This window comes from Pelodiscus sinensis, chromosome 4, assembly GCF_052426305.1.
Source record: "Pelodiscus sinensis isolate ZL-2025 chromosome 4, ASM5242630v1, whole genome shotgun sequence".
Classification (NCBI taxonomy): Eukaryota; Metazoa; Chordata; order Testudines; family Trionychidae; genus Pelodiscus; species Pelodiscus sinensis.
Window position 1 is genome coordinate 69,695,591 of NC_143055.1, and position 144,179 is coordinate 69,839,769.

Consider the following 144,179-nt stretch of genomic DNA (forward strand, 5'->3'; position numbering starts at 1 on the left):
CAGAACTGATCAGATCAGAAATGTTGAAATACTGTATTTCATTGCCATTCAGTTCTGCCCTGAGTTGCTCAGTGTTTCATGGGAATTGTAGTCTGGATAAATCATGAACCCATTTCTCTCTATAGGGCAGGCGGTAACTGCAGATGGACTACATGACCGACAATGCATCATGATCATGACACCACTGATGTATCACTTTGGTTCAATAAGGAAAAGACCATAGTGCATCATGGGAGATATAGTCCAGCTGGGAAGACAACCTCATAGAAGATGGGCACATGAGCCACCTCAAATACAAGTCCTGTGAGGCACTATGGCGAACCAATTCAAACAAATTGATGTCAAAGTGACCTGAAATGAAATGTGTCAATTCACTTCAGCACACCAAATATTTCAGTTCAAGTCAACGCAATGCCAAACAATGTATTTTATTTCAGTTTTCTTGTGGAAAAGTGAAAAAAATCAGGAAAAACATTTTCCTGGTAAGAATTTCAATTTTGCAGAAACTGCATTTTTCCACTAAAAAATATTTTGATCGAGCATGTCCAGTCAGCACTAGTTTAGAATACATGATGTGTAAGCTTCATCCAAGGAAGAACTGATATGGCATTTAATTTAGTAAGTAGGATGTCATAGTAAGAGTAGTCTTTTGTTGGTAAAAAGATATAATTAGAATAAATGCAGATTGCAAAATATTCTAATTTAAAACCACCAAGTTAAGAATAACAGGCTTTGGAGTTCAGCCTTAGAAAACTCACTTGTTAATGTATTGCTTTTAACTGCAAGTTGTTCCACACTAATAAGAGTAAATTAGATTGGACCACATATAACTAAATACATTTTATGATCTGTCACTCATTCGCAAGATCACTGAATAACTTCCTCCTATCACCCACTTTCCTAAATAAATAAGCCTTAAAACAGCACATATTACTGAATTATGTATTACATTTATATGTCAGGAATACATGAAGTTCCCGTCCTTTATTTTCTTGTGCAAGACAATCGTTGGTACTGGTTTGATTAGGTTTCTTCCTCTGTACTCTTCATTTTACTTATGAAATCTAAAGGTGTAAAAAGGATTTTAGAAGGGGATTAAAGTATTTCATCTTGCAGAGCACTCTAAATGTTATTTGTCATCTTAACTTATGTGAAACTCGAGCACCTATACATTTCTCAATAAATTCAGAAGTACTAACAGTGGCAGCAGGCAACATAAAAGCCACCCAAGCTATCACACATCATTTCATGTCAGACCATATGTAATAAGGTCAAATTCCACATTTAATATTTTCACTCTGTAGGCATAGAATTCAACTATAATGGGAGCAATGTCTATTCACCTTTCACAACAGAACTTTGAGAACTCCCAGTGGCAAGCCTATCAAATTCACTATCTTTCTTCAGAGTCATAAATATATTACTATTTATCTGGATCTTTGTTTTCTTCTATACAAACACTGAATTTACAGTTGGAATGCTCATATGCTTTATTGGCTCGGCAGCAGCTGTATCACGTACTAGTTAGTTGCCTGGAGTTTTTCATTTCAATTTCATCTTCAGGAGTTATGCTGACATTGTAGTTGCAGGAACTGTGCTGAAACACAGTTCTTGTGAATGTCAAGGTCAGTAACTTGGAATCAATTTTTGTGTATTTAGCACAAGAAGTTCTTCCCATAAAATATTTTCCCAAGGAATAAATTCTATTCTTAGATTTTCTGCACTTCTTAGTACAAGGCATTACCACAATGTAAAACAAGAGGCTTGGAGTCAATACAAGGCAAAATCTTTGGCACATTTTCAAAGAGTTGTAACCTGGGACAACTCTGGAGAGGTTAAAACTAGGGTATTTTGGAAGCCTTGTGTAAATCTAAATAGCTGCGTGTAGCAATTGGTTACTTTTCCATCATGTGAAGGCAAATATACCTCATATTTTCTCCATGGTTTAATTCTCCATCAAAACTGAAACAGCCACCCATTTTGAGCTATCAAAAATTCAAAAAGAAACAAAAGCTCCAGCATTAGCAGCTCCACAATCCAAGTTTTCTCCTTGATTCTACCATAGCCAGTCCTTACCATGTTCTCTCAAAAGAAAGAACCACCAAGGAGCTATTTTTTCCCCAGTATCCCTCTCAAAAGGGAATAGGTACAGCCCCTTTATTTGGATTTGCTTCCTAACATTGCATGACCTCTACTCCTAATTCCTATTAATTGTGGAACCTCCCCCACAATTTTCCTCTATTCTGGTCTGCTGAACCCAGGGTATAAGTAAGTGTAGAAGGGGAAGAGAGAGAGAGCACATATGAGAAGAAGCACCAGTACAGAAGAAAATGAGGGACATTATATGATGAACGAATGCAACTAAACAGGTCAAGAAACAACTTTTTTTTAAAAAAAGTAAAATACTAAAATGGAACAAAAGAATGGAAGGGAAAGAGGAATAGACACAAATAAAAAAATTAAAACAAACCTATCAAAGGAGAAGGCTTTACAAAAAGTTAGATTAAGAATGTAGATGGTCAGAAGTAAACAAGAGTTAGAAATGATGACAGAAATATATAGGAAAAAAACAAGGAAAGAAACAGTAATACATAAAAGTGATTAACTAGGATTCAATCCTGCTTAATTTTTAAAATGATTTATTTTGTCTCCTGTTTTTTTCATTTCAAATCAATAATGATGAGGATCATTCACACATTTTAGATGTTTCTGTGGCTTCTGTGACTGAGTTGAGATGTTACTTAAAGTAATATTCCTGAAGTTACATTAAAGACAGCTTTTTATAACACAGTTAATGGGCATTCGGGCAAGCTACTTTGGTATTGTGGCACCTATTTGTAACTACTAAAAAAATTTAAAGTAGTGATGTTCAAGACCATATCCATGCCTAATACGGTTTTATTTTTGTTAGTGGATTAGGAAAGTGACAGCACTTCATGTGAACTACAGGAGATAGCAAGCAAGCATGAGATATATAGTGCCAGTCAACTCATTGTTCACAGAAGCAAGATTAATATGATAAAAAATGCTGTCAAAACAATTGGTCTGGTACCAGATGGATTATTTTAATTTGAGCCTAAACTAATATCCAGTTTCCAAATATTTTTAGACTTTGTCAGTTATACCTAGGATATAAAGTCTCTGTCTACATGGCTAGATTTATTAAGATAAATTTAAAATACAAGGAGATATTTTGGTTAGTCACAAAGTCATAAATCCTATTGAAATGAACAGCCTTTCAGTAATTAGTTTTAGACTTTGATTTCCTATACCTTCGCTAAAGCAAGCAGAACATCAAAGCAGTTTGGCTTTAAGAAAAATTCAATTCACTTTATGAATAATAAACATGCTGAAAGTTTGTAATGTCACTAGGGACTTTTCTATATTCCTCTATAGACTTCCAGAATGTGTTTCCCATTAGCTGCCTGTCCTGCTCTGAAATCTGCCCCCTTTTCCTTGTGTTCTGTTATCTATCCTATCTCCAGTTCTCGCTTAAGAGCCTATTGTTTTTTCCTCCTTTTCCCTGTGCTTTAGGATTCTCAAGAGCCGGTGCATAGAACTGCATAAAGGAAGACACTTACTTTGCACAGCATCAAGTTTTATTTATCCTATACAAAGCCCAGAAACACTGCTACACGTTCTTGAGCACCATCTCCTGGCCCAATCTATTATCTAATTACACATAAACAAATACAATTCCTAACACCATCTACCCTTCGTAGTAGTCCCTCCCTAGCCATATTCATATCACCCATGCCTTCCTTACTCCTACTGATGATCTTCAGACTTCTCCATTCAGGTTCCAAAGTAGGACATCTGCCCTGGCTGCCCCTACACTACCACATGAACCATTCAGTTTCTCTGGCTACTACTGTCCTTCAGAATTCAGGAACAGACAGAAAGACACTGCCATACCAATCTCGTTCCTGCCCTGCTCCTGGTGCAGTGTGTATGTGTGCTGCCACTTACATGGCTAGAATACAATCAAGCCTAAGGAGCACAACAGATAAAAGTGAGCATCATCAAACAGTAGTGAAAATATATAAGCAAATAAGGGAAGTAAAACAATTAGTGGTCCCCAGCTCATCTGATTTACCCAAATATGCAGGCCATACCTGAAACATGCTCTTTGTAGAGGTATGCATTTTAGATAAGCTTCCTGGGATTCCATGTTATATGGGGGGGAGAGGCATTTGTTATCAGTGAGGTGCTTAAAGAAGCAGAATATATTCAAACAGCTGTCTATAGTGCTTTAATATGAAGACTATACAAATGCTATCATGAAACAGCACATTTCTTATCAAGGGATATTTTGAGAAACTCCCAAACTATTAAATTCAGCCAGGACTTTTTTGTCCCCCACCAAAGTCTTAAGTTTAAAAAAAGAAAAGAAAAATCAGGAACACATTGAGAGTGAAGCAAGCAAACCTGTACAAGGCTTGTGTTCCCTCATGAAGTGAGGACTACTGGAGCAGTCATTGTCTTCTTTAATCATTTCAGAAAAGACTCCCATGAGAGACAAGTTATGCATGTGTGTACAAGATTATCAAATAGAAATAATTGTAAAAACTAAATCACTTTTCAATTTTGATTTTATATTAATCTTTTAGAAGGTAATGATCATCTTGCATTAGAAGCAAGGCTGGGTGCCAGGAGATTGAGTTCTAAGTCAGTCAGAACAATTTCCTCGTGTGACCTTTGATTGAGAATCCTAAAGCACAAAGTTCTTAAACAACTGTAGGAACTACCTCATTATCCTCCTCCAAATCCCTTCTTAAAATCTGTGATGCCTACAAAAATCTTGCAATGATTGGGCAGCAGGTGTGTTCAGATTATTGTCTGTCACCTGTGAAACACTCCCATGAAAACTCTGTGGGTCCTGCACTCTGTGGGTCCTGCACTACTGGATTTTGCTTTCCTTAGTGGCTCACAGCAGCCCCCAGTTTTAAGCACCAGTTTTAGACCTTTAGTTTGCTGGCTGTTGAGCTCTTTTCATTATGGGCTTGAGAATAGTAAAATGGAGAATAAACTCCACAGTTCTTTTCCCAGAGAGCAAAATGGGGAGGTGGAAGTTGGAAAGGGAACCTGAGCCTATCCTCTACTCTGGGTTCCAGCTCAGGGCCCTATAATAGTAGCTGCCTGTGTGAATCCCCGACACCTGCTACAAGACACCTCCAAAATCCTTAGGCTACTTCCTCACACCTTCCCCAGCACCTTCCTTCTCTCCAGTTCATTCTCCTAGGCTGTGTCTAGACTGGCCAGTTTTTCCAGAAAATCAGCTGTTTTTCCGGAAAATCAGCCACTTTTCCAGAAAAACTTGCCAGCTATCTACACTGGCCGTTTGAATTTCCGCAACAGCACTGACTTCCTACTGTCTGAAATCAGTGCTTTTTGTGGAAATACTATGCTGCTCCCGTTCAGGCAAAAAGTCCCTTTTGCGCAAAACTTTTGCGCAAAAGGGCCAGTGTAGACAGCTGAGATTTGTTTTGCGCAAAAAAGCCCCGATGGCAAAAATGGCGATCGGGGCTTTTTTGCAGAAAAGCACGTCTAGATTGGCCACGGACGCTTTCCACAAAAAGTGCTTTTGCGGAAAAGAGTCCCTGCCAATCTAGACGCTCTGTTCCAAAAATGCTTTTAACAGAAAACTTTTCCGTTAAAAGCATTTGCAGAAAATCATGCCAGTCTAGATGTAGCCCTAGTGTTTAGTTGTTGTCTACTCTCAGTAGTACCCTCCTCTGTCCTTGCAGGTACATGTGTGCCCCAACTGTAGGCCAAGCTTTTTTAACAGGAAGTCTGAACTTTTTCTTAATTACCCTCAGGTTTTCTAATTAGCCTAGGCTATCCTGACTCTGCAGGCCTGGTCAATTAGCCCCAGGTGTTCCACTGCCACTGATTGCCTCTGCTGGTTTCAAATCAGCCCCTCTCTGTTAGTCTAGAAACAAAGATCTCCTCAGTCTGAGGCTTATAAATCTCCCCTCCACCACTTTTTTATAGCCTTCTCTTCTGACCCTGTCACACACCTTAACATTGTCTTGTGTCTTTGTTTCACCTCCCCATGCTTTTTGCCCCTTGTCATCTATTTAGATCTTATGCTCATTGGGGCTATCATCATCATTTTGCTCTGTCTTTGCACAGCGTCTAGCACAATAGGATTCTGGTCCCCATCACTGGGGCTTCTAGGTGCTACATAGTAATGATAAAATAATTATATATAATGTATTGTCATTTTCTCCCATTTCTTATTCTGTAGCATAATGCTGCTTGGCTTCTGAACTTTGACAGATAAGCTTATAATTTATTTAAAATATAATTTATTAGGAGTTTAGTTAACGTTTTACAGATTTTTCAAGAGCAAAGTACCACACAGTATGAGTGATCAGTCTTGTTCACTATTTTAATGATGAGATTTTTATTTTTAGATTGTCTGAAAATTCGAGACTTCCCGGTAACACTAAATTGTGAGCTTAAACTAATTGTGAGCTTTCTATTAAGAGTACAAAATTCGGGGGGCATATCCAAATATAATCTCATCTATTGTGTTTAGTGTTGTATTATTATAGTTAATATAATTATTAATATTCTCACAGATGTAAAATACCCAAATGCAGCAAAAGGTGTTTAGGTCCAACACACACAGAATAAAATGCCTAGGTTTTAGCAAAAAAAAAAAAAAAAAAAAGTGAATAACGGTTGCAGCATTATAGCCTTAAGGCATTTCCATATACAAAATATAGCCAGGGGCCTGTAAATATGCAGAGAAATTACCACCAAAAAGCCAATCCCTCAGAGCTGCGACTGCTTTTGGTACATATTAAACTTACTTGGGAAGTTTTTGCAGGAAGAAGGTGTATTTAAACCAAGGTTAGACTTTTGAAAGGATAGGAAGGAAACAGAGAAGCTGTATTAAACTAATCATATTGTTCCCTCTATAAATAAATGTTTGGTGCAACAGAAAAATAAAAACACTGAAAACAAGTGGTATAGCTGTGTTTCACACCAGAGAACATACATTATACTGAGCATAGTTTATTCCCTGCCAGGACCAAGGGTGAGACCAGGAATGAGGCTGACTCACAATTACAACTAACACCAGGAACAATATGACACCACAGTGCCACTTGAAGGTAAAATATATTGTGACAGTGCTTAGAGCAGTCAGACAAGGAATAAAAGAACAAAATAAATAACTAATATTCATAGCAAATGCACATGTCTCAGATTGACCACGATTCATCATTGACTTTTGTCCATTACGTCCAAACCACATCTAGAATATAACAAAGCTTTGTGATGGTTTGCGGTTTTCTTGTTTGGGAAACTTGGACTTTGAGTTGTGTATAACTGGAATTCTGAAAGTAGAGCTATGGAACCTGTCCTTGAGCTTTGCTGTTGCTTTTATTGTTGTACATATTGTGTACCTAGGTATATCATAAGTAAGTACTTCAGAATTTGATCGTGTATGCTCAGAGCCAAGTCAATGATATTTACAAGCAACTAACTTCCTATAGCAATGTGGATAAGAGTTGGCATTTATAGTCTCCTTATACTAAAATAGCTGGGGTAAGATAATGAGAAAAAAGAATTCCTGAATTTAAAAATTGGCATTGGCCCGGTCACAGCATTGATGGGAATGTTTAGAGTCCTAGCATTCTGTATAAATGAAAAAAAATTCTGTTTTGTAGAACTATGAAACTAAATGCTTGCTTTTCAGTAGGTTAAAATGCTGCAAAATGTCTGAAGTGATCTTATTGAGAATCAGCATGGAAAATAGTAGGGAAATCTATCAACACAGACAGAAGATACAAAATAGCAACACCACCACAAAAACACCTTTCCTAGAAAAATAAATCCTGAATAAAAGAAACATTTTCAGACAGAATATTTTAATAAATTGCTAATCATTTTATTTTGACAGCATTACTTATCAACTATAATGTAGGATTATACATAGTCTTTGGTATTAATGTGGATACAACATGAATTTGCTGAACTTCTAGAATTATTATACTATATTCCTTTGCAAAGTGTAACCTATTTTCTTGAATTAAAGCAAATGTACTAATTTCCAAATCTCAGTTGTTAGGAAACAGAACCAAGGCTAGTCTATGTCAAGGGGTCTAAATGAGTCTAACATCCAAATCATATTGACTTTCTTTGAAAAGTCACAGGCTAAGTCTTCAAAACAGTACTTCTCAAAGTAGTCTGCAGTTCCCAGGGGGGAAGGGGTAGTTCAGTGGTTTGAGCATTAGCCTGCTAAACCCAGGGTTGTGAGTTCAATCCTTGCAGAGTCCATTTAAGGATTCAGGGCAAAAATTTGTCAGGGATGGTACTTGGTCCTGCTGTGAAGGCAGGGGGCTGGACTCCATGATCTTTCAAGGTCCCTTCCATTAATTAGAAGCCTGCTAACTGTCTGCTCCAATTTGTTTATTTACCAGCTCTGCAGTCACGGAGCCTCGTGGCTCCCATTGGCTCCAGTTCACTGCTTGCAGCCAAGGGGAGCTGCAGGAAGTGGCAGCCTGGCCCACGCCACTTCCTGCAGCTCCCCTTGGTTGCAAACAGCCAAGTTTGCAATTGTGTGACAATAGCACCCAGTCTATATTGCTGTGATGCATGTCCCGAGATTTCAGACCTTTTGTTGTCTGCTCAGTGCCTCCCTACAGGTTTTCTTTTGTGCAACCAACCAAGATCTTTAGTCTTTTACAGTAGGGAAGACATATTATAGGCAAAAATTCTTTCCCCGGTCACATCCTTACAAATTAACAGCCATCCATGTGTGAAAGGCCCCAATTCAGGAATACATCCCTTTTCTAGAAAGCACTTAAGTGTCTTCCTGAATAGAGACAAGCTTAAGATCATACTTTGGTGGGACTGTGAACACATAAGAGCAAAATCCTCAAGTTCGATTAGTAACTAAATTGGTTGAAAATACAGGAAAATATTCATTGGCATTTCAAATATTCAAAAAAATCCAAGGTGTCTATATATTGGTCAAAAACCAAAAATTGATATTTTCCCAAAACTTTTCAAATTATGGACAATTTATAATCTTCAGATAATAATTGTAACACCCAAATAACAGAAAGGGATAAGAAAGGAAATAGAGCAATATTACAAGAAGGATATGCTTGTTATCAAAATATGGCATCACTTAAGCCAGTGGTTCTCAAACTTTTGCTTTAACTGACGTGAAAAGTCCTTACAGATTTTCACCATTATGAAGCCAGTTGCTGGGACTGCTATTGATCTCAGGGTCAGAAGGCAAGCGAGCTAGATGACATAAAAGGAACAGTGTCAAATGAGATTGTCAGTTGGGGCAAATCATCAGAGCTGGATGCTGAGGAGCTATCCCAAGTTACACCAGCTGAGGAATTGGCTCTCTTTTTGCAGTAAAGGAAGATATGTGGAAAGGGTCATTTGAAAAGCTTTGCATTCTTTACTCTTCTTGCTGTTGAGTTATATGAGCTTTTCATAATGATGCATTGCTCACATTTTAATTAGCAATAACACTGCTTTTAATTAGTTCCCAATCCCATGATCAGCTTTTCACACTGGCAAAATGAAAGCACAGTTCTTGCTGAGAAGAAAAGGAGTCAAGTTTTGTCTGCTTCTTTTATCAGTCCCTATTCACCCTGCACCTCCGTCTTCAAATACTCTATTCAAAGGAAACTCTTGAAGGTGAAAGTGATAGAGAGTATCTTGGGTCCACTATTGCCCTTCCGTTGGTTTTACAATCTGGTCCATAATTTGATATGCAAGTTCCCTTTATTCTCAAGTCCAAGGCAAGCTTTGATGGTGAAAGAAGAACAGCAAGCCAAGTGTGTGGTGAGCATCTTGACAAACCAGCTGGGAATGAAAAAATGAACACATTAAATCTTTGCAGATTGAATAGCAGTAAATATTTATTGATTGGAGTTTTCCAATTCTGCTGTGCTTCCCCCTTGACTCAAGTTTTAAACAAAGAATGTTTTATTCTATTACAAAAAACAGAGAGGTGGATGAGAATCTTTAACAGGACAAAAACCTTTTTGCCCTTTTGAAAACCATGCGAGGCCACATGCTCTCTTCTGTTTCACAGTGCAAGAGGGAAGCAAGATGAGCCAGAAAAAATCCCACTCAAGAGGAAAGAGAAGCAGTATTTCCACAACTTGATTCCTTTAACACTTGAGCTGTTCACACCCCTTCATGCTGAGAAACAAAGGGACTATAACACGTCCCTCCTGAAAGCTTTGATACAGAATGAAGTCTGGTTTTTTTAATCTCCTATCTTAAGATACTGTCCTCACTCCAAAGTTTCTACAGGTATATAGAACATTCTGTTCTCATCTGAAGAAGTGGATTGTGCCCACAAAAGCTCATGATACCATCTACATGTTTTGTTAGTCTTTAAGGTGCTACTAGACTATTTTGTTGTTTTTTAAGTTTTCCCTGTTACAGACTAACTCAGCTACCCCTCTGAAGCAATGTGAATTGTGTCATCTCAGTAACTTTAACGTGCTCACACTAATATTTCTTTTTTGGGGCAAGATATTTTTCACTCTAGGGCAAAGGTTGCTGAGAATTTGCAGAGGAGATGAAACAAACCTGCTCATTGAACATGTCCTAATCAGTTTAATAGTCTGAAGCACCTCAGAGATTGTAGGATGGGCTTTTGAGATTCAGATTTATTATACTGAACTGGTCCTGATATTTATTTCTCCAGTATTTCATGGTAAATATCTCATGATGAAGATTTTCCTTACCCAAGTAACATAAGCCTGTTACTTGTGGTTTGAAGCAAAAAAGGAATTATGGAACTCATCCATATTACATACAAATTCAGAGTTCACCTCACTTGGTACAAGTGGGCTAAATCAAACATTTTGATCTTTTTAGTGAAGGTATTAGTGAAGGTTCTGCACTTGCATCCAGGGCAGCATATGCTCTTAATATTACAAAATAGTTAGGTGATAACAAATGTGTCTCCATCTCAGATAAAGAAACACTATGAGGGAATCAGGGATTGGGCATAATTCAGTTCCAGGTACTGACCTACTCTAACGCTTCATGGGAAAATGCCTTGTATTCTGCTGCTTTCCCGAATGGGGATTAGAAAATACTTTCCATATTCACAACATCAAAAAGAATATTGCATTATCACAAATAAACTTATTTGTTATTATTCAAAAAGTAATTGTTTACACCTTAAAAAACCCTACTCCAACCTCTATCTTTTATTTTGGCAGCTTCCTCTTAATTACTACAAGTAAATTTAGCACTATCTTGCCCACTGCCTGCCTTCCTGTAAAACTGATTAGTAAGTCCTAAATAAAAATTAGGGAAAGGATTTTCGAAAGCTCATCTCTTCTGGCAAAACTCCCACGGACCTTAACAGTGGTAAAGTTATTCCAATGCTGAGACCTTCAGAAAATCCCACCCTAATGGTTTTTTGGGGGAGGAGGGAAGGGCTTACTTTAAAATTAAAGTCTAAATGTGTTACCTAATTTGAACCCAATTGTGTTTGTGGAAGAAAACAAGCCTTCACTCTGCATTTGTAAGCAACAAGTAGCCAGAGGCAGTTTTATTATGAGCTGCAGCAAGGGAAAAACTGATTCGGACCGGGGAGAGGAGAGAAGGGAGAGGGAAGCCTCCTCCTGTGGCTGATCTTCGAATACAAGCAATTATGAAGCAGCTTATATACTGTCCATTACATGTAACAACAATAAACAATTAGTCTCCTTCCCGTTACAAACACCAATAGCTAACAGTTATTTTAGTTCCACCCAGATACTCCTTATCTCAAGGTCCCTGCCAGAGTCAGCATTCTATCCTTATCTCCTAAAATGAGACGAGGTCTTTTACAGCTCTCGCGTTGTTAGGGTTAGAGTTAGCTTGACTCTTGCTTCACTGCTAACAAACCTGAAATGTGTGCATACCAATTTCCCGTGCCTCCACATCTTTATAGGTTAAGTACCATAGTCCTTACTCAGTCAAAAGTCCCATTGATTTAATGGAGCTTTGACTGTAAAATGACTGTTGGGTTTGACCTCAGTGTCTCTCAGGGACACAAAATTAAATTAAGTTCAACAGAGTATTTTAGTACTGAATGTTATAATGAGACAGAATCTGTAGTTTAATTTAGGAACCAAAAGCTCTGGGGATGCACACTACTGGGAACAATCCATAATTTCCCATTACCCTATTAAAATGTGACTTGTGTACTTGATGGCTGCATCTAGACTGGCAAGTTTTTTCCACAAAAGCAGCTGCTTTTGCAGAAAAACTTTCCAGATGTCTACACTGGCAGCTTGAATTTCCGCAAGAACACTGATAATCTCATGTAAGATTGTCAGTGTTCTTGAAGAAATACTATGCTGTTCCCATTCGGGCAAAAGCCCTCTTGCACAAATGCTTTTGCACAAGAGGGCCAGTGTAGACAATGCGGTATTGTTTTGCGCAAAAAAGCTCCAATCGCGAAAATGGCGATCGGGGCTTTCTTGCGCAAAACCGCATCTAGATTGGCACGGACGCTTTTCCGCAAAAAGTGCTTTTGCAGAAAAGCGTCCGTGCCAATCTAAACATGCTTTTCTGCAAATGCTTTTAACGGAAAAATTTTTCCGTTAAAAGCGTTTGTGGAAAATCATGCCAGTCTAGAAGTAGCCAATATGTAAAGGTGTTGCTGAGAAAGACAGAGATGGTAACAGCTTTCATCAACACATTACACAAAAACATCTCAACAGAAGGAGAATATCATGCTTATATACTATACATCTAGTAGGTACAAACAATATTCAAAGTACAGTATAGAACAAGCATACTTATTGCCTGTTGCAGAGCATAGAACACCACAGTCATCTATATGGTCTATGCATTCAGTCCCCTATGCCATACTAAAGAAATGGTTTGCCTTGTTAACTTTTATTTTAAGGGATTTATAGCATTTGGGATTCATTGCCTGAAAAAAGCTATTAATTGTGTTTTTACATATAGAAAATTATGGTTTTTTAAATCAATGCAATTGGTGTACAAGTATTTGCTCTTGCATTGTAAAGCTCTGTTGAGCTTATGCTTATAGTCACACATACCTTCCCTACTTCCTGTGCCAGTCTTTCCCTCTCCTCTTACCCCAATTTCTTTTTATTCTCTGTAAGCTGTGTGGCTGTGCCACAACTCAGCTATTTTCTGAGCTCTACTCACAAGTTCAAAGCTCCCATGCATGCAGGGAGTTCTGCTGACCAGCGAGGGGGATGGGTGTGTCATTTCCTTGAGCAAGTAGCTAAACAGCTGCTCCTGCTTGAAATTGATCAGCTCTCAGAACATATTATAAAAAGCAAGGTAAGAAGACAGTAAGTGGCTGGAAGGGGAAAGAAGTGGGTAACTGGCTGAGGCAGTCAGAGTGGAAGGGAATTTGCAGAGTCCCATCTGTGCAAGGAGAGAGAGGAAGGAACTCAGCACTCTCAGGTCTTCTGGGAAGGGAGATAAGGGGCTTACTGCATAGGGGATGTGTCTGTGGCAGGACATTTGCATGATTACATTTCAAACAAAGTTTACATAGGTGTTAAAAGAATCTTTTTCTCTCTTACCTTAAGCCATTAACAGATTTTTTTTTGGAGTGTCGCAGATGTCTAAAACTCCGATCTTAATGATTTAATCCTGTGTTACTAATTAATACATGGTATACTGTATTGCATTAAGACCAGATCTTTGCTATGTTCTCGAGTTCTGGCTTTTATGGGTCAGTAGTAGCAAGTACTAGGTGTGATGCTAGTTGTTTTGTAAGGTGAAGCCTTATTTGCAAGCTCTCTGTAACATGCATCTGTCTACAAACCCTGAAGCCACGTGTTAATTTGTTCTCAGTGTCTCTCTTTCTCTGTGGGTGTGTTTGTGTGGGTGTGTGTATTGGTAGTGCACATCCACACATACCTCAAAACTGGTGTTGCACATAAGAAATTTCAACCCACCCAAAAGAAAAAATTCAACCCACCCAAGGATAGAAAATGTTAGAGGGAACATTGGGCCTGACTTCCCCTGATCCAGCAGATTCCCTTGTTGGGGATCGCTCAGGTTCTGAGGGTGCTGGACCAGGGTGCTATACAACCTATAATGTATGCTGTGAAGAGCATTCTCCCATTCATAGCACCCACCAACAGGGAGAAGGGGATAAATGGGGCCACTCCCCCAGGGTGCAGCAATTCTCCTGGCTCCCATTTCTACTGTGGCAGTGCTGGTAACAAGAGGCCAGGGCCCTTTAAATTGCCACCAGAGCCCTGAGCAACACTGAAGGCTGCTTGGGGGAAGCTAGCTCCAGGTGCACCCCTGCCGCCTAAGGTCCCACCCTTTTCAAGGCATGGAGCCCTTCTCCCCCCATCTTACCCAGAGTCATAACAAGTCTGTCATCCCCACTGTCCTTTGGCATAATTATTCCACCTCTGTGAGAGGGGAAGCTATGTCAGTGGGGGCACTGGTATAGACAGCACTTAGGTCAATGCAACTTGCATTACGCAGCAGGGTAGCTCTCTCTCAACCGTGAGTGACATAAGTTACATCCATTTATGCAGTAGTGCAGACAAGCCTCAAGACTCTAAATCCTGGTTTGCAGACAGATCCAAATATTATTGGTTGAGCCCCTCAGTAAATAGAACAGGTTGTGTAAATCACTATTTTAAAAAATTATTGAGCTTGTCCTTTAATGGTTTGGATTACCTCATTAATTGCTTTGGAGCTCAGCCATACTGGAGTTGTTTTTTTTTTTTAAACCATGTGAGCTGCATAATTTCAAAGTATTTTTGCAAGGCAGGGCAAGCAACAGCAAAAATGATAAAATCATTCACACATTCGTATCATTTCTTGAACAAAAAGGTACAAAAATGCTCACATCTGAAGTTGTTAGTTTTGGCACCCTTCACAGCTTCTCACCTCTATTTCTTTAACAAGTTCCTAGAGTGGTTATGATTTTGAGAACAAGAAAATGCAATAAAAGAAACAAGACAGACAGCCTAATTCTTCTTCCATGATTATGCCTTTAAGAAAAATGTCATGTCAAGTTTTGTTATTTCAAAAAATACCAAAGTCCTGTCCTGATTTAAACTTATAGGTGAACTTAAATTAAAAGTCTTAGTTGAGTCCAGGAACTACACCTGTAATTTATATGCCACTATTTTCTTGGAACATTTTGCTTAATCCTCACAGCTATAGCATTAGTAACAACCCACAAAGATTCTCATTAATAATCTTGCTGTATTTAAAATCAGGAATCACTATAAATGATTGGTTTGCATTAATTCTGATCCCAAGCTTTTATTTATAGGGTTATTCTGTGGTGTCAGTCACTGTGTAGATCAGAGTATCTTACAAACATTAAGGAATTTAGCTTCAAAAAGCTCCTATGAGGTAGCTGAACAATAACACAACAAACCTTAATACATGCCTCCTCACTCCTAGCCTTTCAAAACTCCCTCTTAAGCATCCTGACCTAGCCAGTCAAATTTCTCTGCAAATCCCTCTTCTTGTGATTTGCCTAAGATCCACAGATCTCTGTAGCACAACCTGAAAAATTAAGACATTCCCTGGCTCACTGTCCTGTATCTTAACTGAGACACATGAAAATGGCCATCTCAGACTTCCCAGGAGGCCAGTTATTACTAAGGCTGTCATGTTAAATGGAGAACATAATAAGATCATACTAGGTGAAACCAAAGGTCCATCTAGCCCAATATCCTGTCTTCTGACAGTGGCCAATCCCAAGTACCCCAGAGGGAATATACAGAATAGGCAATCACTAAGTGATTGTCCCCTGTCGCCCATTCCCACTTTGTGACAAACAGACTAGAGACACCATTCAAATAGTCATTGATGGACCATGAATGTATCAAGTTCTTTGTTGAACCCCTAATTCCTGGACATCCAAGTGAAATGGAAGATCCTCTCAAGTTAAAGAGGTGGCACATGTGAATGGTATTGTAGTATAATAAGTCTCATAACTTTATAGTTAAAGATGCATAATGGTTAGAGTTTTCATGAGACTATGGAATTTGGATATCAAGCCAAAAAGCAGTCCCTCAGTAAAAATAGCCACATTCTAGACTAACAAAAATTCTAAAAAAACCCCACTTTACATTATCAGGGTTTCTCAAAGCGGTCCGCAGATCCTCTCTGAGAAATCTGCTAACTGGCTGCTTCGGTTTGTTTATTTACTGGCTCCACAGCCAAGGAGTCTCATGGCTCCCATTGGCTCCGATTCACTGTTTACAGCCAAGGGAAGCCATGGGAAGTGGCAGCCTGGCCCACACCCCTTCCTGCAGCTCTCCTTTGCTGCAAATGGTGAACCAAAGCGAATGGGAGCCACAAGTCTCCATGGCTGCAGAGCCAGTAAATAAACAAACCGGGGCAGCCAGTTAGCAGGTTTCTCAGAAAGGATCCATGGACTGCTTTGAAGAACACTGCTATATTTTAAAATTTTCATTAAGAAGCTCAGGTGGCTATTTCACCCAAAAAGGGTTAAAAACATCTAACAATATTTTTGGAGTAGACTGGTAATTTTGTAGAAGCAGTTTAAATAATGCATTTCCTTAATGCTTTGTCTCATGTTTATTTCAAATAATCCTTTTGATAAAAAGATGTATTTATGTCTGAGGTCAGGTTTCTAACTACCCTGTCAATGCAGTGAGATTCTTACTCTCAGCCACTTACACGGAAGGTGATTACTTTCAGAGAGAGAGAGAGAGAGAGAGAGAGAGACACCACAAGAGACAGGAAATAAACTTTCTGTAGGAATATTCACTGAAGGGCAGCAGGCTATAAAGCCAGGGGGGCTGCTGACCAACAGAAAAATAATCAGTTGGGGACCACACACAAGTGAGAATTTTTAAAAACCCTCACTAAAGTGAACCCCAACTGAGAATGAGAAAGACACTTCCTACATTCCCCTCGCACACCAGAGCCTCGGGGTGCCCAGCCTAGTAATTTTTGTGTGCTCCAGCCCCACGGGAGAATAGCAGGGGGGTTGGAACACCCACGCAGGCTACCCAATGTTGGGAGGAAGCTCTGAGTCTCAGGGACCAGATCCAGGCAAGCCAGGGGCCACATCCATCCCCTGGGGGCCTTAGGTTCCCAGCTCTATTCAGAGTGCTGACATTAAGAAGCCTAATGTAAATGCAGAAAAAGAAAAACATTACAAAAAGTAAGTACCAAAAAAATAACAGATATGGCCAAACATTTCCCACACACGCACCAGGATGAATGCTAATATCTGAGATCAAAAGTCATGGGAGACCAAAACACAGCTTCCCTTTATGATATCAAGAACTCATTTCAGGTGGCTTAGAGGACATCACAAATTTGGAATACATCTAATTAAATGCAAACCTAATGTCAGTATCCAGGAAGGTCATTTTTAATTCATTTTGTCAGTGACCTTTGAAAGGATTCTCTCACTTTCAAATTTCATATCATACAACTAATTTCTGAAACAATCTAACTGGAAGTTTTCCATTAATTTCTTAAAACTGTAAGTCAGTATTGCACTTTCTACTCTGTTTCTAATCTTTTTTCATTGCTTGTATTCTGTCCTGGACACTTAAAAAAATTGTTGGCTGTAGCAGCGAAAGAGAAGGCATTTTTTAGTAGATTTGTTTGTTTGTTTTGCCAATGGCAATGTAAGGACATATCATACTTTCCCAGGGGGGAAGCAACATCTCAGAAATCCACCTGTGGAAATTCAGCCTCCTCCTTCAGCTATTGGGGATGGTGAGATTGACCATTCTGCACTATTTACAGTAAAATAGAAGCTAGAAAATCACTCATATAACCATTCTGCTTTAATTTAACTCATCAGTGCCAGAAAACAAACACCAGCCTCTCAGCAGTATAAATTAATCTGATTATATCCTGATCACTGTGTGGTTCAAAGCATAATCAGATCGTGACAACGTGACAATATTCGAGCACATTGCCTACATGTTCATTTTTACAGCCCATTAGAATACCTACTGTACATTATATTGAAATACACAAATGTTTACTTACTTAATATTGCAATTTGTAAATGATCTCACCTGTCCGTGTATTTAAATATCAAGTCAAGACACACTAAGTCTCTCTCTCTCTTTTTATATATATATATATATATATATATATATATATATATATATATATATATATATATATATATATCAACGCAAAATATCTCTACCAATGGCTCACGAGGAACCTACCTGCTAAGTTTTTAGTGCTTTATGAATTAATTGTTCCAACAACTAATCTTCCAGTTAAATAGAAGGAAATCAAAAGTGAATATAGCAAATGACTGTTTGAAATTCACAATCTGGCAGCATGCAGGTAAGACAATCTCTCTCTTTTCCCCTTTGGGTCAGCTTTGTGATTGATTTATACCATCAATCCTACTGTGCTATATGATCAGTGTTATACCAGAACTTATTAGATCAGGCTGTAGCAATCTCAATGAGGGTAATCTCAACAACTAAAATAGAGTCTTTTATGAAGCTACCTGAGACAGTTGCAATACCATAAAAATTGGATTTGGGAGATTCAGAAATGAGAATACATGAACCTTGCAGCTGGTTTGAGAGATACATCAATAGGACATGCCTCTTTCACCTTGTCCTCATCAAATGGAAGCAACTACACTGTAAATTCAAAGTTGATGATTCTTTGCATATAGGTTCTGGATCTTCAGAGGAATGCTAATGGTGTCAAAGGACAATGGAGAGGGCAGTCCTGTGAAGAAAGCCAGTCAGAAATCATGACGTTGGAAATCTCATGTTAAAAGTGGAGTGTATGCTACCAAGAGCAAACAAACAGATTTGCCAACAATTGCTGTCTCACAAGCCCCCTTCATCTTATCTTTTTATAGATTATGAAGTTTTCTTGACTTCTCACCTAAATTCAGTGAAGTAGTTTTAATAAAACCATTTTATGAGATTTTGAATTTTTTTTCATTTATTAGTGGAATGAAAAAAAAAATCTGAGTAGCTGTCTAACTCACCAACTTGCCCTCCAATATGGCAGCCCAGGAAGCCAACCAGGTAGGAAATCAGTTACCGGATTCTCTGGGCTGTCAGGAGTGAGAGAGAACTGGGCATCCCAGGAGACCCAGCTCCATAGCAGACTGCCTGGTGAGCTGCCAAGGTGTTGGGGAGATCTATAAATCCTGTCAAGGTGAGCTCTGAAAAGCCTGGGAACTGCAGGGGCTGGAAACCTGCCTGGTATGCTGTCCTAAAAAAAACTGAGGACCTTAGAAACCGTGGGAGCTTGAACTGCCAGTGAACCATAAGCCTGGGAGCTCATAAATCAGAGTTTCCACGTTAGCCATCCGCCTCCCATTTGGACTGCCAAAGAACTGAATAGGTGAGGCAGCAAGAAACCAGGCTGTTTTCCATGAGAAACCTGCCTGGTTTCTATCAGAATTTAATCAGAATCTATATGTTCTCACAACATATTTTGATCAATCATCATGTTCCAGGCAAAAATATCCAAACAGCCTTACCCAATTCAATTCAACTTTGTAGCAATATTCACGTTTGAATAATTTCTGTGGTCTAATGCCCTTGATATTTGTTGTTCAGCCTGCATCATTCCAATTATGCCAAACCCAAGTGCTCAAAAATTATGAGTCAGACCACCACTCTGACCACCACCAAATCATGAGATTGTCATTTTCAAGCCAAAGTTTCGTTTGGATGGGGCTGTTATTGCAAAGTTGGTTTCTTTGCATGTGCCTTCTGTTTCTGATGTAGTCGATCACATTTTTCAGCTTTTTTCCATAACCAGAAAGACTAGAAATTTACTATTTTAATGAAAACAGAGTCTCAATCTTTTGAGTCTTGTAATTGGGGCTTTAAGATAAACAGGTACTATGAAAAACTCACAATAAAAACACTGTAAGAGTTCTTCTTTAACTTAGGGATGATGCACAAAACCTGATTTTAAAAAGTTCTACATTTTGAATATTTTTTATTGGAAAAGGGGACACATTGTCTTTACAATAATTTGGACAAAAAAATCTGTCTCCATTTTCACAAATCCTAGGCTACAGCAGTTTCTCAAAGATTTCCCTTTGCAAGTTCATTGAGCCAAAGGTTCTCTCAATTTAAGGTGTAGGGGAAAACATTATACATTTTCTGCCCGTTTTCTCATTAAGACATCTTTTTTTTATTTGAAGTACCATATTTTCCCCTCATGTGTAACATTTGGAGTCTATTAAAAATCTTTCTCAAACAAAGGTTACAGTTTCCAGATTAAAAAATACAAAAAAAGCTATTTTAGAATTAGGTATGAAATATCTTATAAAGGACTTCCAAATGGACTAATACAGCTAATGGTAGTAAGACAACAATGGCACACATTAAAAAGGCACTCTGTATTTAAACTTGCATCTATTTTCAGAAAGATGCAGCTATCTGTCTTGAGAGATCAATGTATAAGTGGCAAAGCAATTCAGTAAGTCTACAGTTTTTTAGTCCTTATATTCTCAGAACTAAGCCTAATATAAACAAATCTAAGTGACCTAGATCTCAAAAGATTGAAATAAGTACTTTACTATTTAGAGATGCTGACTGTACCACAATAGGAAATCAAAAAGTACATTAACATTCCTAAGTATACCTCTAAAGTGGTCAGTTTCCAAAAAGCCCCTAAAAGAGTGGGGATTCAACTCCATTTGAAAATAATGGGAGTCAAATACCTAGGGTTGCATTTTGAAAATAATCAGCAATGGCCACAAGATCATCATAAAAAAAATATTTTTCAAATTCACACTTCCACAAATTAGGCTTTTTTCTTAAACTGTACACAATTTGAGGAATGCAAAAAACAGGCCCAAAGTCACAAAAAACATGCAATTCTACATTACCCTATACAAATAGGAATTTTCAGTTTGGGGCAATATCCAGACAGGGGCAGGAGTGAGTGGCTGGATCTATCAGTATATTTTTTTGCACTTTTTAACACAAAACACTGAGCTGTGCTCATTAAACTCATTCATGTTTCAATAAATTAATTTGTTCACCAACAAGCTCTGCTTATTGCAACAGAAAAATCTGATACAAATTAAGGGCTGGATTCTACTCTAATCAGAAATAGTGAGAGTAAGAGCAAATGGAAGCCTTATTTGCTGTCTAGCTCAACTCTTGCTCCGTCAGGCACACATCCAAAGAGAGAGAACTACTGAATATGATCACAAGTATTTTAACAAAATGGCTACTATATAGCTGAGTTTGGCATCTTAAAACAGGAGATCAGCCCTCAGCTATACACATGCTTCCCTACCACACAACACTTTGATTTTATACTTATGCACCACGGTAAATCTTGGAAAGGGTCAAGAAAGAAATCTGCATGCTGTTGTAGATTTGTAGTTCGGTATATCTCTGTTGAATCCAACTCCTAATGTACCTGTTATGGGGCCATATGACCCATCTTTTCCCATCTAGGTCAACTCAGGCTGAGCCTATGCAGTTGAAGAGGTCTCAGGAATGTATTTCTATTTATAACTATTAATCCAGTCCTCTAGACCTCAGAGTAGGTTGTCACTGTGATAATGGTAACATGGTTTAAAATAATTCAAGTAGATCAACAATTTTAAAAATAGAAACAGTCTAGTCTTCTTCAGTTCCTTCTTCACCCTCATAAAAAAACCTCATTCAATTATTTGAGCTTTCTCCATTGTCTCAAATAGTTAAAAAAATAACAAAATCTGCTATCAGTCATTCAGTAATTTAGTGGAGTTCAAATACAAAAAATGTGATGGTTTATGAGCAGCATGACATTTGTCTTCATGACTGGGACACTATGTTACAGAAACCAAAAGGAAAATGTATTGACTATTATCTCTAGGCTATTATAAGAGAAAACAAACCTAAAGGAAAATTTGGCAATATCTATAGCCCAGAAGATTTCTCTTAAAAATGTGGAGATGACGTTACAGATAATCTTTGGTTTTTCAAAACTGTCTGTTTTTCTAAGGCCTAAACATATATTTTAATTCTAAACTGTTTATCAGTCATTATTTGTTTAGCATAGATTTGTTCAGTGTGGCATAAGATAAAAATATATTACTTATTATTTGTATTATAGCAGCATTTGAAGGTACTAACCATAAGGCTCTAAACGTAGTCCCTGCCCCAAACACCACACAGTCTAAGCATAAGGAAGTTCAACCTTCCCCCATTTTATAGAACTGAGGGACAGAAATTAAGACGTTGATGCTGTAATAAGACCTATGCAGAAGGACTCCACCAATAAGCCCTCATAGAAACCTTCTGAAGTCAACAGGGCTAAACACAAACACACTACTGGGTCCTAAAGCCCAGATCCCCAAAAGTATTTAGGAAGCTAAATTCCTTTAAGAACATGGGCTAGTGTTTTGCTCAAGATCACATAGAAAATTGGTGGCAGAGGCAGAACTGAATACAGACCAGCACATTAATAACAAAATTATTGTTCCTTTCTACAGGGCTAAAGAACAGTTCCTGATCTCAGTATATGTAAAAGCATTAACTAATTAAACTAAAATGTTTTATGTCACCTAAAAGAGCCATTTAAGTAACATGTACATTAAGGTAAACTTTTTTAAAATTCCACAGTATGATCTCTATGTACTTCTGATTGTCAAATCTGTAAATGCTGGATCCAGAACCATAGTTGGCATGAATCAGTCTAGCTCCACTGAAATCAACAAATATTCTAGATTGCTGAATGGTACATCAGTTTACTTTGTGGTACATCAGATTGCTGAATGGTACATCAGTTTTTATGTCTGCTAGCATAAGTATTGGAAACTTTATTTTTGTAGTGGTAGCTTAGATTCTGAAGAATGTCAAATTTATGAGAAAACTGCAAATCCTCACTCAGAATTCCTGGATTGTGTTTCACACTAATGAATGTTTCTGGTTTTGCATATGAGGTATTGCCTGAAGAGTATATATAAATCATATCGGACTTAGAAACAAGCATGATGCATTACTGACATAGGTTTGCATGGCAGTATTATTAAAATTTAGTAGGCTTTGGAATTTCTATTACGAAGCTTTCCTAAGACAGGTTTATACTTCACTGATGTTTCTAATGTTGTTTCTGGAAGAAACTTCAGCATTAAAAGGTATTTTTTATTTTCAGCCCAAATATGGATTATATACTTTTAATTTTTTTATTTTAATAATTTACCATTTACAAAAAATAGAGAGAAAATTAAGTGGCAGTGGTGGAGAAATAGCAGTTGAATCCATTGGATTGTTTTCAATATAAAAGATACTTTTAAAAATAGTTTACATATTGTTGGCATTTCCTTTATAGTGAGTATTTTATCAGTTTTATACTAAAAACTGAAATGATCAAATGATTTTAGTTTGAAAAGAAGCTTCAGTGCACAAAGCAATGAATTGGCTAGTGTACATGTAACAGGAAAGGAGTGTCACATGGTCTTAAGTATTGTGATTAGGTTTCCTGTAGAGGCTGATACGTTCAGGAGATATGATCATAGGTTTTCAGAAAAAAAAACAAATGACAAGGAAATACAGTTAGAACATTTTCTCATAGTGTAAGTGTTTTTCTGCATTTTCTTGATCTTTCAGTTTTCAGTGGTTGGTAATTTACTGGTGAGAAAGCAAGAGATGATTCATCTTTGTTTGGGATGCAGCATATTCACCTGTCATGCTTTCTAAAAGTCTTCAGCACTACAAGAAGAGTTTAGCAGATAGTGACTTTGTGAGAGGAAATTATAGCAGCTCCAGAAAAATGTCTCTCTCTTAATTTGTGAGAACACAAAATAAAAATAGCTATGCAAGGTTTTTGGATAGATCTACTTTTGCCAAATATTTTATTATAAAAACGAGTTTACAAATCAGTTGCTTCCAGGATAGACAGGGTTGGATTTTCCTTATGGCAACGTCCACATGGCAGCAGCTTGCTGCAAAGCATTGTGAGAAAAATATCGATGTACCAATACTTTGTACAGCTGAGGGGGAAAAAAAGAGCTACTATGACTATGCTTGAGTTAAAACTCTGGGGGGGGAAGGTTCTGAAAAGCTAGAGTACTTCCAGAGCTCACTGAAAAGAAAACAGCAATATCTGTGTAATAGCAAGGCGTGTAAGTACTGCTCAAAGAGACTGTCATATTCGTTTGCTTCTCTAGGCTTTAGAGCTACGTCTACACTGGCCCCAAATTCCGGAAAAGGGATGCAAAGCAGGTAAGTCAGCATAGGGAAATCCGCGGGGGATTTAAATATCCCCCGCGGATTTAAATAAACATGTCCGCCGCTTTTTTCCCAGCTTGGGGAAAAGCCGGAAAAAAAGTGTCTAGACTGGCACGATCCTCCGGAATAAAGCTCTTTTCCGGAGGATCTCTTATTCCTACCTTCAGGAAGATATGCAAATTCCTTCAGGTAGGAATAAGAGATCCTCTGGAAAAGGGCTTTATTCTGGAGGATTGCGCCAGTCTAGACGCTTTTTTCCGGCTTTTCCCCAAGCCGGAAAAAAAGCGGCGGACATGTTTATTTAAATCCGCGGAGGATATTTAAATCCCCCGTGGATTTCCCTATGCTAACTTACCTGCTTTGCATCCCTTTTCCGGAATTTGGGGCCAGTGTAGACGTAGCCTAGGTGTTTATTGTGTGTCTCTGTCTTACTGATTATAGAATCTAGAACAGGACTGGGCATAATGCAGCCCATAGGTCGGATCAGGCCTAAAACTTTGATCTGGCCCATGGACTACATCTGTCCACTTTCTATTTATATCTTGCTGCTCATGTCACCAAATTTTCAGGCGGTGGCTCAGGCAGCAGGTTCCTATTTAAATGGCTCATGGCTCCCAGTTGTGGTACTTTCCTGGCATGGGCCAGAGCCGTGAGCCCTTTAAATAGCCAAAGCAACCCCAAACAGGTGCAAAGCAACACAGTAGTGGTGGGTCTAGGAGCCATGAGCCCTTTCGTGTGTTTTTAATTCAAAGCCTCTGGCCCCAAATAACTCTGGGGGGAGGCTAGTCCCTAGTCCTGCCCTTTGTCCCAAGCCTCACCCATTTGGGGGGTGGAGCTGGCCTGTAACCACATACAAAAATTAAGTGAGCTCCCCCCCCAATGAAAATTATTATCCACCCCAATCTAGAGAGACAGGTAAGGCCTAGTTGGGCTAGTACCTGCTATATAGTTGGCTATATATAATCGCAATCTAGTCTTGTTCACTGCCAGTGCACAATTGTTCCCCATGCGTATACTTATACACTGACAATCTAGTATTAAATGTTTTAAGCCATTACAGTTTCCAGCACTTTCCTTAGGAAATCATTTTTACATCTTAATAGACTGCACTATTGTAAAAGCTCACTCACGAAGTTTTACATTATATTTCACCTAAATTTTCCCTGGTTTGATTTCATTCCATTATTTTTAGTTGATCCTCTTCACTGTTAATACCCATCAAATATTCACACACTGTTATTACGTACTCATTTAACCATTGCTTTGTATTTGCTGTTTGTCTTCGCACTATGCAAGGTCATAAAATGCCAGCACAACTTTGATGCAATTATGCTATGCTAGCATAATTCAAAAGTGACTGGACTTTAACTTATAGTTTAATCAATTATTTAGTTAGTTCAGTTAACAAACACTTATAAAAACATCTCCCCTTGTTTCCAAACTGAAATGTGTCTATTTAAAAAACCAAACACACTTCACATTGCATTTTGAAATGAGAGCTGGATTTAAAAACTAGGAATTTAATGTACTTAATTGCATGATATTTTACTGTCTAAACTAAAGGAAAACTCCTCCTCCATCGACACAGCTACCTCTTCAGAAAACTATATTTTGCAAGTCATACATCAGCTACCATCTCTCTAATGGCTGGATTGTCTGAATGATCTGTCTGTAACACAATGACATTAGGCTCCAGTAATGGTTATCATTACCTTTTCCTCCCTATGAGTGAATAAAAATACTAATACATACATGCAAGGACTCACAAAATCCCATACACACAACATTGAAGTAGTTGGTTGTGCTGAATATTAACAATATAGTTATTGGTAAAATATCTAGATAGTTTTCTCCTATGAGGGCTTTCTTGGAGATGACCAAGTCTTAAAAACCTAGGCTTTTAGTTTAAACACTAGAATTATGGCCTTCCTTGACCAGCACTAAGGTGTATGGAAAAAAGTTGGAAGACACAGTAGAATTTAAAACTTATCTTAGGCTACATCAAGATTGCACTGCTTTTCCAGGATACCAGAAGTATCCCAGAAAAGCAATGCCACAAAGGAAGGTGTCTGCTTTTTCAAAAATAAATTTTGAAAAAGCTGATGTGCTCTTCCACCGTCCCTGTAAACCTCATTCTACGAGGCATAAGGGATGTGTCAAATGCACTTTTTTCCAAATTTTGATGCTGTGAAGACATGCCAAATTTTGGGAAAGCCTCTTTCAAAACTAAATCAGAAAAAGGATATACAATTTGCATATCGCAAATAGTGTTTCTTTTTCTGATTTAACATTGCAGTGTAGACCTAGCCTCAGATACTACACTTCAGCCAGTCAGACTCATGCTAGCTCAAGTGGAGCTAGCATGTCAAAAATAGCAGTGAGGATGTTGCATTATGAGCAGCAGCTTGAGAGAGCCACCCAAGCTCAGGCTCTGTGGCATGGGCATGCTTGGTCTCAGGCAGCAAGCCCAGTTGAACCTCTTGAGTCCTGCACTCCCTGGTCTAGCAACATCCCTGGTCTGACATAGGGTACATCTAGACTATGTTCATCTGTCAAAAGAAGATATGCAAATTCTGAGCTATTTTTCATATCTTCTTCTGACCGCCTTATCAGTGTTCTTTCGAAAAAACCCCGTCTAAATGGTTTTCACTTTAGAAAAAAACCTCTTCCGATAACGTGATCGGAAGATATGCAAATTAGCTCCAAATTTGCATATCTCCTTTCAACAGATGAACTTAGTCTAGATGTACCCATAGGCACTGATTCCTTGGCTCCCGCCCAGAAGTGCTCACACAGAAAAATCAATGGGTGCAAAGCACCCACCCGCACGTCTCATGTGCCACCAGCCCTGAGCTTACCAACTCCCCCTAGCATTTCCTGAGCATCAGAGACAGCTGATTCATGGTATTCAAGCTCCATGAAGGAAGGGAAGAAGTAGGAGCAGGGTGTGGCTGGGAAACCCAACAAGGGGCTGACAGCTAGGATCTGGGGCTAGCAACCAGGACTCCATGCAGAGAAGCCCGTCGACAGAACCTGAGACCTCTAGGCAAGGGTCAGCAGCTGGGAACCTGGAGCCAACATTGGAGCCCCTGGGTGAAGAGCTAGTGGTCAGGACCCTGGGTGGCAGCAGGGCCCTTGAGATCAGGTCCCTAGTGGGCACAAATCCTGGGGATGCTGCAGTAGGCTCTGCACCGCTACTTCCTATGCATCGGCATTCTGCATTGACTTCCTGCAGCTTAGCAAATTCTCTGGTTCAGCACTGGTCAGGTCCTGAGTGTGTTGGACTAGAGAGGTACAACTTGTATTTAAAACTTACAGAGCATATTAAATTATCATAGTGCTATTAACATCAAATAAGTCTTCTCTGAATACTGACAAGTTCCAGTATCTCAGTGCAGAAAGAATATGTTCTGCAGCATGATGAACTGGGGGAAAAGAGCATCTTTACACCAGTGCATCAGCAGTTGAAGATCTTCCCAGGGCACTGCTGCCTCAATTTCTCTAGTGCACCAAGAATGAACACTGTGGGGACCCTACAAAATCTGATGCTGGCACAAATGCATCAGGCTCCCTGCCATCCCTCACTCTTCTCAGATTCACCAGGCCCCCATATTCCCATTTAAGTCCTGCTTCTCTCCATAAGCCCTCCACAGTCCTCCCTTCCCCTTCCCTGTCCCTCTTCACTCTATATGCCTCTGCTACTCTATGTGCCCCATCAGTGACCTATGCTATGTGCTGAACAGAATTGCAGAGTGCAGCTTGGCAGTACTGGAGAACAGAAACAGCTGAAGGAACTGGAAAGAGTCTTGTCATTGTAGAGACCTGTTAGGTTATTGTTAATCAAGAGAATAACCCTTTTCAAGTTGAACGTTACTTTTTTCCTTTTTTTTTTTTTTTTTTAAGACCAACCATTTTCTGAGCTCTCCAGGAGCATACACATGGTTGCAGTTTGCTAGACTGGTTCTTGAATGAGAAGAAATTTACAAAACGATAATCAGAGGAATTTTCCAAAGTGCTTTCTTTGAAATATGCTTTTCCCTTGACCACAAAAGTATCGTTGAAAATCCAGTTGTCCCCAGGAAAACTGATTAAACTATAATTGGAATCTAAATTCAGAAGGATTTTCATCCAGCTTTCAGTAAGTTTCAAAGCAACCTCAACTATATAGCCTCTTGTCACATCTCTAAAGATGGCAGCCTTATCCACTAAGTATTGACAAAAGGAAACAGAGCAAAACAGGAGCCACATTTCTAGTAAGACACATCTCCCTCCCCACCCCCTTTTTAATGATAGAAAATGTGTGTATTCCCTAAGAATTGACTGGAAATTCTAACATTTCAGTCTCTCCAAGTCTCCAGTGTTAAAACCTGAAAATGCCATAGGACAGAGGTGGGGAACCTAAAGCCTGTGGCCCCCGACTTTCCTGGATCTCCCCCCACCCTCAGCATCGGGGGGCCTGCGTTGGATCTCCAGCCCCCTTGCTGTCCCTCCGTGGGGTTGGAGCACAAAAAAATCTAGTAGCCTGGGCCTCCTTAGGCTCTGGCGTGCAAAGGGAATGTGGGGAGTATCTTTCTCCTATTCAGTCAGGGGCCATGTCAGTGAGGGTTCTCCCCCCCCCCCCCACACACACACACACAATTCTCACTTGTGTGTGGCCCCCAACTGATTTTTTAGCAGCCCCTGACTCAAAAAAGGTTCCCCGCCCCAGCCATAGAAGCTAAAGAAACACATCTTAAACCAGTAATATTTTAGCTTATATACATTAAAATGGCACATATAAACTTATTTGCTGATGACAAGAACTAGACCTATAACCTGAAGGTAAATATTTTTTCCCTTGCCTCGTCATCCTAAAAGAGAAAATGCTTTCAACTACTGAGCTATGAATAAGATTACCAGATTGTCTGTCTGCTTGTTTTAGGATTATCTGAAGATATAACAAAGCCCTTCTTGATATCTCTCACTTGATTTGCTATAACAAGAGAAATATTAGAACATACTGAATATAAAAATAATACTCCATAAGGTTAAAGAAGTTCTGAAATTCCAGCATTTCTGACCAGACAAATCCTGTAAGTCAGTTAATTTGTGAACTTGGATGTTTTTATTACTCCAAAACAGAAATCTATTGTTGACAGAGACATTCATTGCTGTCATCATCTGTTCTGAACATTTAGACAGTAAAAACTGATTGCAGCTTGTCAACCATTAAGCAGCAATAATTATTTTTGAAGTATTGAAAGGGATGAGTGACAGCCATTTCATATCCACTTCTTTATCAGGCCTTAAAACATTTGCAATGTATTTATTATTCTGCACTTTTCATGTGCTATCAAGAAGATTGAGGTCAAAGAAAGGAAAGAGGACTGAGATTTATACATGATAAAAATGTGAAATAGTAGCCCCTTTGTAGCACATAAATACAATCACACAATACGACACCAGGTTAATATTAATATCGGATTAATATCGGATTAATATTCTACATATGTTAACAAGATAAAAAGAAAACTTGATTTTTCCAATTTTAAATATAACAAATCACTATTTAATTTGGAAGCATTGGAGATTCAAAACTAGGCCCTGATTCTGCAACTGAGTAGTACAGACAGGCTCTTGCCCCTAAGCAGAGCTCTACTGCATGGGTCCCCATTCAGTTGGCATCATCGGACAACAGACTAGAAGGACCCTCCTGAGTCCTGTCTTCTGCTCTCACAGGCAACCCATCATGTAATACTGGTCATCAACTTATAAAGATTCATGTGAACAGGAAGCTGGGTTGTTTGCCCCACTATTCTTACTGAGAGGCTGTTCCAGAACCTCATGTCTTTGATTTTGGAGGGAAGTATAAAAGGACTGGAAAGGCCAAAAGCCACATGTGGTTCATATTGCCTTAGGAGCACTGCCTCCAGAAGCTCTTAATAAGTGGGAGACACACCAGTGCTCAGGCCATGGCCCCATCCAACTTGCATCCACTCAACTTCTTCCCCTGTGAGCCTGCCTGTACTGTGCCTCATCCCCAAAACCCTTCCCACCCACTGCTCACACTTCTCTGGAAGTAGCGTGGAGAGGCAGAATGGAAACAAGGCCCAAGGAGAAGAGGTGGAGCATAGGTAGGGACTCATGGAGAGGATGTCAGGCAAGGGTAGGTGGAGTATGAGGTGGGCAGCAAACATTTTAGTGTTGGTGCCCCCCCACACTTAGAGAGCGTCCAAGTATTCACACCCACCTTCCCAAAATGCCTATGCCTTTGGTAGGACAGAAACATTCTATTTCCATCCTAAATAGCCAGTTTATAACCACTTGTCCTTTAGCTTATAGAGCATTTCCCATTCCTGACATTTGACCCCTTGGTGTGTTTATAAATACCAAATAAATTCACCCTCAGTCTTCTTGCTGTGCTAAACATGTGTAAACTCCAACCAGGTGAATTTTATTACAGGATTGGGGCTAAAGTTTTGATATACACCTTTAGTAATAACATGTATTCATTGGACATCAACAAATCATTTTACTGTAATTTCAATATTGGCAGCCACTAAAACTATAAAATCTTCTTGTGTCTATATGTATTTGTAGGTTAAGTAATGCTAATAGTCATGTGCATATTTCCTATGAATGGAGGGGAGGGGATGACAGAGAAAGAATTTCACAGAGTATTAATATCCCATTTTAGTGTTCTATTCTGGGCCGGATAGCACTATCCTTTGTCATGTAAAACTCCCCATTGACTTCAAAGGAAAGTTTGCCTGAATGAGAACTGTAGAATGCAATCGGTCCTCTATCAGTTATTTGTTGGGTAGTACTTAAGAAAGATTTACTAGTCATTCTTTGCAATGTATAATCATGGTATGGAATTATCTCTGTGAAGTAAATAACTAGTTTCTGTAAAAAAATGGCCATCAATATGCATGCAAGAAAATTATTCAGATGTTAATAATACACCATAAATTGTCATGTAAATTTTACATTTTTCGTTCATTTGCTTTCAAACTTTCTAAATAATACCAGTTATTGAGACTGATAATAGTAATTTTGCCTGGCTGTTTAAATTACATCTTCTTTTCATTTTGCATAAATAACATTGTTTTCACAACTTGACATGATTTATAATTTTAGGTTATAATAGTCACATAACTGAGTCCTGTTTATGACTTCCAAAATGGAAAATATAATACTGACATTAGTATTATGTACTTCTTGCTATTGTGCCTGTACATTAAAATGGGGAAATCTAACATCATATTCAGGTTAACCTAGGTGAATGGCGCTTGTGCATACATCTACAGGAAATATTTAGACCACAACAACTTGTTCCCCTTAAGGAACCAATCAAAAGTACATTAACATCAGTGGGGAAAAAAAGGCCACAGACTTCAATTACTCATGAGTGACATTGGTATAAATTAGTGGAGAATGAGGCCTGAGAGCTCTACACCAGTTTGCAATGGCCCAGCAATTTCAGATCAACACTCTTGAAAGACTGCTTGTATGGAAGGGTTTCAAACAAAGCTTGTTGGCATTTCTATGATTAATTTTTTTAAAGAATTCCTTAGTTCTCCTGGGAAGTGGAAAATAACGTAGTTTAGCCTGTATATTGCCTTATAGGTGTTTGCTACTTATTACTGTCATGGGACCAGTCAACTGTCAGATTACAGGATCTGGAAGATTTCACCTGTCATGTCAAAGGACCAATTAAACACCCTATGGTAGAACTGCAACTTGTCTTTATTCCATTACTGTAAACCAGGGGTGAGGAACCTCAAGCTCGGGAGCCAGATGTGACCCCCAGCTTGCCTGGATCTGGCCCCCAAGGCTCAAGGATTCCCCCCTATTGGGGAGCCAGAGCTGGTGCTTCAGCTCCCTACCCACAGGGCTGGAACATACAAAATCTACTAGCCTGAGCCCCCTAGGCTCTGGTGCATGAAGGGAATGTGAGGAGCATCTTTCTCCTTCTCAGTCAGGGGATTCTCACTTTGCTTTTCACTTTCATGCAGCCCCCATCTGATTTTTCTGTGGGTCAGTGGCCCTCGACTCACAAAAAGTTCCCCACCCTGGCTGTAAACAAAGTGTAAAACATGAGATTACCAGCATTGTACACTTTTATCTGCCTGGTAGTCCCAGTCATCTAATAATAAAGTTGCAGCCTGATTTAACCCATGTTAAATGTCTCTTGTTCTTCTTTTGTTATAACCTGGCAATATGTATATAGTAGATTCTGTTACCTTGAATGAACTGATGTCAATTAACCCATGTGTGATGGGCCCCCCGAGGCACACACTGAAACCGCCAGGATTCCGGCCGCTCGGCCAGAAAAGGGGCGGGGTGACGCAATGCAGGCAAACGGAGGCTGGCGCCCACGAGAGTGGGAACCCCAGCAGATGGCCATGGTGCATGGGGGGGCATTGCCCTGGCGCAAATCCGTGACATCCCAAAGAGACAGGATGTGGAGGGGGCGGGTGGACATGCCACAGCGGCCATCAGCAGGCCTTTTGAAAAGGCCCTGAGGAGGACACAGAGGGGGGATGCCCAGGCCAATCATTACCAGGAGCCTCTCGGTGAATGACTTACTCCACCCTGGTGGAGGAATGGCCAGCGTCCCCCAGGAACCCGGAGCAGAGACAAAGGAACAGAAGAAGGCAATGAACCGGTAGGCCCTTTGAACAAATCCAGGGAGGGGGATAGGAAGCAGCCCGGGGCAGAGCATTTCTGGTGCCCATGGGCTGACGTGCTTCAGGGTGGAATCCTGTCACCCAGGTAGGGATGTGGGTACTTTAATCCCACAGGAGAAGACCAACCTAGAAGGGAATATTGTCCCAAGGACTCTGGTCAGGGGCTGATTGGGAGAAGAAGGGGTTCTCGATCATTGGGATGGAACCCGGAAAATTCTTGGAGTGGCTTGGGGAGAGCCAGAGGCAACAGCAACAGATGCAACAACAGCAACAGGCCCAGTTAATCCAGCAGTTGACAGCACAATTTTAGGAACAGCAGCTGCAGCTGGTAAGGGGGTTGACCGCCCAGCAGAACCGCTGGAGGCAAGCCGCTGGACAGAGGACAGGGAATGGCACTGGCGAATGCCCGCTTCTTCCCTTGCCCTCACAAAGATGGGGCCCCAGGATGACCCTGAGGCCTTTTTGATGACTTTTAAGCAGGTGGCAACAGCTGCCCGCTTGCCTCAAGACCAGTGGACCACCATACTTGCCCTGTATTTAACAGGACCTGCTCAGCTGGCCTACTGCAGTTTGGTGGCCAAAGACGCCCTCCACTACTTTAAAGTAAAAGAGGCCATCTTAGACCAACTAGGTATCACACCAGAGACTTGCTGCCAATGGTTCCGGCAAGAATGGTTTAAGCTGGGTAAGAGGCCACGTGTGGTCACCCAAAGGCTACGAGAATGGGCAAGGAAACGGATCGAATCCGATCAGAAGTCAGGCACTCACGTAATGGAGGCCATGGTGCTGGAGCAATTCATCCATATTCTCCTGCTAATGGGTCAGAAATGGGTAAGAAAACACCAACCCATAACATTGAACAGGCCATCACCTTAATGGAAGCCCACCTAGCAGCTGAAGGTGATGAGCTCAGTGGGTGGAAGGACTCCTTGCCAGGACTCAAGGTAGGGTCCCCATGCCACATGCCCCACCGGGGGAGCAGAGGGAAAGGGGAAGTTCACGGTGTCCGAGGTCAGGAGGGGCAGCACTCGCAAGCTGGCCTCAGTATGGCCCGATAAGACCATGGAAGGGGCAGAGGGAGAGTTAATAAGGGCTGTGGGGCCCGAGGACAAGAGACCCACTACCCAAGGGGCATGTTCTCAATGTGGGCAAGGAGGACACTATAGGAGGGACTGCCCCCTAGGCCAGAGTGCAGAACCCGGTATCCCCTCTGTGGAGACAGGAAAAGGGACACAAGTGGTAGCAATCATAAAGGTAAAGGGGAAGATGGCCCAGGCCCTGGTGGACTCAGGATCGGCTGTTACTCTGGTCCGAGGAGACCTAATTCCCCAAGGGCGAAAGGAAGGTGAACCAGTGTAGACACAATGCGTACACGAGGATGTCAAAGCCTACCCAACCACCTGAGTCCATATGACCGATGGATGGAGGGATAAGCTATGGAAAGTCAGAAAGGCCCCCTCCCTCCCTTACCCGGTACTGTTGGGAAGGGACTGCCGGCATTCGGTCAGTTGTTGCAGGCTAGGATTCAGCCTCAACCCAAGAGAGAGATGCATTTCACCCAGGAGGCGGAGGGGCTCCTCGCACCAAGAGAAAGCAGACCTAGAGATGAAGCACCCCCAGCAACGCGAGAGACTGGCCAAACAGGGACCTAGACCAGAGAATCAGGGAGAATCCCAATTTTGTGCAAGAACAGAGGGAAGATCCTACCCTCAAGAATGCCTGGGACCAAGCCTTGGCAGAGGACGAACCAGAGGAAACTCCCCAGCCCCAGTTTCAGGGCCCATATTTTAATGTACAAAACGACCGACTATATCGGGTAACTGGGAGGCGAGGAAGGGACAGGGAGGAATGGCAGTTGGTGGTGCCTGCTCCGTTTCGCTGAGACATACTAGAGCTGGTGCACGCCAACCCGAGAGGGTCACTTAGGCCGTGAAAAAACCTTGGCAAGGGTGACGCAGAGGTTTTACTGCCCAGGGGTGTACCGGGCGGTATGCAACTTTTGCAGGTCGTTCCCGGAGTGCCAGAGGGCAGTGCCTTCCCGAGGGCTGAAAGCACTGTTAGTACCTCTGCCCATAGTAGAGACCCCATTTAAGCATATAGCTCTGGACCTAGTAGGCCCCCTCGAGTCATTGCGGTCGGGGTATCAGTATATAATGGTGGTCCTCAATTAAGTGACCCTATATCTCGAGGCAGTACCCCTCCGAAACACCAAGGCACGCACCCTGGACAGAATTAGTGAAAATCTTCTCGAGGGTAGGGCTACCAAAAGAGATCCTGACTGACCAAGGGATGAATGTCACCTCCTGAGTGATGAAAGATCTAAGCCAGATGTTGAAGATCAAGAACACCCAGATTTCAGTCTACCATCCACACATGGACAGTCCAGTGGAGAGGTTCAACAAAACATTGAAGGAGATGTTGCGGAGGTTCTTATAAGACGATCCCAGAGGGTTGGAGCAAATGCTCCCGGCCCTGCTATTCGCCATGCTGGAAGTGCCCCAGTCCTCGACCAGCTTTTCCCTGTTCAAACTACTCTATGCATAGCAGCCACGGGAGATCTTAGATCTCTTGAAGGAGGATTGGGAAGAACAACCCACGGCGGGTCAGGAGACAGCCCAGTATATTTTACATCTAAGAGGGAGGTTAAAATGCCTGGGGGAGTATGCCAAAATGAATCTATTGAGAAGCCAGGGAAAACAGGCTCAGTATTATAATAAGTCAGCACATCTGAGGAAGTTCCAGCCAGGAGAATGGGTACTGCTCCTATTGCCATCCTGAGGCTCCAAACTATTGGCCATATGAGGTAATCCGGATGGTAGAGGAAGTGGATTATGAAGTATGCCTGTCAGGATGAAGGAGGGACACTCAGATCTTTCATGTTAATTTGTTGAAAAAGTGGGTCACCCAGGAGAGCCTAATGACTGTCCTCCTCACTCCCCCCATCCACAGAAGATGAGTTCAGTCTGTGGAGAAGCGATTGTCGGGAGGAGGTTGAGGTCACGCTAGGGGAGGAGTTGATGACCGTCCAGCAGCTGCAGCTCAAAGATCTCCTGCTATGGTACAAACAAGTCTTCATGGCAAAACCTGGCTGCACTTCTCTGGGGTGTCACCGGATAACCACAGAAGCCAGTAAAAAGGTGCGAGAGCCTCTCCAACCACTACCCCGCAAGGTTTGGAACACGGTTTGGGAGGCTATCCAGCTAATGAGGCAGTGGGACGTCATCGAAGAATCTCAGCGTAAATGGTGGAGCCCCATTGTATTGGTGCCAAAACCAGACGGAATCGTTTGATTCTGTATTGACTTCTGGCAGCTCAATGCCATTTCTCGCTTCGATGCTTACCCAATGCCTTGAGTTGACGAACTCCAAGAACGATTGGGGCACACCAGATATACATCCACTCTCGACTTAATGAAAGGATACTGCCAAATCCCTTTAGAGCCAGATGGAAAGGGAAAAAACACATTTTCCACCCTGTTTGGCCTTTTCCAATTTATAACAATGCCCTTTGGTCTACATTGGGCAGCGGCTATCTTCCAGGGAGTGATGGATGGACTACTGACCCCACACAAAGAGTATGCTGCTGCCTATATAGACAACATCATTATATATAGCATCACTTGGGATGACCATCTTCGTCATTTGGAGGCAGTATTATCGTCCCTAGGGAAGGTGAGTCTAATGGCGATCCCAAAGAAATGCCCCATGGCTAAAACAGAAGTTTCGTACCTAGGCTACATGGTGGGGGGGGGGGGGGACTTAGACTCCTCGTGGGTAAAGTACAGGCTTTTAAGGATTACCCACCCCCTAAGACAAAAAGACAAGTAAGGCAATTCCTATGGCTAGCAGGGTATTATAGGAGATTTGTCCCAGGCTTCGCAACTATAGCCACGCTCTTGACAGAGCTAACTAAAAATACAAAACCCTCAAAGGTACAGTGGATCCCCTTGAGCAGAGCAAGCCTTTAAGACCCTGAAAGAACGGTTGTCGAGGGACCCGGTACTCATCCAGCCAGACTTTGAAAAACCTTTTTCCCTGTATACAGACGGATCGGAAGTCGGATTAAGATCTGTCCTGGTGCAAGAGCGACAAGGGATGGAACACCCAATACTTTATACCAGCCACAAGCTCCTGCCCTGAGTAAAGAACTATGCCACCATCGAAAAGGAAGCCTTGGTGGTAAAATGGGCAGTTGAGTCATTACGATATTATTTGTGGGGTAATAAATTTCAGTTAATAACTGATCATGCCCCTCTGGTATGTCTAAATTCTATGAAAGATACAAACATCCGCATTATGTGGTAGTATCTGGTGTTGCAGCCGAACTGCTTTCAGGCGATCCACCGCCCAGGCGCCAGACACCAAAACATGGATTTCTTTTCAAGAATAGGGGAGCAGGAGCCAGGAGAGGACCGGGAGGTGTGTGACTGGCCCACCGAGGCCCGCACTGAAACCACTGGGACTCTGGCTGCTCAGCCGGAAAGGGGGCAGGTGATGTGACACCAGCAAATGGAGGCTGGCACCCCACAAGAGTGGGGACACCAGCAGAGAGCCATGGAGCACGGAGGTAGGGCCCACTGCAAACTCGTGACATCTCAAATCGGCCACAGTGGTCATCAGTGGGCCTTTTGAAAAGGCCCTGAGGACGAGATGGAGGAAAGGGCCACCTGGGCCAAGTGTTGCCAGCTGCCTCTCGGGGAATGACTTACTCCACCCCGGTGGAGGAATGGCCAGCGTCCCCCCAGGAACCAAGAGTAGAGACAAAGGAATGGGAGAAAACAACGAAATGGTAGGCCCCTTGAACAAATCTGGGAAGGTCTTTAACCAGGAGGGGGATAGGAAGCAGCCCAGGGCAGAGCGCTTTGGGGTGGAACCTTGTCATCCGGGTAGGTCAATCATCCTGAACCCGTAGAGCCCTGGGCTAGGACCCGGTGAATAGGGCGGGCCCAGGTCCCCCTAATTTCCCCCTCTGTCCCACTGCGTGCTCAACCTTTCTTTGACTTGTCTATTAAGTACTGCAGGCTAAGTGACCTAGTGGCCAGAGGCCGCCACTATACGGACCCCGAGAGGGGGGTCGCAATTTAGGGGTTGAGGAACCCTGGAGATGCCACAAAATACTTAAGGTGGTAGGCTCGCTGGGCCCCACCCTCCAACAGGGGAGGAGGAAGCTCGCGCCTGCAAACCCGCCACACCATGTTACTTAACATGTTTGTAAAGGCTAGCATAGACACTCCCCATATACTTGTGGGCTAGCACATGTAATCAAAGCTCTTGGGATGAAGAATGACATCTGCTGCATCTAGACTGCATTCCTCTCTCAAAAGAACGCAAATGAAGCAGATTGAAAATTCAAATGAAGCGTGGATTTGCAAATCTCACAGTCTAGACGGGGTTCTTTTTTAAAAAATCCCTTTTTCAAAAGAACCTGTATTCCCAAAAAAATTAGTGTGGTTTCTTTCGAAAAAGTGTTTTTTTTCCCCAAAAAGAAACGTGTCCAGACTGGGGGGGGGGGGGGGGGGAGAGGGGGCTGTCGAAAAACCATTTTTCGAAAAAGCGCTCAAGCAATTATGCAAATGAAGCATGAGATTTGCAAATCCGTGCTTCATTTGAATTTTCAATATGCTTCATTTGCATTCCTCTTTCGAGAGAGGAATGCAGTCTAAACATAGCCTTAGTGAACAGGCAGTTGGCTTCTAGCTAATGGAGTAGAGAGAGTGTCCTGGCTTTTGCCCTTAAGGTCCCACCTGCCAATGCCCTGGGTCCATCAGCATTACACGTGGATAAATCCTTTGTTCTCCAAGAACATGAAAGATCTTTGTAAAATCAGTGATACTATTAACAATACCTTTTAGTACAATCTATACACATTGAGGTTACACCAATTTAACTATTTTCTAATTATTTAAATTAATGCAAAACAGAGTACTGACAAGCACTTCTTATAGGAGAATGAAGGGTTAAGTCAACTCTGTCAGATTGAACCTATAATTCTCCTGAATCTCTCTGCTTTTTGGATAATCTCACAAGAGCGTTTTTTAGTTTGCTTTTTCTCTTTTAAATAATACTGTATGTAGTGGGCAGTGTATGCCAACCAATGCACCATTTAGAAGAAGAAAAATCTCAGAGATAAAAAAATCACTGTCATGATGAATGGATATCTAATTTTGGTATTTTATCGCAGTATAACAGTTTTATATTCAACTTCCCTGGTTTAAATTGTGGTGAAGATAATGCTGACTGGCAGAAAAAAACTTTATATATTTTATTAAAAATATGTCAGTATTTAGGCATAATTGATCAAACTTGTTATTTTAATGGATTCAGTGTATTTCTGTGAAAGAACACTAGGCACAAGCATCTTAAAGACTGGCTTACAGAAATTATATTAGAAAATTATTGTAAATATTACCTGATTAAGAAGTCTAAATTTGTAATAGCAAGTAAATTGGTGCCCTTTATATTTGGTTATAATACCGTAGATATTTAAGCAAACTACTACATTTTTAGAATATTAGTATTTGGGTGCAGATCCACAAAATGACATCTATTTTATACATGTAAGTCCAATTTGAAACACCTAAAGGCAACATTTAGGCACCACTGAGATCTCAAAAAACCCTAATAAAATGCTGCATAATCCAGGGGGAATATAAAATCCCTTGGCACCTAAATTTCTACCATTAAAAGTCCTAGGTATCTAAATTTGTGCCTCTGGGCATATACACTGCTGCCTCACTCTGATGGCTGCTGCCCTACTGTGCCTATCTCCCCCTAGGCCCCAGAGTCATCTCCAAACCAGGTGAAACTAGATATAGGCCAGTCTCTCTCACCTACAGGACCAAATCTGGTAGGCACACTCAGAGCATATCTATCCCACACACAATGGCTTAGAAGAAACAGGCTGAGGCCCAGGCCCAAGGATGGGGAAGAATGGGGAACAAAGGAGGCAGTTGCCCTGGAGACCAAGGGCCTGGAGCACCCAGCCAAGGCCACCATCACTGCTGCAGCAGTGGCCAGAGCCTTGGGCCCTATAAATTGCTGCTGGAGTACCATGCAGCATGCTCCAGGTGGCTCTGTATGCACTGCCATATAATTGGGTAAAAATCGTTACCTAAAATAGAAATATTGATTAGGACCTGTTTACACAACTATTTGATTTGTTTTATATCAAAGTGGCATCATGTCTATAGCATCAACTTCTCTCTCTTACAATCATTTTTCAGCAAACCATTTACATCAATTCAAGTTCTGTGAAAAGACTGATGGTAAAATCTGGCCCATACATGAATGTCCTAATGTGATTAGTCTCCATGATATAGTATAAGATGGACATATATTTACATTAGTCCCCCGACATGACTTTGCTATTTCAGATTTGAGGTTTTGGACTCAAAAGAAAAATTTGAGAAATGCCCTGAAGCATTTGATTTTAAGATTAAATGTCCAGATTTTTTACTCTGAAAGAAAAGGTCTTGACAAAAAATGTTTAAACACTACTACTAGTCATCCACAAAATACTGCCCTGATTTAAAGATTTAATTGAAGAGTAATTACATCTGTATTGAATTCCTAACCCTAACCCTTTTGCATCCTCTGTTAATCATTACTAGATTCCCAGGCCAGAAGAGAACAATATGTTCATCTAGTGTCACCTCCTGTACAACACAGGCTACAGAACTTCCCCAAACTAGTTTCTAGACCATAGCTTTTAGAAAAATTCGCAATCTTGATTTAAATATTACTAGCAGAGCCATCCTTACCCATCTGCACAATATGGAGTTGCGTAGGGCACCTGAAAATTTTGAGCATGACAGTCTTAATTTCCAACCACTTGGCTCTTCCTTTCCCTCTCCGTTTCCTCCAGAGAAGATCTAGTTGACTTAAAAGTGAAAAAGCCTGTCAGCCTTATTAACAGAACACTGAATCTGTGAAATAGACATTCAAGGGGTAATGAAGCCATTTAACAGGCATTTGCCCACTCCAGGGATACTGTCAGTTTCTGAATGTATTGTGTTAGTCTATAGGACCCAAGTTTAAAATTTGCTTTAAAACTATTTCATTGGTGTATTACTGAAGATTTAAAAAAATCACATCTCTAAAAAAATCATCCCCTGGTTGCCATCTTTCATAGAGGCACCAGTTTAATAATACTGTATAGGGCCCCATAAATTCTAAGGATGGCCCTGATTGCCAGTGATAGAAAAATCCACCATGAACTGTAATAAATCATTCCAATGGTTATCTACCCTCATTGTTAACAATTTACATTTTATTTTCAGTCTGAATTTGTCATTATGATGCCAGCCTTTTCTACCCAATCATCATCTTTTCACACAACCAAGTATCACCAAGTCAGAATTCTGAAGAACTGTGCTAAATGTGGAAAAAAACATTATTCACAGTATTTCAAGAAGTTCGTTGTAATATGCTCATCCCTCAAGTGACTGCGCAGGTGCACTACATCCCTCATGGGTATGAAGTGACCTCCTGGTCACTTTCCCCCAGTAGCACCTACTATGCCTGCAGTCTCCAGAAAATGCTCCTGAGCTGCTACAAGCAGATATCAGATAGTCCTCAATTGCTGCAGAAACATTACCTTGGACCTCTTTCTCCAGAACATCCCTCTCCGGTTTTTACTCTTCTGACTGTTGTTGCCATCAAGAGGAAAGAACTCCAGCTATGCCGTCAACTATACATATAGCCGCTGTCACAAGACTCCCTCTGCAGATGACACCTGCTAGAAAATTGCAACGAAGTAGCTAGCCAGTCCTGAGACTCTTAAATCCAGTCTCATATAGTTGCAGTTTTAAATTTTCATGTCACTACTTCCATTTGGCCACTGATATTGATAGGGGAAAAAATCACGGCAGGGCAAGATGGGAGGAATATTGGCATTATATAGGCATATGCCTGCTATTTCTGAACATTTTTACCTTCCATTATGCATCAAACAACATCCCTGAATGTATCCATAAGGTTACTTCTGCTTCTTCAATTGCCTCCTTGGACCCATTTAGATGACCATGTGCACCTTATCTAGCCTAAGAATCAACTGCCCCTATAGAACAGTTTTCCACATACTGCCTCTGAAGTGCTAGTCTTTAAAGTGTTACATCGTCCTGTTTTTTATTTCAGCTAGACCAGACTAACATGGCTACATCTCTATTACTATCCCAAGGATCAGGTTTGAGCATTAAGTGCTATACCTCTATCCACAAGTAGGACAAATCTAACTCTCTCCTCTCCTCCAGGACATGGCTTCTTCAAAGTCTTACAAGGAGCAGGTATTGAGTGATTGTTTTATACACTTGGAATAAAAATTAGTAAAATCAGTCACTAGGGGAAAAAATTTATCTCAGTTCAGGCAAAGGAGAAATTATCACACCACCCTCCTTTGCCAGTGATGCAACAGAAGTCTCATTGTCTAGCCTTTTACAATATTAAGGTTCAAAATGGTAAACCATCATAGGCAGTTGCAAACAATCTAAACAACTTAGAAGTAAAAAAGGAACTTGATAACAGGGTATGGTATGCCCTCTTGAGACTAGAAACAAAAAGCTGTTTTCAGAATATCACAGAGGAAGGAGAAACACTCTTTATCCATTCATTGAGGAAAACCCCTGTGGAGAGAGAATGCTTTCATGAAAGCTTGAATCTTGATTTCTGAGAATGCAGACAGTTCTGTGCCAGACTGAACTTGGGGAGGGGCGTGGAATCTATATTACTATATAGAAAAATCAACTATTACTACGGTTAGACAGTTTCGTGTTTTAGGTTTTTGTTGCACGTTACGATCAATAGTTTCCACCACTCTCATTTCTAGTTAAATCCTTGTTCTTCCTTAGATAAACCAACTTCTGTTTCAGCACGAGTGCTCATACATATGCTTTGTGGGTTACAGGAACAGTGATTTAAGGAAAAACTGGTAAACAGGGTTACAGCGTAGACTCTGGGTGCACAGGATTTGGAAATTCTTAGTGACGAGTGTCAGGAGTGGCTATCACAGGGGGACATTTCAAAGAGTTTTGTGAATGGGGGTGTACCCATTCTTAACCTGCAAGACAAAGTTAGGGCTGGCCTACCCCAGATATACATGATTAGCTGTCTGGTAATGTTAGGCAACTAATACCCAGCTACCACAGGAAAGACATCTCGCTGGATAGAAAGTCCTGGCTACTCCAAGAACTATTACAGTAATCTTAGAAGAATCCACAGTACACATTTATTAAAATCAGAAAACCTGGACATGAGGCAATGTCTGCTTCAGGAACAGCAGAGTTCAATAAGCAGAGTTTTTCTTAGAGGTTTAGTATCAGATCTATTTGCCTGAATTTACCCAGTACTCTATCTACATTTGTTTTACTACCACTATGGTTCTCCAAGTTTATACTACTGAACAAAAAACCATTATAAACTAATTTGCTATTGTGAACCTTCTCACTATATTATTTTGATATTCAGACATATAATACTTACAATTACAGATTTTATATTGTACTCAAGCATTAAACAAAAGCTGCCTTGAAATTTTAATGCCAAGCTATGTTTTTTGCTATTAAAATCATACATTCTTCCATCTGAGGGAAGTTAATTTTACTCTGCCAAATGTTAGTGCTGATAAATATGAAGGAGGAGAAAGATCATTTTGTTTAGACAGGCAATTTCATACACTCTACTAGCAGTCAATGAATGGGAAAACAGAAAACAAATCTGTGAAGAGAAAGGGGAAAGAATAAGATCAAGGCAGGGAAATTTATTTCACTAAACAAAGGATATTATCATCCTAAAAAAATTAGTGGCTGATTTTTAAAATGTGTCAAATTTAATAGACTGAAACACCATTTAAATCAAAAGGAGGTACAAACTGTGAATGATCTAGGTCTGTGCATGCTACAAAGAAAAGGAGAGATTAAATAAATGGTAAAAAAAAGGTAATAGTTACATTAAGGCCTGCTACGGGATGAAAGACTGCTTCAGTCTAATCATGAGGGACTTCAGTGCTCAAAAAAAAAAATCAGACCACTTTGGAGTCAGACTAAGCTGGATAAAGAGAAGACAGTGATAATGCTTGCTAATCATAAAAACATAAAGGTTCTGAACAATAGATTTAAGGAGGAAAATGAGAAATGAAACAGAGACCTAAATGGTAAAATGAAGAATGTCTTGAGATGAATAAGTGAATCTGTACCACAGTAGAAAGTATTAATAAACTAAATGGGATGAACTGCATTGTATAGGCAGGATCATGTTTCCAGACTCTTATTTTGAATTTTACTCTGCACTGGCCAGTTACGGATGCTCCAAACTGAACTCTGAAAAAAAACAAGGTAGAGGTTTGTATTGTACGGTCATTGGGTGACTGCCTTTTAAGGGGAGATCATGTGATGATTACTTGTTCTATTAATTCCCTATGAAGCACCTTCATTGGCCACGGTCAGAAGACAGAATGTAGGGTAAGATGGACTATTGGCAGTTCTTATGTTCTTGTTAGATGGGTGCCAGTCCCACCCGTGCCATAATTAAATAGCTGCTTCTCAACCTAAAGAAGTCAAAGAAGGTCAGATGGCATCTTAACGGACACTTGGCTTCAAAAAAGGGCTAACAGTGTTCAGGCAGGCGGTCATGACCATGAGGGATGGGCAGCAGCCTGGGTACTAAGGGGTTAACTGTACCTAGCCAGGTAACAGTCAGCCAATAGAAATGCAGATAGGGCTTTCAAACTGGACCAAAGGAATTTTTGGTTCTTCCCTCCTTTGTCTCTGAGCAATTGACTCTCCAGATACTGAAGGGGACAGACAACATGTCTCTCTCCAAGAAAAGACTCTTCACTATCTGTTAGAAGGGTAAAGTTTAGATAAATCCATTCGGTTTTATTGTTTTATGGTTTGGAATGGGAATCTGATGTCTGTGCATTTAAAAATGGGGCTTCCTTTCCTTTGTAACTAAGTTTTTGGCCCATGGGAGTCCCCTATGAGTATGTTAATTGGTGACTTTTCCATCTAGTCATTATGCTTGCAACAGGAGTATTGTGGTGATAATAAAGGTTTTCTTTTTTATTAACCTAGTAGTGGTTAATTTTTGTGTCCTGGTTTTACTTTAGGGATGCGATTTTCCAAGTGATTTCTTCCCTGGTTTTCTTACCATTACTTGGGTGGTGGCAGCGGATTTTTATCTCCAAAATGTAGGGTTTTAGGATTGGGCGGGGGGGATTTTCATACCAAAGCCTGGAAAGGTAAGGTTTTGGGGTACTTTTGCATTCATTGTGCCAGAGTGGGGAATCAGCCTTGATACAGGCAGACTACTCCAAGTGGCTATTTTGGATCACAGGGCAGAACAGAGCAAGGCAGGGGTTAGCTTGGCAATGAAGCAAGGAAGGAACCCAAGGAACAAAGCCCAAAATGGGGTTTAGAATAATACTCCAAGCAACAAACATTGGGGCCAAAAACTCAACAAAATTGAAACACTTTTTGAATTGAACTGAATATTCTTTTGGGTATTTTGGTTTCCTGATTCAACCAAAAGAATCAATTCTTCACCCAGCTCTACTTTAGAGTCTTCCCCTCTTCTTTTATTTCTTATAAAACTTTGATTTGTCTTATTTTTTCCATTCTCTTTGGCCATTATGTGTTTTTTTCCCCTTTGTTCTGTTCTAGTCTTTGAATTATCCTTAAATACCTATTTTCTTTTCATAAGCACTATCCTTTTCCTTTGGCTATCACCGTCACTAGCCCCCTTGTCCATTTCAGTTTTATGAATAGTTTCTCAGTTGAATTCCATGTATTTTCCATTTCAAGTTTAATAATTATATACTTAGCTGCTGAACTCAATAACTTACATTGTAGCATTTCCTATTTCATATCAGCATCTCAATTTACTAGCAAGTTTCCAGCTTCATGAAAAGAGTCTAACTTTTGCTTAGCTATAAATCTAACCTGTGAAATGAATAAGAAGGTGTTACATAAAGAATTTTCATTATTAGTCTGCTTTCTTGTGATTAACTACTAACAAAAAAATCAATATAATTGTCCATCAACATACAGCAAAAATAAAACATCATTTTAGCCAATTATGTGAGACTACATAAATGGAGCTCAACTCCTGAGATCTGGGGGAAAGTGCATTCTGCCCTAGAAACCTTTTGTCAAGCAGTCATCTCACTGGGCTTGTCTACGCTACAGAGAAGATCGACACTGACACAGTCCGTCTTCAGGGGTTCAAATCAGCAGGGATAGTATTAATATTAATTTGAACTGAGAGGGTGCACCCATCAGCACCAGTAGTGTTGTGCCTATGAGGAGCAAACGAAGTTGATAGGAAAGTGTGCTCCCATCAAATTCCTGCCATGTGGATGGCACCAAAATGCAGTTCAAGATATTTCAACTCCAGCCATGGCTGGCCTTACCATGAGGTGAACTGAGGTGGCCGCTAGGACCCAGAGTGTAGAAAATTGTGTCTGCTGCTGGTGCATATGTATTCTCTCTGCTCTAGATGCACGGAGGTGGTGGAGTGCCATGAGAGGAGTAGACAAGGAAGAAGGCAGAATTGAGACCTTTCAAAGTTTTGGCCCAAGCAAGGGGGAATGGGGGCATCATTTGAGCTCTAAGCCTCAGGTGCCAAAATGTTGTGGGCCGGCCCTGACTCCAGCTGCATAATTAACATATCTGGAGTTCTGTATCTTAAGTCAACTTTCTTCTTTAGAGTAGACCAGGCCACATAGAAATAGATATCTTGATGTCTTCAAAAGCAGGTATAACAAAAGTTAACTTCCTCTTTGCAAAGTCTTTCATAAATGTATCTAAGCAGCATCAACTGGCTATTAGTAAAAAATCATGTCATAACGGGACTAAGTGCCAGTGGGTTCTGTATTCTGGTTTCTTAGTTATTTTAAAAGACATATGAACATGTAATAGAGAAGTTGAGCAAAATTCATGTATTGACAGCAAAAGAAATTGATCATAATACTTTAGCATTTTTTATCTTGGATTTCAGAAGTAAAACAGCAGCATTAAGTAAACCATACAACAAAGCCTCTGGATTAAGTAGCAAAGGGAGAAAGGGATTCAGAGAAGTTAAATGATTTGCCCATTATCAAATCATAAGTCAGAGGCAGCATTGTTAACAGAACTGTTGTCTAACCCTTTACATTTCATTCCTTCCTATTCTCCACATGAATATTGGATGGACTATACTCTTCCAGTAAATTTAAAGTGCTTGTAGGTATTAAAAATAGGCAGAATGCGAAATACTGACATTTGAAATACAGAATGATGAAAATATTTGTGAGAATTCAGGCAAACCTTCTTTAGATTTAATTTGGTGTACAAGCAACAACATTAGCTTGAATGAAGGAAAATGTTACAAGCATAATTATGAGGATTTTACTTTATATTTACAAAAGTGAGCTTTAATATTAAGACATACACTTAGGCAACGTCTACACTATATGCTTCTCACACAAGAAGCGTTTTGCACAAGAGTTTTTGCACAAAAACTTCTTGCACGAGAGCACGTCCACACCTCAAAGCACATTGCAAAAGCCATGTGCTTTTGTGTAAGAGAGTGTCCACACTGCATGGACACTTTTACACAAGAAAGCTCTGATGGCCATTCACAGAATGGCTATTCACAGAATGGCCATCAGAGCATCTGTGCTTTTTCCCATACGGGTTTCTTGAGTAACCCTCTGGAGCGTCCACACTTCCCTTCTTGCACAAGAGCTGTAGCACAAAAAGCAGTTATGCCTCAGAAAAGGAGGTTTCCTACACTGGAAAAATCCCTCTGTTCTGCCATTTAACTGCCCATTTAATTGCACAAGAGCTCATTTGAGGTGTGGACGCTCTGCAGGTTTTTGCGGAAAAACCTTGTAGTGTAGTCATAGTCATAATGAAATGCACAATATTGTATACAGCCCTCGTGCTGTAACAATATGATTTTTTTGTAACCATGATGGAAGACCTGAAGCCATATTGGCAGCCAACGTTTCCTTCTGCAGCTAGAATGAAGAGCAGCAACCATTAGCTGTAAGGTCTGGAGTCACATACTCACATTCCATCTAAATTGTATTAAAATAGTGTCACACCAAGTTATGAGAAGGGGATTTTGTCCTGATAGCTCCCCCACTGTCACCAGATAAAGAAACAGATCTCAAGATGGGTAAAGAAAACTTAAGTAATACCATTCTGCCTGGCAAGAAACTGCTTAACCTCAATTCTTGAGGCTGTGGAATCCTCATTCTATGATCATTGTCATTACACTTTCCTATCGTTTGAGTGTGTGATCTCTGTCTGGTTTGTAACGGTTTGTCTGCTGTATAATTAATTTTGCTAGGTGTAAATAAATAAATTAAGGTGGTGGGGTATGATTGGTTAGGTAATTTTGTTATGATTGGTTAGTAAAATTATACTAAAATAATTGGTTAAGATATAGCTAAGCAGGACTCAGGTTTCATTATATAAACTGGGGTCCAAGAAGGAGACCAGGAAGAAGATTGGAAGTAACAGAAGCAGAAGGAAAGAAGCAAAAGGCTGGAAGAAGACCAAAGGGAGACAAGGAACACCAAGAAGGGGGAAGACCTGGAAGAACTCACCTCCAAGACACAGCCTAAGATAAGAGCTGCCAGGACTCTTCTACATAACCGTGACGTGCAGCAGTGAAGATCCAGAGAAACTGATATTGCCTGGCCAACAGGGGAAGTCTGCCTGTACCAGCATTGGTGAGCATAACACTGTGTGCTTAGCATGTGTATTCTGCTAGTTTGGGAATTGTCAATAAATAGAGGATAAGGATATTACTGTGTAAGGCTCTTTCAGTGGTTAAAGATCCTCCAAAACCTTCAGGAGGTTGTGCCCTGAGCCCTAGGAATTAGGTAAGGGTGGGTGTGTAAATTAACAGGGTTGTACCTTGAGCCCCAGGAACAGGGTAAAGATGTGTGTTCCTACAGTGTGGAAGGGATAGAGAAATTGGTGTGGGTTACAGTGTTGTCTTTTTCTATCCTCTACTGTTTGTTGCTCTTATTCATTGAGTCATACTCTGAACTGCAATTCAGCACAACTACACAGCTGCATTGGCACACAGAAGTTGCAAAGGAGCAGTATCTTCCTATCTGGACATTTCCCTGGCATGAGTGACTTTCCAGCTAGTGTAAAGCTGGGCCCTTTACCCGCTCCTTGCGGATCTCAGCATAAGAAGCAGCCATTCCCAGGTGAGGTGATTAGAAGTCACTGTACTTCAGCACTGGCAGATGGCCTGTGGGTACCATTCCAATGGATTTACTTTGGAGTAACCAAGGGCCAGATTGTTAAAGGTATTTAGGTACCTAAAGTGCAGCCAGCCATGCTTAATACTGTTTTCAAAAGCACCTGGGCATCTTATTCCTGTTGACATCAATGGACATTAGGCTCCCTGGCACTTCTGAAATTCCCACAGGGAATCTGCATCTGCATCTTTAGGCACCTAAATACTTTTAAAAAAAATCTAATCCAAAATGACTGTTCTAAGGGGCTCATGCTGGTGCTTATCTAGCTTCTAAGGGAGCTGCAATTGGCTTCCTATCTGCTAGTACAGCCAAAAATCTGTAGATTGATCTTTGGAGTAAGGACTATATATGCTCTGAAGTACCTGGCACCATTTAGTTTCTGCATAATTTCATAAAAATGATAACATAGCCATCTAGCTGCATAGCTCAGCAATGCATATAGCTGGTGAAGAAAGTTTTCAAAATCTGTTAATCAGACTTTGTAAATCATGCAGTATATGTATACTGCATCTAAGTAAGCTCTGTACTGCTTCATGATAAGCATAAACAACCTCACAGAACTTGAAAAAAATGTCATCTAGAAACCGGGGTTGAAATGAAAAGGATTTGAGATGTTTCTAATCTTACAATATTACACTGTCATCAATACATGCCTCATGTATAATCTACAAGTATAAAGAGGAGAAAATAGATGAAAGCCAATAACTATCATGAAGAAAACAGATAATTTTCCTATCTCTTGTGAGTTATCATAGATTATTCACTGATAATTGATCAAACTAGATAGAAACTGGCCAGAAGAAAACAAGAAGAAATGCATGAACATCAACAGATTATTGAAAAAAACCTTAAACAAATGCAGTTTTTAAAAGTTTTTTTCTATTACAGACTAACATGGTGTCACATTATTGGATTTTAATATGAGCAGGCAGGTCACTGCTGTATCCACTTATGGGTATTTGGTCCAAATTCTGTACAAAGTGTGCCACGTCACCTATCAAATGAAAGCTTATGCTCTGGTGATTCTAGGTATGACACTCATGTACTTGTATGATTTTGTGAATGACTGTGCTAATTAGCAATGCTTCATTATCTGCAAACACTTGGAAGATAATATGGTGATAGGGAACAGCCAGCATGCATTTGTAAAGAACAAATCATGTCAAACCAATCTGATAGCTTTCTTTGATAGGATAACGAGTCTTGTGGATAAGGGACATGGTACACCTAGACTTCAGTAAGGCATTTGATACGGTCTCTCATGATATTCTTATCAATAAACTAGGTTAATACAACTTATATGGGGCTACCATAAGGTGAGTACATAACTTGCTGAATAACTTCCCAGAGAGTAGTTATTAACAGTTCATTATCCTGCTGGAAAGGTATAACAAGTGGGGTTCCACAGGGATCTGTTATGGGACCTGTTCTGTTCAATAGCTTCATCAACTATTTAAATATCGGCATAGAGAATAGACTTATTAAGTTTGCAGATACCACCAAGCTGGAAGGGGTTGCAACTGCTTTGAAGAACAGAGACATAATTCAAAATGATCTGGACAAATTGAAGAAATGGTCTGAGGTTTAATAAAGACAAATAAAACAGGATGAAGTTTAATAAAGACAAATGCAAAGTGCTCCACTTAGGAAGGAACAATCAGTTTCACACATACAGAATGGGAAGCGACTGTCTAGGAAGGAGTATGGCAGAAAAGAATCTAGGGGTTATAGTGGACCACAAGCTAAATATGAGTCAACAGTATGACACTGTTGCAAAAAAAGCAAACGTGATTCTAGGATGCATTAACAGGTGTGTTGTGAGCAAGACATGAGAAGTCATTCTTCTGCTCTATTCTGCGCTGCTTAGGCCTCAGTTGGAGTATTGTGTCCAGTTCTGGGCACCACATTTCAAGAAAGATGTGGAGAAACTGGAGAAGGTCTAGAGAAGATCAACAAGAATGATTAACGGTCTAGAGAACATGACCTATGAAGGAAGACTAAAATTACTGGGTTTGTTTAGTTTGGAAAAGAGACGATTGAGAAGGGACATGATAGTGGTTTTCATTTATCTAAAAGGGTATCACAAGGAGGAGGAAGAAAACTTGTTCTTCCTGGCCTCTGAGGATAGAGCAAGAAGCAATGGGCTTAAACTGCAGCAAGGGAGGTTTAGGTTGGACATAGGAAAAACTTCCTAACTGTCAGGGTGGTTAAACACTGGAATAAATTGTCTGGGGGAGATTATGGAATCTCCATTTCTGGAGATATTTAAGAGCAGGTTGGATAGACATCTATCAGGATGGTCTACACAGTACTGGGTCCTGACGTGAAGGTGAGGTCCTGGACTTGATGACCTCTTGAAGTCCCTGCCAGTTTTAGTGCTCTATGCTTCTATAGGCAATGGCTATCAGAGTGGACAGTACATACCTGAGAAATTTTAGATTTTAGATTCTAAAAGATTGGCCCAGTGTGCTCTTGTGGCTAACATCTAAAGTATAAATTGGCCTGGGACTGTGGCTGGTCCTTTGGGAATGTGAAGATCTGTTTGGAGGTGGTGAGATTGGGTTTTATAATCTCTCACCTGTGTGAAGTCTGAGTCTGATTCTGGAACAGGTAAAGCTGGGTGGTCTGAGAGGTTTTGCTTGTGAGGTTTTTTGCTGGTCATATTGGCAGCTGAAGTGTTGTGTGTGACTGATTTGGTGCCATATAGGAAAAGGCTCGTCATTAGCTGTAAGTAGCCCGGGTTTTGAGCAATTCACCGTGAAAAGACTCTCAGTGGTGCCCAGCTACCCCTCTGAAGCTGAATAGATTACTGAGGGAAGAGAAAAAAATAAATTTTTCAGATAAGAATGTGTCTGTAAAACTGTCACCAAGCTAAGATCAGTCCAAATTCATCACTGATCAAATCATCAATATACTGTGGTTTTGCCTGTTTATATCATCAGGAAATAAGATTATTGATTTTTTACATCAAAACAGAACCAAAGTTAAAAATACCTAGGCTATACAAATAGCCAGTATAGAAACTGGATATAGCTTGTAAAATTGAAATAGTGAATAATTTAATGTTGTTAACATACTTTATATGCTGACATAAGCATAGCTTTTATTAAAAACATTTTCTTATGGATACCGAGGACAATATTTTCAGAAGTGAATACTTAAACTTAGGACCCTAAATCAACTCCTAAAAAAACAACTGATTTTCAGAAATATTTTCCAATCGATGCTCTAGTTATTGTGCACCTTTGAAAAAAAAAATCAGGCCACTGATCTGTGTATAACATTACTCAGCCAGGCTTGAAAATGTTAGCCTAATTATTTTGGACATGCAGCTAGCTATATAGACACACAATCTGATTTACATCACTTAAATGTGCCCAATGAGTTTATAATCTGTAATTTAAAGCAATAAACACTGATTAAGCAGGTTGTCTATGGAGTCACATCTGGTTTTGCTTCAGTTTATTATGCTGACTCATATTTCTTAAGTGCCTGGTGAATGCTAAGGTACTGTGAAATGATAAACTTTTGATGCCTCTGGCTCTCCTAGAAAAGTGTATGAAGACGCTTGAAACTTTAGTGATATTACTCAACAATTAATTCAATATTAGACTGGAGTCTTAGTGGGTTTGATATAATTTCAAAAAGATTAACAGCAAGACTAACTACTCTTGACTGAAATAAAAAACATCAGTTCAAAGACATGTTCTCCCTATACTGTATATGCACCAATACACTGCTAGTCAAACAACGACAGATTCAGCAAAACAAAAGTTTTATGTACAAACTTCAGACAATCAACATAATACCTTCACATACTCACAGATCACATTAAATGTTGACATTAAATCATCTCCCTATTATGAGATGACTGCTATTAACTAATATACAGGGAATGAAAATCACACTAAGTGTAAACAGGGTTTTTTAGTTCTTGTAATAAACAAAAGCAGAAGGGAAAGTAGTGTAACAAATTAAATCTTGGCCTGGCAGATTGCATTTGAAAAGTGTACCTGTGTATGAGTCTTTTTTTTCCTTAACTAGCACCAGAAAAATCATGCTGATTAGAGTGATACAATAAGACCAGCATTGTAAAATAATTGATATAGTTTTTCATATATGAATGTGAATGACTGCACAAGAATCCAGGGAGTGTTTGAAAGAAAAGGACATTTTGTAAATGTGTAATCACTTTAAAATTATTTAAAGTTATCAGAATTTAGCAGTGGTGGCCAAATGAGCTACTCATTTGAGGCTACAACTAAAGAGACTGATTCTATAGCCCTGTGACAATCAATAGAATTACTACTTGCTGACATACACAAATTTTTTAACTTTACATTTTGCCCTATATCAAAGATGGTACACAGGGGTGTATGGAGTTGTATGGCAGTACCTCTAATGGAGTAGTACCTCTAAAGGAGGGTTTGTTGCACTTCTTCAGGAATGGCCCATCCTTTATTGATTTTTACCAGCACCCAGCTCTCACCTGTGGCTCCACGTAGTTGCTTTGCATGCAGCAGCGGCCACACCCCGGGCAATGGCTTTGAAAGGTCGGCTAAACCAGTAGGAATAAGAGATCCTCCAGAATAGGGCTTTATTCCAGAGGATCGCGCCAGTCTAGACGCTTTTTTCCGGCTTTTCCCCAAGCTGGGAAAAAAGCGGCGGCCATGTTTATTTAAATCCCACGGGGGATATTTAAATCCCCCGTGGATTTCCCTATTCCAAAGTTCTAAATTAGCATGCCTCTTCCGGAGAAGGGGCCAGTGTAGACGTAGCCAGTGAGTTTGCAGAAAGGGGGCTGGCAATTGTACCCAGCTAACAGAGGAAATACACTTCAGACGGAACAATGTTTTCTGTGATTTTCTAGGGGGATGTTTACACACAAGATGTGTACAGTTGTAATTATATCACTGTAGTGCAGTACAAGTCCCTCAGTCGTCAATGTAGTTATACCAATATAAAAGTGTGCATACCAGTTTAGTGGATTCCACTTAAGTCTACTTCCCTGATTCTCTGTTTGGGAACAAATTGAGAAGAAGGTAGCAAAAAGAGCCAGAGAATGGGAGGTGCTCTAATTGTATGTCCTCCAAAAGCTGGCCAGAGTAACTGGAAGGGTAAACCAAGGGAGTAAATTTCTCCATGACAAATGGGGAAGTAGTTTGTTCCCCTCCAGAGCTAGAGGGGAGCAGGGCAGGGAATTATGACTCAATGAGTCACAATTCATTCCTTGACTTCCCTCTAGAACAATGCATCTGTGTTGTTGTTGGTTGTGTCTCGGGAGCCGAGGAAGACATGTTGTACATTTCATTTATGGGAATGCATGTGGCTCCGGAGTCCAAAAGGTCGAAGCACACATGCGGGTACAAATAGGGCATGGGACACTGGTTGTCAGGACAGGAGAGAACACAGCTCTATGTCGTCTTTCCCGTGCAGCTGCGAGGCATTGGCGGTGGTCATCCTCAAACTTCGTCACTGCTTTCCTCAAAAGGGAATGCCAATTAGTCCTGTCTGCAGCAGGTAGTTCAAATTGTCGAGGTTGAAGGCCTGTCCACTGCAAGTTGGTCTTCAGGGGTATGTCTACACTAGCCACCCTAGTTCGGACACAGCTCAGCATCATCAGCAAATTTTAGAAGTATACTTCACGCCAGCAGCCAAGTCATTAATGAACATTTTGACTAATCCCAGACCCAGGACACCCCCTGTAGGACCTCATTGGATAGGTCCTCTCGCTCTGACAGTGAACAATTAACAACTACTCTTTGAGCAATCTTTCAACCAGTTGTACACCCACTTTATGTAATTTCATCTATACCAGAGTGGGCAAATAGTGGCCCATGGGCCGGATCCAGTTAACCAGGGTTGGTCCTTGGCAGGCTGGTGAACTGCCACCATTTTATTGCCCACCCTGAGCTAGACCACATTTCCCTAGTTTGTTATGAAAATGCCCTTTGATTCTGTGTCAAAAGCTTTAGTAAAATGATATACATCACAGCTATTGCTTTCTCTGTACCCATTGTAGTCTAATAACCCTGTCAAAAAAGAAATTAGGTTGGTTTGGTATGACTTGTTCTTGTCAAATGCACCTTAGCTATTCCTATCCCTCTAATATTCTCTTGGTATTAACAAATTGATTAATAGTGGGCTTTCCCAAGTTAATGTGGTGTTCCCTTTTCTTCATAATAACATTTTCCTTGTTTCATACATAGAGTCAGTGTTGTGCAGGTGTGAAAGTATTATCTATCAAGTATGCCCCAGGAAGGTATCTAGTGATCCCAAAAATTCAGGACTTGGCATAATCCAGGTAGCATTTGTTAGTTTTAAGAGGACTCCTACTTCTTTGGGCCATGCCTTTGTTGCTGCTGAAAACACCTGGCAGAAGGATTACATGAACACAGAGTACTATGCAAGCTACAGTAACTGTGAGACATGGTACCCTAAGAATACGCTGACAAAAGGCCACATTTCAAAACAAGATTACAACCTTGCCTGTAGAGTTGTGTGTGATAAATGACATACACGTTTGGGGTCACTACATTCTGTAGTCAGCTACATGAAATCAGCTGAAATAATATGAAATAAGATCATGGAGGTAAAATGATAAAAATAATTTGACATGTAGCAATCCATGTTTTATTGCAGCTATTTTTAGTGCTTGTTTAAATTATAGTCAGATATTTCTGATCCACTCAGATGAGTCATTGCACCCAAGTATGCAATGCTGAGATAGTTTATGCACTGTCTTTTTTGAAAGGGAAGAGAGAGGACTCCATGATAGAAATCACAAGGGGGGTATTTCTTTATTCAGATTTCTGAACGATCAAAGATCTTTTAGTATTTTTATCTTCAAACTAAGCAACGAGGCTTGTGCTGATCTGTCTTACACCACAAGATCTGCTTAATTCCTGCTCTGGATTAAACAACTATAGAATGGATTGGTGACAATTTCAGAAAAGAGTGTTTAGATATGGACAGACACCTGACAATAATGTTTGCTATTCCTGAATCCCATAATGTGATCTTTTGTAAGGAAATGGGAGTTTTGAGGTCTCAAAAGGGGGCTACATGCAGGGGGGGGAACCTCAGTGTCCCTGGATGTGAAGGGACTGTTATTGAGGATATTGGAGGCTCAGCTGGAAGAAGGGGGCTTGGAAAGGGACATTGAGAGCAGGCAGAGCCCACCTGGATGCAGGGCAGACTCAGATGTGCTGGGCTGAGGGAGGCCAGATCTTCAGGCCTGTGAGATCATTTGTTGTGTTGATAGCTCAATAAACCCTCCTGTTTTGTGCTGGCTGAGAGTTGCTCTGGTCTGGAGAAAAGGGTTGCACTATTCCCTCTGGGGTTGGAGGCAGCAGAACCAGGCATCCTGAAGGCCCTGAGAGGCGCCATCCTGGAGGCGGAGGGGCAAACTCCCCCCAGTTGAGAGTGGACCCCCTGAGAAATGGCTGACACACTGCCACTATACTGGAGTGGACTTCCTAAGAAGGGACTGTTGCACTAAAGGGGGGTTCTGCCCAGAGACCAACAGGCCAAGAATAGACACAACCTGTGAGACTGTGACAACTTGACTACAGTCTTTTGTTGTTAACTTCGTGTTAGGAGGCAGTGAGTATTTGTTATAGGCTTTGGACACAAGGCTAAAGACTACAGCAATAATACAGAAATGCCTCTGGAGGCTCCTCATTTAATTCAACTTCCTATTTCAAAGATCATGGTAATTTAGTCAAATAAAAGATCAATCCCTCCTCCCTGTTCCCAAATAAAAAGAAACCCCCCTTGAGGCTAGCTAAAGAATACACTTAGTACTGAAGTTAAGACAAATAAGTAAAAACTTGTCAATAAGCAAGGGATGCAGAACTTCACAATATCTCCAGACTGAATTGCTATACAAATGCAAAATCTGTTCATTTTAAATAACACAACAGGAGGAAGGCAGAGTGACAATGCAAACAAGGTGTTCTTAAAATTTACTACAAATGGGAAGACAAACACTGACCAAGTGCATAGACTCACTTTTCTGAGTGCTCAGCTTGCTATTATATTGTTCTTTCAGTATATGAACAATAAAATGCCTGATAAATGTCATCCATAACATGCAATTTGTAAGGTAAACCGATGGAGTTAGAAACATATTTAAAACAGAATGAAATTTCTTCCTGCAATCTACAATATCAGATAGGCTCATGTAAACACTTTGAAAGGGAAAATATTCCAAGATCTATTAACCGTACACTGCAACTTTTTATAGGTTTATGTGATACAATGGTTCTCAAACTGAGATCCGCACACCACTATGGACACCATGCAGGTGGTCTGCGGCTGGCGCTCAGCCCCCTCTCCTTTCTTCTACAACGAGGAGCACATAATGGCACTCCAACCTCGTCCATCTTGCCGCAAGGTTGGAGCACCAGCGGCGGCTTCCTACTGGGTTGAGGGGGAGAAAGCAGCACATGGACATACTGCCTTGAAACTTTCCTTGCTGCTCCCATTGACCAGAATCTGGCCAAGGGGGGCAGTGGAATGCTGTGCCTGGGATATGCTGTGCCTGGGAGCGGTGCAGGGCATGACAGAAAATAAGTGCCTCCGCCCCCTCATGGCCAGATCCTGGACTTCCAGCCCCTCATGCATACACCCACTGCCGAGACCCTGCACACCCAACCTACTCCTGCCGCCTTCCCTTGCTCTTGACTCCTTCACCCTGGCCAAACAACCTTCCCCCAGCCTATTTGATCTTGAACCCTCCCTCCTGGCTAGACATCTACCCCCACCCTTCTCCTACACCCTCTCTTGCTCCTACACCCACTCTCCAAGCCAGACTCTGCACGCTCCCTTCTTCTTGCCCCCTCTCCGTGGACAAACACCCTACTCCCAGCCTGCTCCTGCATCTTACCTCCCAGCCAGACCTCACACTGTTGCCCCCTCTTGTACTGCACCTCCCACCCAGATCATGCATCTCCACCTCTATCCCACTGACTGATAGCCCTTTCCTGAACACCGAACTCCTCATTTTTGGCCCCACCCCATAGCCTAGGTAGGTCTCCAAATTCCACTAACCCCCAGAACAGGGAATCTGGCCTATGGGAAGCCCTGAATCTCAGTCTTCTGTGTCCCTCCCTCGCTCTACCCTCCACCCCTTCTGTGGCTGGAGTCCCAGAATAGTTAGGGGTGTCAGTTGAGGGCCACATCAGTGAGAGTTGAGGGGGGGGTTGGAAAAATTTTTTGATTTGGTTTTTTTGCTTTTCACTTGTGTGGCCCCAACTGATTTTTGTGTGCGTCTGTGTCCCCGACCCAAAAAAGGTTCCCCACCCTTGCCATAAATAAAGAGAACATTGAAACCTTTTGTGTTGAATATAAATTAATATTTAACTCTCATGCAGGTTTACCAAACTTCATTTTAAGTCAAGTAAAAGTGCTTAATCTGTTTAATAATTTCGATTAATATTTCCTTTCTTACTGATTAAATCATTCTCTGCAGCACTATCAAAATGGCTCGGGTGTAATTATGTAATTAACAGCGAGTTTCCATTAGCAGCTGGTGGTCCATGGAAAGATTTGCATTGAGCCAGGTGGGCCACGAGCTAAAATGTTTGATATACAATCAAAACAGCACGAACCTTGATTTGCCAAAGATATTCATAAAATGGTATTCTGGAACCGCTGAAGTCAATGGTGTTGGAAAATTTTTTATAGTGGGAATGCTGAATAAAACTGAACAAAACCATATACCTCGTATATGATGGAAACCACTTCAAAGCTGCACCCCAAGCACCTCTTACCTGAAGAGAACAGCAAAATTCACATGGATTTTAATAAAGCCAGGATTTCATTCCATGTTTCTAGGGACAATTCTGTACCATCTCAATGTATTTGTTTCTGTAATTCAAAGTCCTATAGAAGGGGAAAATATTGCTTTGGATGTATTGACATGGCTCCCTTTAAGTACAACTATAGATTTCAAGACTAAAATTGATTCAAATTGTTTAAATTTTGTAATTTAAGCAATGTCTTCAGAATAAGGATGTTATATTTTCTTTAAGCAGCTATGTGACAACCCTGCTTCTATTTATTAAATAGCCATTGCAAAATCCAACAAAATTCCATAAACAGTTTTAAAGCTGCTTCATTATATGCAATATTTGCCACAGGTTATTTAAAAAAAGACTTCAGCTATTCATTCAGAAAATGATTTTTAAGAGACAGTAGATTAGCAGTCAAAGAACACATAACAAAATGTAGGAACAGGAGTTTAATTGCCAAGGGAGTAAGAGAAAATTGACCCACAGCCTTTGTTTGCCTCACAGCATCAATAATGATCCCAGAATTCCTGAGGAACATTTAGAATGGGTTAGTACACCACAGAAAAGGAGCCCAGGACTATTTTGCTTTCATCAGTTTTCATCAAAGCAGTAAGCAATTCAAAGTTTATGGGATGTATTCAGATTGTTGTAAGGAACATGGAAATTAGAACAGAATAAATCTTAAAAATAAGTGATCCATAATTGAATAGAAAATACACTTAACGGAAAGATGGTTATGGGTTTCTGATGCATCCTGTATGTTTAATAACAAATCATATTCATTTTCTAGAATGTGATGAAATGAATTTCTTTTACAAAATATAAAAACAGAATTATCCAATTTTGAAATTTGGGGAAAATCAAAAGGCTTAATTTTTTTAAGCTTAAAATGTTGGGATATTAAAAAGGGAAACATGAGCAAGTATTATGAAAAAAAAAAAACAGGGAACATTTTCCTAATCAGTTCTAACAAAAGAGATGGTTTTGTAAAGTCTTTCAGAGAAATTTCTAAAGAAACCTGTTACATTTCTATTGCATTGTCTTGGTTTGATCTCCTCTCAGTTTTGTAGAAATTTTCCATAAGGACAGTAACTGTTGAAAACAGAGATAAGAAAACCTGGACTCAAATGGAACTGTGGTTGAGAGTAAGTTTGGCTTGATGAATAAATCAATAGCAAAATTTAATGGCATTCCTTATCCTATATGCTCCCTAATACACTTATAAAAATAATGCTGCAAATAATGGCCCATAGATTAGGGAGGAATGTTTATTTTTCACACTGTGGTATTGCATTATTTCCCTATTAGAGGTCTTCAGCTACTAACATTTCTAATTTGTTCTCAAAGTTAGCTAAACAAATAATAGCGAGCACAAGTTTATGTTAGAAGTAGTTAAATAAATGAATTCAAGTAGGATTTGAACTTAGACAAGGAATCAATTGCTGAAAATCCAGATCTGTATACAAGAAAATGATCTTCAAGTATTTTATCTACAATCAACTTCAAACAGCAAGTTTTTCTAGCCTGTTCTGCAATATTAAACCACAAGCTAAGTTGTTTAGATGACCTTGGTTATCATACAACCGTGTAGATCTGTCATTAGGAGGAAAAAGTTATTACCTGTGGGAACTTCAATAATTACTTAGGTTAGACAGTCAGTTCACTGTGTTGATTGGATAGTGACCTCTTGCTGTAACTTCAGAATTTACCAGATACAGAAAACTCTAAATGAAGCTTGTGAAGGCCAAGATGATGAAGTGATCTGAATGGATGAGACACATTGCAAGCAACATTACCATGATGGTTGTGAACAGACCTGCCATTACTGCAAAATAAAATAACCAACCTAGTAGACTCTTGAATTTTTAAATGATTTAACTGGGACCATGCTTGTGCTACTTTTGGATTCATTTCTTGTAAGCATCTGAATGAAATGCATTCTGCCATTTTTTGGGGGCAAGTGAACAGGAAATTTAAAAATAGCAGCAGCTACTTAGAATCAAGCTTCTGAGGAATGATATCAGTTACAAATTGTTCAGCCCAGTTCTCATCTCACACCATTTTACACCACTTTAACTTAATTGATTTCAGTTGAGTTACTTCTGCTTTACATTCAATGTACATCGGGTCAGAAAGGGTCAGGTTATTTATTTAATAATTTCAGGGTGTCCCTGCTATAAGTCACCTCAGTATGCATCTATTCCCCGCTAAAGTCATTGATGCTTGTATGAACTGATGCATTATAAGTCCTCCCATTCCCCACAGTTAAGTTGTGCAAAAAAAAAAAAATGTTGCAGAAATGGAAGTCAGCCACAGGGGAAAAAAAATTTCACGCTTTAAGTTGTTTCACTGTAAGTCCAAGTTTTTTAGGATGTATCTTGAATTTATAGCAAGGACAGCCTGTACAAAAAGGCAATGCCAAATGTTTTCATACTGCACATGCTTAAAATTAATTTGTTAATGAAGCAAAGTTAGTCAGATAAACCTTTTCCACTATATAAAACATGTTTTAGTTGACTTCTACATACCATATGCTTGCCCGAGTCATTATCTGAGTTAATTTTTATACTATATTTGATCCCAATGCAAATTACCATAGCAGAATTATATACATACTCACCACCAAAAGCAGATTTTTCTAAGAAACACTTCCGTTCATCCTTAACCCTGGCACTATTAGTGATCTCAGCCATAATTAAGGTTCTGGCAGTATATATTTTATAGTGTTCTAATGCCCACTGTCTATTGGAATCAACACATTATGGATTGCCAACCCAAATGGTTTTTGTCAAAAAGATATGTTGGCTGTTCATTCACTGTCCACATAACAACTGGAATATAACCAACCTGTTGTGAGCCAGCAGAACATCTGATCAAAAAGGAGCCCTTGGCTGCTTCAGTCAGAACATCTGACCAGGCTGTTTAAAGTCCAGATGGCTCCATCCAGCTCCTGAGAAGCAGCCAACATGTCTGGCTCTTAAACAGAGAAGTGGCTAGTAGAGCTCTGTGCACTGCCCTCACCCACAGGACCACCAACTGGGGAACTGTGAACAATGAAGCTGCGGGGTGGGCATACAGGGCTGGATAGATGTGTCACCACTTCCCAAGAGCTACATGAAGTCAGTGCTGTCTGGAGCCCATACCCCAAACCCTGAGCTCATCCTATACTCTGAACCCCTTGATCCCAGCTTTGAATCACCTCATGCATCCTCATTCACAGACCCACTTCAGAGCCCATATCCTCTCCTCCCTGCCCAATGGAAATGAGTGAGTGAAAAATGGGGGTGAGGGCAAATGTGTTCTGTTTTCTGCGATCTTAGAGCCAGAACACCCTCACTGCCTCAGCAATAGAGGAAAATTAGCACAACATTGCAGAGGAGAAACAGAGTTTCTAGAGGTTCAAGTGGAAGGTAGATACAGCTAATCTCAGAAATATCTGTGAGTTATGTAATACAGTCAATGAAGCTTTGCTAATATATGCCAACTGAGGATCAAGCCCAGAAAATCTGGGAAAGTGTGTGCAAGCAATTGTCCTGTAGCAGGTGATATGGGATGCAAAATGCCCTGTTAACTAGGGAGAACAGTGAATGTAACTTTCTCTCTATTTTAAAACATTTTTCAGACTTGGCAGCTTGTAATAGAGAGAATTCCTTGGAAAAGAAAACCCTACTTTGTGCAACTGTGATTGATTGATTCAGTCCAGTGAGACAATCACAGGCACAAAAGAAATTCTAAATTTCATGCCAACACTATAAGCAGTTTGTATCATAAAAAGAACTGCAGCCAATGCCACAATATTGTCAGCATGCCGGTTTTTGCAAAGATTTTGCTCTACTGGACTGGCTTTCTGACAGCTGGACCTTTTCTTCTCATTACTTGTTTCTTTGCATCTGATTGTTTTTCCTGTATTTTGGGAATTATTTTGGTTGGAGTTACTTTTACCCATTGTTCACATTTTTTCTTGAAGTCTTTTTCCAGTTTAGGATTTCAAGGCTTGAAAGACATAGCAGCAAACTTTCAAGGCTTTCAAATAGTTGAAAATATGCAAGTGCACTTTCTCATGTGCCTACAGGGAAGTTAGATGTGCAGTTACCTGAAAGCCGGGCACAAATGGAACTTTGCATGAATGAATATATAGTTTGTTTCATCACAATTGCTGGAGTGGTAAATTTCAATACCTGTACAAAGAGATGAGAATAAGCCTCTTGAAATATTGAAGGTTAGCAAATATTGAAGGTTAGCCCTTGAGTTATTGAACCACCTCATAGGAAAACGTGAATTGTTGTAGTTCCATTGACCACAATGAAGCTGTGTCAATTTACATCAGCTGAGCATCTGGTTCTAGATGTTAAATCTGAACGAATCTGTTTTGCTAAGCTATTGGTATAGCATTGACTATAGCAACATTGAGTGAAATAATGGCCTCCTTGAATCATGAAAGCCAAATTGAATATCAATGTTTATTCTCAATACAATAATTTAGTTCTCTAGGGGTGTGATGTTTGCTTAATAATTTCTCCATAGAACTTTTAGTGGATTATTTTAGCTACCTTATTTTTTTAATAGTCATCTCTCCTTGTTTATGCCTTATTTACTGCTAATGGGATTTACAAAGAGTAAATATAAATTTCTTAAACCCATGTGAATATCACTTATTTAAATATTGTACAAGTCCATTATATTTCCAATAGTTTGGAAAAAATCTTTCTAATCTTTAAGCAAAAGATTTTCAAAATGTGAAATCTTGTATAACTATCCTAATTAACAGCCAGAATCCAATACCCTTGCTCATAATGATTTGTACATTATTAAAGGCTTGTTCACTAGGCTGCTACCCACAGTGAAAAGATTGTAAATTCTTTGGGGCCCAGACCATCTTTGTCAGTATTTGTGCAGCAACTAGCACAGTCAGAGCCGGCTCAAGCTACGGGCTGACTGGGCTACTGCCCAGGGCACCCCATGGTGGGGGGCACCGCGCAGGGCTGCCGGACCGGATGGGGGTGGGGCCATGCATGCACTGGGGGTCCAAAGGCACCACGCACCTGGGGGTGGGGCTGTGCATGAGCCACACTCCCAGGGTGGCGCCACGCTCCCAGGGGCCCGGGGCGCACGAATGGCTCAGGCTGGCCCTAAGCACAGTGGGTTCCTGATGTTCTTAGATGCTACAATAGAACAAATAAATAATAATATGACCCTGGCCCATTGGGAAGAGTACACTAAAATGTTTGGTTTGAGGAATGTAACACTTTTTAAAATGATCCCTTGCTTATTTTTAAGGAATGTACAATATTTGTATTATTGCCCCCCTCCCTCCCAAGATCTACAAGTTGCAGGATGCTTGAAAAGATAGACGAGTGGGTACAGAACGATAATAATGCCCTTTAATGAGCTCTTTGAGGGAACCATGGGATGAAAGTTATGGTATTACACTTAGAAAGCAATGAACTATCCAGATCAGATAAGAATGAGTGACACTTCACATAAAGCTATACATGGCCAGCTCTTGAAAAAAAGTGATAGAAGCAGGTACATAAAATGGTAGAGAGCTATAAATATTATAACAGATATAAAAGCAGTGTTCTGTGCAGTGTAGTACAGCATGCTAATGTTATAGTATATAGGGTAAGATTCTGATTTTCAGATGGGATAAATTCAGAGACACAACACTGATGTCAGAGGGTTGCAAAGGATATCATTCTAAATAGATTTTAATCCCTGGACTATAGTTTAGCTTCAAAAAGAAATTGACCATCCCTTCAACAAACTATCAGACCCTCACCATCTAAAATCTCTCTTGTAGAATTATTTTTGCTGACAGTATTTTGTTATTTTTCTGGTTGGCCACATAGGCACAAGATAAAAAAAAATGTTTGATTTCTGTGGTGCACCTTATACTATTAATGGCTATGTCTGACACATGGCCAGGCAGGGTTAAGCATTCTGCAGAATAAATGACCCAAACTGAATCTTTAGGGATATACTGGTAGGTAAAGTTTGTGGTTTTCTGTGTTTGCATATAGATTGTTAGAGGTTCACAATGTAACTAAAGGGTTCCTGTATTTCTGACTTTGAAGTGAATAGCAAATCATCTGTGAATAGTAGAAAATAATTACCTTATATTCATCTATAAAACAGATCACTTGTATTTCTAGGGAATAGATCTGTTTGGAAGTCTCCAGGATTACCTATTGTTCACCCAAAATTAAATGAACATAAGAACATAAGAATGGCCATACTGGGTCAGACCTAAGTTCTATCTAGCCCAGTAGCCTGTCTCCTGACAGTGGCCACCACCAAGTGCCCTGGAGGGGGTGGATCAAAGACAATTATCAAGCGATTTGTCTCGTGCCATCCATCTTCAGCCTCTGACAAATAGAGGCCAGGGACACCATTCCTACCCCCGGCTAATAGCCTTTTATGTACCTAACGTCCATTAATTCATCTAGCTTCTCTTTAAACTCTGTTATAGTCCTAGCCTTCACAGCCTCCTCTGGCAAGGAGTTCCACAGATTGACTACGTGCTGTGTGAAGAACTTCAGCTTATTAGTTTTAAGCCTGCTACCCATTAATTTCATTTGGTGTCCTCTAGTCTTTATATTATGGGAACTAATGAATAACTTTTCATTATTCACCCTCTCCACACCACTCATGATTTTATATACCTCTATCAGCCTCAGTCTCCTCTTTTCCAAACTGAAAAGTCCCAGTCACTTTAGCCTCTCTTCATATGGGACCTGCTCCAAACCCCTAATCATTTTAGTTGCCCTTTTCTGAACCCTTTCCAAGGCCAAAAGGGCCCTAAATCGAATTAGCTGGTGAACCTCATTGCAGGAGGAATTGGCTTTTGGGGGGAATCCTTGGTGAACTTAAGCACAAAAAGGAAGCTTACAAAAAGTGGAAACTTGGACAAATGACCAGAGAGGGGTTTAAATGTATAGCTCGAGAATGCCGGGGAATATCAGGAAGGTGAAAGTGCAATTGGAATTGTGACTGGCAAAGGATGTGAAGGATAACAAGAAAGGTTTCTACAGGCATGTTAACAAGAAGAAGTTGATCAGAGGGTGTAGGGCCCCTACTGGATGAAGGAAGTAACCTAGTGACAGATAATGTGGGGAAAGCTGAAGTACTCAATGCTTTCTTTGCCTCTGTGTTCATGGACAAGGTCGGCTCCCAGACTAAAGCGCTAAGTGACGCAAGATGGGATGAAGATGGACAGCCCTTGGTGGGTAAAGAACAGGTTAGGAACTATTTAGAAAAACTAAACATACACAAATCCATTGGTCTGGACTTAATGCATCCAAGGGTAGTGAGGGAGTTGGCAAATGTCATTGAGGAGCCTTTGGCCATTATCTTTGAAAAGTCATGGAGATTGGGATAGATCCCTGATGATTGGAAAAAGACAAATGTAGTACCCATCTTCAAAAAAAGGGAAGGAAGATCCAGGGAACTATAGGCCAGTCAGTCTTACCTCGGTTCCTGGAAAAATCATGGAAGGGATCCTTAAGGAATCTATTTTGAGGCACTTGGAAGTGATGAAAGTGATTAGGAATAGTCAGCATGGATTCACAAAGGGCAAGTCATGCCTGACCAATCTGATTAGTTTCTATGATGAGATAACTGGCTCTGTGGACACGGGAAAGTCAGTGGATGTGATATACTTTGACTTTAGCAAGGCTTTTGATATGCTCTTCCACAATATTCTTGCCAGCAAGGGAATGTGGATTGGATAAATGGACGGTAAGATGGATAGAAAGATGGCTAGAAGGCAGGTAGTGATCAATGGCTCAATGTCAGGATGGTAGTCCGTTTCTAGCGGAGTGCTCCAAGGTTTTGTTCTAGGACCGGTTTTGTTCAATATCTTTATTAATGACCTGGATGAGGGGATGGATTGCACCCTCTGCAAGTCTGCAGATGATACTAAGCGAGGGGGAGAGATAGATACACTTGAGGATAGAGATAAGGTCCAGAGTGACCTGGACAGATTAGATGATTGGGCCAAAAAAAATCTGATGAGGTTCAACAAGGACAAGTGCAGAGTCCTGCACTTGGGACAGAAGAATCCCAAGCATTGTTACAGGCTGGGGACCAACCAGCTAAGTAGTTCTGCAGAAAAGGACCTGTGGGTTACAGTGGATGAGAAGCTGGATATGAGTCGGTGTGCCATTGTAGCCAAGAAGGCTAATGGAATACTAGGTTGCATTAAGAGGAGCATTGCCAGCAGATCCAGAAATGTCATTATTCCCCTTCATTCGGCTCTGGTGAGGCCACATCTGGAGTAGTGTGTCCAGTTCTGGACCCCCCACTACACAAAGGATGTGGACACATTGGAGTGGGTCCAGCGGAGGGCAACCAAAATGATGAAGGAGCTGGAGCATATAACCTATGAGGAGAGGCTGAGGGAGTTGGGTCTGTTTAGTCTGAAAAAGCAAAGAGTGAGGGGGGATTTGATAGCAGCCTTCAACTTCCTGAAGGGAGGTTCCAAAGAGGATGGAGAAAGGTTGTTCTCAGTAGTGATAGATGGCAGAACAAGGAGCAATGGTCTCAAGTTGTGGTGGGAGAGGTCCAGGTTGGATATTAGGAAAAACTATTTCACTAGGAGAGTGGTGAAGCACTGGAATGGGTTACTTAGAGAAGTAGTGGAGACTCCATCCCTAGCGGTGTTTACATCTCAGTTTGACAAAGCCCTGGTTGGGTTGATTTAGTTGGGATTGGTCCTGCCTAGAACAGGGGGCTGGACTTGACAACCTTCTGAGGTCTTTTCCAGCTCCATGGTTCTATGAAGCTATGTATTGCAATAACCACCAGCTTTGGGGAGTGGCTGCCCCATTCTTTGGGGGAATCACCCTAATTGAGTGACCTCAGTGGGCTCCCCTGAGATCCCGGTCACATTGTCATAGTTGGTACGATACATGTTACACATGTGAATTGTGGTTTTCAACCAGAACCCCACATTTGTCAAAAAATAATGATATAATGGAGAGTTTAAGAGTTAAAAAATCAGTTTAAATGATTGAGCAATGATCATCCTATGATGACCTGGATAGACAGTGCCTTGAAGAATTGTGCTTACAAAAGATGATTGTTTAAAAAAAAAAAAAAAAAAGCCCCAGAACAAGAACTGAAGTGATTGCTAAAATGGAAGAAGCAGGTGCTGAAAGAGAAAGAGCTTACCATCTCAGGCATAAGGAATTGCTAGCTGCTGAGGAGAAGGCTCACCAGATGCAACAGGAAACTGCTATGCTTCCACTCCAAGTGTTGGAAAAATAGAGAAAAGTCACCGCTGCCTGGAACTCCACTTCCCCTCCACAACAACAACAACAAAACTGGGAAAGGATTTGTCCCATTTACAAAGATACTGAAGAGAAAGAAATTTCTATCTAACTTTGAGCATCTGTGTGAATTCACCACCAGAGGAATGGTGTTTGCCTGTCCTGATTGTAACTGTCCATGGTGACATTGTTGGTTTCTCCAAAAATTAGCTAAGTCCAGTGTTGGAGTGCTCTCTACTAGTGGTGGTGTCTCACCCACTTTGCCATTTTTCTCCATCGCTGTCCCTTCCATACCACTGTAGCCTTCCCTCAGAGTACTGCCCCATGTCTGTATTCCACACTCTGGGGACCTCCCCTACTGGGAAACCCCAACCTCCCACACCCACGTTGCCTCAGTAAACTACTTCCAGTTGTCTAATCCCTGCCTCCAGGGCAAACTGTAGTTTGAAATCACTACTCATCATTGGCAAGGGGGTGTGGATCTGTTGCCTTCTCCTGACCTGACTGCTCCTCCACAGCCCTACCACCACCCTGGGTCCCTGACTCTGGGCCTCAAACTAGGGTTTAATCAGTTCTGAGCTCCATTGACTCACCCTGCCTTTCCCCAGCACTGCTCTGTCCAAGGTACCAATGCTATCAAGCAGCTAAGTCACACTCTCTCCAGAGCTTGAGCTCCTCCTGGTTAGCGATTATTTTTATACAGCCCTGATGGGCTCTGATTGGCTGCCACAAGCCCTCTTCCTATTGGCTTCTAGCCATAGTCCTCCCTCCGGCCTGTTTTAACACTTTATACCCCAGTGTAAGGTGACCACGCTTTCTCACAGATTTCCCTGGCTTTTCCAGTCAATGTTTAATAAAAGGGAATGGATGGAGTTTTGAATTATGTAAAATAGAAAGATACTATGTTAAAACATTCCAAGGTTACTTCTGAAACATACAGGTTAAAAATTTAGAAATTTTTAAATGTCTAATATTTCTTATGTAGGATGTGTTCATAAATGTGTTTGGTTTTGTCAGGAGTGTGGATTACTGGTGAGAAAGTTCCTAGTGATTTTGAACAATTAATGCCATTACACTTGAACAGACATTAAATTTGGTACCAGATGAAGTCTGGGCTGCTATGCGATAAAGAGCCAAGTTCTGTTTTGTATGTTGCTGAAATTGCAGATTAATTTGTGCAGAATTGAAGTCATGAAAGAAATAAACTCTTGGGAAATCAGAATTCTCCCCAATCTAAATAATGAAAGGAGTTTAAAAGAGGGACCTGCCCCACTTCTGTTAGAAAAGCTCATACGAGCCCAGAATAGAAAAACCACCTACTCTGAAGGAAGACAAAAGCATGTCATTTGTGTGGTACACTTGGGCACATCCAATCAGAGTGTCCAAGTGTAAAAAATAAACCTGCAAACCCAGGTGTTCCAAACACTCAGGCAAACTAGAGCCCAGCGCTGCTGCCTTGTGTACAGATGCTGTTATTGTTGTCTCTGAAAGATTTGACCTTATAGCTCATTAAAGCTAAATATGGGAACAAGAATACTGAGCTTATTAGCAATGCAGAAGTCAATGAAATAAGGTGTATGGCAGAGAGAGATACTACAGCAGCAATTTACTTTGGTAAAAGCGAATTGTGTTAAGGAGGAAGATTATATGTCTGGTGGTGGCCTTATCTGAATATTTTGTAAATGCACCTTAAATTAAAATCCACCTTAAGTGGAAGGGATTTGATGGCCATAATTGTGGAGGAAAAAATATAGTTCCTTCAGATCTAATTAGACTGAAAACTGAAGACTGATTTCTGCTTATGAAAGTCATGTTTATACCCAGGCACCCACAGAAAAAATATGAAGCTGCATGCATCAATAGTTATACACAAATAAATAGGTACTTGCATTCTCAAATACATTTTCATGTTATTGTCCTCTTCCCCCACACTGAACTCCAACCTCTGCCTGCCACATAAGACCCCCTGTACTTTATGGGGGGAAAGTGAATGCAACAAATTTCAAGATAGTGTGTTTTCCCTTTTTATTCTTTTCCAAACAGCCTTAAATAACATGCAGCAGTGAATTCAGCTGAAGTGAAGCTAAATAGCTATGGATGAACCAGTTGCCTTCACTGATTTCTTAGTTAAATAATGAAGCCCTTTTCCTGCAAAGTACAATGGAAGAGGGCACACTGTCAAAAGATTTCAATCATCTCACCTTTGTGACCAGAAATTGTAAACTATGTCGTCATCAGTGGAAAATGGACAGATTTTCAGGAAAGCCTCAGAACAGTCATTTAATCTTCCAAGTTATGAGCCTCCCACCATTGTAAATGTATCCCTCACCCCCAGACAGAGTTTACACACACACACACACACACACACACACACACACACACACACAGAGGATTAATGCAAAAGAAGAAGGTACTACAATAGCTGAACTTCTCAGCTTTCAGAATTTCAGCTGCTAAATGACATGTTCTAAATTCAGTTCAAATATTTCTCCTAAATCACCAGTCCAAACTATTAAGTCTATAGTATGAAAAATACCACAGACCAGACCTTCCATCTGACTGGTCCCTAAGACGACAATTTGTCAACCAGAGGGGATCTCCAACCACGGGCTCCAAGCCCATTGCATGCTGCTGACAGGTTCCCCCAGCAAATGCCCTGCCTCACCCAGTTGCCCAACATAGCTGGGCTGCTTGCCCAGCTGCTGCAAGCTCCCTAGGCAGCACAGGCTCCAGTTCCTACTGTGGGGCTCCACCTCATGCATCTGGAGGCAGCCACAGGGCTTCAGCCCCAGACTCATGCTCCAGGGAGCTGCTGCAGGATTCCAGCAGACTGGCGGGGGACTCTGGCTCGCCACTGCTATGGGGCTGCAGCCTCTGCCTCGTGCTCCCAAGGGCTGCTGGAGGTTGCCATGAGTCTTCAGCACTGCTCTGCTACAGGCTGCTGGAGATTGCTGCAAGGACTCCAGCCCTGGTCCTGTGCTGCCCCCCAGCTGGGCTGCCAACTCTGTTGCTCAACCCCAGCTGGCCCTCCTGCCCTTAGGCTTCTGGTATCTCTGGTCTAGGAGCATCAATGGTCCTACCAGACCACCAGTGTGTGCCAGTTTTCAGAGGTACAACCTATACTGTCTGATTTATAGAGATATAGATGTATACCTACCACAGAATGTCATGTAAGAAGCCTGCCTTTAACAATGACCTGCTAATTAGTCATTTGAAATTCTTCAAATAAAGTTCTACATAAAAATAGAGATGGATATATTAGTCATTGTGAATAATCTGAAGAACTAAGCCCTTGTGTGTCAGTGAATCCATTCATGAACTCATTCCAATTTTGGGATAAAATATTCATACGTATTCCCCAAATAGTCAAAATAACAGCTTTCAGGATAGCGTCTGATCTATAACAGTTCATAACAACATGAATAGCTAAGCAATTATGTGAATCATATGATATTGTTTCTGCTCCCTCCTGATTAACTTGCTGAAATGTTTTAAGGAGTAATTCTAATCTGAAAAGTGATTCTATAAAATTGTCATCCTGAGGTTTCATTATCCTTGGATAATTTCCATAGCTATTGTGCTTTATTTTCAAGTACTAAAATGGGAAGTATTTCTCACTGCCAGCACTCATTGTAGAATCAAAAAACCAAGATTAATTATTTTCTATTCATTTATCACCAGAAATTAAAATTCTGAAGTCCAAAATATGCCTCCAAATCAAAGCTATACAATCCTCAGCCTCTCTCAAGAGACTGAAATAGAATGCTTTTCAACTGTGATTGACATCAATAGAAGTCAGTCATACAAAATAACTGCAATACCTGATGGGAGAAGAGTCCTCCACTATTCTAAATGTACTGTCTTATCAATAGAAGTCCTCATGAACTGAACAGAGGTAACATTTCCATTGATTTAAATGGAGTTAAAAACTCTTGAATCAATTAGATGTTCCAATTTTTAAAAGGAAAATGCATGTTACTTACAAAACCGTAGTGCCTTGATTAATACCCAATATTTTTCAAAATGTAAAAATATAAAATTTGAGGTTTTAATCTATGATCCAGCCTAGTATATCCTCAGAAAAAAAGGGGGTTTTTTGGGGGGGAGGGGAGGAGATAGAAAAGAACACACATGAATTCAATAAAATTTTATTTTTACTCTCCTCAAAATGGGTTCACATATAGTTGCTTCTACACCAAGAATCTATTTTACCAAGTTCCAGTCCAGAGCATGCATTTTTAAAAGGTAATATAGATTCTTTGAAGATAGAAGTTGTAATAAAAAAGGGTTCACCGGCTCTTGAAAGACTGTGCTATTTTCTCCAGATTTATCTGAACTGTTGCTAAGGTTTCACTTCAAATAGGCACATTTAAGGACTGAGAGAGAGATTCTGATTTCAGTTATACTGATGACAACCTACAGCAACTCCACTGAAACCAGTGGTGTTAATCTGGGTTGGTAATGGTTTAGAATTAAGTCTATTACATTACTTATTTAGATAATCAATTAACTAAGTAAAGGCACTTTATCAGAACATTTTAGGCTGGATTCTATGTTGTCCTGTACCTAGTATAATGATTTATACTAATGCAAGTGAGTGTAACACACTAGCATTCTAACTTGGTAGAATTTTAAGCTGGTATGAAACCCATATTCAGCAAAACAGTAAAGTGACCCAAAGGCAGATAAAGTAGAAGGGCTTCTTTACTGTGGATACTTGTTCCATCTCAAGCCCCATAAACTTTGTCTGCGAGAGCAACAAATTAACTACAGGTAAACTCTTTTATCCGAATTAGCATGTAATTACACATCTATTACAGCTCCTCTTAAACTCTTATTTAGTAATGTGTAAAGCTATATAATGAATAGTAATAACCATGTGATGAATATAATTATCCCCACCCATTTACATCATTTTTAGCTGATGCATACAGTTCTCACACCACAAAGTACCCGAATCTGCAGTTTATAGCGCGGGGAAAGAGAAGTGACTCTGAATATATATTTCAAAAAGAATGGTAATAGAGAAGGGGGGGAAAGAAAATAACATTGTTCTACACACAAGGGATTCATTAGAAGTTATGTTCCTTGTTCACAGCAAACAGGAAGTGAAAGGAAAGCAAACTTTCTCTCAAGCAGAAAAAATACTGCCTTAGCCAATCTTCTCTTTAACATGGTAACCATTATCCAGATTGTTACTTACCCTTTACATACTCCATCACTTAAGTCCCATTGACTTCAGAGGGAAGTGTCGTGTGTTTGGGATATTAGATATGAGAGGAGCCAGTAAACACCAAAGAAACTGTATCTAACTTTATTATACACAGAAAAGTAAAGGAAAGAAATGAAGAATTACATAAATCCATTCCAAAGAATGGGATAGGTAGCATAGACAATATAACACTACCTACGCCTAGGACAGTTCACAATATATGTAACGTTACAGATATAAGCATACATGTACTTATTTCTATAAATATCACACAGTTCCACCATTAGCAAGTTACACTTGTCAAATGGAAGGTCGTGGCCTCTTTCTTTCCCCACGTGTAGAGGCTTCCACAATGCATTTGCTGGTAGGAACAGGCACCAACTTCTTAACTGCAGTGAGTAAGTTAGTGGGGACCCCTTACCCCATCCCTTCCACCAATTATGTGTTCTACACCTATATTTATACTTGACTTGGTCGTTCTAATCATCTCTACCAATTGATTACATATTGGTAATTATGTATTGTATAAAGCACCTATTACACTCATATTTGGAGTACATTCTGCCACGCAGGATATTGCTAAAACTATACATGTAGTTAAAAGTTTCATGGCTGTACTCTGTAATTTTTGCTTATCAGAACAGAAGTACCAGTATAAGGTTGCTTGTCCTGTTTGTGTTTGATGTGGTCTTGCTGTACCAGGCTTAATCTGCATTGTTATGCAAAACAATTTCCTTTAACCCAAGCCTTGCCTGCATGCTTTGGCACACAAGACTAGAACCAGGCCTGGGGTTTGCTTTACAGGGGTCTGCACTATCCTCAAAGCAGACATTATTGTCAAGGCAGGGCTGTCCAGGCTTCCCTACAGTAAGCACTTCACTGGATAGAGATGGAAGACTGCAGTGTTTTAAAAAAATGAATCAAATCACTTAAGCACATGCATCATGGTGAGTGAATTTTAGAGACACCTAACTCTCAATGAATTTCAGTGGGTGAAGAGGAACAGAAGGTGTGTTTACTCAAACTTGCACCAATTTAATTAATTATCAATTCAAATCCCACAGAGACATACTGATATCAGTTTAAAACTGGTTATTTTGGTCCTATAAATTAAAATACAGATTTTAGTCGATCCAAGTGATCACACACAATTGCCTCAATTTAACTATGAGTTTCTAATCAAATGATAAATGATCAATTAAAAATTAAGTTAAACTGATATAATTTTGCATGTAGACCAGGCTGTAGACTTAGGCCTATGTTTATATTCCACTCCACATTATGAATGAAATTGGACCTTCACCATGAAAAAAGTATATAGTCCCTTACACTTTCCATAGCATTAAGGATTAGGTTGGCAACTGAGGCCTGGTCTATACTAGAAGTTTGTCAAATTTATCTGCATATAATCACTATTCTAAACAATGAATCCTTACTACCAAGCCTGTTCTATCAACTTAAAGGCCTGTTTTTCACAAGCATTAATCCTAAATGTTGAGCATGCAAAGTTATGTTATGGAAGTGTAAACACAACATTGCAAAAGTCTATGTTCTTGGCCCATGGGAGGCATTCCACTGTGCCTGCTCTGACCAGGACTCTACTGTTCTCTAAGTGAACAGGAAAAGCCCATGGGAAACTTTGAATATAATTTCTTTAGTGGGCAGTGTGGTGACAACACAGAGCAGGCAGCACTTTGGGCCAGGAATTCAAGTTCCATGAGCTCCAGGTCCCATGGGCACAGACAAGCACTAGCATGGAGCATGAAAGAGATCGTGGACCTTATTGATGCAGGGGGAGAGGAATCCATTCTCATAGAGCTTCCAACCAGCAAAAATAATTCAAATATCTATGCAAAGATCACAAAGTCCATGATGGAGAAATGATGTGCCGGGGTGCCCAGCAGTACCATGTGAAAATAAAGAATATGAGGTAGTCCTACCAAAAAAAAAAAAAAAAAAACCACACACACCACCACACACAATGAGACAAATCAGACGGTTTAATGGCAAACAAGCCACTTTTACAAGCACTGCATTTGACCATGAGGTGTGGAGGACTCAACCAGCTTCCCAAGACACTGTGGAATCCTCCAAAACACTCATAAGGGCAGCAGTGTGGAGGACAGCGAGGGGATGGTGCAGGAGAATGGTCAGCAGGCAAGCGGTGAGAGCCAAGAATTTTTTTTTTTATAACCTCTGATACAATCCCCTCCTCCCAGGGCATCCCACAGTTGGGTACAGATCCCTGATATCTCACATGGCAACCTGAATGATGGAGGGGAAGCTATTAGTTGCTCTCTCTGCTACTAACTTTATTAGCCCATCCCTTCAGCCCATCTCTCCCACTCCCCCGCCTCCCCTCTTATTCTCCCATCTGCAGGCTCTGGCCGAAGTAAGAAAATAGCACCAGTACCAGCAGAATGCTGTTTCTAGCAGATCAAATGCCTGCAGTATTTCAATTCACTCAACTCCAGGGCTTACATAAACAGCACATCCATAGCATCCTCAGATTTGTTCTCTTGCTGGAATCCCATACATACGCTCTCGACATACTCCACCATTGGGTGCACCAAGGCAAACATCATCACAATGCTTCAATGCTTGCACTGCTATGGAATCCGCACAAATAACCAGGACCAAAAAAAAAGGGAGCGAAAAGACTGTTTCCCAAGCAAGGGGGAGGGAATAGACAAGTGAATTATGGGACACTGAAATCATGAACCCAGAGTCACCTGTTGCACAGTTTTGGTCCCAGCATGCACCTGAAGCCTAACCCAGAATTCAAACCAGCACGGGTATTGCGGGATAGCTACCCACAGTACATCACTCTCAATGTTTCTGGCATTCTCCCCGCTGGGGAAATTTTGCACACAATGGGGACATGGAACTTCAACTTTGCAAAAATTGGGTGGTAAGAAGTGGACCTTAAGAAATGTGTCCTTATCTCGTAGTGTAGACATGGCCTAAGTCACCATTCCTTTCATCACTTCTCCATCCTTTACGCAAATTCTGCCATCTGCAATGGCATACAAACATGCACAATAACACTTCTGTCCTTAGCTATTTCCAATAGGGAAAACCACTTGTGTACACGTAGTTGAAAAACAACCTCCTTTCCACCCAACACTTTGTGATGTAACCCTCCCCAACCATTCAGTGATGAACTGTGTTACATGCTGAGTATTTTGATACATTTAAACAGCAATTTCTATCACAGGTGCCTAAAAATGTCTGACTTCTTCCCCAAGTCTCTGGATTGCAGAAAGAAAAAGTGATTGTTCTCAGGAAGAGGGGAGGGGAACCACCACTAGAGAAAGTAATTAATAATACAAGCAATAGCATTTTGCTATAGAAAATGTCCCAGGATTATTCCTTTTTAGGCAAAATTAATGACTAATTCAAGCATATTCAGCATAACAATTAATCAGCAGGAGCTCTGTGAAAGACTGTCAAAAGGAAGAGCTGGGGGTGAAGTGCACCAGGAATTCCTTACATACTGCCAAGTGGGTAAGCAGAACAGGAGCCAACCTGGATAAGGGTCAGCCTGACAGGAACATGGTGGGGCAGGTTCTTGTGTGGCCTACGGGATATGCCACTCATGTTGGGAGGACAGGGTCGTGTGCTCAAGTCCCACCTCCCCCAGGATGGCCAGATCAGGGTTTCCAGGATTTTGAATTCAAGAGCTTAGGTTTTTTTTTTTTTTTTTTTTAAACAACAGTATAGGATATGAATTGCTGCATTTCATAATTGCTAGAAAGAAATAGCGGATATAAATTATAGGAACATAATCACATGTTAACAACACTATTTTAATATAGATACAGACCAGCGTTATTCTCGTATTGCTGACTTACATAAGGTACTACATTTTTCATGAGGCTACTTATTTACACATTTCAATTTTGTGGGATAATAGTATCAAGATGATAGAGTAGAATGGAGAAGCTCACCATTCCAGTCATCTAGTTCTGCGAGCCAATGTTCAGAAGCCACAAAACTGGAGAGATCCATTTCACCCCGGCACCACCTTTCCACCGCTCCCGTTCCCGCCCCTTTGCCTCACTGAAATTATGAAAGACACAACAGGGATATCCAGAGGGATATTTTTCTCAATGACATCTAATCTGGTGAATAAAGACTGCTAACTTCCCTTCAAATTGCTACGAAGCACATTTCCCTGTCCTACAACTGCTGAGCCAGCAATTGAATATTTTCTTGAAGCTGTCAAGGTGACTAGCATATGGCTTCATGAGCAAGTGGAGCAAGAGGTACGCTGTGCCCCTTAGAATCACTATTGGCATTTCAACATCAATGGTAACCTGACACTAGGGAAAGAATATCCCTGCTTGCAATTGTTTGAACAGTCCTGTGTTCCTAAAGAGGTGATCATTATGCACTTTCCCTGACACACACACACACACACACACACACACACACTCGTCAGTGAAGGGTCCTGGGTTATCCACAATGCATGTATAATCATAGAAAAGTCATCTTTTCTATTAAATGTACTCTGAGCCAAGGTGGGCTTAGCCCAAAACAGGAATCAGTGGTGCTATGGTAACTTATACTAGCTCAGAATCTGTTCTAGGTATCTTTTATTGGTGGTGGTAGAAGGGAGAATCCAAAAATGTGGCCTTTGTTCCTTTCTCACCTTCATTTCTTCCTTGTCTTAGATCAAAAGTTGTTCTGGGCAGGAACTGTCCAATGAGAAGCCAGCACCTAAGTATTGCGTATATTATAATACAAACTGTATTAATAGTGGACAAATATTATCCATAAAGCTCATGGGACTAGTTTGATAAAAGACTGGTTTCCAAAATATAAGAGGGAAAAACAAACATAATTACATAAACATAAAAATGTGTTTATGCTTATTGTACAAATAAAGAGAATACTGAGCATCTGTCTTCTGAAGCTCTCAAAAAAGTGAGGGGATTATTTTACCCATTTCACAGACAAGGAACCGGGAGTACAGAACATTTAAGTGACTTGCCTAAAGTCACTGAGTAAACCTTAGCACCATCAAGAATAGAGTCATTAACTTCAGTGCTGGATATTCAGCCTAGGCACTGGACCATGCTGTCCCCTATGCATTGCTCTATTTTAAAGGGTTATTTTTATTGAACCCTTCTCGCCCCCTCCAAACAAAACATTAAGTCTTGGCTTAAGTTTGGGGCAAACACTGATCTCAGTATCTGGCTTACATGACCAACTTACTTGGCCCTTTCTTAGTACTTAGACAGCTTAATCCTGCACTGCTCAGATAACAGCATTCAGCCCTATTTTTATGAAAATGCACCAAAGAGTTCCTTTCCTTTTTGAAACTATTTACTTGAGGCTGTATTAAAAAGGAAGAGTTTAATCTTAAATTAACCTCTTTTTATAGCTATGCAGAGACTTTTATGGGAAAAGGGCCCTGAAAAGCAAACAGCAGATGTTGCTTTACAAAATCAGTTTGCATAAATATCACATTTTCACCCGACAGTCAATAAATGCAGTTCCTTACAGCAACATTATACATAAAAATGATAGAACCCATCAAGATTTTGCCAAGATGAGTGTTTCACATAATAAATATCTGAATAGAAGCTGTCAGAGATTAGATTTAGGTCTCATGAGATTGCAACATCACTGCACAAGATTTATGGTACATTGGTGAAGCTAAAAGGACTTTTAACATCTGAGTAAGTATTTTTCTCTCACTAAGGCACATTTTTTGAAGACTGTGCTGTAACCAGTATGCTTATATAGACTTTTTCCTTAGTCAATTCAAGTCACAAAGTAACTCAATTTTTAAAAAGTGTCATGGTGCATGAAGGGAACCATACTTAACATTGTGTTGCAACACATCCTAAGATACTTCATTTGGACCGCCAATACTGATTGGTGGTCATATCGAACAGGCTAATTGAGCCAACAATTAGTCCTGAAGCTAGACCAGAACAACAGTTAGTATAGAAGATATGCTGTAATAGAAAACAGATCATTACATCACAATTCCAAAGAAAAAAGTAATGGACAACCTGCCAAGGTATCATCTGCATCAAGATGTCAAACCCTCCTCAAAGTCCTTGATTCCTTGTGATGAACAGGATCTAAATAAAAGCAAAAGGACAATAGCTCTCTCAGGCACCCATAATACTGAGAGTGACTATGTGCTAACAGAGTTAACACAACCATGGACAAACAAATATCAAGAGCAACAAAGAGACTTCAAGTGACAATTCACCTTAACAGCCAAAAAGACTATGATATAAGGAACTGTTCTGAGAACAATTGTGACAAAAATCCACTGAGGCTCAGAGATAACTTTTTTGGACAAATGTCATATTAGGCATATATCCAATTATAAATTCACTTGTTATGTTTGGTTTGTATTGTTTTATTTAATTATCTGGCAGAAACATTATTCTTAAGTGCTAACCTTTAATGTTGTGTCAGAGGACACAAAGTAAAGATTCACATGTAACCAGCTCTCTCTTTTTTTAAATAAAGGTAAATCTCAAAATACATAAGAAACATACATAAGAACAGCCATCCTGGATCAGACCGAAGGTCCATTTAGCCCAGTAACCTGTCGTCCACTAGTGGCTAACGCTAATTCCTACAGAAGGAATCAATAGAATAGGTAATCATCAACGCTACATCTACACTGCAGGTTTTTGCACAAAAATCTGCAGAGCGTCCACACCTCAAATGAGCTTTGCGCAAGTAAATAGTCAGTAAAATGGCAGAACAGAGGGCTTTTTGCAGTGTAGGTAAACCTCCTTTTAGCGCAAGAGTTCTTGTGCAAAAAGGCAAGTGTGGACACTCCGCAGGGGTTTCTTGTGCAATAAACCCCTATGGGAAAAAGCACAGGTGCTCTGATTGCCATTAACTGAATGGCTATCAGAGCTTTCTTGTGCAAGAGCAGCATGGACGCTCTTTTGCGCAAAAGGACATTGCTTTTGTGATGCTTTTGCGATGCGCTTTGAGGTGTGGACGTGCTCTTGCACAAGAAGCTTTTGTGCAAAAACTCTTGTGCAAGAAGCCTACATTGTGGACATAGCCCAAGTGATCCACCCATGTTGCCCATTTCCAGCTTCTGACAAACAGAGGCAAAGGCACCATTTTTATCTAATAAGAGAAGACACTGTTTCTGCCCGATGCAGAAATGCAATGTCAGAATTTCAGGAACTTTTCTTCTCACCAGAATGGTCTCATGGCTACATATATTAGAAATTAAATGTTTGCTTAAATACTGTCAACCCAAACTTACTTAGGATAATTTAAGGCTCAGCCCTGTGAAGTGAATGGGAACAATACTAAGGAGGAGGAGGTTCCCACTCACAAACCTCTTCCAGGAATCCTTTCTTTATTCTTAGATAAATCTTGTGACCTTACTTTTGGTTTCTAGGCTTAGAACATACAACAGAGAAGCAGGTCATATTGTGAAGTGAATGAGAAAAGCAATGATGGAGATGGTAGGCAAAAACATAAGAATGGTAATACTGGTCAGACAAATGGTCCACTTAGACCAATACCTTGATCAGTACCAGAGCTTCAGGGGAAATATACAGAACAGGGCAGTTGCATTGACCTACCCTAATTTCCCCTCCAGGCAGGCAGACAGAGGTTTGGGGTCACACTGGGCCCAGGACTGTATCTCTGGATGTTAAATATCAGTTAATTTACTAGTCAAATAGTTGATGGAATTTCTATCGACTACTTAACTAGATGATAGGCACTTCTGCATTCCTCCTTTGAAATGTACAAGAGCCCCTTCTGGGGCTCTTGTACATTTCAAAGGAGGAATGCGGAACTCCACATGCAGCCCGGGGCCAGCAGGAAGTCCCGCTGACTCCGGGCTGTGCATGGCATGCCAGCTTTGAAATGTACAAGAGTCCCCAACAGAGGCTCTTGTGCATTTCAAAGTGGAAGCGCTCTCATGGAGCCCAGGGTCAGCAGGGGACTCCCCAGCTGATCCTGGACTCCGTGTGGCATTTCAGTGGAACCAGGGATCAACTGGGGACTCCCCAGCTGACGGGTTCCACTAAACTTTTTCCCGGAACCCAGGGTTAGTTGGGGACTCTGATAGACACAGCAAGGGGGAATTGACTAGTAGACTGACTATCCAATAAACAAATGCTTATTGGATCGTCGACTAGTCTTTAAGGGTATGTCTACACTACCACCCTAGTTCGAACTAGGGTGGTTAATGTAGGCAACCAGAGTTGCAAATGAAGCCCGGGATTTGAATTTCCCAGGCTTCATTTGAATATTGCCTGGCGCCGCCATTTTTAAATGTCTGCTAGTTCGGACTCCGTGCCCGCGGCTACACGCGGCTCAGACTAGTGGAACGAGGTGTACCAGTAGTTCGGAATCAGAAGCCTAATCCAAACTACCTAGTTCGTGCCGCGTGTAGCCATGGGCATGGAGTCCAAACTAGCGGACATTTAAAAATGGTGGAACCCAGCAATATGCAAATGAAGCCCGGGAAATTCAAATCCCGGGCTTCATTTGCAACTCCGGTTGCCTACATTAACCACCCTAGTTCGAACTAGGGTGGTAGTGTTGACACCCCCTAACATCCTTACGCTGGACATCTTGACCTTAGATCATCCCACGATTTTCAGCACATTGGGCTACTCGTAATCCTTATGCTTGCTTATCAGCTGCCATGTGACCCAAGTCCTTCCATTTCAAATTGAATTGTTCTATGTCACTGATAATCACACTCTTCCAAGTCATCCTTGGTCTACCCCTCTTTTTTGTTGGATTTTCTGGCTTCCGAATCATAATTGGTAGCTGGTTATGATCCATTCATAACACATGCCCTAGCCATTGATGTCCTCTCTTACAAATTGTTTGTGATAGAAACCTCACTTTTATCCATTTTTCTGATACCATTTGTTTCTTTCTTCATAGCTTACTCCTAATATTCCCTGCAAGCACTTATGAAATCTAACTTCTGAGCATCTGTTTTCTTAAGTTGCCAAGGTTTACTGCCATAGGTTGCTATGGCTATACCACTAGCTGAACAGAAGCTTAATGCTGTATCCTTACATACAAAACTAAGTTTCCAAATGTTCCTAATTTCATCCAAGGGCTACATTCGCTTTGCCAATTCTTATTTCTGCAGAGCATGTACCATCTTGCCTGATTGGTACCTTATTGATCTACCTTTTCTAGCTCTTCATTGTCTATTTTGAAGCCTTATCTCCAATTCCCATGGTTTTACCTTCTCTGTTTCTCATTTTTTTAACTTCATTTGTTCATGTCTGAAGTAAAACATGGGCAAAAGCAAGCATTAGTATTGAATAAAACAATGTTTTTCTATGTTACTCACTACACGTTGTTTAAAGAATTGTTGTGTCTACTTTTGTTGCATTTAAGTACCAGATTGGAGATATCAAATGTGATAGACTCACAAATTCAGATTGATATAGAGGGAATTAGAAGCCAGCAAAATGCATGATGTGTGAACTTAATAATAATTAATAAAATTAGTATATGCAAATATCAGGTGTGCTTGTTAAATTAAATCAATCAACATTTTAAAAGTTTATACTGGAGTCTTCAACATGTCACTTCATCAGACTGTTTCTTGGAAATATACTTATTAAGTTAAATCATGAAATGAATGCTATGATGCACAGAATGATTAATGTGTATTTGTAATCTGAAAATGTTTTGTCTGTACTCTAATTTAGAACTGACCTAATTGTTAAAGGTTCTCTCTGAAAGAAAAGATAGATATTAACTAAAAATATAAGTGATTGCTTCTTGCATATTGAAGATCATTTTGTAGATTGCATATAATGCATAATAAAATATACAAATACAAAAATCAAATGAGAAGGTTCTTGCTCATTGGGCTAATGAACTTCAGAATGGACATGATTTGTTCCACACCCAGAAAAGAAAAATGCTCAGTAATTTTCTTTATCAGCATTAATGAATGTGAACTATTCATCAGGCTGGCAGGCAGGCAGATACTGATCTAAACACATACCAATAAACACTGTCCTATTAGCATTGCTTCATTCCATACTAGCTGAAGGCACATGAGATTGTATTACCCAGAAACATCTCTCTTGAGGAAGGGATGGACTAGAAGTGCTGCAATATGCCTTGGACTTTGGACCACACACAGAGCTTCTGATAATATGCTGCACCAGTGATAAAAGCCCTCATGCAGCTCTGCAAGCTCCCCGGTCCTGCTTCTCTAGGGCAGCTGATCACCAGTGTGACATATTAGATGTCAACCACAAGCAGGAGAGACTTATTGATGGGTTCCTATGTATTCACAGCATGAGTCCAAACCTCCTTGCAACTTTAACTTCCAGCAATATATACCAATAGCCTATAACTGACACTTTATAATGTGTTGCTCTTTAAGGATCTGTCACACAATTAATGCTCCTGCTAATTCCTTGGACTCCTGGGTTCACTCATGCAGTCTCATATTACCCCAGACAACAACACTCCCTCCCCCCGAATTGTACTCTCTCAGTTTTGACAATGAGCCTAGATTACTCTGTATTATCTTGAGTGCAGATAAGCTCTTGTACTTTATTTCCACTTCACTGAACTTTAAATCGAGACATTGAAAAGAAAGGGCATATTTCAAGGAGTGCTAAATTCCTTTGTGCCATGCTACGTACACCTAAGCTCCCCCTCAAAAAAAAACAAAACTTATGCTGGTTGTGGCAGTATCTAAACTAATTTTCTTCTCCCCCAAAAAGTGACTTTTTCTTCAGTTGGAGGAAAATCTCTTCTACTCTCTTTAAATTGACTGAAAAATTAATTATGCCCATGTAAAAAATAATCGGAACTGCTTTGCCTCCATCTCTTCTAACTCAGTATTTGAATTTAGAAATTTCAAACACTCATTGCATAAGCAATCTTGAACATGAAACAAACTTCACTAAAACCCATAAAAATGGACGTTAGTAATGTATCAACAATAAAAATATCACTTCTGAGCATATCCTTTGTGGAGCACAACTGGAAGATTGAAAAACGGCCCTGATTCCGAGCCTTTCTTATCCCTGTTTTATACAAGTATAATTGTGTGGTATCAAGGCAAACAGCCCCAATACAAACCAGATTTTAAAACAAATGCAGATGCAACTGACAGTCTGCCTGTCAGTTGATTGACCAACCTTGTGAAAGGAAAAAAGGATTTATAGTAGGTCAGTGAACCACATTAAGACTAAAACATGATCTTTTGTCCCAGTTACAGACACTTCTTACCATAAGAGATAATACAAATAGCAGAAAAATCAGAGAAATAGTACTCAATGGCTATGAATGACCCATTTACAGATATACATAAGAACAAAATGAATCCTATTAGTATTGATATGCAGCTTCTGCTGTACACAAATGATTTCTAAAACAGTGGCAGGAGACAAACTCCCGTTTTGATTTGGTTTTATTTTTCCCTGCTTTCTACCTGGTAATATCAAACAAAGAAAGTTAGCTGATTTTAACAATGATGGCTCCAATAATTAAATGCATCAGCTGGAATTTAAAGAGATTAATAACCCTACTGAACACACACAGCTTAAAAATAAAGTACTGACGTGGCCATGCTTCAGGAGACACATCCGACAGAGCCTGAAGATTGCAAACTACAATTGGTTAGGCCTCTCAGATTATATGTGCTTTTCTTCTTAAAATAAGGGGTATACCAATGTATAAAAAGTCATATTTTAATATTTTGATCTAAAGGTCTGACAAAAAGGGAATATTTACAGTCTTCAAAGCTAAAATTAGCAAATCTATATTCACCTTTTCAATCTTTACATGTCAAACCAGGATGATGCCCATTTTTTCATACTTCATGACTAAGTGACATAGGCCACCATCCTATTATTATAGATGGCTACTTTAACAAAATTAACCCCAGTCCTTGGTAAATCTCTATCTCTATACTGCAATACTGGCCAGATGATACGCTGCTCTAGGTTAACGAAATGCTGTAGGATTTCTCAATTTCCACATAAAAAAGATTATAGGTTTTATTTCCCTGTAGCTCATTCAATATATTTGAGGCAGGACTACTTCACAGTGTCACATGACTTGACAAATTCTCTGAGGATAATTATACCTGAGGATACACAGCTCAGATCCCCAGGGTATGTAGCTCCAGCTAAAATAACTATCTAGTAGAGAGTTTCAATTAAAAAAAACAAAGAACAAATCCCCTGCTGCTTCCAGATTTGAGGAAGATTATAAAGTCTTTCAGAGACCACATGATCTCTTGCACTATCTTTAAAAAGAAACAGAACATAGAACTGGTATCCTTATATAGGAAATTAAAACCTTGGAGGTATATGATGTTTCTGCCCCTTTGCAGAATCTTCAATCTAAGATATGAAATAAAACATTCTGTCATAAGGTTGACTTTGTCTGGGAAAAAAACAAAAACTACTGAATATTTGGTGAGAGCACTGGCAAACTATAGACAAACGAAAAGCTAACAAATAAGATTACTGCTGCTTTTGCAAATAGCAACAATTTTGTATACGCACAATCGGGTATTAATAAACAATTTCAACAGTTTTATTAAAAAAGGTATTTCAGTGAAGAGGGAAAGATTCTCTAGTAATTTTTAATAGGTTACCCCTGCCACAATTCTGACTCTCAGGAGGAAATTTTAAATGCCCATCTAGAAAAATTGCCAAATTGATTCATGCTAAAAAAAAAAAATTAAGGTTGGAAAGATTCCTACCTGAATTTAACAAAAATATAATTTGAAATTTTAGCATCTCGATTACTGACTAAGTCTTTCTTGGCCTCCTTGAACATAGACTATCCTGCTTACTCTAAAAAAGCTGCAATTTCAGTTATTCCTCAACCTGGGAAAGACCTTAGACTAGTAATTACATATTAATTTCTTTAATCAATTGTGATCCTAAGATTTTAACTGAAGTTCTTTCTATGTGATTGGATAATTCCTTTTGCATTTTACACATAAATTAGTTCAGCTTCCCTTGTGAGAGACATGGCTCAGGTAATTTTCATTGATTGATATTACTGTCACTTTAAGAGAGTCTAAAGAAGAAGTTACTCACCTTGTGCAGTAACGACGGCTCTTTGAGGTATGTTGCCCCATGGTTGCTCCACTATGGCTGTCGGACTCGCAGATATCAATCAATGCATATCTGCAGCACCGGGATGAGCCCAACAGCCACAGTGGAGCACCCACGGGGACGCTACCCAAAGAAGAACCTTTAGCTATCTTTTTTGAAAGATTCCACAAAGTTTTTGAATGTATAGCCCAGGACTATCTTTTTTAATATATTGCAAAATTTAGATTTGCTAGTCAATTTATTACTTAGATCAAGCTCATATGCTCTAACCCAACCTGTCAATCCAACCTGCTCTTAAATATCTCCAGTGATGGAGATCTCACAGCCTCCCTAGGCAATTTATTCCAGTGTTTAACCACCCTGATAATTAGAATGTTTTTCCTAATGTCCAGCCTAAACCTCCCTAGTTGCAATTTAAGCCCATTGCTTCTTGTCCTGTCATCATAGGATAAGGAAAATAATTTTTCTCCCTGCTCCTTCACACGCCCTTTTAGGTATTTGAAAACTGCTATCATGACCTCTCTCTGTCTTCTCTCTTCCAAACTAAACAAACCCAATTCCTGCAGTCCTCCCTCATAGGTCATGCGATCTAGCCCTTTAATCATTTTTGTTGCTCTTCTCTGGACCCTCTCCAATTTCTCCACTGCTTTCCTGAACTGGACACAATCAATACCCTCTGAACAAATTGCAGATTTTCTGTAGGATTTAGTCCCCTCCCCAGCTTAAAATGATCACATTACCTTTTTAATAATCCATGTATCTTTGTGGCTGTTAGCTATGACCACACAGACCCTGCCTTGGGTTCAGACTGAATGAGTATTTGTATACCCTCTCACTCCCCTTTTCAGGAACTGGAGAATTAAATTTTAGACTGGACTGATCCAGAATTCCCAAAATACCACCTGTGAGGCAAGTCTGGACAAACTTGGCTAGAAAGTTCTGCTTCCATTGATTCTTCCACCGGATCATTTCTCCTAAAAAACTAAATTGAAAAACCTTGATGTGGGGGGTGGGGGGGATGATGATAGTCACAACTAACTGAATAAAAATTCAAACCTTTTGTAGATCTTTAGTAATAATTTGGCTTACTGTGGTTGACAGCATGTAAATATCTCCAACTGAAGCATTTAACTCTAAATGTCTTTGGCTTAAATGCCTTGTCATCTCTAGATAGTTTATTATTTTGGAGAAAAAATTCTGGATTTATCTAAGCAACAGTATCTTTTTATGATTTTTGATCCAAATAAGTCTGCTAAAGATTGATAATTTGATGGTTGCTTGGCAAAGACATTTGGATATACAACTCAATCCAACCCAAGGGAACACTATTGAATCTAATGTTCAAAAAAGTAACTTACAAACCTAAGACTATGACTATTCACCAAAAGGTTCTTTGGAATATACTGATCCCCATGTAGGCTAATGTTCATTGGCCTCAAATGCCGATCACTGTTTGAAATGTAACTCTTGGTGTCTCACTAGCTTGTATATTTTGATAGTGCCCCATACCAAGAATTTCTGGTATGAGAAATGTCAAAGGACAATTTGACAGTGGATGTTAAGTTGGAGCCCTCAACTTAGGTTTTGTTCTTGACATTTTGAAACTGGGAGGTTGCCTGATGTGAGGTGACATGGTTCCAATGCACAGGCTTGATTACTAAAACAATAATCCTGCTAAAACAGAAAAAGTCCCCCCCACACACCAAACTGATGCCCAGTTCAGTGATGTGGCTGACCTCACAGCTGACAAATGACAAGGATGAGACAAAAGGGCAATGCCTAAAACATTTAAAGCAATTTTGGACTGCCTTTTTTTAGAAGTTTATGATTAATGGAGACCCTGAAAATAAATGTCATTTCCTCTCCATTCATCCTAACCCTCTTTACTTATCTTATGTGGTACAATCAGTCTGGTTTTGGTTTATCTGTTGTACTTGAAAAAAAAATAAAGCTTAATTGTTTTGAGAAGTAGGAAGGAGTAGGGGAAAGGAAGTATGTTTTGTCACTTTAAAATGTTGTCATATCTTTAAGTCAATATTCAAAAAGTCAAAATGATAAAGTATGCAAGAGTTGCTGTTCAGGCATCCCTGCTGAGAAGGACCACAGCCAAACCACATTAATCTCAGGGCAAGTAACAAGATAGTCATTTATGCCTGCAGGACAAGCTCTCCTTGCCTGCTAGAAGAATTTAGAAATCTTTTTTCATTATCTTAGCAGGAAAAGCAGGAATCTTAGAGTGAGAGAGAATATCCAGCAATTCAAACATCTCCTTTGTTACCTTCAGCTACAATGGTCACAGTTTTCAATTTACTCCAACATTTCTTCTTTGATTTCCCTCCATCAGATAATAGTTAAAGTGCTTGTGCTCTGATCTCATATTTCTGGCTTATATACGCCAAGGTGGGAAATGTGGGGAATCAACTGAGACTGGAAGGTTTTTATCTGTATTGAAAACTTTAAGGGGATAAAGTCATATCTAGGAAAAGAGGAAGGTTCAAGCAATGACTGGTACTCAAGAGATCTGGGTTCAGTTATTTAATCTCTCCCTGCCTCATTTCTGTATCTACAAGATACTTCTTTCTCTGACCTTGACTGTGTTTAGACTATAAGCTATTCAAGGAGAGTACTTATAACGGCTCTTCATCTCAGTCACAGACAGTAAGAGAAAGATAAAACTTCACTTTTTCCCCCCTCCTCATTTTCTCTGGCTCAGCTCATCCCCTGTATTCTGCTCAATGTTCCACAAACCTCTTGTTCTCCATGTGCCCCTTCTCCTGTCTCTTCAAAAGGCCCTCTCCATTCCATGACTGAGAAGCACATCCCTATAGTTCCCAGTCTCCTAAGTCCCTTCTAGTCTCATAATATGCCACCTCATACTTCCCCATAGCTGCTACCTGCCTGCTCCCACCACACCCTCAGCTCAGCTGTGGTAAGCCTGGAACATGCACAGATCAATTTATATTTACAAATATTCTCAAAATGTTAACTGTCTACATGTGAAATCAACCTTGCACAAGTGAGACCCAAGCCATATTTGTGGGCAACATGAAAATCGGATGAAGAAAAAACCCAGAAGAAACTCAACAAAATTTTACCTCCTGCCACTTTAAGGCATGTGAACCTAAATGCATTTCTCCAAAAGTTGGATTTCTCTAATATAACCCCTTTTAGCACCACAAAAAGGGAGGTTAAAATGTACAGTCTTACAAGAAATGTAATTGTGCAGCGTAAGCAACATGCGGTGTTACCTTTTCATGCCCACTGCCAAGAACAGGGATAAGTGCGAGTATGCTCCTATTTCTCACTGCCTTGTTTTATATCCCATCTCTATAAACTGCCCTGTTTGCTTAAGCTATGAACACATAATTACACGTTTTATGTTTCTTCATCCCTCACACACATACTCCAGAGTAGGAGCACAGCATTGCTTCTATGGCTAACAGGTTGACAGATGCTGTGTCTGAGAGAAAAAGTAATGGAGAATTTGCAGAAATACGAGGGTTATAGGTAGGGCCCTAACATTCACAGCTCCCTCCCCCTCCAAAAAAAGGTCATGGACTAAGATCTCCCCCCATGAAAACTGGTCTTATGTGCTTTTTACCCTACAGTATTCAGATTTCACAGGAGGAGAAATTGGTGGTCCTAACAAAGTGAGTTGCAGGGGAATCACAAAAAGTTTCTCAGGGAGAGGAGGGGAGCTGTGGTATTGTCATCCTTCCTTCTGCACTGCCTTCAGAGCAGGTTGGCTGGACAGCAGCAAATGTTAGGTAAGCATGCAGCTCTGAAGGCAATGCACCACCCGCAGCAGTGCTGAAGTAAGGATAGCAATACCATTCAATGCCACCTTTACTTCTCCACTGCTGCCTTCAGAACTGGAGTACCAGGGAGTGGCATCTGCTGATTGAGAGCCCAGCTCCCTTTCAATAAATTTGCAACCACCTCTCCACAATTCCTTTTTGGGACTGGATCTCCAGTTACAATGCTATGACATATCAGATTTAAACACCTACAATAATGAAATTTAGGATTTTTTTAAATCCTAAAACCATGAAATTGACCAAAATGGACCCTGAATGTAGTAGGGCCCTAGTACATTATGAGCACTTATTTTCACTTGAAAGTTGACTAAACTCAACAATGCATTTCACACAGAATATACAAATAACCTCTGATTAGTACTGACATGGGTCACATTCCAACAAGTGACATGGAAGTGAAAGGCTCTTTATCGCATCAGCAGACCCCTACCTGTCCATTCTTCCAACAGAAGGTTGCAAAATTGCTATGCAGTCATGTGCACTACACATTGTCCATCAGAATCTGACTTATAAAATTCCTTTAAACAACCCAGTGCATATGTTCTTTTTCTCCTCAAGTTGAGGAAAGATTTAATAAATGATATTTTGAAGGCTAGATGGAGTTGGTAGAAGCTTATCATCAACTGAGAATTTAATTGTATAAGCCCTATTAGAATATTTTAATTTCCGCTGTCATCTGTCTTGAAAATTTATCTTATCTAGTAATTTTATTCACAATGGAAACCTTTGAAGGGTTTTTTGTTATGCTGTTCAGAGTCATTGGATAATGCATGCTATAACATATTAAATTTGTATGGAAAATAGGCCATGCTGGTTTAGGTCTGAGGTTAGACATAAGAACATAACTTAATTTTGCTGACATTTGAGAGAACGCAAGATTTTTTACAAATTCCTCAACCCCCATGAAATATTGGAGTTGCTATCACATCTGCCTTCTAAAGGATGCATTCTACAAGAGCTAAAAATAGTTTTCTAGGCAACAGAGTAAGCCATATATATATCCTCATTTATTTGTTACTTATAATATTGCAGATATTAAATCCTACATTAAGATTTACCCAGTGTTGCCCAGATCCTTCAGGGCAGAGCCTTGGAAATGTGGGGGTGGAGGGCTGGGCAGGAGGCAGAGGGCCTAGAGTGGTGTGAGGATTGTTGAGGGGGTGAGGAGGAAGGGTACCCTGCAGCAGAGCCTTCTCTCCTCTCCCCTCCCCAGATTCCCCTTAGTGCCTTTTCTCTTCTCCTCCAGCCCTCCCTGGATACCCCAAGACCTTTTCTCTTCCCCTCTCCCTCCCTGCCCCCACCCCACCCCAACCTCTGGCACTGAGGGAATAGGAGGAGGGAAGGGTTTGGAGAGGAAGCAATTTACCCAGTCTGGTGACAGGCAACATGACAAGCCTCAGACACTCTCTTGATGGTGCAGTTACCCCCACTGGTCACTCTGCAGTTTAACTCTCCTCTGTGCTCACTGCCCCCAGTGGCCACTACATCCCTCCTCTCCTTTTCTATGCTATGTAAAAACAGTCCCATTCCCAGCACTTCCAATTTTCCTGGCGCAACCAAACTCTGACCTCACTTTAAGTGAGGAGAAGAGGAATCTACATTACAAATGTGGTGGTCCTAGCTCTTACTGTTCAGGAGGAGTTCTTGAACAGACTCACAGATGGACAGACATTTCTAAAATATACAGATTTACTAATTATGTAAATATATTACTATACAAATTGTAGTTTAAAAAAAGTCAAATACTTAAACCTAGAAAATTGACTCATTTAACCCACCATGCAATACTCAAATATACTCCTAACATCTTTTACATGAAGCTCTCCAATCTTCAAAGAAAGAAAGGAAACTCTACAGTAGATAAGCACAGATTCCCAATTACAAGCTTAATCTAGTAAAAGATTTATAGCAAGATAAACTAGAGGATGTACATATAGCAGGACAAAGTCCTTTTTAATTACTATGGATGGAGCAAAGCAATCACTACTATTCGTACTTCAAAAGCCAGGCATTTTTTTGCCAAATTAGAAAGGCTTATAAAGCATGTGATACCAAAATGATCATTTCAGGAGATGATCGTTTTAGGAAAATATATATCACAAGACTCACCCTTCTAAATATAAGCTAATTTTGTCTTGGTCATCTAATCTATTGGTTTGATTCATTTCAAATTTCACTGAACATTTATAATATTGACATGCTATGTTTATTTTCTTAATGCATCTTGAGTTCTCCTTTTCTATTGACTTTCCACATATTTCATATAGGCATGCTCCAACATATTCAGAACATAACGATATAGCAAAAGAAAAAGACAGACTCATCCTTCTGTCCCCTTTACAGCATCTACCTTGCTTATTCTTTTGGCCTAGATATAAGCAAGGAGCATAACAAAACTGCAGAGCAGGATCAGTGGGGTACATATTCCAAATTGACAGATCTTGGTCCTTTGCAGAAGTGGAACTCTCCCCAGAAGTTCCCATACCCTCCTACAATATCTCTTTACATCAGCCATGGCAACACAGCAGGAGAGCAGTTCACTTCGGCCATATTTGTATCCTTTGCTAGTCATGAGCATCCACAGAAGGGGGAGAAAAAAAGAGAGGAAGAAAAAAAATAGCTGGCAAGGAGTAAAGAGAAACTGAGAACAAAAGATCTATTTGGGAGAAGGTCAGAGAAAACATCCAGTTGATAAACAGTAAGTAACATCCAGGATTGCAGGTTAGGAATTTGAGTGTCAGTCAGTGACGTTACAGTGTTCGAGTTGCTGTGAAAGTGCCTCTTTCCCTAGGGATGTTTCTGACTCCCAAGGCTTGCTTTGCCCTGGCAACTATTGATTTTTATCTCCCCTGGGCCTCTGTCACTCTGGAAGAGTCTGTGAGGTTTATAATGTGCTTGCATAAACTGTTTCAGTAATTAAAAGTGGTCATTTTTCTTTGTAAATAAATTAAGCCTTTTCAATAACAATTCATGAAAAGATCATAGAGCTAAATTCACACCACATTGAATTACTCAGTGAAGATAATCAGCTCAACTGTTGAGTGAAATGCATTGACTTTTACATCATAACACAGATGAGGTACGAACTTTGTGCTAGCTCAACAGTTAATACATCCATCTTATGCTTTTGGCTGCCACAGGAAAGAATGACAACATTTTTAAATTTGGATGTCACAGCAGAATGGGGTTCAACATTTCATGCGACCACACTTTCCCATCATCTCAGAAAGGCTGAGATTGGAAGAAATGTAGAGCGGCTGAATGTGAAAATGGCAGAAGATATTCCCCTACTATTACGCAATTACACATTGCTAAAACAAGAGCATCCGTTCTACAAACTGCATGTGAGAATTAACCTGAATTAAGAGAACAGTCAATAGAACTGTGATGAACTTTGGAAAGATGAACAGAGTTCACAAGAAAAATCACAAACATACACATCCTCAAAGAACACACACAGAAGATCCGTGGTTTGGGTGTCCCATGAAGCTCATGAGCAACCCTGACCTGCATATGTACAGATACAGATACTTGCTGCACAAATGGAAAATTAAAAACTCTTCAGTATGCAACTGTGGTTACCCAGAACAGAACGTGGAGCATTAGAACAGACACACTAGGTCAGACCAAAGGTCTATCTAGCCCAGTATTCGGTCATCCCACAGTAGCCAATGCCAGGTGCCCCAGAAAGAATGAACAGAACAGTGATCCATCCCCTGTACCCATTCCAAGCTTCTGACAGAGGCCAGGGACACCATTCTTGCCCATCATTGCCTATTCTCAATGAATTTATATAACTCTTTTTTTAATCCTGTCAGAATCCTCATCTTCACAACATCCTGTGGCAAACAGTTCCAGGAAATTCTTCCTTTTGTTTGTTTAAAACCTGCCACCCATTAGTTTCATTTGGTGACCCCTAACTCCATGTTATGGGAACAAGTAAATAACTTTCGCTTATTCACTTTCTCCATACCCACTATGATTTCATAGACATATATCATATTCCCCCTTTCTCTCCTCTTCTCAAAGTTGAAAAGTCCCAGTCTTGTCTCCTCATGTCATCTCATATGGCAGCCATTCCAAATTTTTAATCATTTTATTGCCCTTTTCTGAACTTTATCCAGTGCCAAGGTATCTTTTTTTAAATGAGGCATAAGAACATAAGAATACCCTGGAGCCAGGAGGCAATTTTGTTTCAAAAGCACAATTATTTTCCTACACTGGCTATAGAATAGATCAGCCACACAGTGTTCTATATACTATGTCTGTCAAAGCCATAATCTAGCCCACAAGTGTTCATTTCCTTCAGAATTTGAAGCTATTTCCTCCAGCTTCGGGTAGCATGCTATAGAAAAAATAATCTATCTAGACTAAAACAAGGTGCTAAAGTTATTACCACATAAATTCAGACCTATTTGGCCACACCTTCATAATCCCATAAAAATTACACAGATTTCTTAATATAGTGTTGACTCCCAACTTGTTTTCTAAACAGAGTTGTAATTGGACAAGATGAGATTTTTCTGCCTGTAGTTTACTTGAAGGACCCAGACATCATTCCTTCATTAATGTAATAGCAAAAACCTCATCCAAAGATATTACTGAACAAGTTAGTAAAGCAAATGTTCAAATCATTCCATGAAATAGTGATAAAATCAATGTCACTTGTCAATGTGTTGTGTTAGAAATCAGAGGGCCATTTATCTTTACAATGTTGTTGTCCCTTTTAAATTTAACTGAATCAGAGTTCACTAAAATAGCTATTATGGGAACACTGCATACAGAATCAAATAATCAGAACAACTCAGTTATGAGAGATGATTTATAAAGGAATAAATACTTTTAAAAAAACCCTGGGAGACAGAGGTGTGGAAGAGGACATACAAAAAGCCACATTATCAGTTAATCCTTTACATTATAAGGGTGGGTGGTGTTTAATTTCACATCTTGACTTTGTTTGAACAAGTCAAACTTCCTACCACATGTTGCACCCATCTCAAGTACTTTCTTTGCCAGTCATCACAGAATTCAAGTTCAACACAAACTCTGTGTTCACTCAAGATCTGACAGTCAGCCAAGGAAAAAAATCTTTCAGGTTCTAGAGGCTGAGATCTCTGCTTCCCTAGAATTTTGAACCAGACTTATTTGAACCAGTTTTCTCAAGTGGACTAGCAATTTGGTGTACTTCAATTTTTGAGTATTCAACCTGAGACACTTCAGAGCTGGCCAGTAACCCAAATTTACTAGTCACTTTTGAAAGTCTTACATAAATGAAATACAATCCATATTTAATTTTTGAAATGTCAATACTGTTGGGCTGTGCCTACACTGCACCCCTTTTCCGGAAAAGGGATGCAGATTAGACACTTCGGAATTGCAAATCCGTGGGGGATTTAAATATCCCCCGTGGCATTTGCATTTACATGGCTGTCGCTTTTTTCTGGCTTGGGGATAAGCCGGAAAAAAGCGGCAGCCATGTAAAAGCAAATGCAGCGGGGGATATTTAAATCCCCCGCGGATTTGCAATTCCGACTCGTCTCATTAGCACCCCTTTTCCAGAAAGGGATGCCAATGTAGACATAGCCTTGTACTTTAGCCAGCTGTTATTTTGTGATGTCAACAAAGAGGAAATAAATCCTTATTATAGCCAAAGCCAATGGAGTTCTTTATTTTTTTCACATGTGGGCAAAGCAATCAAACTATCACACTAACCCAGATTTCATGACTAGTGACAACTGTAGGCTTCTCTCAAATAGTCTTTAAAACCCATGCATACAGCTAGACAAAACTTTTCAAAATTTTAAACATTAAATTTTCATAGCCAAGTATTTCCACTCCTTTCCTTAAAGGAGCTTTAGTTTTGGAAGTGATGTCTCAGGGGACCAGTAATAGGACTTAAAACATTTTACCTCTCCATCACCAATTGAAATCCAGCCCAAAGCAATAGTGAAAAGAAAGGTTTACCATTTGATGTTTTTGATGCCTTTTGTCACCTGTGTTTGGTGCTCTAAGCACAGTTTCCAGTGGACAAGTGTGCACAGAATACAAACATCAGCACAAATGGCAATAAAGAGTGCAAACATTATAGAGTTGTCCCTTGATGTTAATCTGAGGCACAACAATGGGGCTCTACTTTGTAGGTGATACCATTGCTGTATGTGCTCTATGGTTCTGTAAATGAATAGCTCTTAATCAACCCCCAGAGCTATCACCTTTTCAAAAGGGCTGCATTCACACCAGTCATTTTTTAAGAGTGTTCAAAAATCACTTCACGGGCAAAAAAGATTAAGCACAAATATTTTCAGGCACATAGATGCTAAATATCAAATAAAAAGGTTTTTGTAATAGACCACATGGAGAAAATCATTGCTATCTATAAATTTGATTCTCCTACAACTGGTTACTATTAATTTTTAACCCTGATAAATAACCTGAGGAGATGGGAACACTTACTTGATCTCTCCTGGGCTATTAAATAAGTTTGATTTTTTTAAGTAAATCAGAAGTTTCTACATGATTAAATTATTTACAGATACATACTACATTGACTGAATAGCTGAATATATAAAGCACCAAACAGAAGATCTGTACAATTGTCAAGTCAAGCACTTAAAAAGGTAAAAAATGCCAGAGTTAATATTACCTGTGGAATGCTAATTTGGCTCTTTTGCCAATGCAGTATGATGCTTTCTAACTGCATGATCCCATTTTTTCCATAGGACCCCAACTCATTTAGTTCACAAGCCCCCAACTTCCAATTTCAAGCCTGATGGACAAGCTTTGGCAAAATTATAAATACTTCAAAAAATCTTATTGTAGAAAGTACTGGACAGCCTTAATTATAAGTGCCACTATCCACTATCTAGCCTATCAGCAAAGAGAGAGCGTGCACACAACATTTTTCAGATGTAAAGAGCAATTCTGGATATCAAAGTTTAGATACCATAAAAGGGCCTGATTTTCACAGCATGCTGATCATTCATTCTCTGAAACTTAGTCTATTCATATGTCTAAAGTTGAAAACCCAAAAATGGAGGCACTCAAAAAAGTACAGCAAGAATGTAAGGTCTGGATTTAAAAAAAACAAAAACAAAAGACCATGAAAGTGTTCAGGAAATGGTGTCTTGGCACATTTCGGGGGTGGGGAGAGGAGGAGGAAAAGGAAGCTTCCCTCTCAACCAACATTTTGTTATTTTCTAGCTAATGATGTTTCTTTTTTAAAAGTTCCTAATTTATTAAATTGTGGAGTTTTTGAGGCATAGGAATAGTTCTTTCCCCCTCTGCCCCCTTTCTTCTCATTGACCTCATACATTACTTTTAAGTTACTGCTAAGTACATCTCTCCTGCAGTGTGTAGCAGCAGGGCACCTTCACATGTTACAGTTTAATGAGGCTCAGACACAAGGCACAAGTCCCAGAAGAAAAGTATTACCTGATCTGCTTCATTTATTTTAACCAATAATCATACCATTACCTACAGCTTCTGTTTTTAATTAGTGATATCTAATGATTAACACTGGCCAATTTGCATCCAATTATGTACCCTGAAAAATTAGAAGAGGATGAAAAGGTTGAATGCAATTAATCACTCTGCAATGTGTACTTGCTTGGGTATCAAGGATGAACATGCTGTACCTTTACAAATAAGATTTCAAAGAAAACACTCACTGTCTTATTATGGAAAAAAGCATAGTGCTGCCCAGGTCACTATGAACTGTGAATATATTTAGTTCACTATGTACTGTGAATATATTTAGTTAACTGTAAGATTACTGGATAAGACCATGTACATGCTTAAATTGGAGTTAGTGAAAATATTTATATATATATATATATATATATATATATATATATATTTCTTATGTGCTAGCTGAAAAATTAGTAAGAAATAACAAGGAGGCCTGGTAATGTATCGAACCCAAGATGCTAGTCTATAAGGACACCATAACCCTAATAATTGCACAAGGCATTGCTAAGTCTGCACGTTTGACACAGAGGCCAGATTCTGTGACATAAAAAAAAGCATACTATGATTTGCACATTTGGGGATCCACCCCCCATAAGGGTTGGCAAGTCAATATGAGCAGACACCTATTTCACTAAGAATCTCAAGTTAAATCTTGGTTTCCTGGGCAGCTGACAGGAGCTCAACAATAACACTACAGTAACACAAAGGGCCAATTAATCACAAACTCTTGTTGAGAGCTTTAATTCCTCTTCTCAGCCCAACCCCTTCCTCAGGCCAGGGATTCTATGTACATACCACCACCTGGCCATTACTAAGGCTAAATTTCTCTCCTCCCCACAATTTCCTCTTTCCCCAATCAGGGTCTCTATTCCACCCTACTATGTCAGGAATTCTCTATTACCACCCAGTCTCCCTTCCCCTTATCAGGATCACTCACTCTCCCACCTATGCCAGCGCCTGTGTATGTGTCTCATCACTCCACCATTCTTATTCCTTTGTCGGGGACCTGGTCAGTGTTGCAACATTTTAGACTCTACTGGGACAACTCACATAGCTTCTGCCCCTTCCTCCACCACTCCCCTCCCCTGGTCATCTTAGCAAAGAGCTATCATCAACTGATTTTTTCATCAACCAGAAAATGGAAGTGTGATCAATTTGAGCATAGAACTTCACTAGATTAGGTAAAAAGAAAAAAGTTTCCCCCCACCTCCAGAACACATTTACCATTTTTCTACAAGGATTAATGATTACGCCTGCTTTCCTGATCCCCTCATGCATAGAGGCCTTCATTTACTCCTGCTACAGCAACCTTGATCATAATTAGTAGGATGAGGAGGAAAACAACTTCAGGTTTCACATATGTAGGATAGATTAGGAGCAGGCAAGCAGAGTCTTAACTACTGAGCTAGGAAGGCAGCCCGAACACCGTTATTGTCACCTTGGAGAGGAGAAAGAACATACTCTATACAGAATACTTCTCCCTGATTGAGCCCAACTCCAGCCATTATGACACCATCCCAAATTATTTCTTTTTACCAGAAATCTGGACAAAATAAAGCCCTGGAAATACTAGTACTTAAACCATAGCTGAGAAATACCTTGGAGTCAGAACATAAGATCAAAGCCTATGCAAGTGAACCAATTCAATTAAAATAGACAGTGAAAACTATTAAATGAGAGTAACTCGCTTAAGGTCTAAATAGCCTGTGAAAAACCCAGATGAGGAACAAATAACATCTGTTAAATGTTTGCCATCAGAATTCAACACAGGTACTGCATGCACATTTTATGCCTTGTAATGAAACATACAGGCACTGGCCTCTTCAGATCCACACCATCACACCTGATGGGCTATTGATCTGTTTGACTATGGCACTTTCCATTTTACTTATTTCATTTCTCATGCCAACTCATTAAAGAGGAGGTGAGGCTGTGAGACACAGATTCAAAAAAAGTGATATAGACAAGTGTTTCAGACTCTCATATTTCTCTTGATGGATTTAATGACAGTACACTTGAACCAGCCAGCCAATTAAAGGGTAACTCAAATTCTCTGCCACCATGTGGTGGAGTCCCCACTCAGGCCCCTTGGTCTGCAACACCATCTGGTCCAGAGAGCCTTCTGGTGCAGTCAACTGTGCTTTTACTGTCATTTCCCACCACCTTCTATTTACAAAGCTTACAGTCAAGTCAGCCAGCTCCTCCATCTACCTGGGAGCACACTAAACCACACTCTGGCTCCTTACCCCTCCTGACTTCCTTCCTCTGTCTTATATAACCCTCAGTCAGTGAGGCCCACAGCTGCTTCTAATAGCCCTTCAGGTCTGGGCTTGCTCAGCTGTTTCCCCTAAGCCTCTTCAGCCAGGCTATGGTGCAGAGCTCTGGTTTAGCCAGCAGTCTGTCACACAGCACTTTTGAAGCCTATCAAGCTTTGGTCAGGTCAATGTGGCAAGTCATTTAATTTTCCTCGTCACTCATGTTTATTATTTTAAAAAATTAGTCTATCAAAAAATTTACAAGACCTGATAGAATTAGAACGAAGTGATAAATGAATTAATTAAGTTTAAAGGTTACAAGAAAAATATAATTGGGAGGGGAAACCACCACCAAGAGTAAAAAAAAAATGACAGTTTAAATATTGGCTGAAAAAAAATCACATTTTACATGAAAACTTTAGATCATTTTAATCAGTCATAGAATGAGATTACCAAGAGTTAAAAAAAAAATCAAGACTAAACAGAAATCTTTCCTCCCTTCGTATAATTATACAGGCCCAGCCAAAGAGTTTGCGGGGCCCAAGGCAACATGTTGTGGTTGCCTGCACTGTGTGGCCGGGTGGCTCCTAGCCAGGACAGTGACTGAGCAGCCGGGCAATCACCTTGGTCGCCTTGCCCGTAATTATAGGAACTTCATTTCTAAATGCCAACAGCCCAAATGTACTGTTGATCCAGCATTTCTGTTTAAGTCAATGGCAAAATTTCCAATAGACTTCAGTGGGAGCAGGTTTATCCTTTATTTTGGGGGGCTTTTCTTGTAATTTATGATAGAGTTTATCTGCCTTTGTTTCTATAGTGTAACTTCATGTTACACCAGTTTAATTGTGACTTGTAATTAATGGGGCTGCAGTGGTGGTAAGTAAGAGCAGAATTTGGTTCACAGATTGTCAAGGACACAGATTGTCACCTCATCCACTCATTCTGCTTTATGGCTATTAATTGCAAATCTATTTTCCCACTCCTGTCTTTGCACCATGACTTTCTAGGTGTAACTATCAGTTTAAATTCAATATTCCCTCATTTGAAGTACTTCTTTCTTTCCAAACCCATCCAATTCTGCACCAGCAGTTCTCAATGTGTGGACCACATGCAGTCTAATTAGCAGAGAGTATGCTAATGGCCATGGGCCACTGCAGATCCAGGTTGCCAGCTGCCTGACTGCACGATGCACTAGGGTTGGGATCACTGGTGGAGTCCAGGCCACTCTGAGCGGTGGGCCAGGCATTGGCAGAATCTGAGGTTGCTGCCTACCCTGCAGAATCCACAGTTACCCAATGGGGTTGGGTCTCATGTGAGGGGTGCCAGACATCCTGCACAGTGCAGGGGGTCCATGTCATCCAACCCTACTCTCAGGGCTTCACTCTGTAAAGGGTCTCCAGGTGGGAGGCAATGGGCATTGGACCTTGGTTGGGGGGCACGGTGGTCCAGGTAATTCAAATACAGTTCACAATGATAAATAGCTTCAGAACCACTGCTCTACACTCTGTCACCAGTGATAACCTCCCTGAAATACAAGAACGTAGTCTGTGCACCATCTCTACCTTACTGTCATCTCAGCTGGGACAGAATCCTAAGAGCAATTAACCTAACACACACTGGATAAACCAGCCCTGAAAGTACTGTGAAGATACTCTAGTCATTAAGCAAGCTGGCTATCATCAGAGTGACCTGAACACCTTCCTACACATCTGTGAAGCACCTAAGATTGGAACTTTAAAAACACAAGACAACCTTTGGAAATGTTGCATAAAAATGTGTCTGGGAGATTTTGGTTTCCTATACCTCCAGGAGCCTTTTTGCTAATAAAAATATTTGTAAGGTGTGTGTGTACACTCTGGGTTGCTTGTTATGTGAATGACAGAACAGGAATTTGAACCTTTAAGCCATGTACAATCCCTAGGAGACAAAGGATTCTCAGGGCACCCAAGACTGAGTCTCACCTTGTTATCTTCCCCCACAGCGAGAGGGTGTCTTTCTTGTGGTGGCTGATATCAGCTGCATAACAGCTCCACCCTTTCAGCCACTCAACTACTCTCCTCTGGGCTATGCCAGTGCTTGCTTTGCATGTTAGCAATAGATACTCTAATCCCTTTGAATTGTTACCTTTTAATATGCAGTCCCTACCACTGACCACTCACTGAATTTCCAGATCCTCTCCACTCAAAATTGCAGAGTGCCTCAGTTTGCTAGTTTGACCTTTTAAGGTTCATCCATCTAAGGAAAACTTCATGGATGCTTGGCTCCACAGCCATAGGAGCAGCATTAATTTATGCTAGAGAAATCTCCCTTATTGTGCAAATCCAGTAAATTTATCAACATGAACAGTAAAATCATGACACATTGTGCTCATTCAGCAGAATGACTATTCTTAGTGAGGGACCCTACAGACCTTCATTTAGTGTCAGTTTTTAAAAATGATTTGAATAATGCAGACTAGACCGATATAGGCAATTCTTAAATTCTCATATTTCATTAACTATCTCATGGGAACCCCAAGCAGTAGGCCTGGTGCTAGGTGCTGTATTAAGCAGAATTTTAAAAAGGAGACTGTGCACCAACAAGCTTACAAACCAATTATAAAATATGAGACAACTACTACAGACTGTTGGGGAACAGAAGGTAAAAATGAGACAATACAGCTCAGTATGATCATGCAGTGGTCTCAGTATCCCAGCCATTGCCAAATTTTCTGTAGGTATCATAACAAAGCTTTGGAGGAGGATAATGAGTTAGTTTATGCTGATGGAGCGGGTCTCGCAAAATGTGCGCCATATTTTGCGTATCTTTTTCTGATACTTTTGTTGGAAGAGGCTTTTCTAAAATTTGGCCCTTCTAGACTGGGCCAAATTTTGGGAAAAAAATCCCTTCTTTCGAAATCCCCCTTCTCTCTCATGGAACAAAGAATATAGGGGCTTCAGAAAGAGAGTGTTTGTTCTTCTGCTGGACGCGATAGTATCCTATAAACCCCCTGCAGTCTAACTGTACCCTATAGGAGGTAACATGGGAGAAAGCACAAAGGTGTCGGCTTGAAAGTTTCACAAGCAGCAATGGAGGCTGATAAGTAAGTGCCAATCAGAGGTGAGAGTCAATATTTCAATAGTGAATGAAAGAGAATAGGTAGGGTGGGGATAGGCCCCAAGTGGATTGCAAGTAGATACTACATTAAATACTGTAAAGGGGAGGGATGGCTCAGTGGTTTGAGCATTGGCCTGCTAAAGGCTGTGAGTTCAATCCTTGTGGAGGCCATTTGGGGCAAAAATTCATGAAGGGTGGTATTTGGTCCTGCTGTGAAGGCAGGAGAGTGGACTCAATGACCTTTCAAGGTCCCTTCCAGTTCTAGAAAACAGGCAATCTCTATTAAGAAAGAAGAAGAAGCCAATTATGCTGGTGCTTTGACATTCCTTTAACCAATAGCAGTTTTATTCCATTCTAAGACTAGATTAATTTGGTAGCTTGGACTCATAAGATCTACATGGAGAACTGCTTAGAGAGAGTAGATTTTGCTGATGTATGGTGGAGCTCATTTACATTAGTTTCCATAACCAAAGGGAGATGCAGGGGAAAGATCTTTCACTTTGCCACATCAAATTGATCATGAAAAGACATGCAGCTAAGCAGCTACAGATGAAAGGGCCTCTCTTCCCCAAGCTGCTTTGTCAGCATGCAAGAAAGAGGATTCATTTTCAGATATAGCTAGATTAATTTGTGTTGCTGAAATTACCAATAATCCATAAAGAGATTCTCAGTCACAACTGGGTCCTCTCCATTAGTTATCAAGCTGGAATTTGTACAGTCCAAAACACAAGCACAGGGAATGAGGGCAAGGAGCAGGTGAAGCCCCTACTCATGCTCTTCATGTGCCAGAGAAGCTGAGACAGTGTAGAGAAATATGGTAGTTTGTTGCTGTTGTAGGCCACTAGTAACTTGCTGCCTCCCAGGAACCAGGAAGAAGCAGGGAAAGAATTGTGACAGATGTGTCCCTGAATCTCAGTGCTTCCTAAGAATCCTCTCAGGGTAGTGCCATTTTTTTTACAGTTAGTACATGCTCAGGGTTGTAACTAAAGACTTCTATGTTATTAATATAGATACAGTGAACCAAACAACTTTCTTGGAAGAGATTTTCAAGGGGTTTTGTGCTTTTCTTTTTTTTAAGCTGTTATTTACAAGCTCACATCTGGAACTACAGTAGACTTCTAATAATCCAGAACCTATGGGACCTAGGTGGTGCCGGATTATCAGATATGCCGGAGTATCAGGATGTACTATAAGATGGTTATATATATACACACTGTATACATTATATACTGTATATAAAGGGTTCTTAACCCTTTTTATTGTACATACTGTATACAGCATACTGTAATGTTTTAGGTTTTTTAAGCCTTTTTTACCCTTTTTGCTCAATTCAGCTGCTGCATCTGTTACCTTGTGACTCTTTTTTTTGCCGACGCTCACTCACTAGGCTCTTGCCATTTTGATGCCGGACTATCAGTCGTGCTGGACTATTGGATGCCGGACTATTGGGCTGTGTCTAGACTGGCATGATTTTCCGGAAATGCTTTTAACGGAAAAGTTTTCCATTAAAAGCATTTTCGGAAAAGAGCATCTAGCTTGGCGGGCGGATGCTCTTTTTGCGGAAAAGCGTCTGTGCCGATCTAGACTCGCTTTTCCGTAAAAAAGCCCCGATTGCCATTTTCGCGATCGGGGCTTTTTTGCGGAAAACAAATCTGAGCTGTCTACACTGGCCCTTTTGTGCAAAAGTTTTGCACAAGAGGACTTTTGCCTGAAGGGGAGCAGCATAGTATTTCCACAAGAACACTAACAATCTTACATGAGATCGTCAGTGCTTTTGCAGAAATTCAAGGGGCCAGTGTAGACAGCTGGCAAGTATTTCCGGAAAAGCGGCTGATTTTCCGGAAAAACTGGCCAGTCTAGACACAGCCTTGGAGTTTTACTGTAGAAGGAAACCTCTTGAAAATCAGTTGCTAATCTATGAAATGAGTGACTGACTTGAACCTGACTTTCATTCCCACATTTTACCTGCTAGGTATTCGTACTCACTCTCTCCTGCTTAACTCAATTGTGGACACAAAGGCTGCCTAGACTGGCATGATTTTCCGCAAATGCTTTTAACGGAAAAGTTTTTCCGTTAAAAGCATTTGTGGAAAAGAGCATCTAGGTTGGCACGGATGCTTTTGCGGAAAAGCGTCCGTGCCAATCTAGATGCGGTTTTGCGCAAGAAAGCCCTGATCGCCATTTTCACCATCAGGGCTTTTTTGCGCAAAATGGTTCTCAGTTGTCTACACTGGCCCTCTTGCACAAAAGCATTTGTGCAAGAGCGCTTTTTCCCCAAATGGGGAGTCATTGTATTTGCAGAAGAACACTGACAATCTTGCATTAGATCATCAGTGTTCTTGCGCAAATTCAAAGTGGCCCAGTGTAGACAGCTGGCAAGTTTTTCTGGAAAAGTGGCTACTTTTGTGGAAAAACTTGCCAGTCTAGATGCAGCCAAAGAAAACAGGCAATGCAGGACTGCCAACAGGTGGCCAGACCCTAGATTAATCAATAAGACATTGAAGCCTGAAAACTGGAGAATTTAAGATGAAATAAATCAGTAATGATTGTCATTATTTTTAATTAAAATAACAGATTTCATAGCAGCACTCCAGTGATGCTTTTATGGATATCAACTGAACCCTAAGGAGTCCCTTGGCACTTTCAAAACAGATGCACAACTGAGTAGAGTCTATTGATAATATTTCTAGGTGACATAACAACTCGTTAATTAAACTTGTTTCCACTAATGCGAATCTGGGGAACTCTATTCATTGACCTAAATGTTGTTCTCCTTTTTGTTCTTTCAGTATCATAGGAATTACCAACTGTAAGTATTAACCTGATGACTTAAGGTCTGATTTTACTGATTTTTCCCCCTAATTTTTTGCTGAACATTTTAAATGGTTCAAGAATATTTTCCCTACCAGATACATAAGGATGGAGAAAAATCTTCAGTTTACCCAAACTAGACCCCTGTCACCTGGCAGCAATACGCAGTATTGCCACGAGACATGAAGAGCTACAATTTTCAAAATGCTTCAGCACCTAATTCCACCATTTGAGCACTACTACCCTTCAGAACTACACTCCACAGCCACCTGTCACCCAGTAGAGAAATTCTCTCTTAGCGTCCACCAGCCTGGAGTATCTTGGCAAAGGAATCATTCCAAAGCGTCATAGGAAACAAAGATCTAGCGTAGGGAGTACTGTTCCTAAAGAGCCATGATGAGACACCCCATAATAAATGTGTTTCCCACTGGGTAGACACATATTGGCTTAGATAGTTCCCATCTGTACTTGGACCTGTATACTCCGTATATCACCATATGGAAGACAAGCACAAATGCACATGCTTCCATCAATAGCCAAGAGAGGACATGTACTCTAAAAACTTGAAGATAGTTTGCAATTCCTTACACTGATGCTTCGATATTGTGGCCAAGCTCCCTGAAACTCTCAAGGTATGTCAAAAGGGGAGTAACCAGTGGACTTGCTATTAATTAAGGTTCTTCACAGTCTGTCCCCTCATCTTTAACACTTCATCACAGCTACTGCTTGTGATAAACTCTCTGCCACCCAGCTGAGCAAATAGCTGCTTCAGACATCCAGATTGCCATCCCACGGCCTATCACCACAATACAAAACATGCATGAGGTCGTGTATCACTTGCCCTGACTTCACGTGTGCCCAACACATAAAGGTCACTGTAGTTATAGTGAAACTAGGCAACTGCTGACTCAGCAGTGACCATGTCAAATATGGAGAAATTGGAGAGGGTCCAGAGAAGAGCAACAAGAATGATTAAAGGTCTAGAGAACATGACATATGAAGGAAGACAGAAAGAATTGGGTTTGTTTAGTTTAGAAAAGAGAAGACGGGGGGACATGATAGCTGTTTTCAGGTATCTAAAAGAGTGTCATCTAAAAGGAGGAGGGAGAAAACTTGTTCATCTTGGCCTCTGAGAATAGAACAAGAAGCAATGGGCTTAAACAAGCAAGGGAGGTTTAGGTTGGACATTAGGAAAAAGTTCCTAACTGTCAGGGTAGTTAAACACTGGAATAAATTGCCCAGGGAGGTTGAAGAATCCCCATCTCTGGAGATATTTAAGAGTAGGTTAGATAAATGTCTATCAGGGATGGTCTAGACAGTATTTGGTCCTGCCATGGGGGCAGGGGACTGGACTCGATGACCTCTCGAGGTCCCTTCCAGTCCTAGTATTCTATGATTCTATGAGTGGCACTGAAACCCAATAGCCTAGCCTATGAGGGGGCAGCACATTGAAATTTTGCTTAGCACAGCAGAACCTCTCTGTACACAGTAGACAGGATACTCCCCTCCCCCTGAGCCTGCTTCATACCAGGGTGCCATCCACACTCCTAATGCTGGCCAAAATCCCTTATAATCATGCCCACAAAAACAATTGGTAAATAATAGTGAGCACCTTTTGTATGCTACATTTACAATGGCAGTCTCTTCATCCATTTAATGGCATCCAGCAGGGATTATTGATGCAGCTACTTGCAAGTGCTGTGGAAGGAGAGAATAGCTCTACTTGGTCCTGAATTCCTCCCCGCTTCTCTTGCTACCAGAACAGCAGCCACTTTTTTCTCTCCTCAGGTTCCCTTTCTATGACCATCCACAAAACTCAACTGTTCCTTAAGTTCTTCCCATCATGCATCCAGGTCAGTCACAGATGTTTCTGTGATTCAAGGACCCCGGTGCAACATCATTTAACCAATAGGATGACATGAAGTATGAATCTGTGAACCACACAGAAGTTCTTGAAACATCATAATCTAAAAATCAACCCAGCTTTCCTACTCATGTCCCTCCCACTGTCCTTTTAGAGAACTATATTCAGCTTTCTATTCCCTATACTGGACAGAATAGTCCAGATTCATCCTCAGTGCAGTTCTAAGGAAACCTCTAGTTATATTAAGAATGAATTTAGATCAATTTTCCTGGATGGTCATAAAAAGAATGGCACCATTCTCTCTCTTAATTTAGCACTAACCCTTTGCCGATTTGCTCCAAGACCTTGTTAGCCCTTTGCAGCTGTTGCACACAGGCTTCCTACCATCATGTTATCACAGATGCAATGATCACAGAGACAGACAGTGCATTAGTCTTTTGCCTTCACAGTTTCCTCATGTCTGTCATTATTTAAGGCAGATAAAATTGGAAGAAAAACCTAACTTGTCTAACCCATCTTTTGTCTGTTTCTCCTTCTCCCGCCCCCAAAGTCCCTTGAGGCATGCTGATATCCATCACTGTATATACATGACAAGCCTAGAATGAAATCTTTGAACACCATGAATGGAAGGCATATTACTAAACAACTTATGTACTATACATGTTAAATAGAAATATGCCCAGAGAGGAGCCCTAGGAGACCGTGTTTGTGAGCTTTTGCTGGGAAGATCGTTTCCCATTTAGTACTACCCTCTGTACTTAGAATGTTAGCAGTCTATTTCACTAGTCTATTATTGATGTTACCGTTTTTACATGAGTCACTAGTTTCTAGTGAAATATTTCAGCCAACATCTTGCTTTAAAATATATACAACCAAGCTAAGTTACTTACCTTCATCTACTAAGATAGGTATTCCATTCAAAAACTCAGATGGCTCTGACAAGATTTCGGAGAATCTGCTGCACTTGTTCCATTACCCTAATAACTGATTTTGTCTTACATGAAACTGAAATGAGTGATTCCTAGCTGCAATCTTCTTAACAAGAGGTGCCCCGTTAGCCTTCTGCCAGGCTTTTGGCATTGTGCCTGCAACAGGGCAGATGCACTCCTGACTATTTTTAAGCCAATAAACACCTCAAAGACACCCTGTGCAGTTTTTTCGGTATTCTTTCCAACAACACTCACAGACTGCATCTAGACTGGCATGATTTTGCACAAATACTTTTAACAGAAAAGTTTTTCCGTTAAAAGTATTTGCACAAGAGAGCGTCAATACTGGCATGTGCCTTTGCTTTTGTGCAAAAGCATCTGTGCCAGTGTAGGCGCTCTCTTGAGCAAGAAAGCTCCAATGGCCATTTTAGCCATCGAGCTTTCTTGCGCAAGAAATTAACGTGGCTGTCTACACTGGCCCTCTTGCACAAGAATACTTGCACAAGAGGGCTTATCCCTGAGCGAGAGCATCAGAGTATTTGCACAAGAACCACTGATTTTGTACGTTACAAAGTCAGTGTTCTTGCGCAAATACTTGCGGCCAGTGTAGACAGGCGGAAAGTTTTTGCGCAAAATCATGCCAGTCTAGACACACCCACAGACTGTGCAACCTCATACCAATAACAACAGAGACATCTCACTTTCTGGAGCACAGCAGGGCCTTTCTCCTCAGGCTATTGGTACCATCTGAGTGAGTGAGTTGATTAATTCCTACAGACCCTCATATATCAATTGATTCAGCTCCTGATCAAGTGGGACAGTCAGAGTTGTGGGGCTCACCACTCTGGCTCAGCTTTTGTTGCTTAGCACTCTAGCACAATACCCAATTTCACTGACAACCCAGAGAGTGCTCTGGGTGCCTAGCATCAAAGCAGAGGTCTTTGCTGCAGGAATACAGGTTTAAAAGTTATTAGGAAACAAATTTTCAAGCTTTATGGTTAAATGCAAGCAACTGACAACATTTAAGACTTTGTTTTCACTCAATGTACTCTAATTATTACTAAAAAGGAGACACCCTTTCTAAAGATTAATCACAGCTAAGCTACTGAACAAAGCACATTTTAACTTTGTTGTAAGTTTGCAGAGTGTGTGAGTGAGTGATAGGGTACCTTACTCAGCCCAAGATAGCACCTTCCCCAGGCCATTCTGGACATTATCTCTGCCAGGCCAATTCCCCTGCTAGTGATTGCATACTGCTTTATTCTCCTTCACTGACTTCTCTCTTGCTCTACACACTGCAGCCTCTACTTTATGACTCAGCCCACCATCCAGATCACTGAGTGCTTTCCCCTTCCACCAATATATATCAAGATCCCTATTCTCCAGTAGTCTTGGGCAGTTCTCCAATATACTGACTTAGATTCCACTTTCTCAGTGGCTACTGGGGGAACCCAAATCCATCCTTACTCCATCATCGGACCCTCTGAACAGCAGCCAAGTCATGGTTCCCTGATGGACCTTACTGCCTTCTTCTGAGCTTCTCCCTTACCTCCTCCCACCCCAGGTTTACCAGTATCTCAACTTCTTCCTCCCCAGGATGTAACTATTGGCTATTTGTCTTGACTGTCTATAATCACCTGTTTCACAATGGGTATTGTATTTAGGGTCTAGCTCCCTGCAGTCACCTCCACACCTGCTTTCTTGACTTTATATAAGCCCACCCATTCCCACACAGGTGAACTTCTTCTAAGTAGGGCTTCTTTCCCCTCCCCCTCCCATCCCATGCTTAATTCTCCCAGATTGCAGATCAACTAGCCTTCCAGCCCTTGCTGCACTCTCTCAGGGTTCTGTATTAGATCCCAAATTTGGATCCCATGTGCTGGTAAGATTAATAAGTCTGAGCAGTGTTCAGATACTAGCTCTATGTCTGACCTTTAAGAAACATTCTCAAATCTTGTCTACACTACCATGGGCCATTGATGTAGGTTACACAACTTCAACCACATGAATATGTACTTAGCTCAGCTTACCACAGTATCTTCACAATAGTAAGTTGATAGCTGATGCTCTCCTGTGAACACCACCTACTCTTCTTTTTTTGGTGGAGTAGTGGTGTAAATGAGGGAGCACTCAATTTACTGTGTCTATACTAGACTTTCAATCCAGCATGTAGAGAACATATGACCTCAGTGTGCAAACTCCAATGCTATTACCCATTCTTGGGTTGTCAATCCTCACCACCAATTATCCTGGGTAACAAGACCAGTACTGTCCTTCCAAGCCTCCCCAGCAGCTCATTTACACTCTGAAGAGCTCCACCCTTATTGGTACCATGATTTCCAGTTTAAATCTTTAAGAACTATGTGGCTATTAAGACAAGAGACATCTAGATATTGACAAGGAATGTCTAACCCAATCAGGCTTTACTCAGACAAAGTACAAGGGATTCATAGATTTTCCTGGGAAGATATTTAAGAGCAGGTTAGACAGGGCAACCTTTTCAAACCAAAGAGCCAAACTACATCAAAATTCAGAAGAAGTGGTCAACAGAGAGCTAATATAACAATGCCTATTTGCATGACTGAAAATATGCAACTTAATATTATTGATAACTGACATTGATTTATAATAGCATACATGAAATGTACCTACAGACTTCATTTAATGGAACTTCTGCTGCTGCTGCTGCTGCTGGGGGTGCAGTTTGTGGATGTGGGGGCTCAAAGCAGGGGTTAGGGTTTGTGGGAGGTGCAGGAGGCAGGGCAGGGTGCTAGGAGTCTGAGCGGTGTTCAGATACTAGCTCTATGTCTAACCTTTAAGAAACATGTGGGAAGTAGAGCATGTGGGGCGGGGGCACAGATAACCTTACTTGGCTGAGGCTGGGCTACTGCACTCAGGCTGCAGTGAGTGGGTGAGGGGCTGAGCAGGATCACCACAGCCAAATCATGGCCTCCCCTCCTATCCATGCCACATCAGGAGAAAGGCCACCACTTCCTGCGGCCAGATGGGGGCCAGACCATGGGCCTGCCTCAGGATCAGGGCTGGGAACAGGATGCTGCATTCAGATGGGGCTGGGCCCTGATTGGGGACCTGCTGGGCTAGGTGGCTGCAGCCGGAGCCTGAGCCGGACCAAACTGTTGCAGCAGTTGTAGGGCTGCCATGGACAGACTGTGTCTATCATATGGGGGCTGGAGACAGGCCGCCATGACCAGATGGAGGCATCTGCCGCTACTAGCCCCTCTTTTTATCCCAGCTTGGAGCGTGCACACATCCCCTACAAATCACCCTCAGCCGGCCCTTTAACTGAGCAGAGTCCCCCAGCCAGCTCTTACCAGAGCGCAGCCGGTTCTAAACCGAGGCATGTTGCCTTCCTTTCACCTCTGGTTAAAGGTGAAATAGACAAAAAAAGACCATTTTGACATGAGTAATTACACGTTTTTAAAAATTTAAATTAAATTTTCATTTTAATTTAAAAAGTTGCATGTGTTTTGGGAAGACAAAAGAGCCATATTTGGTTTCATATTGAGCCATATTTGACTTGAGAGCCATAGGTTGCTGACCCCTGCGCTAGAGACTTAGGCCAGGAAGGGGTCACAATGGCAGGAGCCTATGAAGCTAGACTTGGCAGAAAGTGCCACCCACTGGGTCTGAGGGGGAGCACCTCTTAGTTCACTGATTGCCCTATACCAGTATACAAACCAGGAAGTCATGCTGGGGAGCTATCTGAATGGACTGACTTCCTCTTTATGCTTTCAATTGGTCCTAGTCTCTGGCTTTCGACCTCAGCTTGCCCTCCATTTCACTATTCGATTGCTGTCTGTAAGCTGGGAGACTAACCATGACTTCCTGGCATCCTGACCCCACTTGCTCCTCATCCTGGTACTCATTTCCCAATCTCAACTCAGCAACTAACTAGGGCACACAAGCCATGCATGACCTGGCTCTGACAGTTGTTGTCCTTCGGGGAGTCAATGATCCTTCTTTCCCTCTTCGGCTGCTACATGTGGGTACATACAGAAATTGAAAATCCAGCCCTAAAAAATTACAGATTGTGAGCAACTGGGAACTGTTGTGCAGTTCTGATTCAAACAACAGCAGGGCAGCATTCAAATGCACCCCGGCTAATTTACAGGCTTCTCCTAATATTTAAGCCATTTGAAAGCACAGAGCACTTTTCCCCCACCGTTCTTTAAAATATAATTTAACATATCAATTGTTCACTTATATTCTCAAGTTCCGGTTTTGTGCACTTTCCTAGCAGTTGACAAGCCTATAGCAAAGAATAAGCACAGCTTACAGAAGCAGACTCACTGTGGGACATAATTTGAAATTTCAAAAGAAAATAAAGTCTTTTGAGTTGAATCTTACTCAGCTTCATACACCTAAAGGGGCCTTAGAATTGAAATCCTTTAGGGAAAAAAGATAGGAACTCTGACCTTGTGAATATGCTGCTTTTCTTTTGATACACCATAAAAGAATGCTTTATATTCTTGTGTTCTTATCCCTTTTTGTTTTCCAGTGGCAGTAAGGAGAAAGGAGAACCCATGAGCAAAGTAAAAATATGACTTCAGATCAATTCACAGAAAGCCAACAGTTATAATATTCTTGGTACTCTATGGCCAAAGACAAGCACTGAATCCAGGGAGGGTGGAAAATGCAAGAAAGCCTCTTGTTCCCTTAGCTCTCACATTGCTGTGACCTTGTGAATGATGCAGAATCTTTACATGGAGACAGCCCCAAATGGTGACTTTGCTGTAGTGACACATTCTTACCTGTGCAGTTTTCTATTTATAAGGAGAGGAGAAACTCAGGGTTTGATAAATGAAGATCTGAATTTAGCTTGCCATATACTGAAACCAATTAAATCAGGTTTAGTGGCTCAAGAGACATTTTTCGTTTTCTGCTGCATAATCAGAAAGTATTAATAGTAGTTTGAGCAAAAAATTACAGAAGAAATGTGCTCAAGGGAGAGAGGAAATTTTGAATTGATGGAGGTTTAAATGAAGTAAAAGATTTCAAGGAACTAAAAAAATACAGTACAATTTTTCTCCCTCCCCTATGCATTAGCATAGACCACTTATCAAAGTTTTGGTTTCAGAATTATGGTCTAATTTTTTGCAATAAAAGAGCATGAAAGTATTAGGTTTATAGAACAAACCAGAATTTGTACCTATCCATGAAAATCAGGGAAATGGTAGTTATTTTAACTGTAGTCTCCCTGGGACAGGAATTGCTTTTGGAAGAGTAAGTGGGGTCCTACAGCAATGGCCACCTGCTTGGCATCTATAAATATTAATAGCAAATGACACAGAAGCAACTATTTCATTATGTTTTTCTTCCTTTGATAAAACTTATTTTATAAAACTTTGCATAGAAATCTTCTATGATATTAGAAAACTAACAGCTTTAAAGAATAAACTTGTAGCACTTCAAAATATGCCATTATTATATTTTTTTAAAATGCAAGTAGAAAACTGCTCCCTAAAATGCAGCCTAATATCCCATGTTGAGAAGCAAAAGGCTTTAAAGGACATAGGCAATAATATGCACAATTTCATCGGGCCTAGCAGATTTACTGATGCATTACATTCACAACAGAAAATTAGGATATCAACTATAGAGGCAAATAAAATTAAATTCTCTTTGTGTAATCTCTTTGTGTAGCAATGCTATGCAGAATCATCAGACGAGGTCAAAAAAGGAAAAGTATTGCACACTCATAATCTAATGTCTTTAATCACAACAATGCATTGCATACTTACACATGTATCTCTAACATTCCTGACTGTTTAATAACTTAGGCTCCATCTACACTGTCAGGTTTTTGTGGAAAAGGAAATGCAAATGAAGCACTCATTAGCATTTCTCATGCTCTCATTTGCATATTCTCTTCTGATCCATTTTACAGAAAAGGTTTTTGTGGAAAAAAACGCAATGTAGATGGGGCCATTTTGCACAAAAAAACCCTTTTGTGCAAGAACTTTTATTCTTCACCTCAAAAAATGACAAAGAAGGGTTCTTGCGCAAAAGAGTTTTTTTGCCAAAATGGCCCCATCTACACTGCGTTTTTTCCACCAAAACCTCTTCCACAAAAAGGATTGGAAGAGAATATGCAAATGAGAGCACGAGAAATGCTAATGAGTGATTCATTTGCATTTCCTCTTCCGCAAAAGCCTGACAGTGTAAACGGAGCCAAAGACATGGAATTATAGCACAGATGTCAGAAGGCACTGCAGCAAAGAACAAGGTTTCTAACTCTAAAACAGGTCAGTTAAAATTAGATGTGTCTAGGAGTGTTTACACTGGGTGGTAAATGTCCCACATGTTTCTGTTAGGATGAGACTCGCTATTGAGGACCTGATTGTGTCCTTATAGGGTAGATCTGGCAAGAAGCCTTGCCCCAAAGGCAGTTGTGGAAGGAAAAATAAGTATCTCCTGGAACTGCCCAGCAACCTGCTTACTGAGCTACCTTTAAAAGGAGTCAGCATGTGATCTGTCCAACAGCAGACTGGCCACTGCAAATATGGGGATGGGACTATAACCCTACCTCCTTCCTTGTCCATTCTGGGGTCTCTTGTACCTAGGAAATGCTAGCAGGGATTTCCTGTGCTAGGCTGAACCAGAACTTTGTTATTGCTCCTAAATTTATGGGTGCTTGGATCCAATCAGATTTTTGGGATGCAGCCTGTCTCAGTCTCAAGTGAGAAATCAGAAGCAGAGGCGTATGCAGTGACAAATACCAGGGATAAAAGTAAACAGAACATTTCTGAATCTTCAAAGTGTGTAGATTCCATAGGTTCTTTATTTCTATAAATAACTAAACATAGCAATCAGAGAGTAATGCTGACTGTAAGGTTCATGCTATTCCCCATATGCTGTGGCAATCCTTAACGTAAGATCTGGGCAGTTCATGAGTAACATGAATGGGTCATATCAAAAGGAGAGAATCTGGCCCATACTTTAAAAAGCAAGGACTATCCATCAGCACGTGCACATTTCTCATTTACATTGATATTTGCACTGTAGATTTATTTATGATCCTCTATGAGTAGGCACCAATGAAAGATAGTATATTTTGTAAAAACAATGAAGCCTTTGTAATATAGGGCTTCACTACCACATGCTGCTATTGACTCCTTACTGAGATTTGAGGAGGGGCTGTGTGTGAATGAATATAAACAAAAAACAGGACTATGTAGGTATACAAACCAGAAAGTGTACGTTAGTGATGTTCCATTTTATTTACAACTAGGAGATGTACTCAGCATTGCTTGGGGTCTCTGAGGCTGCATCTACACTGCATAATTTATTTTGAAATAAGCAAATTCAGAAGATAGCTTATTTTGAAATAGTGCTGCGGACGCCTTAGCTTGCCAGGCATGGAGCTGGAACTGAAACTGCCTCTGGGCAGTCTACAGCTATTGCAGCTTGTGCTGTGACTCATGCAGCAGTTTCCCTTAAACTGGCTGCAGCCCAGGTCCTGCAGGAACCCAATCCCTGGCCCCTCTGGGAGACCCTTCTCAGATCTCTGTGAGCAAGGCTCGTGCAGCTGGATCCTACCCACCCGCCCCTCTGCACCATGCACCGCCGCCTCTGGCGTCTGGACACCATTGCAGACTGGTGGGACCAGATTGTTATGCAATGGTGGGGAGACCAGCAATGGCTCCAGAATTTCAGGATGAGTAAGGACACATTCATGGAGCTCTGTGAGTGGCTCGCCCCTGCCCTTAGGCAATGGGAAGCCCCTGCCCTCACGTGATGCCATCACCCTCTAGAAGCTTGCCACGCCAGATATATACCAGTCTGTCAGGCGAGGGTATGCAGGTATGTCTTTCTCAGGCTATTGTTCCAAGGGTGTGGGGAGACTGCAGGAATGGGGTTCCCTAGGGAAAGGTGGGTTGGGGAGGTGCAAGCACCTCCCCAGGAGGTTTTTTCAGTCCCGCCCTCACAAACCCCTGCCAGGGGATAGGGTAAGTGGGGGGGTTGCTCCTGGTTAATGGGGGAGGGAAAATAGCGGGGTGGGCTGGAGGATCTCCCAGGGGCCCTGGCACTCTTGTGAATCTCTGTTTGTTTGTCTCCTTCTGCTTTATGCTTATTTCAGCCCTATCCTTGTATGAAGTAGAATTAAATCACCTGTTATCTTTGCCCTCTGATTGGTCAGGTAAATAAAAGAGTGACGGGTAACACATGAAGAACAGAACTTCCCTCATATTGTCAAAATGAATCATTTCCTAAAGTATTTATCAATCCTTTAATTTTGCCAAATTAATTACTTTTCCCCCTTGGCATTAGACTTCCAGTGTAGAAAATATCTTCCATACATTTACAATAACTTGCATTACAGTGACAATAAAGACTCTATTTGAAGTTCATCCCCCCAAAAAAATATAAATTAATGATGAATCAAAGAAAAGCCTTTTCTTCCAAACACCACTGTGGCAAAAAAAATTAGCTTCTCTGCCAAATATAGTTAAAAATTCACTTTTTAAATACCAGTCTAGTTCCCAAGGCAGTAACTTGCCTATTTGACAGTTAGATATTAATTTATTTAAGGGCTTAAGTCCACCCTTATGGAAATTCAGCTCACTGCAGAAGTAACTTTTTTTATACCACACTATCTCAGACTTGGAGAGTCATGCAAAAGTAACAGCCTTCAGTACTTAAAAAGTCACTGTCAAAAAGCTGTTAGACTAAACACACAGGGAGCTTTACAGCTTTCCCTTCATCTACCGTTACATAAGAAGACTATAGGACCAGAGATGACTTCTTTGCACCACCACCACCACAACCCAAAAAGAAGGGAAGAAAATCTCAATGCACATCTCCTGAGAGATGCCCCACCATAAGAGAGGGGTGCCAGAGTTCGGCCACACATTTTGAAGGCCTTGATTCTATCCAACAAGCCACACAAATCCCCTCAGATACACACTGAGAAGCCTTCTATCTCTATACCAGCTCTGCGTGCCTTTGGTTCTCTTTCCCTGCTTCCTGGCTGCAAATGCCCTGGGGAAATACTTTAAAGAGGCATTTCTCTAACAAGGAATATCTTGGGGGGGAATCATTAATCTCCAAACTATATTAGCTATCCTGCCAAATTTCTGGGATGTGAGGGTGTGTATTCTCTGAGCAAAGGCCATAGTCCATTCCCTGCAATGCTGATTTGCAAACCAGCCATTTTCCATCCCTGACTTTGTATCCAGTCAGATAATAGAAATAAATATCTAAACATTAGTCCCTTTAAAACCTTTTCTTCGGGTTTTGTTTCACTATCCACAAAACTATTGAAAAACATTTGGCAACAATTCCCCCCAAGAGATTTTAGTTGGACAGGAGAGAACACATCCATTCTCTTTTTACATAGCTTCCCCTTCCTTTTATAATCTCCCTCAAGCAGCTGCATGAAAGGTCGGTTAACCCTTTACTATGTGCAATGCTTTTGCCTACCTAGTCACAGACAGATTTGATTGGCTCCTAATTAGTTAAGTAATACACTGGCACGATCTTGCGCCAGAGCTATGCAAATGAGGCTAAGCGTGGAATATCGCCGATCCTCGTTTGCATATCTAATGAGCCGCCATTTTTCAGAAGAGGCTCTGGTGCAAGAAGGAGCTGTCTACACTCTTGAGCAATGCCGTTATTCCTGAAAATAATCAGCGTAATAGCATTGCGCAAGAGGGTTTTTCTTGCACAAGAAGGGGCAGCGTAGACAGCTTCTTCTTGTGCAAGACCCTCTTCCGCAAAATGGCGGCTCATTAGATATGTAAATGAGGCTCGGTGATATTCCACGCTTAGCCTCATTTGCATAGCTCTGGTGCAAGATTGCGCCAGTGTAGACATAGCCTAGGAGAAGTACTTTGATGAGTTAGGAATTTGGGAGGGGAGGGGAGCGAGTATATATCTGGAAGGCTGTTGCAGAATTACTGATTCTCCACACTCCTTGCAGAAGGAGTCAGGCTTGCATAATGAATTTTGGGCACACTGTTTGGGCCATAGATAATCACTCTAAAGATTCAGCTATGAGGTAGATCACAAGAATATCCTGGGGTGAGTTAATCCTAACCCTCATGGACTGCTTGCTAATTGATAAATACCTAGCGGGATGTTTAAGTTACCCCAGCATAATTTACATTTATATCTGTAATTAACATTTCCATTTTATGGAACCATTAATATTAGGGCTAATCCTTCTGACCTTTAAAGAATAACATTATAATTACTTGAACAGAAAATCTCTCCCAAAATCTTTTAACAACTGATTTTTCATATAATCAAAATTATAATGAAATTATACAAAATCAGCAATACACCATTCTTGGGCTTGATCCGAGAGCTAATACATACCCAGAATTCCAACATAGGTTCATTGGGCATTATTTTTGTTTTTTCTGGTTACTAAAAGAGAAACAGCAATGCCATCCTTCTTTCCTCATTCCCAGACTTACATCCCTTCATATTGCTTAACACGTGTTTAAAATTTGCACTATAAATATATCCATGTCCTTTTCTTCAAATTACTATATATAAAATGCTTTGATAGTCCTTGCAGATGTTTTCTAGCCTGTGTGCGCACTATGGGTATGTATAAAGTTAATCATTATAATTTGCTGCTTTCTTATAATACAAATTGATTTTCCCCAAATATACCTGGCATTTTAAACTAGCATTTATTGTTAAGTAGCTAGGAAACAAGAGGGAGTAGTCAAAATCTATCTTTAAATCCAGGCTCAATCATACACTCATTGTGCAACCTCAGGCAACAAACTTGACCTCCTTCTGGCTCAGTCAATCCAGCTGGCTAAAAAGCAGGAAGTCACTGAAAAGCAGATGCTGCATCTGAACAGATCTTCCCTGGATAAATAAATTATCAGAGAGCCACAGGGCTGGAAGAATTCAGAGTCATGAAGGTATGTGGAGGTAATTGGAAAAGAACATGAGGTGTTTTGGCCTCCAGCTTCACTTTAATATTTGAAAAATAGCATTTTTATTGCTAGTACAGATATGAAACTTTTGTTGTGCTGTCAGTGGACTACATGGTTGTCCCATCTTTTTTTTTTAAGTGGAATAACTTTGTGAAGGTTTTATTGCCTATCCTCTTTTTTTTCTGCCCCACTACTTTATAGTTTACAAGCATCCAGCATGTAAACACTAATACTTCCTTAAATATGCATTATATTTTGTGAAATATGTGAGCCCATGTTTATTATAACCTCAGGAACTTGTCTTACTGGAAACCAGAAGTATTTTTAAAGGTTATGATGAGTCTTTTTTTTCTGGAAAAGGAAAGGGGTGCAACCATTGAGCCCACTATAGGACCTATTCCTTTGGCCCTATAAATCCAGTTCAATCAATCAGCTTCATTATACCATTATTGTTAGTAGAAACTGCTTTAGTTGTTTAAGAATGCAAAGTTAATTTAAGTTTCAGAGCAGAGGCAACATGCTACACACTCTGGCTACGTCTACACTGGCCCCTTTTCCGGAAGGGGCATGTAAATTTCAGCAGTCGTCGTAGGGAAATCCGCGGGGGATTTAAATATCCCCCGCGGCATTTAAATAAAAATGTCCGCCGCTTTTTTCCGGCTTTTAAAAAAGCCGGAAAAGAGCGTCTAGACTGGCCCTGATCCTCCGGAAAAAGTGCCCTTTTCCGGAGGGTCTTATTCCTACTTCAAAGGGCACTTTTTCCGGAGGATCGGGGCCAGTTTAGACGCTCTTTTCCGGCTTTTTTAAAAGCCGGAAAAAAGCGGCGGACATTTTTATTTAAATGCCGCGGGGGATATTTAAATCCCCCGCGGATTTCCCTACGACGACTGCTGAAATTTACATGCCCCTTCCGGAAAAGGGGCCAGTGTAGACGTAGCCTCTCTGTCAAGGTAGGATGAGGTAGAAGTGGGAAAGGGATATATTAAGCAAACCCCAGAATGACAAATTTTGCCCATCACTGTCATAAAGCTTAAAAGTATATTGTATTAATTTTAATGCAAGGAATGAAGCCAGAGTGTCAAACGGTGTTAACATGACCCTGTCAGAGCGTGGCATTAACATTGTTTGCATTTTGAGTGTAAAGACTGCTGCCTGCTTAGTACTATGGTAATACTACAGGTTGGACCCTCCCCCCTGGTCCGGCACACTCAGAACCTGACCTGTCCCAAACTAGGGAGTGTGCCAGCCCAAGGAAGGTCAATCCTGGCCCCTTCTGCTGGCCCCAAGACTCTCCTGGGGGGTTGCTGGCATCCTGGTGCTCCCCTCTCAGCCACGCTCCCAGCCGTGGCCCCGGCTGCAGCTGCTGGATGAGCTTCCCAGCTCACACCCACCATCTCCCTGCCCACTGGGTCATGAGGCCTTCCAGTCATAGCGGGGCCTTGGCACCAGGATTTATTTGCCATGGCCCCATCACCAGAATGTATTGCCAGGAAAAGGAGTAGCAGTTTTTCTGAAGACTCAGATTTGGCACACAGGAATGGCCCTGGACTGCTGTAGATTCTCTAGGTTTTCTAGACCAGTCCTGTAGCTTGTTACTATGGAGAGTGGGAGTCCTGCCATTTCCCACAGAACAGTTTGGAGAAAACTCTGTGAAAAGAACCTCCCAGAGATGTCCAACATCGTAGCCATTTCTGAGTGTTTTCTCATGGAAAGAGGTGTTGCGTCCTACTACGGTAAACTCACTGGTCTTCAAGCAAGTGTGAAGGTACAAGATGAGCACTGCAAAAAAAGAGATGAGGCCAAAATGTGTATGTAACAGGGATGCATCATGAGATGTTTGGGTGCACAAAACATGTAGAAATTGGTGCTTAGTTTTCTGCGCATCCTGAATGGACATCCTGTACGTTATGTGCATATATTTTACATACAATAAAATGCTGAGATTGTAAAATCTAGTTCAACGTAGAGGAAGAAAAAGCAGCACAAAAGACAAAAACAAACTGAGAATGGTCATAAAATCCTCACTGAGAACTGGTGCTATTAAAACAACGGAAGAAAATGGCAAGTTAAAGGCTAATTCAACAATAATGGTACCAGGAACAATCGTGGTGATTTAAGGAAATTGTACTGTACGTTGGACATGATGTGAAATTACAGCTGAGGGATTGTGCTTAAGTGAGGCATGGTGTATTGATTTAGATTGACTATATGGACCTAAAAAGTCAGAGTTATTAACAAGACCCTGTCACTATCCAACATTAAACGCTATTGAACAAGATTTAGGGTTTGGTAAACAGAGATCTCAGCCTGAAAATACCATGGCAAACAGAACAGTAATGTTTTTAAAGCTACAGAAAAGAATGAAAAATAAAGTATTTGCAATATAAAATATTAAATAAGGCTTTCATAATAGCAAACTCCTCCCCCAGTTACCTTTCTTTTTATTTACAGGAAGAGAGTTTTTAGAAGGAAAAAAACCTTGTTTGCCAACTTTAAGATGGGATTAAGAAGGTAACTATTCTTTTGAGGGACAAAAAGAAGTTAGTTAAGACAGAACTATTGCTATCTCTGTTGTTAAAGTATGATGCTGTTTCTGAAGACAAAACTAGATAAACCCATAAAGTAAAAGGAAAGAATAGTGACTGGATTGCTTGAAGGAAAAATTTTAGCCCTAAATCATTTTCATCCAAGTTTGTAGCCTCCTTTAAAGATAAGTTAAACCATGATGTTCTTTCAAAATTCTTTTTGTATTGATGAGCCATTTACAACAGCTGATCTGTTGCATCACCCAAATTTGTTAAGGTTATATATAGCCATTGGGCAACTTAGCCCATCCTTTGGATCTAACCTTATATGCACAAAAAAATCAACAAGAGACACTGATATCAAAAAGAAAAAAAGAAAAAATCTTTAAGAACATAAAAATGGCCATACTGGGTCAGACCAACAGTCCGTCTAGCCCAGTATCCTGTCTGCCCACAGTGGCCAATGCCAGATGCCCCAGAGGGAGAGAACACAACAATCCTCATGTGATCTGCCCCTCTCCCCCTGCTACACCTCCACCCGTCACCCACCTCCAGAGAACCAGAGGCACATCATTCCTACCCATCCTGGCTAATAGTCATTGATGGACCTAATCTCCATGAATCTATGAAACATGAATCAAGGAATAACACAGTCACTAAAGTTTGGTGCTGCAAGAGGCCCTGGTTCTGGTGGTTTGAAATTCAATTCACAGTCAAAGCAGTAGCAGCCCAATAACTGGTATTCTGTTAAAAGGAGTAGTTACCCATCTTGTTATTTTAGTAAAAGTTTGTGTTAGCAACTTAGCCGTCTACAATTCAAAGCCTTTATATTAAACCTTTAAAGTTTTTACTATTTAGAGCTATAAATCCCAAAATAAACAAAAGTGAAAAAGAGAAAAAATGTAAATATATTTTAAACAATTATCAATTATAATAAAACCTGTATTATCCAGCACACCCAGAGATTAGGTCATGCTGGTTTTCTAAAAATTCCGGGTATCTGAGTAGAGGGGGAGGGAGCCATGCAGGGGCCAGGATGTGGCCTGCTAGGAGGAGCCAAGAGCGATGGGGGGGCCTGGGAGGGGGAGATGGAAGCCAAGGGGCGGAGATGGCAGGGGGGAGCCATGAGGAGGCTGACCTGTCCGGAAGAGCCAGGCTGCCTGGGCAGCCACAAGCCGCAGGGGTGCGGGGCTGCCGGGAGCCGTGGGGGGCTGACCTGCCAAGGAGGAGGCCCAGAAGTGTGGGGGGACCCGGCGGCCACGAGCTGCAGGGTCCAGGCTGATGGGAGCTGTGGGGGGGAGGAGCAGGCTGTGGCCTGGCGTCAGGGGGCCATAGTGGCCATTCACCCTTCCCTCAGGTATGTGCTGCACGCATGTCTGGCAGGGGCAGGGGCAGGGGCAGGGGCAGGGCAGAGGGGGAGGGGGAGGGGGTAAGTGTCTGAGGGGCGGCCCGACTTAAAGCACCAGTTTCCTTTTTTTTTTTTTCTTTTAACAAGATTTTTCCTGGATTGGAAATTTACTGGTTTCTAAAGTTTTCTGGCTAGTTAAGTGCTGGATAGCACAGGTTTTACTGTACTATAAAATAATTGCTCAGCCTTTCTTTTTAATAGAAAGTTAAGTTTGGTTTGCATGGTTCTCCAAACAAGCTCAATGGACTTTAAAACCAATTTTTTTTTTTAAATTATCTTTGAAAAAAAATTGTTGACCAGTATGCCAACTTCTGAGTACATATTAGTCCTTTAGGCCTATCAAGGAATGGCAACAATATTGTATTAAATTAGATGGAATATATAAAAAGTCAAAGGTTTTAACAAGATCCTATCACTGTCCAACATTAAATAGTTTCCTGGCACCTCTTATTAAATTTGGACCTTTGATAGATAATATTTTCTGCCTGTGAAATGGGCATCAAATGCCCTGAAAGCTGCCTAGAGTGCGCTATGCAGCACTCCAGCAGTGCTTTAAAGGACCCAGAGCTCCAAATGCCACCACTCCTGTGATAGCAGAAGTTGCAGCTGGGAGCCTTGAGCCCTTTCAAATCATCAGGCCCCAGGGCAACTGCACCCCTAGACCCCCTGTCAGTGGGCCTGACCAGGACTCCTGTAATCACTGCATGCTGTCATAACAGCTGTTGTTGTTAAAGACTAATCTTATTTCCTACAAAGACAGAAGAAACATACCAATGAGGGAAGGGGAAAAAAACCCAGAAAAGACAGAAAATGCAGCTTCTGTTTTTGGAGCTTTCACTTATTTACAGTCTCACTGCTGAAAAGACAGAAGTACAGCACACAATTTTACAACCCACTCCAAAACCAGCCAAACTTGTACCAATATTGGGCTGTTTTAGGACACTGTATTTGTCTGCCTCTTTCTAGTCACAAGCCTATAGTAGAATTGCAAAATATACTTAGCTAGATTTCTATTAGGCAGAATTTCAAAAGAGAGGGAAAGGAAATAAAAGAAATAAAGTGTGGAAGGAAAAGAACACATGGAAGGGAGAAGAGAGAAAGTGTCACACATTGGGAGGTAGTTGAGATTCAATTGGAGCTAATAGCAGTAGCAATGTCACCTCGGGCCTGTCTCTGGTGCACTCTGATCAGGGTCAGGATGGCAAAGGCTTGGAGTCCCAGGAGATTGTAGGGGTTACAGCCATGATGATATAAATCTGCAGTGATTGTTAGCAGAAAGCTCCTTTTTTCTGCTAATCCTCTCACCTCCAAAAAAAACCTCTTCTGTTTTTAAGATCTCCCCTCCCCAAAAGAGTGATGGGTAGAACAGCCTATTTCATTATTATTTTGTCAAAAAAATTAGACCTAATTTTCAACACACACACAATTCATTCTTTGATATCTGATTCCACACTGCTCATTAGCTATGCCGGATCTTAACACAGTCATTGAGTTAACAGTAGATATTTTTGCTTCAACTAATACAGGCTCTATTTTCTCTCTCTATTTATTTATATTTATTGCTATTGGTTACTGTGACAGTTTATAAACTTTCATTCACATTTTACAGTTGAACTCACAATTAGAATAAATTTTCAGGACCAATTTCACAAACTCCGCCCTAAGTGACCATTAAAACAATCATCACATTGTTATTTTCTAATGTCAAACTACTAATTGAACTGTTTGAAATGACATCCTCTTAACACTCAGTTAAGAGCTTGATTCCATAGGCATAAATTCAGCGTCATCTTTATATCAGATAATTAAATGTTAATTGTAAATGTTCTCATCAACTCCATATGAAGATTGACTTAAAATATTTCCTATTAATTTTAAAGTGACAGAGGAGATATTTATGCAACTGATCACTTCACTAGACAACAGATGAACATAAGCTTAATTAATTGAATAAATTAATGCATCCTGAAAGACTGACAATAAGAAAGTCTCATATGCAAAGATGTTAACTATATACTCTAGGAATGTTTTCTTTATTTCAACAACACATGTGATGTTATGGCTCACAGCTCTCTTTGGCCACAGTTCACCCTTCCTAGCCAATGTAAACTGCAAATGGCTGTACTTGCAGATGTGCAGGTAAATAAAGCATCCAGCAGTGCAACAGTGACTAACCCTGGTGAAATGCATCCAGCCCAATTATTGATTACACCAATCTAAAATAAACTAAATACTAAGCATGAAATTCTGAATACACTGAAGTCACTGACAAAAGTGTAGCCCAAATTTCTCTCTGGTGGTTGATTTGAATTTGTGACTGTGAAAAATGGAAATGAATAGAAGTTTTTTATGGTAGCAAAACAGTAGACAAAGGACTCAGATCCTATGTCTCAATTTCCTTTTGTTTAGTTTAACACTAGGTATTCCAATATTTATTCATCTCAGAGCCTTTTTTTCTCCTCTCTTTCACCACTATCAGTACTTCTGTTAAACACTAGTGAAAACCAGTGTCACAAAAACAAGCAAAATGCTCTTGAGCACGTGTTGCTGCTTCCCAGAAAACACAACTGCTAAAACAAAAGCACAGTCTAAAACTAGACAATTTTGCAAAAAGTTAAAATTGTATGTTTTCATTTTTCAAGGTTCAAAATTAGAATATTTTCCATTTTCACCAATTTTTCCATGAAATTTTAAAGCCAAATTTTAAATGAATATTTTATCCTGATTTATGAAATGTTTGGGAATGTTTAAAACAGAAAACCTAGTTTGAAATAAGAAAAGCTTATTCTGATCAACAAAAATGGTTAATGATTTTTTTAAAAAAATAGTAAAAATGTTCTAAAAAATTTTACAATAGAAAATTTTGGTAATTTTGAAAACATTTTATGAACACTTTCATTCTTTAAAGAAAAAGGCCATTAGTATGTTTTGTGTGATTGCTACTGATAGAATAAACTCTTAACAGAGGTTTCAGATCTAATATTTGATGTAGATATTTTGTTTCTGTAATTCCTCCTACAGCAATGCTTCTTAGTGCTAAAGGCAAATTAGAGATTGAACTCAACTAGGCTATGTCTACACTGGCGGCTTCTTGCACAAAAATATCTTGAGCAAGGGTTCATGTGCAAGAAGTCTTGCGCAAGAAAATGTCCACACTGCCATGTGCAAGCTGTGCTTTTGTGCAAGAGCATCCGTGGCAGTGTAGACTCTCTCTTGCGCAAGAAAGCTCTGATGGCCATTTTAGCCATAGTGTTTCTTGTGCAATAAACCCTCTCTTACCACGCAGTACTGTAAATCTTCTTGCACAAGAGCGGGTGGGCAGTGTGGATGCTTTCTGGAAGAACGTCCGTTCTTACGCAATAACCCGCCAGTGTAGACATAGCCCTAGTGTATGTATTTATAAACAGATCTCAGGAAACAGAAGTGACCCTTCCACAATTCAGTGAAGCTCCTCACAATCATAAACTAATAGTTTGCTGCACCTGGCATAAGGACTTATCAGTACCAGGAAGAAGTATACCTGAAGTACTAGGCACTTAAACTATTCTGTACCCAAATCTCAGGGGGGTAGCCATGTTAGTCTACAATTGTAAAAACAACAAGTAGACCTGTAACAACTTGAAGAGTAATAAAAATATATAGTATCATGAGCTTTCATGGGCGTTTGTTAGTCTCTAAGGTACCATAGGACTACTCATTGTTTTTATTCTGTACCAGTCAGAACACCAAAAGATTGCTGCTATGAGCACAATATAGAACAGTCATGGGATTGTTCCAAATTATATCAGAACCAGCCAGTAATAAGAACTGTCAAAGGGTAGCATAAAGCCATCTTTGTAATCCACTGTGGTCCTGAATTCAGTTCAGATTGAGAGGAAGAGATCATTTGGCTGAGCATCTCAATTTCTATAGCTAGAAATTCATCCTACCTGCCCACATTGCACACAATGCATCATAACAATTTTGTGATGTAAGATTCTCAGTGGGTTGACTGAAAACAGGGTTTACTGTTGTGCTAAACTTTGGAATCAAGTTTTAGTGGGTGTTTTCCCCAAATAGGTGAAGAATGACAATCTAAAAAACCCTTTTAGTTATACATTTTACTCATCTTATTTAGAAGTCCAGTTAATCCGATTGTCCTTGTTTCCACTGAAGGTGCTGATATCAAAGGAATAAATGGGATCCTTCTCTCATTTACTATGTATTAATACTAATACATTTTTCAATAGTAATCCTCTGAACAAATGAAACATTGATAGTCTGCGACACTAATGGGATACGTTAATTGCAAACAGTATAAGAAAAGGGGATTAGCAAAATGCACACTGGAAACAGAAAATGAGATTAAAAGTGGCATTTTGGCTGCAGTCCGTCAGCCTATATAAAAATTAGAAAATGACTAGTCAAGGAGAAACTGGAAAGCCAATCAATGAAAAATGATGAGGGCCAAGGGTAATCTTGGAAGGTGGATTTGTGAAAAATGGAAATGAATAGAAGTTTTTTATGGTAGCAAAACTGGAACTAAAGGTAAAATATACAGTAATTACAGTAATTTATCAATAAGAAACCATATTCTGGAGAGCAACTGATCACATATAAGGTCACAGATCCTGTAAACACAAGTTGTCCCATTGACTTTAATGGAACTAATCAAATAAGTAAAATTGTGCTCAAGAATCTGCAAGGTCAAACCCCATTTGCTAAGGGGATACCAACATCAACCTTCAGGAAAAGACTAGCAAAAGGAGAATATCAATTATAGAATCATAGGGCTTCAAGGGACCTCAAGAGTACATCAAATCCGACTCCTTGCACAGAGGAAGAACCAAATAAATCTAGACCATTCCTGACAGGTGTTTGTCCATCTTGCTCCTATACTTCCAGTGATGGAAATCCCCCCACCCTTCCTTTGAGCTTAACTATGATATTAGACTTTTTCATAACTGCATCACATCATTTACTCATCTTCAATTTGTTATCCACTCTAACACCCAGGTCCTTTTCAGCAGTACCTCTGCCCTAGACAGTTATGCCTCCTTTTTATTTTACCATGCCTCCTTTTATAACCATATAACATTCTTCAGCATGAAGAGCTCACAGAAGAATCTCCATCACTGGAGATATTTAAGAGCAGGTTAGACAGACTCCAGTCACAGATTATCTATACGGTGTTGGTCCTGCCATGAGTGCAGGGGACTGGACTCTTGAGGTCCCTTCCAGTTCTAGGATTCTATGATTCTATGATGCTGCTTCTGGGAATCCCAAGAGGACCAGGAATGAGCTTTATCTTCCTACAACACTTCATTGTGGGATACATACCCACAGTGCATTGCTCAAACTGTTGAATATGGAGCTCCCAAAGAGGACATGATTTGTTGATAAAGGAAGCAACTGTGAACACCCTTTGGTGATTTTTGTTTTGTCAACTTTTAGGTGTTGACATAAGTTTTGTTGACAAAACTTGGAAGGTGTAGACAAGCCCAAACTCTGGTTCCAAGTCTGGAAGAAAAATACTCATAGCAGCTGGTGCATTTGTCCCTTTTTATAACATAGGGATTGCATCATCCAAAATATAATCCTGAATTTTATATTTGTAATCCATAATATATTCTGTAATAGCTTCCTGACAATTTCAAAGATTGTATTTTAAGATTTCTAGAAGATGCCATTTCTTGTGTTGTTTCCTCTGTTCTCTGCTTAATTTAACAAATCTGTTAGACTTTGTAGGTGAAGACTGTGTTGGCAGTTTATCTCACTAGTTGGTTTTGGCTGCTGTTAAACAGCAGCAAAGTGATTAACCTACCACTTTCAATGTAATTAAACCTATTTGTTCCCCAGCTCCCTACGAAGGAGTGGAGGGAAATAAGATTGTGTGGAAAACTAAGCATGTAAACACACACAGATTGGATTCACTCCACAGTTCCCTCTGTGTCATTTATAATATGAAATTAAAGAAGACTCCAAAAATAAACTTCATCTGAAAAGGGTAATACAATTCAGAATGGCATGTACAGCAAATATAAGAACATATATTTTCATTCTTTAAAAGAGAAATAAGTGTTAAGGGAATGAAACACCAAACTAATTGAAGATGTTGAACTAACAACACACATTTTATACATCTGAAGGGACTCCACCCGGGCCAATTCAGAGAATTTGCATGATATGTCAGTGTTCTTGAATCAGGAAGGAAACTGCCCACTTGAGTGTTTTATCAATGCAGTTGGATAATTCAGTAATATCCACTCCCACACTCTTTAACTGAAGGATATTAAATATTAAAGAGTGCATTCTCATATATTACATATGGGGTTTTAACCGTTTGATGCCCATTAAAGTCAATGAGAGCTATGCAATCAAGATTCCACAAATCACTTTAAAAAAATTTACCTCTGAGGAACACATTATTTCTGAAATACACATATTCTTTCTATGCATATTATGCATACAAGGGACTATAAAGCATTGTGTGCGTAAAATAATCCAAGAATTAATTTCCATGTTTCATACAATCTAAAAAAATTAGCAATGAGTTAATAAAATAACTTTTTTGTGCCCCTTCTGCTGTTCTAGGTTTTTCATCACCAGGATAACTGAATGCCATAGAATACAAGGCAGTACTGTGTGTGTCCTAATTGGCAATATTCTCACAGCACCGTGGTTTCTGTTGTGTGTAATTGGGTCATTGTTTCGTTATCTCTTCTGCCTCTCTTGAACCATTCAGAAATATTGATACTTTTGTTATGTTGTTAGTTCTCAGGCTTTAAGGTCAGAAGGGACCATCATGATCATCTAAGTCTGACCTCCTGTGTATCCCAGGTCACAGAACCTCACCCACTCCTGAAATAGACCCCTAATCTCTGGCTGAGCTTTGGAAGTCCTCAAATCATTTTAAATACTTCCAAGTTACACAGAATCCATCATTTAAAATCTACAAGCAACCCATGCTGCAGAGGAAATAAAAAATCTCCCAGGGTCTTGGCCAGTGTGGCCTAGGGAAAAAAATCCTTTCTGATACCAGATATGGCAATGAGTTAGACCCTGAGCAAGACCCACCGGGCAGATATCTATAAGCACACAATTCCCGGTAGTATTTATTTCTTCATTAAAAACATCTATATTCAAAGTAGTGATCTGTAATTCATCCTAAGCACTATGGGTATGTCTACACTAGCTCGTTAATTCAAACTAGATAGGCAAATCAGGCAACCGGAGTTGCAAATGAAGCCCGGGATTTAAATATCCCAGGCTTTATTTGCATGTTCCCATCCGGCCGCCACTTTTAAATTCCCATTAGTTCGAACGAACTGCCCGCGGCTACGCGCGGCGGTTTAAAGTTATCTGAACTAAGTCCTTAGTTCGGATTAACTGTTACACCTCATTCCACGAGGAGTAACAGTTAATCCGAACTAAGGACTTAGTTCGGATTAACTTTAAACAGCCGCGTGTAGCCGCGGGCAGTTCATTCGAACTAAAGGGGATTTAAAAATGGCGGCCGGACAGGAACTTGCAAATAAAGCCTGGGATATTTAAATCCCGGGCTTCATTTGCAACTCTGGTTGCCTGATTTGCCTACCTAGCTCGAATTAACGAGCTAGTGTAGACATACCCTATCAGAGGAAGCTATAGTAGCTTTCTTTCCCCAAAGTGATTTTTGTCCAGACAGTCTGCCTTATCACGGTCTTACACATTCCATCAGTAATTTCTTTGTAGTCTACTTCATCATTAACACACAATGCTACTCCACCACTTTTGTATTTCTTTTTTTCCTCAACCTCAAATATCCTTCAATATCTGAACTCCACTCATGACTACAATTCCATCATGTTTCTGTTATCCCTATAATGTGATTTTACTTCCTGCATCATTAGTTTCTCCATTTTATTACCTAGATGCCTTGCACGGGTGCGCAAACCTCTTAACTGTTACTACTTTCTCACCCAATTGAATATAGTGATTCTATAGCCAGTATTGCCCATCTAACTGGTATCAGCATTATTCTTCCTCTTAATGTCCATTCTCTTACCTACTGCTGGTCTTTTCTCCATTACTGTATCCTTTCTTATTCAATTTTCCTCCCTCTCAATGTTAATATCAGTCATGGATATTCCATGAGCACCACTTAACAGTCTCCCCTAAGTTCCTAGTTTTAATGCTTTTTTGAATGTGCTCTATTTCAGAAGTCTATTTCCCTCACTACTCAGGAGAAGATAGACACCCACTGTGGAGCATTTTTACCAGTTTACTTATAAGACAGATTTCAGGAAATTTAGGGAGGACAAGAGGCAAGAACTAAATGCCCAGATGCTCCATGTGGGACACAAATCTGGTTAAATGACTACTTAAATTGTGAGCATATGTTACTATCAGTGTATACAAAAACAATATCTGCATTCCTTTCAGAATAGAAAAGTTAAATAACTTTGGAGACAGAGGTTCCAATCCTTTAGCATTACTCATTGTGGGGCACCTGTTGCCACATGGATCAGCTTACAAGATCAGGACTTAGTTGTATTACAAGCTGTTATCAGGAACATAATGCAAATTAAATAAATACAACTTTCTTATATGATTAGCATTAGAGCCGATCCAAAATGGAAAGTATATTTCATGACACATTTCCAATTTTTTTGCATTTAAAATTGTTTGGGGGGGGGGATTAAGAGTGGGTTTAATCACTGAGGAGGAGAAGAACTATCACTGTCATCGTTTTTCCCAGAAAAAGAAGGAGGAATTTTTTTTAAGTGAGACTTTTAGAAGAAATTGGAAAACTGATTTCACTAAGGCTATAGGTACACTGCACAATTATTTCAGAATAAGCTATTCCAGAAGAAATACTCTGAAATAGCTTATTTCAAAATTGCACATCTACATTACAGGGAAGCCTGGAAATTAGTCCAAGGTAGGTTCCCCTAATGTGGATGTGCTACCTCAATTTAGAGCCCCAAGAAGCACTGGAGAGTAATTACTTTAAATGGCCTGGAGGAGAAGCTATTTAGGAATAGCAGCAGTAGAGCATCCACACTACTGTTATTCTGAAAGAGGCGTGATTCCTCATGAAATGAGGTTTACAAACACTGGAATAAGCTGCCCGTTATTTCAAAATTAGACTGTGTAGACGCTCACATAATTATTTCAGAATAGCAGATGTTATTCCAAAATAACGCAGCAGTGTAGATGTACCCTAAGAGATCATTTTTATATTATTTTTAATTCAAAACATTTAATCAACTTCTGCTTAGCATCAAAATGCCTGTGAGCGAAGAAAACAGTTTTGAATAATTCAGTCCAATTAGAGACATTCATTTGCTTTTGGCCATTTCAGGTCTATATTTCTTGAATGCTTGCCATGCTTCAGATGGAGTCCTGGTCTAACCAGCCAAATCCATGGTAAAACAAAAAGACCATATCTAGTGTCAATTCTTTTGAGAATTTTCTTCAGTTCATTAGATGTTTCTCTTTTTGGTGGGTGGGATGCATAGTAAGAGTACTGGCCTTTTCTGAACATCCCAGCATTCAATAATCATCTTTTACATATAAACAGTCTTCAGCTCTACCACCTTGCAGTGTACAGCTGATATTTTTTAATCGTATTTTTGCTCAGTTTGGGCACAGCTATGAATTTGGCTCATCCAAAATTGTCAGCCTTCTTAACCTACTCAAATTTAAGCAAAATGTCTTTGAATTGTTTAACAATTTAATAAAATGATTCCAAAGTTGCAAATGTTTCTCCAACTCAGTTCTGATCAAACACAAAAATCTCACCCTTTCACTAGGAATATTTTGCCCAATTCTACTCACAATTCTTAACCATATCTACCAAATAACTGAATTGCCTTCAAGGGCTTCTGATTAATTCTTTCACTCTTTGGCTCAGTATCTGTAATCATGGTGCTTTATCTTGGGCCCAAGCACAGTACTAAATAAAGATAAGAAGTACACTGACAGCTGCACAAGAAGCCTTATTAGGAGCCACTTTAAGTTTATTTTAAAATGTATAATTGATGTAGAAATGTGTAATCTGATAGCAGCTCCCTAACATCCTCACAATGTTTTCAAATTCGTTGATTGTTACATTTGTTTCAGATCATTCAAGAGATGTCATTTACCCAATCCTTTTCATCACATTTCAGTTTAATAATACATTAACAGATCCTTGAAACTTATGCCAGCTGAAATTACTGACTGCTGATTAACAATTTTATCCTTTCTTTGTTTTTGTATATATTTTCATAAATGTTGTGTCCTACTGCTTCTATAATACTTCTTATTTGAAACTGCTTTGCACCTGTGCAAATGATTTTCTATACAGAGCTCAAGCTTTGGATACATTACATAGTTATATTCCTTCTAATCAATTTTCACTGGATAGTATATTTCCTACGTTGACCTTCTTTTGTATGGACATAAATGACCTTTTTTTCAATCTCTCTGGTGTTATTATTTTAAGTGTTTCTGTATGACACAAAAATTCATAATGGACAATATCATGGTTTCAGGATTGTGTTATGCATGAGGTCAGACTAGAACTAGATGAACAGAATGATCAATTCTGTCTTTAAATCTATGAATTAGAGACATTTTGTCTTATCTAAATGCCAGTGAGTTATGGCTTTCAAGCTTATAACATAATTATTTAGCAAAAGTTAACTCCGTTTACACCCTGGCAAAACCAGAGTAATTCCATCAAAGTTAGCAGAGGTGTTTACTCCAGTATAACAGAGCAGAGCTGTTCCTTCTGAAATGTGTTATGGGAGTGATTATAGGTTCATGGGAGGATCATGTCCCCATAAACAGGATAAGGAATTCATTTGAAACAGAGTGGCTTACTATACATGCTATGAGAGACCCCATTTATGTTTGTATTAAAAATATGCCAACTTTTGAAAAGTATGTTAAACAGCTTCAGGTAATGGCTACCCTGTTTCTCTATACATCTTTCTGCTAATTTTTGTGTTTTACAAGCCTATTTTCAAAATGTCGCTGTATCAATCTACAACAGAAGAAATATAACTTCAGAGGAAAACAGTGACATTGACTAGACTGGTTAGGGACCAGTGCAGTCAAATATATAAATAAACTGAAAAGCTAGGGGTTTTCCTGCTTCTAGGCACCTACTCTTTTAGGAGTCTTATTTATTACTTTGAACTGTAGTTCTAAAAAATCACCAGAAGTGTGATTTAAATTGATAGTATCTCTTTAAGATGATGATATCTTAAGTAGTTTTAGCAGTATCCTAACTTCTACCTAAAAGGGTTCTGACATGATTTAGCTCACCAGACAGAATAGGATCCAAGTCATGCTAAAAAATCTGTTCAAGATAGTTTACTGTCTAAATCCATTACAGGTAGCATGATTTTAATGTAACTATAGACAGAGCTATTTGTTAGTTACTTCAGGGGAGCGGCCTGAGAGTCAATTAATGCTTTTAAACCACTTTGTAGGTGTAAAAGTGCCATATGGAATTGATCCAAAAGTTCACTGAATTCCACAAAAAGATGCCCATTGATATCACTGAGCTCTGGATCAGGTCCTATAAAAATGATTATCATTACCCATCTAGGATCCCTTTGTCTTTAATTACTTAATTATTTACCTAACTATTCAAGACAATAATTATCTGCAAACTTCTTTGTTGATTTTTACTATTTACTATAGGTTGAACTTCTCTAATCTGGCATTCTCAGGACCTGACTGGTGCCAAACCAAAGAATTTACCAGACCACGGGAGGTCAATATTATCTAGCAGCATTACCTCTGCTTACTGAGTGCTTAGAAGGCATTTAGGGGGTAAATTAGAGCTAAATAACAGCATAGAACACTGAGAGCCAGGACTGGTGGCTGTAAACAAACTTTATGGGTCCGTGTAAAACTTGACCACACCTGTGATAAGCGGACATCTAGCTATCTAAAATCATGCCGGACCATGGATGTTGCCAGACCAGAGAGTGCCAGAATAGAGATGTTCAACATGCATTATACAGAACCCCACATTGTGCTAGAAACTTTACAGGCAGGCTCTAAATAGTGAAGAATAGTGACCTTCTAAGGTCTTGATACTGCCTGTGCAGTATCAAGGGGCCTGGATTAGGGGCCTGGATTTTAGATAAGAAGTAATGAATCTTGAGAATTGCGAGGGCAGGTGGAAAGAATGCAAGCACATGCTAGAAAATTAAGGTCAAACTTGTAAAATGATACAAACACTAGCATGAACAGGGAGAAGCACTTTCCAGTTTCAAATAATGCTCAAGAAAGCAATCCCAAGCTACTGCATCTTCATATACATGACTATGAATATATGAAAGCTAAAAATAGTTTGCCTAATATATTGGAATACATTTTCTAGAATCTTTTGATAGATTTTTTCAACATTCAGTCAGCGTCAAAACAACACTCCTTGGTTTCTAATGTACAAATTCACCCAGTGTATTATTCAATCACATAGCTGCTTTTAAGAAAAATAGCATGATGATCGTTGTTTTGCATCGTACTATAGGTTTCATTAAGTGGTAATAAAATACTACTTGAATGCTGCTTCCAGCTAACCTTGTGTCTTCTCTCTCTCTCCCTTTCTCTTTCTTTTTAATATAACATTTGAAAGCATTCAGAGTCTAGGAGCAATTGCTAGTGAACTCTACTTCATGCTGAAGATCAGCAGGGGCCTTTTGGAGGGTTTCAATTTTTCTCAGAGTGTCAGGAAATCAGATTATTACATCCAGCTGCAAGCTGTTTTGATTGAACTGAAAGTCTGATTTAATTTGGTACAAATGGCAAATTACTCCTCTATTTATCCTTGAACTACATGTAGCCATGAAGTACTATATTTCATGATATGCTTAGAAGTTTAAGTAGAAATGAAGTTTCAGAAATATTCACTCCCTACATTTCAGAAAACAATTGAAAAATTGTCTAACCTCCAGATTTCCAAAATACTCAATAGCTGACATTTAGAGCCCTAAATAATTGGCTGTATTCTCAAAAGATCTTCTCTACAATTAAAAGGATTCACAATTATGTTGACAGAACCATACCATCAATGTCCTGTAATGGAGAAATGGGTTGTAGCTGCAAAGGTTATTTAGCCCATTCCCTAAATGGAATAACATATTACTGGCTAATGCTCTTTTTTGTGTGTCTATATTTGGGCATTTATTAGAACAGCAGTATCAGTCAGACGATCACCATAGCTATGTCAGAATAATTTTTAAGCCTTACACACTTAAATTAAGTAGCACTCAGATCCCAGAAATGGCTAACAGCAGGTGCTTTTGTTGAACACTTCAAAAAATCTGTCGTCTTCATTTAAGAGTTCTCAAAATGTGGCTCACGATGTGGCCTTAAATGTTTAGCTGCCTGTCAAAGGGCTTATTACAGAGAGAAGTTTGGTGACGTAATAGCTTTTATTGGACCAACCTCTGTGGGGGTAAGGAAAAGCTGTCAAGCTACACAGAATGCTCATTCAGGTCTAGGGAGAGAAAGGGCTTTTTTCTTTTCTTTTCTTTTCTTTTCTTTTTCTTTTCTTTTCTTTTCTAAGATCCTAGTGATAGTTTGCCTACATGTTTAATTTGCCACCAGATTTTCAAAAGCTCCTAAGTGAATTAGGCCCCTAGGTCCCAATCTCTCCCAATGGGGTTTAGATACAAAACTCACTTAGGGGCTTGTAAAAATCCTACACAAGTTAATTTTGTTGACTTAATGCCAGAGCAATTGTTTAATATAATGCTTATGGAAGTGACTACAGTATTTAAGCCTGATTTTATCCCACGGAAAACATTTGGGTAAGAAAGTAAAGCAGAACGAGACTAGTGTATTCAACAGAGGAAAGAGACTCTATTAAATACACAACCATTTTCTAAAAGACCGGGTTCCATGTTTTCCATACATTGTATTTTTTGACAGCACAGTATTTTCATGCAAACATAGCACCTAGCACTAAACAAAGTACAACGAAGACCTAGCCAGACCCCTGAAGTCATTTTGCCATCTATTTCCAGGGCTCTTATGATGAGGGGCACTTTTATTGAAAACAAAAAATTACTCTTCAGTCTCCTGTTGTTATACAAGGAATACTTAAAGGGTTTGTTAACACACAAAGTTGTGCAAGTTTAGCTAAAATTCATGGGAAAAAAACAGTTCAGTTACACAAATGGGCTAGTCTGAAAATGATTGACACCTGGCTGTTAGTGATTTTGCTTAAATTGATTGCTTACCAAATTTGAATGTGAACTGTTTAAAAATTGATGTAAGCATCTCAGAGGGGTAATACATGTTAGTCTGAACTAAAAAAACTTAAACAACAACAAATGGTCCTCTAGCAACTTAGAGACTAACAAAAAATATAGGGTATGTCTATACTACCCTCCTAGTTCGAACTAGGAGAGGGTAATGTAGGCATACCGCCACTTGCAAATGAAGCCCGGGATTTGAATTTCCCGGGCTTCATTTGCATAAGTGGGGCTCCGCCATTTTTAAAACCCCGCACATTCGAACCCTGTGCCGCGCGGCTACACGGGGCACGAACTAGGTAGTTCGAACTAGGAAGCCTAGTTCGAACTACCTAGTTCGTGCCCCGTGTAGCCGCGGGGCACAGGGTTCAAACGAGCGGGGTTTTAAAAATGGCGGAGCCCCGCTTATGCAAATGAAGCCCGGGAAATTCAAATCCCGGGCTTCATTTGCAAGTGGCGGTATGCCTACATTACCCCGCTAGTTCGAACTAGCGGGGTAGTGTAGACATACCCATAGGTAGTATCATGGACCTTTTGGGGGCACAACCCCACGATAGCTCATGATGCTATCAGGGTTTTTTATGTAAGAGTATTCACATAGGCCAGGTGTAAACTAAGGGGAAAGTCAACTTACGATATGCAACTCCAGCTACGTTAAGTCAAAGTACCTTAAATCGTGTTTTGGCACCATCCACACAGCGGAAGATTGACAGGAGCACACCCTCCCATTGACTTCCCTTATTCCTTGTGAGGAGCAGGATTACTGGTGCCGATGGGAGTGCCCTTTCAGTTCAAATTAGCATGTCTTCACTAGGCCCACTAATTCAAACCCTGGAAGATCGACTATGGAAACTTCAATCTTTGCTTTAGTGTAGATAAGCCCAAAGTGTTTTGCAATGGTTTAACTAACATTTTACTCCAAAATAAGAGCATTCAAATGGAGAGTTGTATTGGTACCAGATTAACATTGGTAAATTCCCTAAATTTCAAACTTCACTAATTAAAAACCACAGCTTTTGTTAACCTGGTACAAGTTTCTGTGATGAAAATAGCCAAGGGTATGTCTACACTACCACCCTAGTTCGAACTAGGGTGGTAATGTAGGCAACTGGAGTTGCAAATGAAGCCCGGGATTTGAATTTACCAGACTTCATTTGCATCTTGCCGGGCACTGCCATTTTTAAATGTCCGCTAGTGCGGACTCCGTGCCGCGCGGCTACACATGGCATGGACTAGGTAGTTCGGACTAGGTTTCCTATTCCGAACTACCATTACTCTTCGAGTCACAAGGAGTAACGGTAGTTCGGAATAGGAAGCCTAGTCCAAACTACCTAGTCTGTGCCGCGTGTAGCCGTGCGGCACGGAGTCCACACTAGCGGACATTTAAAAATGGCGGCGCCCGGCAAGATGCAAATGAAGCCCGGGAAATTCAAATCCCGGGCTTCATTTGCAACTCTGGTTGCCTACATTACCACCCTAGTTCGAACTAGGGTGGTAGTGTCGACATACCCCAAGATTCCTGTAACTCAAAGATACTAGAAAAGAAAAAGAAATCCTTTTTTCTATGTATATGTTGTGTATTTGCCAGTGCTTGTACCCAGTGCAAATTATTATTTCTCTGATAAGTTAGTTAGACCCTGATCCTTGTTCATAAGCACCTTTGACTTTAATGAGGCTATGCCCCTGCAAGTTAACCATATAATTAACAATTTACAAAATAAGAGCCTTAGTTGAACAAGTTCACCTGTTAGTATGTATCTCTCACAAGACTGGAAGAGAAAGTTGTTGTTTTAAATGCACAGCAAGAGTCCGGAGTAGATGTTATACTTAAAATAACTCCATTTGAATGTGATTAGTTTTCTAGTTGACTTTGCCCCTTTGATATTAAGTTCAGCTCAATCTTTATTATTACACATAAATTACATTGAAGGTAATCTATTTACATCTTTTAGATATGATTGAGAAAACAGTATTTTAATATCACACTTTTAGAGGCGAGACTGCAATTTCAAGATAAAGATTGGAAGTTGTAACACCAATAATAATACTGGTTCTGATATTTCCAAACTGGGCTAAAAGAGATGTTTGAAGGAAACATCCATTTCCAGATTGACAAAATCAAAAGAATAATTGGGCAACAAATACTGACATAAGTTAAAGTTTAAACTGTTTCTCATACAGTAGCAAAAAGGGGCAGAGCATCTTGATAAATGCAGTGATATCCCATAGGATGAAGGAAACTGATTTTACCCTTTACAAATAGAAACATCAAGAGCACGTGGTACCAAAAGAAGAAAACTGCTCCCTAAAATTTCATTTCAAGTGCATAGCACAGAACTGAGCCCAGGCCAGCATTTACAAATGTGGATGGTTAAAAATTAGGTACTTAAATCCATTTCTTCCAAGAAAATGAGACAAGATCCCAGACAGATGGTTTAACTAGGCCATGGCTTTGTTAACGTAACACATCTGAGGAACTATCCAGCAATAACTTGTCCAATGCAGGTCCATTATTCTTCCTTCTAGACCCCCAACCTCTGTGGAGGAGGCTGCATTTCAGCCCTTCTCCACACCCACATTCTGCAAGCCCATGTGCTGGTCCAAGCATAATGGGTGGGACTATACTGGCTCTCCTATGATATAAATCCCATTTCCAACTCCCACTGTTCATTCCTGAATGATGGGATTTTGCCCCAGTAGAACCATCTTGCCATGAAAAGGGAAGCTCCAGCCCAAACATGACTTTCAATCCTGCCTATGGGAAAGCCCCTTGTACTTGATTGCTAATCCCACCTCATGGGGAAAAGCAGCCAACAGAGCTCGGTCCTCTACCTCTTGGGAGATGAGATGAGTTTAGCAGCCCGATACCGTATTCACTAAAGGGATGCATGAGATGGAGCAGCAGCTCAAGGCAACTTGCTCCCCACGCCCTTCCATCTGGTCAATCTCATCCTGTCTTCTCCATCCCAGCAACACTAGGCCTAGAAACAGGTGGCTAGCCTCTGGAGCTGAAGCAGGAACAGAAAATGCTCTGAGGCGCAAGAATCAGATGTGGGGCTGAGCGGGCAGAGGTGATGCAAGAACTGCAGGGGTATTAAGAATTGCTGGCTCAAGAAGTAGACAGAATTAATTAGCTGGAATTTTAGGAAGAAGCTGGATGCTCTCTGTCATGAGTCAACATCATGCACAGATCTTTGTAATTTATCCAGTGACGGCTCCTGCCAGGGAGGGTTCACCTTGTTCTATAGACTTGGAAGGGTTGGCAACACAGTAACTGCCACACCCATACCCTGGGCATAGCCAGGAAGAGTTCACAAATCAATGGAGGCCAAAAAAAAGTACAATATACACTTTAAAAATTCAAGGATGCGTGTTTTACTTTTTGGTTTGGCATGGCCCAGAAACCTTTAATCCCAAGGAGAGGGAAAGGACTGTTGCTCCCAGGCATAAGAACAAAATGGGGCTATAGGAATGAGTAAGACCCGGCCAAATTCACAGCCAGGCAAAATGCATCATGGACCATGAAATCTGGCCTTTTGTGTATAGATTTCACCGGGAAGACCAGTGTTTCTTAAATTGGGGAGACCAACCCAAATGAGAGTTGCAGGGGATCACAAAGTTATTTTAAGAGGGCACAGTATTGCCACCTTTTCTTCTGCACTGCAACTGGAGAGTGGTGGTTGTCAGGGTGGCCAGGTGCCCGCTCTGAAGGTGCAGAAGTAAGGGTGGCAATACCATATCCATGTTACCCTTGCTTCTGCAGTGCTGCCTTCAGAGCTCAGGGATTAGAGGGTCAGAGGGTGGACATTGCTAACTAAGGACCCAGCTCTGCCAGTAGCAGTGCAGAAATGAGTCTGGCAACCCCATGCTATGTCATACTTACTTCTGTGCCTAGATCAGCCTTCAGAGCTCAATTCCTGGCCAGCAGCCACTGCTCTCCAGCTGCCCAGTCCTGAAAGCAATGCTGCTGCCAGCAGCTGCGCAGAAGTAATGGTAGCAAAACCACAACCCCCATCCCATAACTTTTTGTCCCCAACACAGCTCCTTTTTGGGTCAGGACCCCTACAATTTCACCATCACGGAATTTCAGATTTAAATATATAAAATTTACCATTGTTAAAATCCTATGACTGTGAAATTGATCAAAATAGACTGTGAATTTGGTAGGTCCTTAGGCATGAGAAAAGGTTTATGAGCCCCTCTTCTCAGTGCCTGGGAGCACTAGGTTTCAGTGGCATCCCTCAAACCAAGTGGTCAGCTAGAGAACCTGACCCTTGCTCCCCTCCCAACCCACATGTCAGCCGACGGTCAGGGCAGTGTGTGTGTGTATGTTTCCGAGAAAAGGTTTAACTTCCGTGCCTTTACTGCGAGGACCGGGGTCCCATCGCAGAGGGTGGCCAGCAGGCCAACAGACGCCCCGTTATATAGGAAGAGCTTATTACATCTTAGATTTCAGCTGCTAGAATTTCATAATTCCTTCGCAGCGGGCAGCCTTGAGGAAAGACTGAAAGATGCCCCAGTGGATCCTGTCACCTGGGAGTGACACAGATCCAAACGACCAAGCTCTTCCTATAACTGTCCCTTTAGACCAGCTGAAGTTCTTTTAAATTGTGCTTGGCTCTGCTACAGCAACTGAAGGAGTCAGGTTAAAGCTTAAACAGTTACAGGTTTATTGAGGAAGCTTATAAATCATATGATTGCAATGGCTATTGTTCTATTTCTTAACTATTAGCAAAATATAGATCTTAAAAATGGTTACAAAGAAAATAAAGATAGAAAAATAGAAATAATGGTACCAAGTAACAGCTTACTCTTTCTATGTGTACACTTAAGACAGAGGACCACATCCAGGTACCATTTTTACCCCCTTCTGTGCCTCTCGACTCCAGCATGTCAGGCCAGGGCCGGTCCCTCAATTCCTAGGAAAGACGAAAATACGAGGTGGGCGTCCCCATAGAACCTCGGGAGGTGAAACACCTAACCTGACCAGCAGGTAGAGGGTAGAATGACACTCAAAGTGAGTGTATGCTGGGCCCATCTTTTATAATCATGGGGTCACGTATTTCTCTTTCTTATCTGTCATGCCAATTGATGCTGGTCTGTCTGCTGTGAGACCAGTTCTTACAAGGAAGTTGTGAACTTAATTTACACTTGTAAGAGAGAATTGAGATGATTAAATTTTGAAGTACTGGACATTGTTTTCTCAGTGGGAAATTCCTCTCAGGGACTGTGTGTGTGTTCGAATCAACATAGGTGCCAGCCGGTGGCAGTCTCACATATCCTGATCTCTCCTCATATCTATGTTTCAGCTTCTCAGGATCAGATGAGCCAGCATAGACTATGCTGATTTTATTGCCCCTTCTCTGTCCTGTATGCTTCAGGAAGGCAAATAAGATGGATGATATGGAGGCGGGCTGTCTGGCCACACCACAGCGAAGCCATGTGTCCATGGAGGAGAAGAGGAGAAATTTTTAAAAGGGCCCCATGTTTTTCTTTCCCTGCTTGCCCTCCCAAAGCCTCCTCACCACTGACACTGAGAGAGGAGGCAATCTTATCACCTAATTGTGAAGTCTGATTTTCAGAGGTGCTGTGAACCTGTAGTTCCCACAAAGGATACACAGCAATGCTGGATATCAATCCACTTAGGCTCCAGTCCAGCATAATACTAAAGCATGTGCCTAACTGCATTACTGTAGCTATACTATGTGCCTAATATTAGTCTCAAGTTTAAGATGAAGATGTACGAAGTGTGCACTCCAACCTTTTAGTTAGTTCTGAAATCTGTATTACCAGCACTCTTGAAATACTGTAGCTGCAAACTGAAACGTTTTGGTAAATGCCATGCAAATGAGTTCATCACATGTTCCAAAGTTTGTATGAGAACATACAAAGCCAAAATTTTGCTTTCTGACTTTACTCACTCTACTTCCATTAGCAATATCAGGAGACAAAAGGATTCATTCAAGGACAGAATTAGGCTACTGACTTTAAAGTTTTCTGAGTTAATAGTGGGCATCAATTCAGGTAGGCAGTGAAAGCAATGAACAATTGTCTTATACACAGGATTTGTAGGAAGAGCAACTAAGAGGGAGATTTTCACGGTCAAAAACGTGCTTAGTTCTCTTTCTTAAATCTCCTCTTTAATAAATGTCATGAACACTTCTTCTAACGATGAAAGTGTGTAAATAACTAATGTTTTAGAATAATTTTTGTTACATATAATATGAATTGCTGAAGAAACAGAAAGGTTATAAGCATTAGAATGTATGAGAAAGGCTGAAGATTTTTCTGGTTGTTTCAAATTCTGTTATGCTAATTAGTGTGTATGCATGGTCATACATTATTCATCAAACCTACAGATGTTGCTGTTTTTATTACATAAGGGTAT

At 40.3% G+C, this 144,179-nt stretch overlaps 1 long non-coding RNA gene across 1 annotated transcript; it reads right to left on the reverse strand.

Moving 5' to 3' along the window:
- Window positions 1–9,139: 9,139 nt before the first annotated feature.
- LOC142829444 (uncharacterized) lies at window positions 9,140–100,104 on the reverse strand. The gene is made up of 3 exons (XR_012903857.2): window positions 99,943–100,104; window positions 79,416–79,487; window positions 9,140–9,843 (listed from the first exon to the last, which is right to left on the reverse strand). It is a non-coding gene; the product is annotated as an uncharacterized LOC142829444 (long non-coding RNA).
- Window positions 100,105–144,179: the final 44,075 nt, after the last annotated feature.